The sequence below is a fragment of the Momordica charantia genome, assembly GCF_013281855.1.
Source record: "Momordica charantia cultivar OHB3-1 chromosome 7 unlocalized genomic scaffold, Mcharantia_2.0 BLBB01000007.1, whole genome shotgun sequence".
NCBI classification, from domain to species: Eukaryota; Viridiplantae; Streptophyta; class Magnoliopsida; order Cucurbitales; family Cucurbitaceae; genus Momordica; species Momordica charantia.
The window spans coordinates 19,457,666-19,567,529 of record NW_028275165.1 but is presented as its reverse complement, the minus strand read 5'-3'; the positions used below and the strand labels follow the sequence as shown (position 1 = coordinate 19,567,529).

At 35.0% G+C, this 109,864-nt stretch overlaps 14 protein-coding genes across 18 annotated transcripts in view; 4 read left to right on the top strand and 10 right to left on the bottom strand.

The window, feature by feature from the left end:
* LOC111009760 (putative protein phosphatase 2C 35) overlaps nt 1-292 on the bottom strand; it is a 3,039-nt gene extending 2,747 nt beyond the window's left edge. Inside the window, exon 1 of the mRNA XM_022282963.2 lies at nt 1-292. This exon is cut by the window's left edge and continues 1,362 nt beyond it. The gene's annotated coding sequence lies outside the window, so the exon portion shown is untranslated.
* Nucleotides 293-3,658: 3,366 nt separating this feature from the next.
* On the bottom strand, nt 3,659-5,184 carry LOC148210506 (S-adenosylmethionine decarboxylase proenzyme 4-like). Its single transcript, XM_088126648.1, has one exon. It carries the CDS (start codon nt 5,101-5,103, stop codon nt 4,060-4,062), a length of 1,044 nt encoding a protein of 347 aa, XP_087982774.1. The 5' UTR covers nt 5,104-5,184; the 3' UTR covers nt 3,659-4,059.
* Nucleotides 5,185-18,051: 12,867 nt separating this feature from the next.
* Nucleotides 18,052-23,438, bottom strand: LOC111009896 (clathrin adaptor complexes medium subunit family protein). The gene is given in 9 exon segments (XM_022283128.2): nt 18,052-18,444; nt 18,772-18,819; nt 19,443-19,499; nt 20,213-21,108; nt 21,218-21,450; nt 21,452-21,496; nt 21,598-21,906; nt 22,602-22,748; nt 23,249-23,438. Coding segments are annotated over 9 exon segments (1,875 nt in total). The 5' UTR covers nt 23,317-23,438; the 3' UTR covers nt 18,052-18,372.
* Nucleotides 23,439-24,449: 1,011 nt separating this feature from the next.
* On the bottom strand, nt 24,450-30,577 carry LOC111009708 (F-box/RNI-like superfamily protein). The gene is made up of 8 exons (XM_022282894.2): nt 30,135-30,577; nt 29,187-29,411; nt 28,025-28,431; nt 27,553-27,738; nt 27,120-27,312; nt 26,470-26,546; nt 26,202-26,352; nt 24,450-25,039 (listed from the first exon to the last, which is right to left on the bottom strand). Exons 1-8 carry the CDS (start codon nt 30,399-30,401, stop codon nt 24,743-24,745), a joined length of 1,803 nt encoding a protein of 600 aa, XP_022138586.2. The 5' UTR covers nt 30,402-30,577; the 3' UTR covers nt 24,450-24,742.
* A 293-nt stretch (nt 30,578-30,870) lies between these two features.
* LOC111009776 (Mo25 family protein) lies at nt 30,871-35,461 on the top strand. Its single transcript, XM_022282981.2, has 11 exons — nt 30,871-31,328; nt 31,498-31,662; nt 31,753-31,871; nt 32,152-32,226; nt 32,819-32,912; nt 33,014-33,073; nt 33,442-33,507; nt 33,597-33,695; nt 33,809-33,853; nt 34,914-35,016; nt 35,125-35,461. Exons 1-11 carry the CDS (start codon nt 31,206-31,208, stop codon nt 35,211-35,213), a joined length of 1,038 nt encoding a protein of 345 aa, XP_022138673.1. The 5' UTR covers nt 30,871-31,205; the 3' UTR covers nt 35,214-35,461.
* Nucleotides 35,462-36,811: 1,350 nt separating this feature from the next.
* On the bottom strand, nt 36,812-39,166 carry LOC111009777 (Bax inhibitor-1 family protein). The gene is made up of 4 exons (XM_022282982.2): nt 38,826-39,166; nt 37,826-37,939; nt 37,418-37,575; nt 36,812-37,255 (listed from the first exon to the last, which is right to left on the bottom strand). The coding sequence occupies exons 1-4, from the start codon at nt 39,079-39,081 to the stop codon at nt 37,049-37,051; spliced, it is 735 nt and encodes a 244-aa protein (XP_022138674.1). The 5' UTR covers nt 39,082-39,166; the 3' UTR covers nt 36,812-37,048.
* A 2,140-nt stretch (nt 39,167-41,306) lies between these two features.
* On the bottom strand, nt 41,307-45,956 carry LOC111009775 (protein ABCI12, chloroplastic). The gene is made up of 8 exons (XM_022282979.2): nt 45,285-45,956; nt 44,550-44,666; nt 44,168-44,404; nt 43,733-43,897; nt 43,522-43,597; nt 43,053-43,117; nt 42,249-42,446; nt 41,307-41,568 (listed from the first exon to the last, which is right to left on the bottom strand). Exons 1-7 carry the CDS (start codon nt 45,642-45,644, stop codon nt 42,294-42,296), a joined length of 1,173 nt encoding a protein of 390 aa, XP_022138671.1. The 5' UTR covers nt 45,645-45,956; the 3' UTR covers nt 41,307-41,568; nt 42,249-42,293.
* Nucleotides 45,957-47,525: 1,569 nt separating this feature from the next.
* On the top strand, nt 47,526-56,511 carry LOC111009703 (uncharacterized). Of its 2 annotated transcripts, XM_022282886.2 has the most exons (14): nt 47,526-47,935; nt 48,548-48,629; nt 50,110-50,213; nt 50,447-50,573; nt 50,726-50,820; nt 52,097-52,220; nt 53,027-53,107; nt 53,553-53,651; nt 54,484-54,645; nt 54,727-54,787; nt 54,893-54,972; nt 55,068-55,112; nt 55,401-55,577; nt 55,688-56,511. In XM_022282886.2, exons 1-14 carry the CDS (start codon nt 47,898-47,900, stop codon nt 56,231-56,233), a joined length of 1,821 nt encoding a protein of 606 aa, XP_022138578.1. In that variant the 5' UTR covers nt 47,526-47,897; the 3' UTR covers nt 56,234-56,511. The 2 variants fall into 2 exon arrangements, with proteins under 2 accessions (XP_022138578.1, XP_022138579.1); XM_022282887.2 differs by lacking the exon at nt 55,068-55,112.
* A 692-nt stretch (nt 56,512-57,203) lies between these two features.
* LOC111009706 (BTB/POZ and MATH domain-containing protein 2) lies at nt 57,204-64,014 on the top strand. Its single transcript, XM_022282892.2, has 4 exons — nt 57,204-58,243; nt 60,822-61,170; nt 61,953-62,229; nt 63,508-64,014. The coding sequence occupies exons 1-4, from the start codon at nt 57,819-57,821 to the stop codon at nt 63,690-63,692; spliced, it is 1,236 nt and encodes a 411-aa protein (XP_022138584.1). The 5' UTR covers nt 57,204-57,818; the 3' UTR covers nt 63,693-64,014.
* A 740-nt stretch (nt 64,015-64,754) lies between these two features.
* Nucleotides 64,755-70,848, bottom strand: MPK16 (mitogen-activated protein kinase 16). Of its 2 annotated transcripts, none has more exons than XM_022282796.2 (10): nt 69,975-70,848; nt 68,820-69,228; nt 68,549-68,676; nt 68,368-68,427; nt 67,637-67,786; nt 67,381-67,536; nt 66,924-67,135; nt 66,403-66,504; nt 66,142-66,302; nt 64,755-65,564 (listed from the first exon to the last, which is right to left on the bottom strand). In XM_022282796.2, the coding sequence occupies exons 1-10, from the start codon at nt 69,996-69,998 to the stop codon at nt 65,266-65,268; spliced, it is 1,701 nt and encodes a 566-aa protein (XP_022138488.1). In that variant the 5' UTR covers nt 69,999-70,848; the 3' UTR covers nt 64,755-65,265. The 2 variants fall into 2 exon arrangements, with proteins under 2 accessions (XP_022138488.1, XP_022138489.1); XM_022282797.2 differs by having other exon boundaries at nt 64,755-65,561.
* A 13,616-nt stretch (nt 70,849-84,464) lies between these two features.
* On the top strand, nt 84,465-94,283 carry RFR1 (REF4-related 1). Its single transcript, XM_022282628.2, has 12 exons — nt 84,465-84,855; nt 85,603-85,713; nt 86,161-86,508; nt 86,749-87,068; nt 87,184-87,275; nt 87,758-88,118; nt 88,803-89,016; nt 89,742-89,856; nt 90,000-90,161; nt 91,674-92,331; nt 92,610-92,816; nt 92,970-94,283. The coding sequence occupies exons 1-12, from the start codon at nt 84,581-84,583 to the stop codon at nt 94,076-94,078; spliced, it is 3,972 nt and encodes a 1,323-aa protein (XP_022138320.1). The 5' UTR covers nt 84,465-84,580; the 3' UTR covers nt 94,079-94,283.
* On the bottom strand, nt 94,211-96,603 carry MEF18 (mitochondrial editing factor 18). 2 transcript variants are annotated; one of them, XM_088126550.1, is made up of 2 exons: nt 95,903-96,603; nt 94,211-95,410 (listed from the first exon to the last, which is right to left on the bottom strand). In XM_088126550.1, exons 1-2 carry the CDS (start codon nt 96,551-96,553, stop codon nt 94,448-94,450), a joined length of 1,614 nt encoding a protein of 537 aa, XP_087982676.1. In that variant the 5' UTR covers nt 96,554-96,603; the 3' UTR covers nt 94,211-94,447. The 2 variants fall into 2 exon arrangements, with proteins under 2 accessions (XP_087982676.1, XP_022138321.1); XM_022282629.2 differs by having other exon boundaries at nt 94,211-96,603.
* An 811-nt stretch (nt 96,604-97,414) lies between these two features.
* LOC111009538 (uncharacterized protein At5g19025) lies at nt 97,415-101,531 on the bottom strand. Of its 2 annotated transcripts, XM_022282631.2 has the most exons (3): nt 100,671-101,531; nt 99,747-99,808; nt 97,415-97,737 (listed from the first exon to the last, which is right to left on the bottom strand). In XM_022282631.2, exons 1-2 carry the CDS (start codon nt 101,303-101,305, stop codon nt 99,757-99,759), a joined length of 687 nt encoding a protein of 228 aa, XP_022138323.1. In that variant the 5' UTR covers nt 101,306-101,531; the 3' UTR covers nt 97,415-97,737; nt 99,747-99,756. The 2 variants fall into 2 exon arrangements, with proteins under 2 accessions (XP_022138323.1, XP_022138325.1); XM_022282633.2 differs by lacking the exon at nt 99,747-99,808 and having other exon boundaries at nt 100,671-101,527.
* Nucleotides 101,532-102,995: 1,464 nt separating this feature from the next.
* On the bottom strand, nt 102,996-107,905 carry LOC111009537 (Serinc-domain containing serine and sphingolipid biosynthesis protein). The gene is made up of 6 exons (XM_022282630.2): nt 107,637-107,905; nt 106,307-106,540; nt 105,081-105,192; nt 104,817-104,991; nt 104,014-104,254; nt 102,996-103,580 (listed from the first exon to the last, which is right to left on the bottom strand). The coding sequence occupies exons 1-6, from the start codon at nt 107,809-107,811 to the stop codon at nt 103,276-103,278; spliced, it is 1,242 nt and encodes a 413-aa protein (XP_022138322.1). The 5' UTR covers nt 107,812-107,905; the 3' UTR covers nt 102,996-103,275.
* Between the last annotated feature and the right edge of the window lie 1,959 nt (nt 107,906-109,864).

The window sequence follows — 109,864 nt, the reverse complement described above, 5'->3', positions numbered from 1 at the left end:
ATGGATTTCGGAAAGAGTTTTTTGCTTTTGAACAAAGATCACGGCTCGAGGCGAGAGCAAAAGCGAAGTAATCGAGAAAAAAAAATTAACCCTAAGAACAAAATTTGTAGTACAAACAGTTGATTGAATGTGGGGTTTTGATGCTAACGAAAATCCACTCTACGCTTTCAGAATCAGAGAGAGAAAGAGCATAGGAAAGGTACGAGATTGGACAGCGAAGTGACGCCCAAAACAGTAAGAAAAAAATTTAGTCCGCAAAAATGAAAATCTTCAAAGTTTGAAACGCAGCAATTTTTCTTTTTCTGGTAATGGAAAAATAAACTGGGCTTTGAAAAATATTTTTTTGAAAAGGTTAATTGTAAAATGGCTTCCTCTGAAGTTGAACTCTGGTCCTGGTATGCGAACACTTCTATTTGTTTCTTAATTATCACTAACAATCAAATGCTTCTTTATTCATTTAAATATTCTTTTACGAATTTGTTATTTTTATAACCTTTCTAGAAATATCTATCGGCATCGACATTTTATCGATATTTCTATAATATATATATATTTTTAAGTACAACATGTGGTGGTGAGGATTAGAACTCACGACCTTTAGATCGAAGATAGATGTCTTAAGCAGTTGAATTATGCTCAAGTTCACTGGGTATCTTTAATATATACGTGAAATGTTCAATTTGATGACTAAGATTGCCAACGTAACATAGGAGGATTATAATAAGGTCAAAGTTAGAATCTCCACCTCATATGTTTTGAACTAGACAAAAAATTGGGGATTAAAATTACACATTTTGTCCCGGTCACAAAATGTGATCATTTGGACCTGACATGAATATAATCAAAAGGTTATATTGCATTTTTTTAGTCAACACGGAAGGTGGGGATTTGAATTCAGAACCTTTTGGTTAAAGATAGATACCTTAACTATTGAGTTGTGCTCGGTTTTGAATCAAATTGTATTTCTAGGATGGACTAAAAGTTTGGTAGATAATATGTAAAAATTTATTGTACTAATTATTACATGATGAGATTTTGCATGTCACATTTAATGTTGATAAATCTAACATTATCCTAATTGGAATAAAAGTGGATAATTTAAACCAAATGTTAATCATGGAGGAGAAATAGGAAGAGAGTAATATCCATGTGGGGTTAGATTGAGGCTTTTTTTTTTTCTAAGCCACAAACATTTAGACATATCTATTTGAAAATGCATAATAAAATCCCACAAAGATTCTGATCAATGTTTGCCTTTTTAGATCTCTTTTTATCTGAATCTTAATCTTTATTTGCCCTTTTTGAATTAAAGGTTGATGATTAAAGGGCTCTTAAATCTTATTTTTCTACCTCAATCATTGTGTGCCTCAGTTCACATGATCCACTGCAACTATTTTCATCAATTCTCATGGTATATTTCCAACCAATTTGATATGAATATCCAAACTAATGTAAATTGCATTTGTTCAAGGTACATTTCGTCCGAGAAACTTAATGAATCTAAAAATTCAGATTCATTATCACTTTTCATGCATCATGTATTATTTATATTCATGCATTTTCATTTAATAAGGTTCATGTATGGATTTGAAGGGGTACGATGTTGGCTGAATCGAGACTAGTTTGGCCAAGAATCGTGTCATTTTTAATGTCATTTCAATTACTATAAAAAAGGATGCAAGTTTTGTTTTTGAAACACAACATTTTGATGAATGAAATCTCGTATTGATTGTAGTCTCTTTCATGCTTTATGCTTTCTTTGTATCATAATGCATGTTTTAGAACTTTTAACATAGTTTGATCAATTAGGTTGTGGAGAGTTCGAAATCTTAAAGATAGGAACAAATTCTTATTTTTTCTCGATCGTTTATCATCTTTTCAAGTAGAATCTATTTAACTTTTTCGAGGTTTGTTTATCATCTAGTTATTGGGTTATTCTTATTGTAGAGGTTTCCTTAGCCAATGGAATTCCTAGCATAATTGAGGTAGAAACCTAAAATATAAAATTAGACTTAAAAGCCTAAAATATAATATGCATGTGACTCCAAACAAAAATCAAAGAAGAATTCAACAATTTTCTCTGGGATTAGACTTTTTATATCATCAACTCGAACATAGCTCAATAGTTAAAGCTTATAGATCGAATGTCCAAATCTCTACTCTTTCCTATATATTGTTTTTTTTTTTTTATAAAACGCTTCTATATTAATTATAGAACTACAATAGTAAAGTTTGGGGATTATATATTGGTTAGTTAACGTTTGAAACTTAAAAGGAAAAGTTGGGCCAGGCCCATCCCCCTCTGCAAGTTTGGAAGCCCAACACTGTCTTTTGGTAGACCTTTTAGGCCCATTATGGATTTCATGGGCCCAAGGGCCGGTGATAGCTCCAAACAAATAGGCCTCAGCCTAGCCCAGCCCTAATAAAACGTGCACAATCTTTAAAAGACAAAAAAACAAAACAAACGCCCACAAGACGTTCGACAAAATGCCTGAAAGAAGACTTTCTTTACTTTCCTTTTTCTCAGTATAGATGATTTGAGGAACTATTTTGAAGTCTATGGATCTTAAGAGATTTTTGAAAAGGGGAGTGGATAAGCCTGTGGCGGCTGCTGCTGCTGATGGCCTTATAAGTTGCGCCACAAAAACAAAAAGCCTGCGCCTATAAGAATCTGATGATGTCCAAAAAGAATAAGGACAAAATGAAAGTTAAAATGGCAATTCCTTCACTTTCATCAGGCTCCAATTTCTGAGCCTTCAAATATCTCCCACTTCAACTGCGCTTTGATTCCTCTCTCTCTCTCAAATAAAGGGTATATAAGTGGGTTGGTTTTTGGCCAAACCCGTCGGACGAACTTTCGTTCATTGTCCAAGACTATATCTACCGACACCTGTGTGAGTTTGAGGCGTGTCTCATTTGTCCTAAATCTATCGAAATGACTTTTGAAGGACAAAATCTGACCACCAATTAAACCGTGGTAAAGTTAGAAAGTTTATTAGCTAGTCGTGCAGTTTTACCTTCTAATTAAAACAATCCCAACGAAGTTAAATCGACTATTCCTCTAACTAAACGCAATGAACAAGTATGGGTCGATTTCGTGAATCTTTTTTATTTCAACCTACACCGGTATGTTCAGATTGAAAGTTCGAATCCCGCACGGTGGGTGGGTAGATTTGAAAGGCAGGGATTGGGGAATGGAAATGGGTGGGCGACACAGAAAAAGAGACAAAAGTGGAGGACGCATTAGAGAGGGGAACAATAATGGGGCACGTGCGGAATGTGTTCGATGAAATGTCTGGCCGGGGAACCACACATACTATTCCTCCCCCCTCCATCATCATTCACTCTCCTTCCATTGGTGCCTTCCACGCCACCCTTCCTTCATCATCCAAATTTATTAAAATTCCAACAAAAAGAAAAGAAAAGAAAAGAAAACCATGCATGCAAATCCATTCAAATTTCAAAGCCTATATAAAATAATCTTTTATTTATTGTAATCTCTATCAAATAAACTTGCTAGCAAATATAGAGAGAGAATTACAAGAAGAAGAGGAGGAGCGGGAAGGGAGGGAACTAAATGTAGCAAGATCAAGTCGTGTTAGAGGAGAATAGTTGTGGTGCGCGTAAACTGACCCGAAAATTGAAAAAAGAGCGGAAAAAAGGAAAAAGAAAATTACTTGATATAAGGCCGATGAAGAAGAAGAGCACTTTGAAGCCTCGTCTCTATTTCTCCACTACTACACAAAATGCTTCAAAAATCTTAGGCGTGACAAGCCTAAGTGGGGTGCATTATCATGATATTTATGATCTCTCTGTTTTTTTTTTTCTTTTCGCGCCCCCAAGCTTCTTGGTACTTCCACGTCACCATCCCTATATCTCTCTTTGAACACCCCCTCTCCCACTTTTGGATTTTTTTTCTTTTTTCTTTAAATAAAATTGAAAAGAAAAGAAAAGAAAGACAAGTCAACCCCACATTCATCACTCTCGCTAACCAATTGAATTCCTCCACATCATCAGCTTCACTCTTGCCACGTGGCCTATAATTCCATCTAACCCCAACTATTGAAATTTATCTACCGGCGCCGTCTTTTTCCGGCGAGCCGTGAAGGTCTGGAACACGACGCTTCCGGCGGCCGGGAACTCGTCCGCCGCGCAACTCCGGCATTTCAACCCGAGCGGCTCCATCGCTCCGGCGACCCTCGCCCAGACCTGATGGGAAGCGGCGGTCGTCGAGACGGAGACTTTCGCCGGCCGGAAAACCTGCACCGCCCTTCTCAACGTCCGGACCAGATCGCCGTCGTCGTAAATCGAGCCGACGCATTCGAAGCTGGCGTAGCTGTAGCCATCCTCCGGCGTGACGTGGATCGTGGAGTACCGGTCGCCGTCGATTCCGTTCATCGAGTACCCACAGGGATCGAACGCGAAGTCGCAGATGAGAGCATTGGGATTAATCTTGTTGATTCCGGTGAGCTCCGTCATCTCTTTTCCGGCGGCGTCGCCGGTCTTCCCATCGCCGGGACGGCGGAAGAATTTCCTCGCCTGGGCCCGGTCGAGCTCCGTCATACAGATTTCAATCGTGTAGAGATCAGAAGGATAATCCACGATGCGGCTCTCGTCGCTAGCGGAGAACACGTGCCAGGCATGTGACGGCACTTTAGAGGGCATAACGGAGGCCTTACGGTAACGGAGGTGGGCGGGGAGAGTATTCTCCAAGTGGACGACTTCGTCGTGAAAACTGACGTGGGGGAACGGCTGTGACAGGGGAAAGATAAAGTTACCGCGGGTGTAGCGGCAGGAGCAGAGGGTGAGGCCGAGGTGGCGGGCGTGGTGGAGCAATGGACGCACGGATTTCAACAGCTGGGTGGTCCCACAGGTCTTGATGATGATCTTGGTCGGGTAAACGAAGAGGCTCGATTCGGACAATACGTAAGCGTCAAAGTAGTGGTTACCAACGGCTGAGACGACGGTGCATTGGACTTCGCGTAGGACCTGTTCCAGGGAATCAAAACCCAGCTGCCGTAGACCCATATTAGGAACCGGGTCATCGCCGAAGAAATGGAGCTCCAGGCGCTTTTCGAAGCCTTCGAAACCGGAGGAAGCCATAAGGGAAATAAAATGTAGAGAGAGAGAGAGAGAGAGAGAGAATATTACAGTAGAGGGTGAGAGAGAGAATGGGAGAGGGTGAAATTTATAGGTGGGAAATGGAAATGGAAGTTTAGAGAGAGAGAGAGAGAGAGAGAGAGAGAGTGGGGGAAGTGAGGGAAGGTTTAAGAGAGCATGCGGATGAGGCAACCAAGAATCATCATTGTGGGCATTATAATGAAGTGAATAAGAGATGATAATGCTATTGCTACCCAAGAAAATGAAAATAAAAATAAAGATACTCAATTCTCTCTCTATCTATCCCGGTTATCTCTCCGCTCATAGATTATTATACATCAACAAGCAGAGAGGATAAAAGATGAACAATATTTAGGTGCTTACGGGTAGAATATATTAAGAATTTGACCATTAATAGAGATTAATGTATGGAAGAGAGATAATAGAATATATAGCTAGCAACTTTTCATGGTGGTGAGCAGGAAGTAGAAACATATTGCATTTACTTTTGTCATCAAATCTTCTAGAAGAGTACTCTACAAGCAAACATATATATTAGTGGGACGAAGAACGCTATTCTACTAAATATTTGTAATTGCTTTGATATTTTGCACATATCTGGCAGGAGGAAGGATTACGAAAAAAGAAAAATAGAGCATATTGTATTTAATTTAGTAAGGAATTCCCGTTCTCAAACAAATTGATAAAAGGGGAAAAAAAAATAAAAAGATTCCATTTTGACAAAATACCCAAGCCCAAGTTTCATACAATTCTATTAATTAGAAACCTAACATAAAAAGATTGGCTTTTTTTTTTTTCTTTTTATCACATTTCGAAGTTAATTTGTTCATGGAACCTCACTTTGTTAATTTGTAGGGATGGTAGAAAATAGAGAAAATTACAAATATGATTTTTTGAATTAATATACCCATCTAATAACCTATATACACTCATATAATCAAAATCATAATTTGAATAGGAAATTTAATTCAAATAATATAATAATTCTGTTAATTAGAAAACCTAACATAAAAAGACTAAAATTTTTTAAATTACATTTGCGTTTGTATGAAATTAATTTGTTTATGGAACCTAACTTTTGAGGTTTGACCCATAAAACTAACGAAAATAGTAAACGTTTATAAATAACACACTAAGGTAAATTGGATTATTTGTTTCTCTAATGGCATTATAATGCATAAACCATCCATTAATGATTGATATTAAATCAAAGTGGACGGTCTAAACTAAACTAATTACTCGATTGGATTCTTTGATTAGTATTAATTAATTTAAACTCTGATTATTAACCATCATATATAATACATCCCAAATTAGGCTATGAAATTAATTAATTTTATTTTAATTTGATCAATTATTCACCATTTTGGGTAGTGGGCATTGTTTTATTGAAACAATTGGATAACCTTAATTATATGTCTCAACAGAAACATGTTTTTCTAATACCCAACAGCTAATTTACATTATAATTATTTTATGTGTGTAGTGTAGTTATGATAATTATGGCTATAAGTAATTTCCTTTCAAAATAGAAATATATATTTATTATTGTTCAAACTTTGTGTGAAGAGAAAAAAAAAATTGTGATGATTAATGTGACAATATCATATATATTATTCTTCTTTTTTGTGTCAATGCCCTAGAAATTTGGATCTCGTTTACATGTTAAAATTTGCATGAGAGTTTTGATGTTTAAAGCACAAACATTGATAAATTTTATAAACTATAACTCAAAATTATGTTTTTGTGTCTCAAAATAATGATCAAATCTGCCTTTTAGAAGTGAGTTTGAATAATTCCAACCACCCTTTTGAGAATGAGATATTTCACAAATTCTAAGGCAAAGAATATTTGAAATCATGGTTGGATATAAAATAAAAGAGGGAAAATTAAAACGCATTCCTTATAATAATTTCTATAGTTTCAATTAATTGGTCTTATTAGAGTTTAATTTTGTGATATAAATCTTATTTTAATTTCTAAAGTTTTTGAATTTATTTGATTTTTGACCTTACCTTCTACATATTTTATTCTAACTTCCAATCTTACATTAAAAATTTATTGGTTTAAATACTATTTTTTTTTGTTTATGTGTACTTTCGATTTGGTTCATTTTGATCTCTTTATTTTCAACTTTTGTTCATTATAGTCCCTATACTTTCAAATTGTCCGTGTTTGTCTACGTACTTTTAAAAAATTATCATTTTGATCCCTATTTACAAAATTTTATACACAATAAATCTCTTTAATACAAATTTGTAGCTACATTATTTCAAGAAAATTTCGTGAGTGAACTATTCTGCTAAGATTGTGATAAAAAGAAATAACATAAAAATGAAATGAAAAAGACCAAAATAGTCCCTTTTTAAAAGTACATGGATTAAAATAAATAAAAGTTCAAAGTTTAAAGACCAAAATTAACATTTTGAAGGCACATAAATCAAAATTTACGTTTTAAGAGTACATGAAACTAATTTATTAATCCATATCTATTAAATAACTTCACAATATTATATAAACTTGTGTCTTAAGGAAAATGTATATGAAGCCTTAATATCAAACACAAAGGGGACAAGTAGGAAATAATCTAGAAACCAAAAATCAGATTATTTAAAACCCAACTTATTAATAATAAATGTGGTCTAAAAGAAAAATAAATTAAAAAAAAATCAAGAATAAAATAGAGTAGTAGCCAAGCCCATTGGAGAGAGACAAAGAGAGGGAAAGAGGGACAAGACAAGGTGATGAAAGAACAGTAAAAATCCATGAAAGGATCCTAAGTTCAGAGGGACAACATATGTTTGTCTATTCTTCTTTTCTTTCTTTTTTTTTTTTTTGAGTACTTTCAAATTTTTGAGTACTATGTTTGTCTATTCCTAAGAAAGCAAAGAGAAATTATATTATGAAAATTGAAAAAAAAAAAAACAAGACGTGCCCAAAAACATTATCAAAATGCATGCCCTCTCTCTCTAAATATATATAACATGACAAACCCACAAAAAGGGAAACATAAAAACAACAATTGATCAATTTAATTAGCATCCAATTAATCAGGTCAAAAGAAAATTATAATTCAACCACATGATATAATTTCTGGGTAAAAAAAAAAGGGGATGATTTGTAAAAGCAAATTAAGTGATGGGTTAATTAAAAGTTGGGGGAGATTTTTCACTAATTAAGCAATCAGTTTAATGATTCTAAAAAGCTGATTAAACTTGGGAAGCTGTATGAGGAGAAAGGGTTTCATTAGGAGAAGGGGAACAGTGAAAATTATGAAGAAGGAGAGAGAGAGAGAGAGAGAGCAAAAAGGGAGTAATTAAAATTTTTTTTTTTTTTTTTGGAAGAGAGCCTTTTGGATCAAGATTTAGTGCCGTCAAAAAAAAAGTGCCATTTTTGAGGCATCGTTTTCGCATTAATTCTTAGCTTTTAATTTAAGACTATAGCACACACCAAGATTAGATCAATAATTGAATTAATTGAGAATTTATTCTCTCTCCATCATCATCATCATCAAAATCCCCCTTGGAAATGACAAGCTTCTTCCCTTCATTATTGTTTTGGAGCATCAAATATTTGTGGCATAAATCTAGACAGAGAGAGGATATTGAGAAACAATGGTTGGTTTAGAATACATTTAGTGAGGCTGGCTTGATCGAGAGATTAATCGATGATAACTTCTCAAACTTCTATCGAGATAAGCAAAGAACGGTGAGGTTTCATATAGGGATAGAAGAGTTTTTTAAAAGAATGTGGAAAATCATCCAATAAGATTGTTCTACTATGTGAGTCGTGATTTACACAGGTTATAAAGATCGGGGGAGGAGTCAAACAATGGTTAGAATACAGTCAGTGATCAGGTTGTTTTAATGTGACTCGTGAGTTACTTGCATATGTCACATGTTAGAGGAATTAAACAAGTGATAATTTCTCAAACTCCAGTTGAGATAGGCAAGGAGAGAACGTAGAGATCATAACAAATAGTGAGTTTTCAGTTGACTCAATCTCTCGGACTTTTCGACGGGGTTAGACTTGTCATATATTTAATATATAAATAATGTTGTATATTGTGTGTTAATTAATTAAATTTTTTTTTTTGGGAATAAAATTTGGTTAGGGAAAGAGGAGGGGGAATGATGCAAAATGTATGGAGTGATGAATAGGTGAGATGGGGTGTGGCTGGCATCTCCCATTATGACCACAATTCCACCTTATTTCAACTGCATGCGCACCCACCAAACTCAAATGCCAATTTCTTCAACTCCAATACCCACTTCTATTTCAATCTACCTCTTCAAATAAAATAAATATACTACAATTCATTTAATAACAACTCTACCTTTCATTATCAATATATTTACACCAAAAAAAAAAAACTAAAAGTACTCTTAAAATCATACCCAATTTTCAAAAACTAAAAGAACCCTCTGAAAATAAAGATAATTAAAAGTATTAATTAACTTAGAGTCGGAGTTTTACTCCCCCATGTCTAAGGTCACCCACACCCGTCCCAAATTACATGGACTATGAGATAGCAAAGATTTTTGGTATTAAGCTCAAAAGATCCAATACTCTTGTCAATTGAGCTGTCTTTTGAAGGCAAGTATTAATGAACTCTTAACGACATCGTCTTTATTATTGTTATTTTAACATACAAGTACGGTGTGAAATAAGCGGAAAAATATAAGATATATTTTTTTTTGATGAAATTTATAATAGTATTACATAATTTCTCTTCTTTTATTGGGGTTGAAAAAAGTGGTCAACCAAAAAACTACTTTTGGTTTTGGCTACCAATCCTTGCTTAAAAAGTCTAAACCAAAAACACTAAATGTTAAAAGAAAGCCTCTCACCTTTTTCAACCAAAAAAAGGCATACTCTACCCATAATCTTCCACCTTCTAAAAATCCTATAATAAGAAAAAAAAAAAGAAATTAATTTGGTTTTTATTTTATTTTTTATAAAATAAGAAGAGAAGAGGGTGGTGGGTCCCATAAGGCATCCTTTAGGCTTTTTGGGAACACCATGAGGCTTTAGCACACCCAAAAATCATGGATCTCCCTTCTCCAAACTCTATGATTGGGCCCCACAAATCGGCCGTATGTGCCCCCCGACAACCACCATACCCGGGCCCACACAGCCACAATTCATCCGACGTGTGTCCCAACAGCTCGACTAAGTGGGCCCACATACACCCCTGTTTTGTCTTTTTGCAGTTCGACATGTCGTCCCCACTCCGGGCCCTTGCTTGTGCGACAATCGCCACAGTCCTTCGAATTTGCTCATAGAGCCGCCATATATGGATTTGGGTTTCGGCACGCCTTAGAACACATTCAACAAGGAAAAAGAAAAGCAAACACATGTGGCGATTTGCTGCCGTGACAAACTAAGTCCCAATGACACCAATTTTTTTTTTTTTTTTCATCAACACAAGCATAACTCAACATTACGTTTAGGTTTAGAGTTGAGGTTCAATCTTCCATCCTCATATTTGTCGTATTTAAGATTAATAATATGTAAGATTCAAAATTTAAACTTTCGACTTTTATCGTTTTAATCAGTTGAGTTATGTTCAGCTGACTTTCCACTCATTTGTTAAGGCCTCTTATAGTCTACGGATGTGTGGAACCCACAATTTGACATTTTTCTTTAATTCAAGTAACTAAGTTATGTATACTCGCCATTGTAAAATTGGTTAATTTATACTGGAGCGCTTGTATTTAGAGTAAAGGTTGGAGGTCCCATTCTTACCCTTATAGAATAAACTAAATTACTATAACTTACGTGCATTGACCAATAAGATAAGGGTACTTTAAGGAACTCTTTTTCAATACTTTATGCATTGTTGGATGCCATAACTTCATTGTTATTATTTTTATTTTCATATATATGAAGATATTAAAGTATATAATGTATAGTATAATAAGATAGGGGCGTGCTTACAACTGGGGACACTGCATTTAGTGTATAGTTGCATCAAATGATATCAAATTAAGAAACACATGTTACATTTTATATATATATAATTCTCTGAAGTTAATGTAGAGTTAGGTCAATTTACACTAAGTAAGAGAAAACGGCCTTAATTATCTCTCTACAACTTATTGAGGGTTTATTTCAATCAATTTAATTTGATTTTTCATAATTTTTGTTAAACACACAACATATAAAATGGAATAATTCGCTTTGGAAAACTATTCAATTCGATATTATTATCTCTAACAGTGACAAGATCTTGGGCCACATTCCCAATAATTTTTTGGTTTTGAAGCCAAATCTTGTGACTAGTTTCCAAGCATAATTGAATGTATTAATTTTTTTTAAATACTAGTTTGGTCTTTATACTCTCAATTTTGATTTATTTTAGTCTAAGCATTTTTAAAACGTCAATTTCAATTCAGGTAATCTTATAAAAAGAGACCATTTTTTTGTCTCGTCATTTTCACGATCATAATTTTATCATGACACTTCATTCACTAATTCTTGAAATATAACTAAAAATTTATATTGAAAATATCATTTTTATTGTATATAAAATTTAAATAGATAACAAAATGGTCCCTTCTAATAAAACACAAGAACCAAAATAGATATTTTAAGAGTACAAACACTTAAAATAAACAACAATTAAAAGTAAATAAAGACATTTTAATTAAAACTAAAATGAACCAAATCTAAAAAAAAAGGTATAAATATCAAAATAATATTTTTTTTTTGAAAGTGATTAATTAATTTGTTGATCATATACATAAATATGCGCTAAATCCTACGTGGGGAAACGACAAAAACAAGAACCATGCATGTATCTTATGATTACCTCGTTGGATGGCAAAAGATTTTGAAAGCCAAACCAAGAATCACATGTCAGTGACATTTAATTTATTTTGGTATGGTGGCCACAATCTTGCAATGCCTTAATTAACCATATTTAGTCCCCACTAAGCATTCTTAAAAACTAAATAATCCTCAATTAACTTCCATCCACACCTCTCCATAATCCCACTCTCTTTCTAAGAGAGAATCTAAGACGGGTCCATAAATTCTGGTTAAACTAAGTTTGATATATCCAATCGATTCTTCTCTGCCTAAATTAGTATTTAAACAGACTAGAAGAATGTGATTGACAATTTTATATTATTGGATGTTCGAGAGAGAAATTAAAAACTATATTTTGACCATACATTTAATGGATAGAAGAGAGAGTACAGTGGCATTATTACAGCCATGTTTGAATAATTTTTTTTTCTATAAAATATGAGTATAATTGGCTTATAAGATAAGGACTGAGTAAAGAAATTAAGATTTAAAAAATGATCCACTTTACCCCTTTCTAAGTTTTTAGATTGATATATATATATATATATATATATAAATAAAAGGTCTGTTTGTTAATTTTTCCGTTTCTAATTTTCTTAATAAATCTAAACATTTTATAACTAACTTTATTTCTTGTTTCTTCTTTTTTGAGAACGTTCTCACAATCGCATTTCCAATTTGTTCCAAAACATAAATGAAAAAAATTCTTTTATCATACTTGAATTCTTAGAGATTGAAACCATGCAATACATTTTTCTTGATTAAAAACAAAGAAACAAAAACGTTACCAAACGACCCATAACTTTTTACAATACTTCATTATCCATCACTAAATTTTTTTAGATATTTTTTCTAAAGTATCTTCTCAGTCTACGTTCCTCTCTTCAATATATATGTAAAAACTGAGTAGTGACAGGAAATCCCGTAAGGATAAAATTTATGTATTTTCTGGTACTTACCACCATTAAGAATTGACAGCTATTTCTTCTTTCTTCTTTCATGTATTCATCTATCTTAGTTCTCATTTTTCTTATCGACGTATCCACTTACCGATAAGTACATCTGGCTCGGTTTCATCGATTCTATAAGAACGCGTAGAAAGAGACTCCATCCAAGGCAAGACCCATTGAGGGTTCCTAGACAGAAAACACAAAATCTATCTCGAAAGAGAACCATTGAAGCAATTTTCTCTTGTCCCAAACACAGCCACATTATTTGGTTGTTTAATATTATTTTGTAATTGTAAATTGAAAAAATGAGAATCAAACTCAATTACTCCACGCAAAGATGTATGATTCTGGTGTGGTGTGTGACTTTTGGAAGGCCGCTTATCCCTTATCCCTTCTTGGGCTCTGGAAGGCCATCAACTTTCAACAGCGTGCTTCTCTTCCCATTCCCTTACTCAATAATATGCCTTCCCCTTTTCCTCTTGCATCAAAAATTAATTCATATATTTATATTTATGCAACTTCACGTTCTGTCTTTTTCTTACAACCAATCATTAATATGTACCATTTTTCTATTTCTCTAATTAAACATTAAATAAATAAATAACAACTGTGGCAAATCCACAAAATTAAGAACAAAAAGAAAATGTTTGGTTTTTTCTCTGCACCCTTTATTTCAAACACAACTTTTCTATTTATTACTTTTTTTTTTCCGGGTGGTTTTATCCCTAAGAAATTTGTAGCATACCCGCACATGCGCAAGTTGCATATATGTGGTTTGAACCCAAGACCTCAGGGTTCCTTGAAGCCCCAAACCACCTAAACTAGAGACCGAACCCTTAATATTTTGATCAATGAACGTTTTATTTGATTCATTAATGACTACATTTCAAGAAATTTAATAAGTTGGTAAAATCATGATTGAAATATATAAATGAGATAAAAATTAAAATGAAGGGACCAAAATTGTCACTTTTCAATAGACGTTTCGAAAAATGAATGTTTTGAAAGAATAGATACTAAAATAAACCAAAGTCGAAAGTATAGAACCAAAATAGTATTTAAACTTTTTGTTAATTATAATTATTAATGTTGGTTTTATTTATTTATTTTTATATTGATGTTAAAACAATAAAAAGCTAATGTGGGATCCGAAATTCTATTGGCTATTGGAACATAGGATAAAAGAGTAGAATATGGAATATGGAGAAGATTACAGCCAAGAACCATAGATTTATGATGAGAATCTTTTCCCATAATTAGGGTAAGGCGATGCTTCGAAATCCTTTCACGTGAATGCTTGGGGAGATTAAAATTAAGGATACGTGGACCAAGCTAGTTATACGATGAGGACCATGCTATCAACTATATTTTAAGACTTAATCCAAACATTCATTATCTAATAAAATTAGGTCAAGAATGTGAACCCTGTGTTTGATGTGTATGTCTACTTTTCCTATCAATTTGCTAATTTTAGCAGCTAAATAGCTAGAATCATATACTTCGTATATACAATACAAGCTATCTAAATTTAGATTTTTGTAACCTATTAATATTCATGGGTTTAGAGGAGTAACCCATATGTAAAGTTACTGTTCGTTGGAGCGTTTTGAGCTCTGATACCATATTAATATTCAAGTCCCTTCTTTTATCAATATGGGATCCTTAATATAATCCACAACTCAAACACAAATTACATGCATCTAAACTTTTTAACCCAAGACTTCGCATACTCAAAAAAAATCAAACCATCCCCTTCATTCTAATGGTTAATAAACTTATAATTTTGACTTTGATCCTTCTACTTTCAACTTTGGTTCATTTTAATCCCTATACTTCTAGAAAGTGACAATTTCAATTCTTATTTGTAAAATTTTAACACAAGTTTTGTATACAATGAAAATATTTTAACACAAATTTATCGCTACATTCCAAGAAATTGGGTGAATAAAGTATCAGGCTAAAATTGTAATGGAACGAAATGAAATAAATATAAAAATGAATGGACTAAAATAAATATTTTGAAAATACATAAACCAAAATTAACTAAATCCAAACATACAAAAACTAAAATAGTATTCAAACCAAAAAAAAATAAACATATAATCCTTTGAGTGAAATAGTTATTAGCTAGTGAACTCTTTATCATTTTTTTTTAAGACAAAAGGTAAAATATATTTCCCGGTGGCTCACTTTGCCTTTCTGTTCAGTGTTCACCAAGCTGCTGACATTAAGATGCTGTCATTTTTTTGTGTTTGAGTGGGCCCCATTTTTTGGGCCCACAAAGGCCTAGAGAGAGAGCCAATAGCTTCTCCAGGCCCCATTAGGCCCACAATAGGCTTTAGAGAGAGAGAGAGAGAGAGAATAGCTTCTCCCACCCATCTTTGTGGCAAGAAGCCATTTGGAAAGTAACATTATAATGTAAAAAGAGAGTGAGGCATGGAGTTGTAAGCATGGAGGGCATCATGTTCCCTCTGTTCCAAACCCTCTGTCCTCTACCCAAAAATTAAAAAATTAATAATAAATAAAAAAGTTCAATTACTTTTATAAAACCCACCATTTTTTTACCCTCTTATAACATTCTGTCAATCATCTCAAAACCCAATTTAGATTTTTTCTTTCTTTCCAATGAAAATTTAATATTACAATATTTAATGAGCCATTGCCGACATCTTGGAACTCTAAAAACTCTTAATAAGATTCTTTAGAACATCGTTAATGATTACGCCCCATCTTTTGAACTCGAGAGTAAGAAAGTGTGACAAGCGCATCTCCTCCCCTCATTCTCTCTACGAAAATCAAATAAGAAATATTTTAATTTTTTCATATTAAGTGTACATTTTAAAAAAATTACATTATAGATTATTTGAAAAGTTTTAAATACCATTTTTGTCCCCAACTTTCATGTATATTTTATTTCTAAAATTGGTTCCCACACTTCCAATACAAACATGAACCTATTTTGATACTAAACGCTTCATCCATATTACATGTAGCGTCAGACACTTATTTACATAAATATACAAAAAAATAAGGATAAACATAGTTTAAAATATATGACTTGAAAGTTTGAGAACCATAATAGAATATGAAAGTTGAAGGACAATGTGATTTAATTTAAAATATCAAAAATTTTAAAAATATATTAATCAATTGTAATATTATAAAGACTAAAAATACATTTAGTTCCTAAGATTTGGACTTTTTTTTATAACCCTAAAATTTGGACTTGATTTCTATTTGGTCCTTGAATTTGAAAAACCATCACTTTTGGTTTCTGAAATTTAAATTTACTTAACATATTTGGTCTCTAAAGTTTGAATTTAATTTTTAATTATTTTCTAAAATTTGAGTTCAGTTTCTAATTGATCCTTGAGGTTTGAGTTCGGTCTCTAATTGACCCCCAAGTTAAAGTCGACCTAATGAGAATGATATAACAGTTAAACATATGTGGAATAGATCACTTTACTACTTAAGCAAAAGAAAATGAAAAATGTTGCTAGTTAAAGCAAAAGAAAATGAAAAATGTTGCTAGATTAACTAAGATAAACTTAACTCAGGAATCAATTAAAAAACTTCACAGACACAAAAAAAAATGTCACTTTTAAAATTTCAAATGAAACTAAATTTAAAACTTAAAAACAAAAAAGGATGGTTTTACCCTAATCTAAATGAATTATTCCTTAAAGCTAAAATCAATATGTTTTTTTTTTTTGCACTCAATTTTTGTTAAAGAAAAATGTTTGAATTATGAGGGCCTCTCTCTCTCTCTCTCTCTCTCTCTCTCTCTCTAGGTAGGGTGGTGTTAGTTAGGTAGTAGGATTTGATAGGGAGGATTTTGAGGGTACCGAGGAGTACCTTAAGAAGGCCATAGGGTGATCGTGATTTGTTTTCTGGGGCAGCAGAGGACCATCCGGGCAGACAAGTGCAATTAGAGAGTACCAAAAAGTTGCTCTGCATGCACTGATAATGAGATCGGGACAAGCAGGTGCACACTGCTTCCAAAAATTAAAATTTTTTTTCTAACTTTCTATTTAATAAAATAAAAATGCAGCACAATGATTTTGATGTTCTTATGTAATCATTAGCTTATGTGCATGACATGACGCAAATCATACACATATATCTACTTGCAGATTTTTAGTTTACAGTATTTGAAAATTATTCAAATAATGTTTTTATGTTTTGAAAGAAAATGGTCTAAATAATTTTTTTCTTATAGGTGAACCAATTTGGCACCCGTGACTTACTTTAAAGGATTCCACTTAATACAAGTTCTGAGATCTTAGAACCTATTTTTATTTAATTTATTTTTCTATTTTTTATACTCACGAGTATATATACTCAATTTGTGCGTATTTTAAATAATTTTACTCAATTTTTAGTTCTGCTTAGAACCTTTTTTTATAACCATTTTGTTTTTAAAAATTAAATTTATATCACTGCTTCCACATGTAGTCCTTTATCTTGTTATGACATGATAAAAACATTTTATTTAGCTTAAATTTTGAACAAAAAGAGAGTAATTTACAAAAACTTGTTCTAAAAAAAAAGGCTAAAGATTCAAATATATTGGGAAGAAAGGTAAAAAATAAACCAAAAAAATAGTGAGAAGACAAGTATAATTTATGAAAACAAAAAACAAAAAAACAAAATCATTATCAAACGAGACCTTGGTTAACAATCAATCTGAATACAACTCAATTGATTAAAACATTATAAAACATCTTTTAGAAGTAAAAAGTTCAAATCTCCACCGTAAAAATCAAAAGAAAAAAGTGACATAAATTTTAGCATACTAGAGAAGTTTTCAACATAATTTTAAAAAGAAAAAAGGGTATAATTTGTAAAACTTGGAATGAATAGATGCAATTTGCAATTATTTAAGGCCAATACTATCACTAAAATGCATGACCCAAAAGATAACGGGGACAAAGTGGTAATTTTACTCCTCCCATAAGGTGTGTGCATGGAGACAATTTCAAGCACTCACCAATTGGAATTGTCGACGCGCGCTTTGAACCCAACTCCGGCCACGAATTGGGTTGTCGTCTCTTTTTCAAGAGCATAATTTTTCTATCAAAATATATAGACAATAAAATAACAAATCAGAACTTCAAAAATAAATAACAAATCAGAACATCAGAAATCTGAACAAGAGCCACAACAATAAATGGAAGCAGTCTCTTCTAAAATAGTAAGCATTCTGGTAAATCTCAAAAGCAAATCAATGGCAGTCTTCAACAAGAACTTATAATTTTACGCTACACGTTTATAATAAAATTAAGATCTGAGAATGTTAAGTACAATTGAGAATTGTGTAACAGAGCGATGGGCAAAATTCTGCTCACCCGTAGGCTAATCTGCAGCAATCAGTTCGCTGATTGGGATAAAATAGTATAAGTCTTTAGATAAAATAACCAGTAGCAATAGAGCGGTTGCCACTGAAAATCGCGACATATATTTGTTTTCGAGTTGTGGCATTTACCAGCTATGATTTTTCTGAGGCAACAGATGGACACTTATCCAAGGTGTTCCACAAAATATAATCCCCCGAAGTTACCTGTTTGTTTAGATAATGGAATGAATAGGTCAAAATTTTAATTTAGAAACTCAATAAAAAGGAATCCGACAATATTATAGCAAACAGACAACGAGTGCTTTTCGTTTCATTATGGGACATAGTTCTAAATTTTTTGCACGTTTAAAGTGAAAGGTTTCTAATTTGACCATTGTAGAAGATGTGCACTATGTAACGCATAAAAACTTATACACGGAGTTGTAGAACAAAGAGAAAAAAAACATTTCATAATTTTTTTTTATTATTATTTTTTACCATATGAATCTAGTACTATACCTAAATGTAGAGCACAGAAGTAGGATTACGAACCTGGGTCGAAAATTCCACTGGAGCTTTAACGGCTGGATAAATGCTGACCTGAACGAGCATAAACATTTAAAAGAGTTAATGAACAGATGTTTTTAGTTCTTCCGATATATGACATAAACGGCAAACAAAAAGCAAGCTATCTATGAGAAAAAGAGGGGAAAATACAACGGTTGAAGAGTTAATTAGTCTTGTGGAGAGGTGCAAAGGGATTTTCAAAAATTGAACTTGGATAGACCTAGAGTTGTAATGGGAGGATGAATGGAAATGGGGAAAAACTATTGTACAAGTCAATTACTCTAGAGACAAAAACTAATTGCACTTCCTCGGCAAGTAACCTTATGTAGTGGAATTAGCAACGCAATGAATAAGAATGAGCAGAGATTCAAGAGTCTCAGCAAATGATGTAAACGTATGATTGTAAAAGAATGCTGCAAATGTAAACAAATAAATAAATAAAAGAAGGAAATGGTAATATATAGGGACAAAGCAAGTTCCATGTGTTGGAGAAAGAAGCTTCATGTAAGTCAACCTATATCTAAAAGAAACCATACTGACTCAATATCTATATGGACTGGCGAATGCATGAGACTGACAGCCATGAAGGCTGGCACTAGGAGGGGCTTAGCTTACTAAACCAGAATGAAATATGCAAAGAGCAATCAGAAACTCACAGATTTGGGATCAATAGATATTCCTGACGATGATACCCCTAAAATCTTGAACAATACCTGAGGATTAGAATCCAAAAAAGGTCAGCATTTCAAACGATCAAATTAGTAACAGCCAACCATCAAATCATGACACCTTAGTCTTAAATATGGGCTTTCCCATTTACAGCATGTGCATTGGGATGCCTTTTGAACATACAGGAAACAACATAAGAAGAATATCAATGATCACGCATAGCAGCTCCCTCGTGAACAGAACTTCCATATGAGCAGAGAAAAATTGCCAACGTACCATCAGACAAGCACAGATATGGGAGACATTTCACAAAGTATATACGCCTCGTTTACCAATTATCATATGAAAATCATTTTATGATAACCTTGATTCTTAACATGAGCAAAAAGCAAGAAGAAGATGCAGAAGGTTTCATGTCATGGCATCCAAGCTATATCCATGGTGGATTGGAATTGATGCTGCTACAAGACTTTGATCATGCGAGAAACTTATGAACAGATGTGGAGAACAAATTTTCAAAACCATGTTTAATACTTGCACGAATTCAACCTTCTCACCATTTCGAGTTAGTTTGTTATTGAACTCTTTGAAACGCTCATCTGGGGTAGAGGTGTAGGAATTACAACATTCTAATTTCTAACGTTGCAGAATAATGATAGGAAGCATGAGGTCATTCAACTTAACAGGAGAATTACAGCACGATAACCTTATGGCAAAATTCAGATGCCATGCTTACTAGTGCAGAAAAAGAGTTTACCTTGGCATAATTGTATGCCTGCCAGCAAAATGGCTCCTCTAGTTCGACTGGAGGAAGATCCTTATTCATTTTCTCCATTAAAAACTCCTCAATATTGACAACATTGCTTGCACTTTCAGTCTTAACATCACTATCTACTTCCTCTACACTAGCAGAGACAGAACTTGAAGAATGCAATCTTTGGATTTGCCATGGTGCAAATCTAATTGTTCCAGGAAAAGTTGCCTCAATACTTTTACCCAAGAGCCCTCGTCCACTTGTTAAAATTTTCCATTCAACTGAATGCTCGGTAGTTGAAACTGCTCCAATTGAAGGAGTTCCATCAAAAGATATAATCCTTCTTCTAGGGAAAGGCATAAACACAGTACAAAATTCCATAGATAGAGGAGCTTTATAACCTTCCATCAAGCACAACTTAAACAAAAAAGCACCTTTGTCCTCAGAGACCATGGACAATTGGTAAAATCCTTTAACAGGAGGTCCGGAAGCACATATTGCCTGATAACGCATTAAAAAAAAATTACCAAGCGGGGGAGAAAACATCACAGCTTGCTTATCTATGCCATGTTCAGGAACTTGGGCACAAGGATGGAATGATAAACCCTCAACACGAGCTGTATTCAACCGTGCCAGGGGAAACGAAACATCAGGCAACCCTTCTAATTCAGCTCGACGATTTATTTGACCAGAAACTGCTATTTTATCTGGAATTTCATCCCTGTCATACATAGCTGCATTAATGACCTCATGAATAGTAAGTATCACTCGTTGCTTCCCTTTATATAGATATGGCTTCCATGCTGGCTGTTTAAGAACAGCAGGAGGCAGATCCGATGAAGAAAAACCATTTACTTTGATAGAAAATATATTGGTATAGATTAGGTCCAAGGGTGTTCCTAGCATAAAATTAGCAAGCAAGAAAAAAACCAGTCAGGTACATGAATATTCACCAACAAAGAAACATTTTCTTAAAAAAAGTGATATAGAGTAATACCAAATACCAACCAAAGGGCATTGAACTGCTTATGGAAGTCCTAAGTGCATCTTTATCCAAAAGCCTAGGGGCATCTGAATTAAGAGCTCCTGCTGCAGTGTTGCTAGAAGGAAGGGGAGATGGGCTCGGAGAAGCTACAGGTTTTGCCCTGGAAGAGATTCCTGATATTCCTATGCTGCCTGTTAATGAATCCAATAACCCTCCTACAGACGGAGATGCACTGACAAGGACATCAGGTTCAACCATCACCAGTGATTACATCGCCAATAGCAAGCGCAACCATGAATGCGCTAGTAGAATAATGATAACAAAACTGGTACTCTTCGGGTTCTATGAAATCCTAGACTTGCTATTTCACTCCTAATAAAAAAGAGTAAACAACTTACCGTACCCTGTGATGGAAGGAAGATCAAGCAGGAGGGAAGATAAAGAACTTTCTGTTCCAATGGCACTTCTTCAATCAGATCTTCTGCCCAAACTTGCATATTGTTTTACGTGCTTCGGTTCAACTAATGGCAACACAAGAATGGAATAATAATTCTTTATGTGCAATTTTAGTGGCCATATAAAGATACTATCCCCTTCTTCTTTCTTCACATGAAAGCCTATGATATATCGGGTAATAGGGTCGTCGACCCAAGAATCAGTTCCTTCAGATGACTGAACAATGCGAATTCTAAACCCATGGGCAGATCCCTCTCTGTACAAAGATGGAAAAATTGATAGCAATGAAGAGAGACGAGGATGAAAGGGAAGTACCAAGCACTCGTCACATTTGAGCAAACATGAGAAGAAACAGATTATCATTTATGACTACAAATCCTTTTTCTGAAATTTTCAGGAACAACAATTAACAACAGCATATTTCCATAAATCTGATTCACGTTAAGCCTTCGTCAAAAGCAACTATAGATCACGCCATGTACTTTAGACATGAAAGACTTGTATTTACTATATCGTGAAGCCAGAAACACCAGCAAATCTACTGTAAGTGGTAGATTGATATCACATTTAGTGATGACAAAGACTCATGAGAACAAAATCATACTTCACACCATACAGTGACGACAAAAGCTTGTATATATAGTATATCCTGAAATCACCAATACAACTAACTGTGAGTGATAGATTTATATTACATTTCGTGGTGACAGAACACTAAGTGATGACAAGGATTTGTATTTACTATATCCTAAAATCAGCAACACCAGAAAACCTACTGTAGGTGATAGATTGATATTAAATTTGACGTGCATCACAATGAAGACACTAAAAACTAGCGCACTACAACTAGGCCGTTGAATAATTAGAAAGTGAGGACGAAATAATTTCCTAACGAAATTTTGAACGCGAAAAATATAAATCTGACTGGAAGTCATAACAATCTCAACTAACCTCTTCTTTCTCTCAACAAGCGCAGCAGCTAACTCTGAATCATTAGGAAGTATCGGAGATACGCTCGATGTAAGGTCATCTGAAATACATTGATCATTCTGAGTCTTGCATGCTGTTCGCCACCGCCTCTCCACCACTGGAAACCTCCTGAAAAGTAGAGCCGATATCAAACCGCATTTTCAAGTTCTCGTGTCGAGAAAGGATTTAGAGAGTCAACTGAATGTGAAATTCGAATACAATGCTACTGAACTATGAAGAAACCAGCATTATTGAACATACAACCACATTCTTAGCCTTACAGCAATGTTTCTCGTATTCAGTTCTCCTCTGAAATGCCTCACCAAAAAAGATCCACCAGAAACATCGAAATGAAAAACTAGTCACCGACGAGGAAATAATTCTCTGTTTGTCGAAGTACGATTCAATAGAAAGAAGAAACGATGATTCGCTATACGAGCAAGCATCGCTAGTTCGAAAACAAACAAACAAACGGGTGAACTCTGGTGTGATGAAAAGAAAGAAAAGATCGAGCTATTCAATTGCGAAGCTACGGAAAGTAAAGAATCAAATTGAGAGAGAAGAAAACATCAAAACAACACGAATCCTTGTTCGCGCGCTCAAGGAAACTCAGATGAGCAGAAGGTAACCTGGAGAAAATAACGGCGTCGAAGTTGCTGAAGATCCATATGGCTCTGATGCTGCAACCATCAGGCATGGCTTCTTCTCCGCGACGGATTCTCAATAACTACCGGTTCAGGGAATGCCTTGAAGGATGGATGAGGACGACTGGGAAGCGGTGCTGTCTATTGGTGTTGGAACTGGCAAATTCATTCATTGGAAGCCTTGGTACGGGTAAATTCATTCCAAAATATATTTTGCAAAATAAAATTTAAAAAAAAATCAATTTTAAACTATATTATTTTGGAGGAAAACTCTATTTTTTTGCCGCCAAACTTAAATTGAATTAATCAATTATAACCTAAGAACTTAATCTACTAAAGAAAAATAGAGACTAGACTTTAATTTTATCGAATTCAATCTTGAGCATAGTTCAACAATTGAATGTCTTTTTTTGTTCTTAAAAAAATCGTGAATTCAATCTCTTATCCCTACATTTGTTGTGCTACTAAAAGTAGTAACGTTGATATGATTTTCAAAAATTAAACTTAATATATTAAAATAAAATTCAATTTTAATTATAAAATATTGAATCTTGGCCACAATCTCATCTATAAAATCAAATGGTAGAAGAAAATATCTAATTTATGCTACATAACGAAAGTGAAATAGTATTGTCTAACCACCAAAAAATGTCCAAAATGTCCATAAGTCTATGTAAGATAAAAAGCACTACCCTCGTGATAATTGTTTATAAATAACTTCCCTGAATTTTGACAATTAAATTCAGATGGTCCTTAACAACAAAATTACAAATTGACTACAATCAACTTTCTTTTAATTACCTACCATAAACTTCTTTTAATTAACTCGTTGGACTTCTTTTAATTAGATTTTGATTTAATTAACTAGTTCGACTTCTTAATAGATTTTGAAATGCTAGTGTGCCAATTTTAAATAACAGCGTGTAAAAAATTGTATAATTGTATATATGCCGATATTAATCTTAAGTAGGTAGACACTATAATTACTTTAAAAAAAAAACACTATAACGGACCTTTTTAGACCACTAGACTAACCCATTAATATTTTTTCAATTTTTAAAAATAAATTATCAATCAAAATTCTAGTAAACAAATAGAAAGTAGTGTAAAACATTAGTTATAGTATATTAATGCCTTTTTGTAATAAATACAGAGGATAGAATAGCTTTCTTTTTAATAGCTAAAATGAGTGGAATTTTTCTTCAATTCACATTAGAACTGTTGCATGATTATGTTCTATACACCATTAAACTATGTTAATTCATATTTGTGCACGTCCCCCCAAATATAGCATAATAAAAACAAATGAGGACTTGTTCATTCATTACAAGATCTTAGCATTTCAACAAAAGGTTCAACTTCAAACCACCACTAATGGCAACTGAAAAGCAAAACCGATCGAATTCTGGATTGATTTACTGGGGTAAGGTTATATGTTACTCGACCTTATGACCACGAACACAGTGTCGAGAAGGCGATCTAGAGGTCCACGCAGAGGTAGGAAATGACAGAGCCTGCACGTCGTTTTGTTCTCTCGCTCACCTTCCACTTCTCAACCAGAACTTTCTTTATGCTTGGGCAGCTAGAAACGACAGTGGCGACCCCCGCTGCGGTGATGCCGGGACAATAAACCATATGACACGATTCGAGCATGCTGCATCTCTTCACCAAATGTGTTAAACCCGCATCTGTTATCTGGTGACAGTGGGACAATACTATATCCTTGAGCAAGGGGCAGCCCTCCCCTAACTCAGCCAGTGCCATATCCCCCAAGTACTGTCAAGAACATAAAATATGTTGGGTTGAAGATAAAATTTTAAGATATGTTTGGTAATGTTCCTTCAGGTTTTGAGAAAAAATAAGCAATTGTTCACTGTTCCTGTTCCTGTTTTTCGTTTTGGAATGTTCTCAGAACTTTACAAAAATTAGCGAAACCAAGTTTCCCGCTCCTATTTGTAGTACTAGACCTCAATAAAAATATTATTTTATCACGACTTATAAAATGTATAATAAATATTAAAAAAATAAATATAAGATAAAAGGATTTAAAATTTTAAAAAATAGTTATCAAACAGTTTTTAATATTTTTTAAGCAATTACCAGACACTAGAAGAGATAAGAAACAGGAGTAAGAAACAAAAAAAAAAAAAAACAAGAAGAACCTTAACAAAAGGACACTTAGTTAACTGAAAATTTTCCAAAACAGACTATGAAATCAGGGAATGTATGTACGAGTAGATTATGACCTTATGAGTACGGATTTTTTCTTGCACTTCGACCAATAAACATACTGCTTGCATCAATCTTAAATAATAATGTCAGACCCCGATTATTAATATTTATTCTAGGAGGGGTAGACGGGGGATATCCCATAGCAATTAGGAGTGGGTAGTACGGAGGTTGAGGGGGGTCGGGTCGGTATTAGGGTAGGCTGTTTTTGGTGTAAGGAATAGCGTTGGTAATTAGGGAGAGACCCCAGCCCTCTCGGACTGGCTGAGGGCTTGGCTGGTAGCTGTAAGCCTTGGGGCATTTTCGTTTTTGAATACTAAGAACTTGTAAGGAAGATACCTTACAAATAACCATACCAGCATATGGATGGGTTTTGATAAAAGATGGGAACAGGGTTGAACCATACACAAAATGATCTGTTATCTCAACCAAAAATATTCTCTCAAAGAGAAATATGTTAGGGTGCGAGTGGCTGAGGAAATTTTCTTGTGAGATATTTGAGCATTTTTTAGGACAAAGTTCTTTCTGTACATCCAGTTTTAATGAAATCAATGTGTAACATTGTAATTCTAGCACTCGAGAAGCTTTAGTTCAGAGGCCAAGTGGAAAGGAGAAATTGCTGCCAAATATATGATGCATTATATAAAGCACATTATCTGAAAAGTTAATCTCCTATCCCACCTTAAGAGAGATAAATAGAGGGACATACCTCAAGAACGCTCACATCCAAGTAACTCAACTGAGGACAACCTCTAGCAATGGCTGCAATTCCAGCATCGCCAATACGGTGGCACCCACTAACATTGAGCTGATGAAGGGAACAACCCTTGCCAATGGCGATAAGGGCCTCATCACCAACCCTGAGATTAAAAAAAAAAAGGTTTGAGGAAAAATTCCCAGGAAAATTGTTTTTCCTTTTCCTCCCTCTCTCTTCTTTTTTACCCTCTCTCTTCTTTTTGTGTAAGAAGGTAGCATACCTGTCGCAAAATCTGAGGCTCAGATCCGTGAGGGACTTGCAATTCTCCCCAATAGCTATGACTCCTGCATTTCCAATCTATCTCAAAAAAAAAAAAAATCATTAATAGTTATTCTTCTTGCTTCCCACTAGAATGTAAATAATCAATGCAGATTGATAAAACCCAACCGCATACAACTTGTTTTACGAAGTTGGAGGACGGTCAATGGTTCCTAACAAATAGTATTCATAGTTATATCGTACAATACCAGATCAAGACATAAATAGGGATGAAAATCAAATTTCATTGAGAAAAATGAAAAGGATTTGATACGAATCAAATTCTATGACGTCTGAAAGCCAACAATCAACTAAGGATGATAGTAATGTTTCTTTCTACTATTATATACAAACTCAAAATTTGCAATGTATGACGACTGAGAGAATATTAAGGATGATAGTAATGTTTCTTCATTTCTCTTTTTCAAAAAGAGAAGGAATTCGGTTAGCCATCCTGCTGAACTAAATCCAGCCATGTTGCTAAGAACATAAATCAGACTAAAATGAAATTATTAAAAAAAAAAAAAGACTGGTCCTTGATGCAAAAACTATGAGATGTAATAATCATTAGATATTATTGATGCAGTATACAAACAAGAGAGGTATGAAGACCTCATAACATCGACGAATATGGAGTTTCTTCAAATTTTTGCATCCTTTGGCTATACCACATATTGCTTCATCTCCGATTCTCGAGCAATCTACCAAGTGGAGTGCCTGTAAGAACTTGCAACTTTGACCAATTCCAAGAAGACCAGAGTTCACAATCTTTTGGCAGTACAGCAAAGCTAATTCAGTGAGCTGGCTGAAAAAGGGGAACAATGAAGACAGATTCAATAAAAAACATCAAAGAACAGATAGTCACTAGGGGAAGAATAATTGTGGTTAAACAGAAGTGAGCCCTGATGACCATATAAAACAAGAATAGTTCCACAAAAAGCCCCCTAGCAAATAGGGTAATGCAAGTATTGCAGATAAGAATTCTAGACAAATTCATATGTTTACTCTAGATAGATAGTCAGAAGAAGTTGAAAAGAAATAATACGGGCAAGATTTTCCAATGGATTCAAGTCCCATGGTTCCAATGTTGTGGCAGCCATTAACTTCAAGATGTGTTAGTCCCTTACAGCCAGCAGCAACTGCTTCCAAGCCTATATCGCTCAGGAAATAGCAATCACTCAAGGTGAGATTCTTCAACTTCTTGCAGCCTACTCCAATGGCACGTAAACCCCTGAATCATTAGAAAAATTTGGGTCGGTAAAAATAAATGAATAATACTGAGATCGAGATTCTTCCTGGTGTTGGTACCTGTCAACCATTAATATGCATATTATCCCTATTTTAGATCAAGAGGGAAAAAAACCCAAATTCCATTGCCTTCAAATAATCCGCTGCTTGCTCAGTAAAGGGTAATAGAACATCAAAAAAATGAGGTCATCCTCCTCTCTTTCTCTCTCTCTCTCTCTCTCTTGTGGGGGGGTGGCAGGGCTTATTTCTTATAAAAGAATCTTACTTACTTGTCTGTGAATTCCTGAAAGCTGTATAAAGCCAATAATTCCAGAGAAGGACATAAAGAGCCTACAGACACCAAAGCTTCATCTGTGACATTTGTACACTGTAGCTTCAAAACTTTCAAAAGTGGGCATCCTTGGGCTACAGAAAGCACCCCCTTGTTGTGGATGACTTCAGAATCTAGCGCTAAGGACTCCAGATATTTACAGTGCATACCAACAGCTTCTAATGAGATATCCGTTATTTTGGCACAAGCTGCAATACCAAATGTTTTCAATGATTTCCCACAACCGTGGGCCAATTCAACCAAACCAGTATCAGTTAACCCTTCACAAAAACGCAAATTTACATCTTCAAGTTGTTTACAGAATTCCCCAACTGCAGCTACACCTCTGTCCCCAACATAACAACCCTGGAAAATATCAGAGTTGAATAAATACTTCTCAAAAAGGACATTGACCTGTATTGCAAGTAACCTTGAGACAAAGAAGCATGGGTGCAAGGTATTAGTGAAGCTATGATTATTATTGATAGAAGCCTCATGACACAGGAATTAGGAAATCCTAAAATAAATTCCAGTTCAGCCAAGCTAGACTTCAGCTAGCAATTCCAGCTGAAGAAAGCCCATCTCGTTACAAAATTCCAGTCAAAAGCCTGACTCAGGAACATTCTGCTGGTATGCTTATATATTGCCTACTCAGCTATCATGTATAAGCAGCTTGTGCCATTTGCCTTTTCTGAAGCCATTTGGATATCCAAACGACTAGATGTAAGGACATGGACTTGCCAAGCCATGATGCCCACCCCCCTATCAAGTATATTAAATATGTATGTGTTTTCTGTCACCAAATGTTTACATGTAACCCAGCATGGGCACCCACAGTTACGAAAAACAAGAAGACTAAAAGAAAAAGGGAAAAAAAAAGGACACAACATGCCTACCACAAGAAATGAGTTCCACAAAGATAATTACTGAATGCAGTAGGTTGGCAGCAGAATTAGACCAAGGACAGAATTTTCAATTATCTGGAAACTTCCATACTAAGTGTTTTAAAAATGAGAAAAAGGATCTTTAAGTGTATTCAGGTCATCAATTCTACAAAAAGTTCATGTTCCATTGATCTATGGATTTTTCTTCCTTAAATATAAAACTAAGCGGAGAGTTACCTGTAGATCCAGCGACTTCAAAAATCTACACTTCTCAGCAAGGGATGTCAAACCCTGACTTGAAATATTAGAGCACCAAATTAAGCTCAGTTTCGCAAGGTTTGGAAAACCTACAGAGAGAGCAATTAGCCCAGCATCTGACAGACAAGAAGACTCCAGCACACCTTCAGACCCAGTACCATCAGTTGCACGGTGTGGTTTAGACTCATTGCGACGTCTTCTTCCCTGCATATACATTTCCTATAAAATTCTGACGAAAGATTTAAAATGCTCTGATTCACTTTGACACTTAAAATTTTAATTTCACCAAATTAAATCCTGAACTTGAACAATCAGTGAAAGTAATATCCTCCTCAAAATCAAGCTAAAAAACTACTCAAAAAATAAATTAATGTATCATCCAAAACTCAACCAACAAAATATTCAAACTCAAGCCACAAAATAAAGTAGATAAAAAGATATTCAAACTCAGCAGGCGCAAACTTTGCAGACCTTGCCGCAACAAGAACCATCACCTGAGAAATAGAAAACGCCACACCTAGCTCTCAGTGAAATCAAAACTTTAAAGTTTTGACTCACGCAACTTAATTATGAATTTCACTTCCCTGTATAAGACTGTTTCCTGAGCTCTCCAGCATAAAGGGATAGATTGACCTAAATCGAACGCGTACAGTCATCCATGTAACATTGAACAACTCTGACAATTACTTTTCTCTTATCCTCTGACTTAAATTCACCCACCATCCCCCAACAAAGACGTTCTCAAATTCTAGTTCACTCTCCAGAGAACTCGATAAGCGAGTCAAACTCTTCAATTACACATAAGATAAACGTAAAATCAAATCCTCACGAAAATTCCAATTCTAAAATCATCGAACTGAGAACAGCATCGTCCATAAAACCAAAGAAATTTCAATTAAGCAATTGAAGTAAAAATTGATGGCTTACTGGATGATGGGGGAGAGAAATCGCTAAGCGCTCGTCAATGTGGACATTCTTTACATTGACGAAACGGGGAGCAAGAAGCTGAACAAAGAGGTCGGGGCTACCAGTAGCGCCGATTCGAAGAGTGGTCCGGCTGAGGCGCTCGAGCTTCAGCCAACGCCTGCAGACGAGGGAACAAGCGTCGCGACTCAGCTTCGAATCGAGGCATCGAAAGATCTCAACGATCAGCTCATCGGGTAGCGCCGTATTGATCCAATCATGGCCTCGCATTGTGTATGGATAATCTTTCAATCTCCTCGCCGGTGAAAATTGAGAGCGAAATTCGAAAGCATCAGAGAGAAGCAGAAATATCGGGGAGGGAAACCGGAGGGAAGCCTTTATAGTTGGGGGATCGGTGGAGTCGGCGGTTTGGCTGGAGAAGGAAAGGAGTGATTTACCATAATACCCCTCGTCTCTCTTGATAACTGCCATGCAAGCCATGTGTCCACGTGTCCTCGCCTCGTAAACTTTCATTTGATCCCATTTTGGAATTCTCTACCTGAAATTATTTATATTTGTTTATCAATTTTAAACTGCATTTAAAAAATAGAGAGAAAAGTAGAAAACAGAGGACGACAATCGTTAGGTCAATCCGACATATCGCAATAAGGAAAACGAATCATAAGACAAAACGACGTCGCTTCAAATCGGGAGAAGTAGAGGAGGCTGTTTCTATCCATGGTAGGATCATCTAATTTCACAAACCAAACAGTCCGCATTGTTCTTCTCTCGTTCAGTTCCATCGTAGATTTCGTAAGCATACGCCATACGTGGGAACAATAACGCGACGATTTTTTCTCCTGGATTTGATAAAAATGTGAATGTTTGGTGGAAGATTCCGTCAGATTTTTACACGATCACAACAATTGAGTACGGAATAACAGAGAATCTTAAGGAGGAAGAGGAGGAATCCGGCCACCGGCGCTTATGCTTGTCAGCGATTCGTTGCGCTTCTGCAAAGTCTGAATAATTCACAGAAGATCGCTAGGGCAAAAGTTTGGAACGACGGGAGGAGCTTGATCTGGGCTATAGATCATGTCGTTCTCATTCTTCAAGCCATCGAGGCCTAAAACCCCTCAGGAGGTGGCAAAAGCCATCAAGGACAGCCTTATGGCCCTGGATACCAAAACCGTTGTGGAAGTTAAAGCTCTCGAGAAGGTTAGTCTCATATCCTCGAATTCGCTTACTGTTTCAGCACGTTTTCAAATGGAATTTCCGGTTGGGGATGATCTGGTGTTGTTCTTTAGGTTTATGGGAATTGTTTGATCGGGTTGCTTCCTCTCCAAATTGGAGGTTTTTTAAACATATAAATCATCCTTTACCGCAGGCTATGGAAGAAGTTGAGAAGAACTTCGTAACTATGAGATGTATGCTCATTGGGGACGCGGAGGTTGAGCCCAATGCGGATCAAGTTTTGCAGCTAACGCAGGAGATTTGTAAAGAGGGTGTTATTGATCTTCTAATTCACAAATTGCCTGTCCTGGGATGGGAAGTAAGTTATATCTTACAATTCTCGCAGTTGATCGCCTGGCAGAACGTACATCTTAATCAGTCTTCAGATTGACAATGCTTTTTAATGTAGGCAAGAAAGGACCTCGTCCATTGTTGGTCCATATTGTTGAAACAAAATGTTGACTCCACTTATTGCTGTGTACAGTACATCGAGAACCATTTTGAGTTGTTAGACTTTCTCGTCGTGTGGTAAGTTTAAGAATATAACTTCCTGTATTAGTTGATATCTGTGTCCAAGTCATGAATCTTTTATTCTGCTGAATAGGGAGGTACAGAGTTGCAAAAGTAATGCTTTTTGTTGTAGAGAATGGGATGATTATGTTGACAGATTTATTTAACTAACGAACTTATACCATTTATATGATTTCTTAGATGTTTTCATTACCTGAATACCTGGTATGTTTTCTACAAATTCAATACTACCATTTGCTCTCTGCTTACTGCTTTCCCTTATACTTGTTACACGCAGCTATGACAACAAGGAAATTGCCGTGAACTGTGGAAATATGTTGAGGGAATGTATCAAATTCCCAACACTCGCAAAGTAAGATTTGTGTTCTTTTTCGCATTGACTGTCAAGGTTTCAATACTGTGCTAAAGTCTACTTTGAAATATATGAAAGGCAAATCTAAAATGCAGAGAAGTGACAATATTACTAAGAGTATTATGCAATTATGGAGTTGGAAAGACTTGTTGCTCATATTATGGCCATACTAGCACAGTCTAGGAACCTCATGTTTACACATTTGACAGTTTTCACCTTGAATTATTTGGCATTAACTATTGATATTCCTTCATTCTTCATATTTAATAATCCATAACGTAATTGCATAAGAGAAGCTCTTATGTTTTCATGACTCTTAAACCCTTTTGACTTTGATCCTTATTTGGAATATAAAAATAACTGTTTTGGATACATGCCCAACTTTTAGAATGTTTGACCTTCTGAATTTCAACTGAATGTAATATGAATAAGGTTACACATATGACATTGTTTAGAGAACTTAACAGTGTGATTTTCCAATCATTACAAATTGTTGTCCGTGAGACTCTCACTAGTAGATGAGAAAGTTCACATTTACGTTTCTAAGAGTCAAGTTCACTTCTTCACAGTTTATTTTGTAGTGATTTCTCAGATACATATTGGAGTCTGCAAGTTTTGAATTGTTCTTCAAGTTTGTGGAGTTACCGAATTTTGATGTTTCTTCGGATGCATTTTCTACTTTTAAGGTCAGACATACGTTGCTGATATTATATTTTCTTTTTTCATAATGCAAAATGTGTTAGATTTGATATGCATAGTCAAACTTGAAACAAGTGATTTCTGGCAGGACCTACTTACCAAACATGAAAATATAGTTTCTGACTTCTTGAATGCCCAATACAATGAGGTATGTTTGCTTCTTTCCTTTTGACCATTTTATATGTATACTAGGTTAAACTTTACTTAGTCTCTAAATTTCGCCACTTTAAACGTCTTGATCCTCATACTTCCATTTTTTTCATCCTCATTCCTTCATAAACGTATCAGTTTAGCCCCAATGTTAATTAAAAGCGATGAAATTCAAGGACAGCTTTTATAGTGTTACGTAAACAACAGCTATGAATATTGCTTAGGGTCCTTCTTGTCTAGGGTAGAATTAACTTGTTTCTCTGAGTTTATCTTTCCCTAATGCCGAAATATTTCCCAGAAAGTCACAGTTATTTGATTTTTTATGACTTCATTTTTGTGTTTATATAATGAGAGAATATTTTCCAGTTCTTCGACAGGTATGAAACACTCCTAATATCTTCCAATTATGTAACTAGAAGACAATCATTGAAGGTTCATTCTCGTTGCAGCTTTTTTAATCTCCTTTTATGTGACCAAATACATAACTATAAGATATTCTGATGACAATTTTTTTTTTATAGCTTCTATCAGAATTCTTATTGGAATCTCCAAACTCTAAAATAATGAAGCGTTACATCCTGGAGGTTCGAAATTTGAAAGTAATGATGACTCTATTAAAGGTATTGACTAATATACCATGTTTTGTGTTCATCTAATATGTCCAACACTTGGTGCTAGTATTATTTGGCATGGATGCTCAAGCTTTTTCCATATTTTTGGCTTATCTGAGCAGGATTCTAGCAAGAACATCCAACTTTCTGCTTTCCACATATTCAAGGTGTTGTATATTGCTCTTTTATTGAACTTTGGTATGCCCTTAATCGTTAGTGTTACCTTGTTGGAGGGTCTATTACCATCATGGTTGCCTTTTCTTTGCATCTTGCTGGTCTAGCGACCTGCCGGCTGCAGCTCCTTTAAGATAGTTCAAAAAGTTCGTTCAGTAGTGGCATTAATGACAAAGTCCCATTCAATAATCGTTTTGTTTTTTGTTGTTTTTTTTTTTTTGAAAATTAAATTTGATAACACTCCTTTCACCCATGTACTTCTTCGTTCTGCATATGCTTTTTGAAAATGTTTTCAAAATATAAACTAAAAAAGAGTAGTTTTCAAAAATTTGTTTTTTTTGTTTTTGAAATTTGGTTAATTTGGTTAAGTGTTTAAATGTATTTTTAAGAAATATGAAAACATATTAAACCATGGTGGCCACCTACGTAGGATTTAATATCCTACGAGTTACCTTGTCAACCAAATGTAGTAGGGTCAGGCGGTTGACCCGTGATTAGTCGAAGTGTGCGCAAGCTGGCCCGGACACACGGATTTCAAAAAAAAAAATTAAAACATATTAAAGAAACTGTGAGCAAACCAGCATAATTTTCAAAAGTAGAAACAAAAAATGAAATGGTTATTAAATGAGCTTAAACTCTTTTTTTTTTTTTTTTTTTACTTGAGAGTTGAGAGTCCCACGCATTACATAATGTTCATGGCCCTCCCTTACTAATTCCTTGAGAGGCTTTGCCGGCTCCAAGATTAGCTCTGAGGAACTTTAAAAGTTCTTGAGTTATTTTTTCAACTTAAAGGCTTCAATTTAGAATTTGGAGGGTATTTTCAAACATCCTAAGCCCTTTCTCTCAAACTTTTCTACTTTGAAGTTTTCGAGCAAATGGAAATACTTGAAACATGAAGAAGGGCAATTGGTTTATACGGTTAAATCGAATTTTAATTTGAGATACCCTGTTGGTCGAGTTTGTTTAATGTTCTTCTGGACCTCCATTTTTATCTCGCTTAGGACGTTAGGTATTAGTTCATTATCTAGATCACTTTGTCCAATTCTTTTGCAGGTTTTTGTCGCTAATCCTAATAAGCCACGCGAAATCAAAGTTATTCTGGCGAAAAACCATGAAAAGCTTCTGGAATTGCTTCAAAACCTCTCTCCTGGGAAAGGTTCTTAATTTAAAATGGCAGCATCCTAGTCGCACATTTTATGCTCTAAATGGCTTGTAGAAACATGCTATATGCTAGTTGAACTCATCCTTTGGTCCGATTTCACAGGTGCGGAAGACGAACAGTTTGAAGAAGAAAAGGAGTTGATTATGAAGGAAATAGAAAGAGTTTCGCGCTTGCAACATCTTGCTCGTTAAATCGTCCTCTCCTCCATTGCATTTTTCCCTGCCGAAACCACGCCTGTTGCGTGAGTTTGCATTTAAAATGCACGAGGTATTGATTATTTGTCAAAGCACAAGTTATTAATGTATAAATAATTTTCTTTACTGTGAAACAATATTGTTGCAAATTGAAGGTGTCTGTAATTACAATTGTGTGAAGGCACTTTTGACAACTTCTTTTCCGGATGTATATGGCTGCATTGGAATCTCTTTGGCTTGGTCTATCTTGATCGGCTTATTCGTTTGTTAAATTCCCATTCTTAGTAAAGAAAATTCTTGGTCATCTCTAAAATATTAATTGCTCAATACTCTTCATGACTTGATCAAATGTCTCATTTAGTGAGTTGTCCGACTGTGATGGCTTATCAAGACTCTTTACTAGACTTGAGAAAATATTTCCTGAAAAGATCAATTCAATACTACAAATTTGATAATGACTTACTTTTAGTGCTTGGTGAAGATTTGAATTTTTGACCTAAAGAAAATAGTAAATGTGTCTTTATCAAATTATATTGATTTATTCCAACACAATTATGAATTTGACCATTGAATAAATAAGTATATCTGCGTCCTAGGATTTAGGTTCGAACCCTCCTGTGTTGGGAAATAAAAATAAATAAATTAGTATATTCACCAGTCAATATTTGAAAGATTACTAATCATTATGGGTGACTCGTTGGTCGAAAGGGACTAGGATGATTAAGAGGGAATGAGTTTAAATCCTATGATGGTCACCTACCTTAGGAATTACTAGAGTCAAGCGATTGTCCACTAAGATTAGTGGTATCTTAGTGTATTAACACATATTTCATTAATAAGATAAAATCTATAAGTGAAGCACCCAAAAGGGGAAAAGCTATAAAAAAAACCCGTCCAACTTATCAAAAGATCATTCTAAGGTATAAGTTGAAAAAGATGCATAATAACATTTACACCAAGACCAAAATAGGAAGTTTTGTTGTTCCTCTACCTCCAAAATGAAAATGGACCATTTGATGAGTTGGAATTCACCAATGGAGGCTATGATGAGAATAGGCCAAGGTATTGACATTTTGGCCACATGTTTGATGATATTTTTCTGACTTCGGAGGTGCATTGACACTTATTATATTAAAATTTAATATATCACTATATAGACATAATATTATTATTAATAATTCTTAACTTGGTAAAATAATTCTTATTAATTTTTTATTTTTTCTTTATAAGACCTTTTATCAAAACGCTCAATGTTCTCTCGAGTCTACTAAGCTCTTCTTTTTTTGGTTAACATCAAATTTTCAAACGCTTGAGCCAAATAAATATCAAATTTTGTTCAACGATAGATTTATAATCTTCTTTATATATAAAAACAATAAAGATCCATCCAAGCAACATAATCATACCACTAAAAAAAGAAATCAACACTCAAATTTGAAGAAGAATATCCGAACAGATCATTCACATCCAATTTGATTTATTTATTTTTTTTAATTCTCAGTTTTATGCACACCAACCGATGAACATCTAAAGGCGTTTCAACATGATGCCAATTGACCATTTCCGAAGAAACAAAGAAGCAGGATTCTAGCAAGTTCAGTGAAGTATATGCTTGACAATTTATAAACAAAGCATATAAATATAACACATTTTAGCTGTGCACAAATTGGGCTAAAATATTAAACTTCATCGAGTCAGAGAATAAAACTAGAAGCCAACACGAAGTCCTTCAGAGTATTATGTACTTTTTAACAAACAATTATTTTTAACATATATATAATAAGCAACAGAATCACGGAAGCCCGAATTCAGCAAGAGAAAACTTTGTCCAACTAATTGTCTCCCTGTCTCAGCATACGCAAAATGGTGAGGAACAAGTTCAGGATATCCAGATAGAGAGTGATTGCAGCCCATATGTACTCGTCATATGTAAAGCGCTTGATCAGATTATCCGTATCGTAAATGATGTACCCCGAGAAAATAATCGCACCGATTCCACCGTAAATGGCAGTAGAAGTAGGACCAAGAGGGAAGAATGCCTACAATACAAAACAACACAGCATACACTTTTAAGGACGACAATGAGGATTCGGTTTTGAATTTAGTTTATGTGCCTTCTAGTACCAACCACGAAGAGCTAATGATATACATAAAACTAGAACCGCTGTTGACTATGAAATAGCAAAGGGGCAGAAAATGACCTGAATGAAGCTAGTAAGGAGGAGGATCATTAGGGAAGTAAACAAAAATGGTCCAAGATAGCTGAAGTCCTTGCCCTTCTTCGACGCCCAGAAGGTGTACCCAGTTAAGGAAGAAACTACTGCCGAGGTCAAAATTAGCGCTTCAAGCACAATCCTTCCTGCAAGCACCAATAGAAAATTTTTATATTCTCACCAAGACATTTAATTTAACCACAGTGACATCATTAACAAGGCAAATATATATGTTGAGATTAGTCGAGGTGTGCGTAAGCTAGCCTGACACTCACGGATATAAAATATATGTATATATATAATCATATTGAATTGCAGATACAGTAATGATAGAATCATTTTGGATTACCGACAAGCAGTCTGAACATTTTAGCTGTAGTGTCTAGTAAAACTTACCGTCAGTGTTAGCACAGCTGACGCCAACTGTGAGGCTAAGCGTAGTTGTAAAAAGTCCGAGGAAGACGAGGTTCAGAGGGTGCTTCTGCCTATAGATGTACATGGGCCATAATACTGCAAAGATTGGGAGTTATTGAATGATATAGAACTATGATGTTAACAACTCAGGAAATAAATACTTCACATTAAATAGTTCATAGAAAAAGAAAGCTTATTGGAAAGGGGGAAAAACCTGAAAGAGAAAGGGGCCTCCAAGAAATTACAGGAACCAATCCTAATTGGTGAGAATTAAAAACGAAGGGGCAAAAACAAGATGAAATAGGGATTGCAAAGTAGAAGATATAAATTATACTACTTAAGAAACAGCCCCTTCTAGGAATTGATCTGGATAGGTATAGTAATTTATCGGAACCATATAGAGCAAGTAACTAGAATGTGATATGAAAAAGTCCCCCTGTTTGAGCTTCATCTATGTTCATGATGGCAATGTGTCATCCAAAAGATGGTGCAGCCAATCATAAATTTAACAAGATAATTAGCCTTGATCAAATAATGGAATCCAAGGATGAAGTCGTGAAACATTTTATGAAGTTAGCATCAGTGATCGTTCTAACCATTCAAAGCATTTCCAGGCTCAAAAAAAGGGATAAAAAGGCTATAAATATATGATGGAATCCACGATCAAGAAACTACTTTTAAGGTCATTAGAAACCGATTCGTCACAGTTGATCGTGCTTCAAAATAAAGTAATAGTCAATTGCGTCGAAAAGTACTCTTTCGATGAAATAAAAGAATCCAACCAGGATACCAAATTGATCATCCGCTCAAAAGCAGAAATAATCGTGACAATAACGACCGATTCAACAACCCTAATCCCGATCAACGTCATTCAAAAAGGCACGAAACATCCACAAGACAAGATTGATCCGATTAACAAATATATTCACAGATCACACATAGTAAACCAGGACGTTTCGTGATTCGGAAATGATTGACTCACAGATTAGGGGAAGGAAGCAGAGGAACAGAAGAAGGCCAGAATTGCCCCGAAGTAGATCGTTGATGGGAGAGTATAAGACGGTAACGGAGGAAACAATGGTGGTGAGCACGATCTGCGTCGCCAGGATTCCGTACACCTTCCGAATGAAACCCCATCGGAGCTGGTTCTCGCCATAGCTCAAACCTGGGTACAGGGTCTCCCCTGATTCAAGGTCTACCTCTCCACCCTTGCTACTCACGCCCGTGTACCCGTACATCTCTCTCGATCTCGCTCTTCACGATAGTTGAAAATTTTCTCGCTGATTTTCTCGAGAAAATTCTTTGTGAAAACAATTTATTGCCGGCTCGATAAGCCACCACCACCGATAAGAATGCCGACTGGTGCAGAGTTTAGATCGAGTGACGGCCCTGTGACCCTTGAGCGTCACAGCCTCCTTCTGGTCGTTGGATGATTTGAAAAAGTTAGTGTCGGTTTGTAGACCCGACGATCGAGATAATCTCCAATAAATCAACGGTGATTGATTCGGTAGCACATTTTTAAAGGGCTTCACGTTCTATCAGGTTAGTGGCTTAGTGCCCATCGATGAAACTCAAAGTTAATTGGGATTTTTTTTATAGATTTTTTAGATATTAGATTCTTAAAATTAAAAAGTTAGAAATTTCTTTCGTTTGGTAATTGATTTTTCAAAATAAATATTAAATTTTTTCTATATTAGACTCAAATTCGAAATTGATAAGAGGGTGTGAGATTTAAGGTGATAGGCTGAAGGAATAAAATTATGGAATATTTTGTTTTTTTTTAATGAAGATATTTTACTAATTTTACAAAGTTACAAAATGAAAATGGGTAAAAAATTATAATGAAAAGTGTCACAATAAGAGTTTTTTTTAGTCAAATAGAATTTTTAAAAATTGATCAAAAATCGAATTTTCCTAGAATTTTTGTTGCTTTATAAAAGGATTTTTTTATTCTTTTATTTTAACCTATGATTAGTTTCATTAAGATGTCGATGGTGTGGGAAAAAAAATAATAAGAAATTACAGATGCCATTATCCCACTGGAAAGAAATTACATGAAATAAATTAGGTCTGTAGTTTTTGTAAAATTTAACTTAATTGATTAATATTTTTGACAATGTGTTGGGGTAAAATTCAGCGCAACAATTGGTTCTTTCCAGTTTGGACATTTGTGGTATCCCAAATATTAGGAGGATGTGTCCATGACACAGCATAGTTTTAAAATCATGAAGTGACAAGTACAACACTCGAGGTAGTAGAGTCACGACTTCCAATGCATCCCTCCTATAAAATGTAGAGACCCACCTTTTATATCGTACGATAACATCACATAAATGCAAGTTGATATAATTTTATTTCAAGAAAAACTATGATAGTCTATCAGTTAAATGTGATTCAATCGGTAATTCGGTAGCTATTTTAATTTCATTTTTAAGAGTGCAAGCAAGTGTTTTTTTTTTAACCCAGAATCGATAGCACTTCAACTTTCATTTAACCCTATAATCGGGAGCCGGCCTAAAGCTTGAACTCAAGAGACATCAAGGGATTTCGTTATTAAGTTCACCCAAGGGTCCGAACACAACACTTCGTATACTATGAGGCTCCACGTTCTTACTAATAGGTATGTCCCTTGGAGAAAACAAAGGATTGAACTTGATCGTTGGGAGTTGCTAGGCATGGCATAGGCTGTTAAGCCCGTTTATTTCTGAACTTTCATATTTATTAGAGACATCATTTAAAACTGAAAACATCAATAATTTATTAACATCTTCATTAATACAAAATTTTTAAAATTAGGGAGAAACCCGTCTCATTTAATATAAATTGACTAAAAGAATATGAGAAATAGTAAAGCCGATCCCTAATATCATAGATAGAAAACCATTTGTCTATAAACGATGGATGTCCTTTCCATTCTAGTGATGGTCATCAATCAATCAATGTTCTACTTCTTTTTTTTTTTAATGTCTTCTATGAATATTCAACTTGTTTATTACAACCCATTTTGCTTCTTAAAAATCTTAAAAACCATGCAATGTTTAAAAGATGACCAAAGCTTAAATTGACTTTTGGAATCTGTCATTTTCTGTCCAAAAGACTTTGTCTTCATATTAATAACTAAAAATTGATCGATTCTTCCACACCTAATAATGACTTTGTTACCAACGAGCTCAGCAGTCAAGATATCTTGTTCCTTCCCTAAAAGTTGAAGATACAATCTCTCATCCTCACATTTGTAGTACTAAAAAAAACTACTAATAATAATAATAACTTTGTTTCAGGATAGTCTTCTAATATCGCGATAAGTTGAAAACTCGTTTTCAAAAGAACTTGAACTTTGTTTTCAAATTTCAACTGAGATTTCAGGAAAAGTATCTCCAAAACATAAAAACTGTTACTAAAATATTAGGGAAAAAACCCTAAATTGACTTTTTAAAAAATGCCTAAATTTGTTATTTCCAACTAAAGAAATCACATCCTGAACATATTATTTTCCTGTATCAGGAGAAAATTTTTCCTTTGTCCTACAGAACTTCACTTCAAAAGCATACAATCAAATCAAGGGAGAACAGCAACACCCTTTTGAACTCTCTCAACAAGATCAATATATGTATGATTTGAATCCACCAAATGAAGTTTCATGTCCCATATAAGAAAAGGCCATGGGATGAGCAATATGGAACTGTGGTTTTGAAGAGACACAAGTGATAGGTATTTATTTCCACCTGCCAAATCACCAAGCAACCAGAAGAAATCAGCCATAGATCTCAAATTTCCATGAATTTAAAGTGTTTGGCTCATGGTTGTAGCAGGTCTAAGGGCTTAGGTTTGTATAACATGTGAATAGATTCCACAAAAGAATTAAGTTATAGAAACCTAAGTTGGTTTAATCTAGGTTGTAATTTATATAGAAGTTAGAGCAAGTTTCATAAACATGTGTTCGTCTTTATACAGCAAGTGGAATTAACGAATTCGTAACCTGAAATAAAACTGTGTACTAATCATAGACTCAAATCTTAAGGTCAAATTACAAGTTTGATTCCTAAACTTTAGGAGTTGTGCCTAATAACTCCCTAAACTAGAGCGTCTAATACGTCCATAAACTTTTGATGTCGTGTCTAACAAGTCCTTGAACTTTTAAAGGTATCCTAGTAGGTCTTGAGCTTTTAATTTTGTGTCGAGCAGATTCCTAATGCAGTAGACGATTCTAATTATGAGAAGATATCTCATAGTTCCCGGCATTTCAATTTTGTGTATAATATGTTTCTGAATTTTAAACAAATTTAATTGGTCAACGACCCACTGAACACTTTTTAAAGTTCACGGACCAATTAGCCACAACTCTAAAAGTTTAGGGACAATCAGGTATATGAATACCCGGGGGAATAAAGAGAGATTCACATACAAGAGCTTTAGCTGGGGGAGAAGATGCAAAAAGTGGATGTAGGTATCAGACGATGACTTTGTCAAAGAAAACAGATGCACTGATAACACCAATCAGGCATAACAGGGAGAGAATATTTGCCATTCTGCTTGATGAGCTTGATAAGAAAAACAGTTTATGACTGCTGCTATCTCCTCGGAAACCTCTTACAATCATTGCCTGCAGCACACGTCATAGAGTCGAGTTTTGTTCAACATAAACGAAAATGTGTACTAAACATAAATTTCGAAATATCAGTGAAATGCATAGAGAAATATCCCCACTGGGTTTGCTATGGGGTCAATACTTCTGAATCTATATGGGCCCAATGAAGGTCTAAACTTAGGTGCTTATTACAGTAGCTCAAGGCATTTGACACTTGGGTAATTGGTATGGATTTCTTAAAAGAATAGAAGTTTAAGCAATCAGTCGACCCATAAATGAACAAATCCCACTATACTGGAAGCACATCTATAACTCGGGTAACCAGAGGTTTCACTCCTTGTTACTCATAGCCCACCCCACTAATTCTCGGAGAGATCTCATCCACTCCAAGGCCAGCTTTGAGAGACAACAAAAACATTAAAATTTTTCAACATGGAGCTTGAACCAAGACCTTATCTTCAGAACCCTCGGGGTATCTTGATATAACATATATAAAGAAGTTCTGACTTAGATAAAATTTTTGTCCTTAGAAACATTTAGCAGTTTGCAAACACAGAGAAACTACAGATAAAGCACTCAGCAATTGAGTAAATTTTCAGTAATATGCATTGAGTAGGTTACCTGAGAAATCTGCTCCGCATGGCTAAAAATATTTTTGAAAATGCGACGGAGATAAGTAAAGAAAACTGCAGGTTCAAGGAAAGTAACCAAAATAAGCATTAAAATGATATAATGACTTCGAACCAAAATACTCTGGGATGAAATATGACATATTAGTACTTGATACTTTCTATAGTGTAATGCTTCAAATCATTAAGGAATTGCACAGTACAATGGAGGAAAAAAAAAATGTTGCCCCAGAACAAGAAGGTCCAGGGGAGGAGCTGTTCTACATGATTGATAAAAACAGGACTCATGCTATCAAGGGTAGAATCAAAGTGACACAGATTGAAATGTAAATTGATCATATCTAGGTCTATAAACCATGGCAAGAGCTTCCCTATAATGCACAAGTATTCTTAACATAGACACCTATAAATTTTGTGATTTTTTATGTATGCATCTTTTGCCAGTTTTGCTGGATGCTTACCATCAACCGTCTCCATCGTGGTCAACAGTTGCCAGTTTATCCTGCGGGATACAACCCCTAATGCAACATTTCGAACCTGCCAGCACATGATTTATTTTACAAAATGGCAAAACATTAACATAACATGAGCATTAATGAATGCCACTAACAATTTTAACACAGATTTATCAATCATTAGAATTGATTTATCAGTGATTAATCGATCTCTTACCTCATCAAACACCAGACTGACGAATCTCAAAGAAAGTAAAAGTGTAAGAGTGATTTCAGCAACTGGAACGCCAAAATATGCCAAAGGAAGCAAAAACCAGCGTATGGCGAATGCAAGTTGTTCGGGGGCTGTGGTTGTGAGGCAGAGACTTGCACTTTGGAAAACCTTTGAGAAAAAATCAAACCAAGAGTTGAGATCTTTAAGGCAACTTACAGCCAATTGATTCGATATTGTTTGCACCTTTTTTTTTAAATGAGGGATGATAATATTGTTGGCACTTTGTTTTCCTCAAAGATCAAATTGGAAGACACGAATGCATAAGGCTGCTAGTAGTAGAGTGTTCAATCTCAACACTCATATATGTAAGTTAAATGTGTTACAGGAAAAAGTTACATGGAGCTGATAAAAAGAAAGGGCGGGAAAACATTAACTTACGACAAAAGTTAAGCATGCTGCTGTACTTGCTACCGACAAGCCCTTCCTTGTAAAAGTTAAAGGGCCAAGCTTTGCAATTAAATACGAGTAACCTCCCAAAGATGCAGGAAGCTCAGGCAATCCCATCATTCCAGGTGGAGGAGTTCTTGATTGGATGAGGGGTGGCACACCGTCCGCGCTCAGCCCCAGCATGACGAACAAAATTCCTGAGAGTAGAGAAACTCTTCCCACTTGGTCCTAGAAAGTTAGAGGATTCCTTCACAATTATCACATTGTTTTATCCAGTGGAATGTAATGTTATCCATAGGCATTACTAAGGTCCTAAGTTTCCATTGATTGAAAGAAAGGTGGCGATCATATTCAGCTTTTGATCAGAATGTACCTTCCATAACTCAGTTGGAAGAATCCATATGGACAGAAAAGCTAAGAAAATCACTAATCCAAAACGAATAGTGATATTTGATCTCGCTGGTAAGACAACAAGAGCCAAGAGCCATACCTGTCAAACAAAATGAGCAGTCAACTGAGATCCGTAGAACCAATGGTTTGAAGACAAACAAAAACAACAGCAAAAGAATTTACTAAGTCTAAGGCTACGTTTGAGAGTGTTTTTGGTATGATTAAAAAAGCAAGTCCACTCATTTGGGAGTGATTTAGAAGTACTTTCCGAACAAAGTCATACGCACTTAAGTGCTGGTTAAGGAAGAACTTAAAACCAACCGACCATTAAATTCATTTTGACATTAAACACTTTACACTAACACTTACCTTTGCTAAAATGACTTATTTTAAAAGAACTCCCAAACACACCACACACCACAACTGTGAACGTGAAAATAGGATGAACTTCGTAAGGATAAATTCATCACAAACAGCTTGATTGTTCAATCTCTGCGAAAATGTTTATTATCCAAATGTGCATCATGTGAAATTACCAATCTTGTAAAGCTCTACATCCAACAAACATCAAAGATAGTGCATTGAAAACTAAAAGTTACCCATCTAGAAATTACTAAGATTCTAAGCAAAATATAAGCACCAAGTTTTCAACCATAATATGCTGCTGAAAGACATAACCATCAACCAACAAATGTGCAGGAAAAAAAAAAAAATTTACCAATTTGATTCGCGGGTCTACAGAGTGAAGAAATGTAACAGGCGACGAAATGAACTGGCTGATGGGGCTGGCGGTTGCACCGGCAACCAATCTCAAAACCTTATCAGCGGCTAAAGCTCCATTAGGTATCCATTTGAGCCACTTCTCAGTACCGGCATCATCACTCGTCGAAGCTCTAACTCGCAAATTCGTCTTCTCAACTGGCTTTAGGACGATATTCCAGTAAACAGATGCTCCAAATTTTCCGGAATTTAGGGCTGAAAATGAGGTAAAATTGGGGGCCACTAGGGATTTGGGATTATGGATGGGGGACGGAAGTGGATATGCGACTGTTCGAAATGAACTGTACGGACAGTTCATGAGTGACGTGTCGATGAAGAAGAGAGTGCGCTCTCTTTCCGGGAGTTCCCGCTCTGTTAGGCGCCGTCGAATTTCTCCGGGATGGCGGGAATTCGTTTTCCGGCAATTTAGTGGGCTTCAGCTTCCTCGTTCTAACGCAGATAAGACGACAGATCGTCTTGATCAAGCTTATCGACGTGTCGTCCTCCCCTCAAGGGCTGACATCGGTCGGTCGAGTTGAGCCGACCCAATGCCGAAAACCGACCTAGTAGATTTCGGTCGATCGGAAAATTTTCTTCATACCTCCTGTACAAACCAACAGTTCGATCAGTTGATTTTGTCGATTTATAATAGATACTAAATTCAGAAAATAAAATGAATGTTGGTGTGACTGAAATAAGAGGGAAGAAGCGAAGAAAGAGAATAAATATGGAGAGAAAAAACGAAAATGAGAAATGGAAAATAGAAAGAGTAGTGGGAGAAAAAATAGAAAAGAGAGAGAAATTGAAAAATAAATAATAAATTATATAAATAAATAAAAGGGATTCCCTTGAATGAAACAATTTTGTTTTTTCTTATTTTCTTTTTTAATTTTACACTTTTGGCTTTCTTATTAGCGGATTAGCCACACTCCTTTTTTCTTTCTTCTTTTTTCTTTTCAATATCCTCTCTTCTCTTTCTCCTACTTTCTCTCTCTCATCTTTATCCTTTTATAGCTCTCACCATCTTTCTTTTCTCCTGTCAAACAAAACTTCTCTTAGTTATTATTTCTCTCATTCCTCGACAAGCTCTCTCTTGTGGAATATTGAGATAGGTGTTTCCTTTTCCTTTCTTATAAGTCGTGGTCAATTCCTTTGAATTAGAAGAGCCAACCAATCGATTAGTTGATTTTTTACAGAGAAAAAATCGACACCGATCGATCGCATCGATTTGGTCGGATTTAGTTTGTCGGATCGATTTTCCGACTTCGTTTGATCACTCCTACATCCTCATGACACTAAAACTAAATAACCCGAATTGAACCAATCGATTTGGTTTGACCTTGCCTTAAATTTGGTTTTTTTTTCCAACTTTCTTTGATGGTAAATTGGTAAACTCATTGGCCAAAAATTTATTTTACCATAAAATTATATTCAAAATATTTTCATGGCTTGGAATGAATATTGAGATATATTGCTAAAAACATTAAAGCCCAATAAAAGAAAATAAATGATGGGGTATAACTAGGTTAGGTCGAGTCGGTTTTCAAGGCAAAAAGGAAAATTAAATCAATTTGTTTTAGTTTAAAAAAGAAACCAAATTGAATCAATCTAGTTTATAACCATTTGGACTCCCATCCTTCAATAGTTTAAAGATGTTCACTTGTTAAGTGCTTAAAAAATTATTAATTTAATATACTCTTGTCAAATCAATAAACTTAAGTTAAAATTCAACCATCATATTATTTCAATGACAATATAGAAATGTTTTATGAACTGTAAAAATAAAAAAAGTTTGAATCCAAAATAGATACATGCTTAAAATTCAAGGGACTCAGTTTTTTCCAACACATAATTATCTTCAATTATTTCTATAGCTTCAAATGAAATATTGAAATATATCGATAAAAAAGAGAGAAGAAAAAAAGTGAAACTAAAATTTAGGGGTGAAAAATGGGCTGGGTCGAGTTGGGTTTCGGGCAAATGAAAAACGTAATCGGTCCGGTTCAGCGGACGTTCGAATTTGGGGAATACACAGAACGGACCGGTTCGGTGTATAATTACGAAAGCGCCATTGGGCCAAGGCCAAGCCGGGTCCACCGGAAAGCCCAATATTCAGCGGCTGAGCGTAGTAATCCAAGGCCCAAAATCCCCGGCCCAGGCTCAATCGCCGGGAAAGAGCGCGAAGAAGGCACATCTGAGGATGCGGCACCGCCACTCACACGCTCTCACGAACGCGAGTGTCTTACACGCGCACGGACGTCGGAGAGACGGAGACGGAGCCAAATAGAGACATCAGATGGAGAAGGCGGCTTCGAAAATCGAAAGCCCAATACACGAAGAAAGTACATGCGAGCGCTAAAGCTCGCAAGTTATTAAAGCCAGCTTCTCTTCTTCTCCTCAATCGAAATTCGTTTCAGCGAATATTAGTTTTTTTTTTTTTTCCTTTGTTCTTCTTCTTGATTGGTGAATTCGTATTATTTTACTCCGTTTTCGTTCAAGGAAACCGAGAAACAGTTTTGAAGAAATATTCAGATCGGTTGCCTCGGTTTTGCTTCTCCCTCGCCTGAATCTGATGGAGCAGCTGATCAACTTCATCATACGCCCCCCCAGGTAACGTTTCCGACCCATTTCGAGATTTATTCTTCTTACTTTTCTGTCGAATTACTAGCTTTGGACTTGAATTTTGGCGTTGGTGCGTGCGGCGTTTGTTTTGTTGCTGAGAAAGGCTAGAGAGTGATGGGTATTCTGAGCTATGATTTTGAGTATTTATTTTACTCTGTATCTAAGAAATTGGAGCCTTCCGGTCAATTCATTACCTAATCTTAGTACTGGGCTCCATAGAATTTGAGTTCTACATGGTTTTCTGTTGTGGTAATGAAGGTAGCTTGTAGGCGAGATCTAAATATTGCTTTCGACTCGATTTGATCGTTATTCCGCTCCACTCTCTGACTCGGCGAAGAGTTTACACTTTTTTTTCCTGGGTATTTCAAGCTTGAATGAGATCTCTGCGATTCAATGGCATTGAAATGCGGATCCGTTCATCTCTACTTTTTATTTTGAATGGTATTGTGTTCTACAATTATGACTCGATCATTGGAAATACTCCACGGCAATCTCAGTGACTTCTCTCATTTTCTAACTTCACTTTCGTTTCATTTTCATTTTATTATATTAAGGTTGGTAACTTCAAGAGACTGTAACTCTTCTAAATTTTACTTGCAGAGCTGAATATGACCCTAACAATGATTTACTAGAAGATGAGTTCACACTAAGAGGAAAATTGTATCAAAGGAAGGATCTGAAGGTATCATTTCATATCATAAATGTAACCCCGTCTAACACGTCAATTTTCTCATTGCTTAGACCTCTCCATCAATTTGGTTTATGTACATTGAACTTGCTAAAATTTTACTAAAACTTATTACGTTATTCTGGTCATGATGGTAGCACGGATATTTCACCATGTAGCCTCTCAATCACAGTCGATTACAAAATATAATGGGGGTGTACACGTTAAAAGGTGGAGTTTTTGTAATATCCTAATCGTATGAGAAATTAAGAAATCTGGAATTCTCACTATGAGGTTGCTCTCTTTCCATGGGAAGGTGGCTGTACCCATCAAATCAATTTCCATTGAACGAAAGAAATTTGGAACTTAGGTCGATAGTAGATTCAGAGGTAGAATAGTAGCACTAGGTTGTCTAAGTAGCACATAGATAGTTCGTTTTTCATATTAATTGATTGAATCTTTCCGACTTTTAGGGACCTCTTATTTCTCTAGATTTTAGAAGTAATTACTTTGTTGTGTGATTTGAAAATATTTGAGATAGTAAAGGATTTATGCTGATATTGATAAGTTAGATGGTCGTGGAAGATGAGTATGTGTCATAATTAGCAAGACAGAGGCTGGTCCTTCTTTTGTCAACTCATAGATGGTTTGGTTACCCTAGAAAAAAGAACTCATTTTGTCATTGTGATCGTGATGGTTTTTCTTTGAAAAGGAAACACACTTATTAATATAGTGGGAAAGTTACAACTAGGAAGTACAAAAGAAAAAAAAACAGAAAAAGAACCAGACTAATAGTACAAGGGGCATGAGGAAGTTCTCTAGACTTATTTGATGATTTGGAGGTGATTGATCTTCCCATCTCAGTACTTCCTATAACTAGACCAACCTTGGGGATATAGTGACTTTAATTTGTAGAGATAAATTTTTGGTGTTTGAGGCATAGATGGATAGATTGGTTGACTACGAAACTAGCATACTTGAGAGAACATCCTCCATCCTTTCTCCAATTATTCTATAATTGGGCAACTTGGCTTGGGTTTCTATCTCATTCAGGTTCAAACCTATGATCGTTGAGTCGAAATCTAAGTTTCAAATAAAATCTGATATTACATATTGAAAATCTTGATCTGTTGGCTTGTTTTCATCCTCTTCCCACATTGGCATCTTGTGCACGTGCTTTGCTTTAGTTATCTGACCTGTAGCATTCAGATCTTAAATTGAACGTGGATGGACACTATCCAGTGCCGGTAGAGGTTCATTTCCTGCATGTACAGGCAAAATGGATAAAAGGACCTTTTCTGCCATCTTTAACAAAAAGATTACAGTATTTATTTAATGCAACTGGTTTGTTGTTTTATCTGGTTATCTTTTATGTGTTTGGAGACTGATGACACCCACCCCATCTGACAATCTTGACATCTACTGTTCGACTTTTGTAGACTGTAGTTCATTGAGAAAAGTTCTGTTATGTAAGGAACGTCCTAATTTTATGCAGGTTAAAAACAGTCGAGGAGATGTACTTCAATGTAGTCATTACTTGCCTATTGTTAGTCCCGAAGGGAAGCCTCTACCCTGTGTAATTTACTGCCATGGTAACAGGTGAGTTAATCTGAAAAATCATAGCTAATTACACATCCAATCAAGATCTTCACTAGAAGTACTATAATAAAATGCGAACTTATTAGTTCTAGTCTTAGAAATTCAATTTATGAAACTTTGTTGCAGGTTTCCCTTTCTAGAAATTTATGAAAATACTCTTTGTTGATATTAATTTAAATCACTGGACTGATCCATATTTCGTACTAACTGGCTCTTCTATTGATTTACAACAGTGGTTGTCGAGCCGATGCTAGTGAGGCTGCCATAATATTACTGCCTTCTAACATCACTGTGTTTGCTCTTGATTTCTCTGGTTCTGGTATCTCTGGGGGCGAGCACGTAACTTTGGGGTGGAATGAAGTAAGTGCCTACTGTACCTCCTCCCCCACCATCCCCCCATCCCCCCAATTTATTGTTGCTTGTAGTCTTCTGCTTTACAATGAGGGTATTTGATGCATATTTCCGTTGTTATTCCTCAATACCTAATGTTGAAGTTATTGAAACATTTTCAGAAGGATGATCTGAAAGCTGTGGTTGAATATTTGCGGGCAGATGGACATGTCTCATTAATAGGCCTATGGGGCCGTTCTATGGGCGCTGTCACCAGGTTGCCTTCTATTTCTATCTTCCTCCCACAAGTGCATATGTGGAGTGAGATGAATTAATTTATTTACTTAACACGTTAATGTTCATTCAATTTATTGTGCCTGTCTTTGCTATTTAGTAACTGGTTCCATCATGTTTGCTTATTTCATCAGCCAATTAATTATCAGCAAGGAGTGAAATGTCCATAATTTTAGTTCATAAATATCAATAGATGTTAATGACACAATGGTTACAATTCAAAAATTATAGGAAACCGCAAAAAAGTATTTCAAGTGTTTGAATTTTATAGAAAAAGTGTAGCAATTTGCTTAATTAAATAATAATGCATATTTGTTAATACTTCTATTGAACTGTGATTCATATATATGTGTCAACATTTTTTAGCAATATGAAGTATTGATATTATGAATTTTCAAGAAATATTACCGAGCAGGCAGTTAATCTCCTTGGGCAGCTTGGGAGTTCCTCTCCTTTCTTGTACTTCTGCATATTCTTTGAAACATGAAGCACCTTTCATTGATATTATGGGAAGTATAAATGAAATCTATAGTGCTCTCCCTCTTTTGGGCTTCTCTTCTTGTATCCCCCGTCTTCATGTTCCTTCATTTATCTCTATGAAGATGGGTTTCCTTTAAAACAAAAACTCCATATACTCACGTTAGGAGTTTACAAGAAACTGCATGTATTGGGGTTCGTTGCAGCAGGGGTATTGATTAACCAAAAAAAAAAAAAAAAAGAAAGAAAGAAAGAAAGAAAGAAAAAAGTGAACTCCAATGTAAACGTGGTATTTGGCTATATCAAAATCCTCTTTTCAATCCATGTGCTGCTCGTTGAATAATCTATGGTTTCTTTCTGACCATGAGTTACAAGTAATTGCTTCACAGCATTATTCCCCAGAATCTTAGCCCAAATCATCTAATGCCCATGAGCCATTAGGCGTGAGCATCCATAGCTATGGACAGAGAATCTCAACACGAACAGTGGAAACAGTAGATTTTCACATACTCATTGATGTATTCTGTATCTTCATTATTGTGTTCTGTTTTCTATAACACAGTTTTGATTAATTTGTTTCGCATCTTATAGGAAAAAACATATAATTTTCCTCATGGGAAAGAATTTCATAAGTTCTCTGTTTCTACCTTCTAGTTTTTTTTTTATGATTAAGGCATTTTGTATTTTTGTCATCTAAAAAATGTCTTATATTTCAGCCTTGTGTAGTATTTGAGTCTTTTATAAATTTATTCATTTTCCACTAACATGCACATTTTGAACAGCCTAATGTATGGGGCTGAGGATCCTTCAATTGCAGGAATGGTTCTCGACAGCCCTTTCTCTGATCTGGTTGAGCTAATGATGGAACTCGTCGAAACCTATAAGTTTCGTTTACCTAAGTTCACGGTAAGAATCATTCACTTCACCTTTTTTTTATTTTAATCCGTGAGGGTCTCACTAAGTCGCACCTCTACTAATTTTACGGAAGAACTGCATGACTCTAAATATTTGGTAGGATTTTTTGATAAGAGACAAAAGATATATATATATTAACAAAACGGCTGTTGAAACGGCCCTCTAATGAGTATTAGGCCTCTATTGCTGCCACGATCCATTGAGATTCAGCCCTTCATCGCTCCAATTCGTATATATTAAAAAAAAGGCTATCTAATCATTAATGATCATGGAAAAAATAATAATTACAAAAGAATTTAGGTTGGTTAGAGCACTACCAAGATACAACGTGCTCCATACCATTACAAAAAGAAAGAGAATTATTATCTTCGAAGATCTTTGGTTTCACACTCTCCACAGGTGCCATAGAGGACCTGTAGCTGCACAACTCAGGGATGATTTTAATATCCTAGGTGGTTCCATGGGTTTTGAACCTATTTCCAAGTTTCTTTACCTAATTTCCATAGGCCAACCTAGGTGGTTAACAGAATTTAAACTCTGTCCATATTTTAACTGAAAATTTCTTCTCTTAGCAACATTCCAGTCTATTCCGTTTATCATGACCCATAACTGGAGTGGTCCAAACTAACATTTAAATCATCTCACTAGTCACAGCCGATGTTTTTGAATGTTTTTCCATAGTTCAAACCAAAGATGTGCATGTGATTGGTCTGGTTTGGTTTGGTCCATGTTCTTTTAAGTAGTGATTGATGTTCGGCAGTCTTAACTATTGCATTTTTGTGTTGTTCTACTTCTAGGTGAAGTTTGCTATTCAATACATGCGGAGAGCAATCCAGAAGAAGGCAAAATTTGACATAATGGACCTGAACACCATTAAGGTTTTATTTTATATATTATGTGCTAGACGTATCCATGAGCTCCTTTTATTAATTCTCTGTCGCATGCTAATTGGTCAAGCGAAGAATTGATGTGCATATTCTCTCTTTTCCTTCTGAAAATTACATACTAGACTGAATGCTACTGCTTTAAGAAGAATGTTATTCTTTAGGTGCTAATCACATGAGAAATTTTGTCCAAAAATTCTAGTTGACATATGTTCCATGCCCTTTCATTAGAAAAGTATTAATCATCTCCATTTGAGGATAATGGTTCTCCTGGATTTCGTAATTAAGTTTTTTGGCTTTGAATTGATTTGATACACAATAAAATTACAGTAAGTTCAGCCAGAAACTGGAAATGAAACGTTATGTTCTTCTCAAGCATTCTTTCTATTTTTAATGCTTACCGTTTCAAGTGAAACTGATCCAACATTGTTTTGTCTAGGTGGCAAAAGCTTGCTTTGTACCAGTGCTACTTGGGCACGCCATTGATGATGATTTTATACGACCTCATCACTCAGACCTTATATATGATGCTTATGTGGTAAATTCTTATAACCCAAATACTTGGTTTGAAGTGGGGCAATTACTGTGTACTATGCTCAAAGCAATTCGAACAACTCTACAAATGTCACAAACTATCTACTAGGTTCATTGAGATCCAAAAAACACGTGGTGCATATTATACCTATACCACCTTATCAAGCTTTCGTGGTACCACCCTTCCATCTAAAAAGTTAAGGATTCTGAACTTAGGAATCAATTTTCTTGGAAATTGTTTGGTTGTCGAGCATAGCACCATAATTCCATTCCCAAGATTCAAATAAATTTTCCTTTTGGTGTCTTCTTTTGCCGGATGTAGTTTGTTCTATAATGATTTTGAATCACAAGATAACCTTTTCTTTCATATATACTAATGCTAAAATATGAGACCATGTTCCAAATTTTCAACCTACAGCGGTGTTTTTTTTTTAACCACAACTTCTGTCTTCTGGCTTCCACATTATTCGATGAGCCTAAAGTTTTGTGGCTCAAAGTGGTGACTATTATTTTTTTAGAAAGAAACACACATTTTGACGTTTCTAGTTCGGTTGATTCTATTTTTTTCGAATAATTTTATATAATCTCTTTCTTCTAGAAATTCAAGCTAATTGAGGAGCTTTTATGGAACTTCTTTGGAAATCCTCCCCTTCCGTATTCATTTCTGGTCGTGGCCAATGAATTATTCTTATCCCTGAAGAAAGAAAAAAAAGTTATAATTCTGTATCGCCTTGAGATTTTGTTCTTAGTTAACATGTAAGCTCTTAGGTGCTTAATTATTAATTTGCCTAACATTTTACCATGCTAATATTCATCAAATTGCATCTCTTTCATAGGGGGATAAAAACATTATCAAGTTTGATGGTGATCACAATTCTCCACGCCCTCAATTTTACTTTGATTCTATAAATATCTTCTTCCACAATGTTTTGCAACCCCCGGAGGATGAAATAGGGGATATTTATATCAACAGCATGCCGTCCTACTTTAGTAACAAGGTAAATGCGCCGCAGTGCATCAGTTGTATTTCACTTTTTGATCTTCCAGATTTAATTATTTACTAGATGTTTTACCTTCAGGATTATTGGAGAGTGGTGCAAGAAGTGGGCCCTAATCATGGTTCTTCCACAACATCGAGAGGCACGAGTCAACAATTCACTCTTTTCTGCTTCTTTATTGTCGTCTCTTCTCATGATTTTATTGTCGAATCTTATTTTATTGATATATATATTTTTCTACTAACAGATATACCAACTAATAGTAGTAGTAGTACAGAAGGTGCCATTAAAGAACTCCGTTCAAAAAGATCTATGAGTCGGACAGAGGTAATGTTCTATGAAGATGAAAGAAACTTTTTGGTTAATTTGGAATTAAATAGAAGTGCAAGAATGACATTTTATGATTTACTCCCTTAAATCAGATTCCTCCCGATCTTCCCTCCGGAGATAATCAATTGGACGCTCAGGTATCAAAATAGCTTCTCATATGGCTTTTGTGTAGATCCCAAAGTAATCTCACTAATAGGTTGAAGGTTTCAAATTCCCACCCATTGTTTGAATCATAAAATTCTAGAAGGAAAAAAAGAACATGTTTGGGATACTGTTGATTAACAATGAGAGTCGGCAGTAAACTTGGTACAGTATTCAAACCATTTGAACATGTGACATCTTGGATAATAGTGAAGAGCCAAGTGTTGTGTGATTACCGAGTAAGCTTATTTACATAGTAAAATATAGATGTTGCTTTGCTGCAGGATCAGAATACGGATAATGATGCTGACTTGTCCTCTTCGAATATGATTAGTTTCGAATTGTCTAATGGCCATCCTTATGGACCCAACGTACCGAATTTGATGGATGACGATCAATATGTAGAGTATCCACTTGATGACTTGGCAGGATTCCCGTGCAGTGCAGAAGAGGAAGAAAGGGTGAGTTTGATTAACAATAACTTTCACATTGCCTAATCCAATCGCCAAAACAGGGACAACGGTTTGAACTGCTTTGCTTGTCTTTCTTTCATGTGGTAAACGAATTTCAGATGCTCATGGAAGCAGTGATGGAATCATTGAAGGATTTCAAAATGAAAACCGCCCAGGAAGAGAAGCAAGCATCAAGTGTTTGTCCCGACATGGAAGATGTTTCGCAGAAAGCTGAATGTGGAGCTTCGCAAATAGAGCATTGTGGACTTCTATATTCAGAAGCCACCTCCACTTCAAGTGACCAATTTTCTCAGTGTAAAGCAGAATCTGCTTCAACTTCAGAAGAGTACAGTATTCCGGCTAAACCAGAGTCTACTTCAGTTGCTAGAGATCTGAATTCGGTATCCGATCGCTCGTGTTCAGACGGAAGTGAATCATCTGTGGGGGCTGCATCTTATGCTCTTCCTTCCACTGCTGGAACTGGAAGTGCAGGGGCTTCCTCTTGTAGTAATACACCTGCAAATAGCCAAAGTTCAGCTGAAGCTGATTTGTCAGCCAATACGAAGGCAACCGTAACCGTTGTTCGTACTCCCGCAGGCCATATTATGGATGGTCTGATTCGCCGTTGGGATCTCAATTTCTTCAGAAACAATCAGAACCGATGAGCTGCGGTTTTCTTCTTGTGTTTTTTTTTTAACCCCCTTGCTCCCGTGGAATGTGTGCAATCTGATATTTGTATTGCTTTGTAACTATGAAAGTTGCTTTGATGTTAGTTTGTAAAAATATTAGACCCAGAAAAGGAAAAAAGGTCAAAGAAAAGGAAGACTTGTTTTAAGAGTGTCAAAAGTATTGAATGTAGCCATTTTTTTCCCCCACAAACATTTTATACCAATATTTGGTACATGATGTTCATGATTCCTTCTGAAAACACTTTATTTGGCTATGGTTTTCCCTTATTGGAGAGTGAAATTTTTAGCCCATTTGGTATTTTAGTGTAGAGCCCTATTTTCTAATTTTAACCGTAATATATATTTTTTAAGAAAATCGATATCATACTATTTTGATCATCTAAAAGTGGACTATAATGAATTAGAGATCGTTTTTAAAAATGAATTTATGCACACATTTTTCTGTTCAATTCAAACACAATTTACATCACAAATAATAATATAATAATAAATAAAGTTGTTAAAGTGTTTAAGCATAAATCTACTTGCTAAATGAACTCTTTCGAATCAAACAATGATAAATTAGTAAAATAAAAATAAGCACGCATACGTTTTTCCATACATTTGAAAAAAATATGAAGTATTTATCTCTCAAAGGTATGTCAGATTCGTGCTTACTTGAAGATGGGTTTACGGCATACAATTCGAAGTAGCGGTAAGTGGAAAGTTGGATGGTTTCTTTCATTCTGAACATTCGACCCCCCAGTTTTCCTTTGGTCAGTTTATATGACTGATCCAAATGTTAGTTTCAATCTTCTAAAATATGTTGGTCAAATACACATGGAAACTCTAATGACACGTGGCATGCAATTATTCGTCCTCGAGAAATCATAAAATAAAACCAAAAATAAAAAAATAAAAAAAATGCAATAAAACAATCGTCAAAAAAGGCGACTCAAAGCCCAAACTCTCCACCATAGCAAAAGCTCTCGCGGGGTTCCGCGGAAGAGTAATTGTTAAAGAATCTTTCTTTTTGTTTCGTTTTCGTTTTTGTTTAGGCGCTTTCAACTGTTCAACCATTTGCAAAGCGAAATTGCTTAAGCTAATCCGCCATTTTTGTTTCTTTTTTCCTTTTCCCGAGAAGAGGAAAAAAAGAAAGGAAAAAAAAAAGCATTCAAAGCTTGCAGACCCACCTAGAAGGAAACCCCAATTTGATATTACAGTGAAATCTGAGGTGCAATTTGATATTATTGACCTTTCATCCAATCATATACTCTGCTTCTCCCTCTCTTTTTTCGCCCAATTCGATTTCGAGTCAAGAACGCCACCATCACCATATCGTTCTCCTTCCCAAAATTGCTTCCTAAACCTGTGATTCTGGGCAGTTCTTTGCAATTCCCATGTCTTGATTTCTGTCTGCCTTCCCCGGAAATTCCCAATTTGTCGCCGCGTGATGATTCTTTTTTCTGTTGAAATCCTAAGCCCTAATTCTTGATCGAGTCTTGGTTTCTCTCCGACGGGTCTCGAGTTCAGTTTGTGGTCCGGAACATCGAAATTTTTGTTGTATACGATTCTTCAGTTAATGGGCACGATTAAATCTTGCAGGGATGCCTCGAAATCCTATTCAAATCTTCGGTCGCCGACGCCTCCACCAGTGACTTTCTCCACTTCTCGCTTCGAGACCGTCAACGGATCGCACGAGTTCAAGATCAATGGGTATTCCCTCAATAAGGGGATGGGGATTGGGAAATATATCGCGTCAGATACCTTTATGGTTGGTGGGTATGCGTTTGCTATATATTTCTATCCAGACGGGAAGAGCGTCGAGGACAACGCGTCGTATGTTTCGGTTTTCATAGCGTTGGCCAGCGAAGGAACTGACGTGAGAGCCCTTTTCGAATTGACGCTTTTGGATCAAAGTGGGAAGGAGAATCACAAGGTGCACAGCCATTTCGAGAGAAGGCTCGAGAGTGGCCCTTATACGCTTAAGTACCGAGGAAGCATGTGGTAAGCATTGTGTTTACATTGATTTACTTCTAGGATCTAGTAGTGATCTCGTTACTTGAATTCTAGTTTATGTTCTTCATTCTGATATAAGTATTTCATGTATTGTATCATGAAAGTCTGTCCAGCACTTGAACAATTTTGGGGCATTGTCCTCCATCCACACCACATTAGGTAGCTCCCTTTCTGTAGCCCTCCTGCCATTTCAAGGTTATGAACGTTTTACTATATAGGAAACTGCCTTAAAGGATGCACGTTCTGGTTCACGACCTTACTTGGACAGGATTGGATCTATTCTATAGGTTTTACTATGATGTCCTTGAGTTTTAAGAATGCACGTTTTGGTGGCTCCTCCCAGACTCTCCTTCCCCAATCTGTTTATTCTACAGCAGCCTCATTATATCTATATGATATCCAAATTCCAACTCCGTCGCGTTCCTTCTAGTCACCAATTTCCAGCCCTTTGTCTGCGCAACTTCCAGCCCTTTTATAAAATAAGGTCAAAATTTTCCTAAATTTCCTCTCCCGATTTGCTGTTGATAAGAAGTTTCTTTTGGATAACTTGGTGCAAATTTTTTAACAATTAGTTCGTTGGTGAGATTTGTGCTGATTGAAAGGGATTTTTTTAACCTCCATTTGCTTTTTGCATAGTTCATTACATTTATTAAATCAGTTTAAAGGATTTGCTGTTGTTTTTCTTAAGCATGGAGAAAATAGGCATGTTACAGGTTGATAGGCTTGCTAGAAAAGCTTGATGTAATGTCAATCTCCCACTTTTTGGTAGACAGAAATTCTTTTATTTTTCCAACTTGAACATCATATTCATCTCCAGAGGTTTCCAAAAGTTTGGTCTCTTTTCGGTTCTCTCAAAGGTATACCCAAAAGAAAAAAAAAAGATAGGCGTGGGACTAGCTTTACTTCCCAACCCATTGTGCTACTTCCTTCACTTGATCGCTTGGGATTTTTTTTTTTATAAGAAACATGTATATGTATTACTCACAAAAAAGAGGTACAGCACTAGGGCAGGGGGCAGAGGAAGCCCCCCCCCTCAAAAAATCTAATTCAAGAAAGAGCTCCAATTTTGGTTGGGATTTAACTCCACAAATTAGAGTCGTCGCTTCTCACACTTCATGTTTAGGTTGAGCTGCAGACTTAAGTTCCCCACATAATATCTAGGTACCTGGCACTCATGTCAAAAGGATGGAAAGGTTATTGGTATTGCGAGACTATGGTGTTCCATAGCATGGGTGGAAAAGAATAGGGTGACAGCTATTATTAATTATCAAGAATTTTTTTTGACTATTTGATTGGAATTTCTTGGATTTTTTTTCGCTATCATCATGAATGCTAAGTTTAGGGTACATTTAGTCAGAGAGTTTAAACAAACAGATCCTCTTTCCCCTTTTTACTCTTTATTTTGGTTCCCGATGTTTTATCTTGTTTATAAAAATGGAGCAATGCAATTTCGTTTGGGACCCTGAGATTGTAGTGTGTATATATATATATGTATTCTATTTTTCATTTTGTAAAGCTTGCTATTGTACTTTTGATCTACAATGATATTAGTGCGACTAATATCTTTTGTTTTATTAGTTATTTATTTATTATAGATATTTGCAGGTTGAAGTATGCTTTAATAAATTATTTGTTTTCCCCATTAGTCTCTCTGCAAAAGATGTTCCCATGTTTGCATTCTCTCATTTTCACAAAGCAAAAGGAAATAAAATACCGATCCACCAAATTATGTGTATAGTATACCAAGCATGTTTGCATCTATCACCGACAATTTGACACCTCCAGACTGGCATTTTTACCTCCTCGCTTGTAGTGAAAACTAACATGTGTATTTGGGGAAGGTATCCTTCTACTGCATTCCTCCCCACCTATCTATACATATAGAAGTAGAGAAGGTCCCTGGTCACTTGTTCATCCGCTGGTCTCTTTTTTTAAGCAAAGACTCTGGGTTGCCTTTCTGAATGAAATGGGACGTCTTACCCTTTTGTTCTTTAGGCTGTTTCAGCCCAGCAGCTTCCTTTTTGAATGAAAAATGCTGGCTTTTTTATTATTATTATTATTTTTTTTTATAAAAAAGAAGTTTGGTTGCGTTGGCATTTCATTTCTTTCTTTTCCTTCATGTGATGCCTCCCTAGCCTGTAGCTGGATGAAGTCCTACCTAGGCCTGCAGTCAAGTCCCTTGCCTTTATTTGTCTATAGACTAAGCCTCTTCAGAAGGCTTGGAAGGCACTTCATACTATTACCACCTTGTAGCCTAACAATTTTGGAGTTTTGTTGAAAAATATTAGTTCAAATCATGGCTGGCTATATGTAAAATGGATAAATTTTCAAGAGGAGAGAAAAAAAGAACTTTTTAAGGGATAGAATGTTTGATGACCGTTCCTATGGAGTATGGATGCTAATTCCAGAAGTTCTTGTTTCTTCACACGCAGATCTCCAAACACAATGCAGTTTTTGTCTGTCCTATGTTCTCACTTCTCAGGAACCTTCTCATTTGTTAACTCATGATTTGTGCCCTCCATTTTTAAACTTGTTAATGACCTAGTATTCATTCTTTGTTATACAGGGGGTATAAACGTTATTTTAAAAGAACTCTTTTAGAAACATCTGACTTCCTAAAGGACGACTGCCTTGAAATCCACTGTGTTGTTGGTGTTGTTAAGTCCCATACAGAGGGTCCAAAGATTTACTCCATAACAGCACCGCCATCTGATATAGGCCAGCATTTTGGGAATCTTTTGGAGGGCGGGAAGCTAACTGATGTGAATTTTGAAGTAGATGGGGAAACATTTGCTGCCCACAAGTTAGTTCTTGCAGCACGGTCGCCCGTTTTTAGGGCACAACTTTTTGGCCCTCTAAAGGACCATAATACCGAGTGCATAAAAGTCGAAGATATGGAAGCCCCAGTTTTTAAGGTGCTCTCTCCCTTTCATGCTAACTTTTCTTTTGGTGCCCTTTACCTACGTGATCTAATGATGATGCTTCTGTACATATATTTGAGAAGAGAATTGATTTTATCTATCCTTTCTTTTCTATTTTCTATTTTTTGGGTTAGATTTTGAAAACATTTTAAAAAAAGATAACAAAACAAAGAAACACACAGGTGAAGTATTATTTTTTTTAGACAATGAAGCAGCTAACTTGCAATATTTAGAACATTGTCACACCAATTTAATGTTGGCAGAAACATAAGCTTTACGATATGTACTAAGTACTAACTGAAACTAGTGATCTCTTTCAAACTGTGACGGTGGTGGTAGAGGGCAAGTATTAGCAGTGACAAGACCATATGTAAGATCCAATAACAAATTTGTTTTGTATTTCCCTACAAATAAGCTTGTTTGCTAACTTTTTCCCCCCTTAGTTTTTGGTTTGGTTCCTTGAAAATACTTTTGATTTTTGAAATCTTAATTAAAATTTAAAAAATGAAAAAAAGAAAAACAGAGTTTTGGATCTATATTTTAAAGTTTTGAAACGGGGTGTTAAAAACATTTTTAAAAGTAGATTATAAAAAAATGAAATTACAAGTAAATAATCATGGTTCTTAGAAACAGTTGGAAGTAGTATTATAAGCTAAATTTTTAAAAGTGAAAAATACAAAATTGGTTATCAAATGGGCCTTAATGATTCTGTATTTTAACACTTATGTCATCCATTATGATAAATTTTGTTTCCCTTATTGTCCCAACAATTACAGGCATTGCTTCATTTCATATACTGGGATGTCCTACCAGACATGCAAGAAATTGTAGGTCTGAACACCAAATGGGCTTCCACGCTGATGTCTCAGCATCTACTTGCCGCAGCTGACAGATATGCACTCGACAGGCTCAAATTGCTTTGCGAAGCTAAACTTTGTGAGGATGTCGCCATAAATACCGTGGCAACAACACTGGCATTGGCCGAGCAGCATCATTGTTTCCAACTAAAAGCTGTATGTCTGAAAGTCATTGCATTGCCGGAGAATTTGAGAGGTAATTCTGAGTATTTCTGGTTTGATCTTGTGTCTTTTTTGTTTTTTCTTTCCTTGGAGTATAACAAATGGGGGTGGGGTGGGGTTCAAACCTCTGAACTCTAAGGAAGGAGCAAGATGCTTAATATGAATGTATACACTATCTTATTAAGAAAAAACATTTTACCCTTTTTTTTTTAATGACAATATCAGTTGACTCTTTACTTTGGCTGTTCTAAAAATGAAAATAGATTGCTTTGATTTGATTTTTCTATAAGAAACCAATGACCTTGAATTCGAAACAAGCCGCACGGGAACAAGGTTTTCCTATTACAAAGTGATTGTCAGCTTTAATTATGATATTTGGGTTCGGTTAGTCTACAGTTAAAAGCCTTCCGGTTCCGGAACGAAGAGGCAGCCTTTTCTACCATTGTGTTCTAGGTTGGAAGCTTCAGATAGACAATCCCACTTGTTAGTTAGGACTTAAACATCCCACTTCTACTTATTCTCCCCCCACTTTTCAATTTCAATGCCTTCTTTAAGTTAATTAGAAGTTTTCGTACATTACATTGACAGGTAATAGGACTTCAAGGAAAATATGATGGTACTTTTTGGTCTTCTGTTTGAAAATCTGTGGTTCTGGTAGGAACACATGAAAGAGGGCACTTGCTAACAGTTCTCTATTGATGCATGTATGGTTATAGACTTATAGTAGGCTTGCGTTAGTTGTCTGGTATAAGATAACTAGTTTTGGGGGTTTTAACATAAAAAAGCCAATTCTGTTTGACTTTGCTATCGTTCTTGACTTGTATTGTAGTTCTAGTCTTGTAGTTGACCTGAAATGCCTTTGTAGTCTTTCTAATTCTAAAAGCCCTCTATTGATGCATATGTGGTTAGAGTAGGCTTGCATTAGTTGTCTGCTATAAGATATCTAGTTTTGGAACTTTCGACATAAAAAAGCCGATTCTGCTTGGCTTTGCTATCGATCATGACTTTATTGTAGTTATAGTCTTGTAGTTGGCATGGAATGCCTAGTCTTTCTAATGCTAACAGCTCTCTGTTGATGCATTTATGGTTAGAGTGAGCTTGCATTAGTTGTCTGCTATAAGATAGCTAGTTTTGGAGCTTTCGACATAAAAGAGCGGATTCGGCTTGGCTTTGCTATCATTCATGACTTGTATTGTAATCCTAGTCTTTTTGTTGGCCTGGAATGTCTTTGTAGTCTTATTAATGCTAATGCATTCTTCCTTCGTTCATTTTCTTTTAGTTACGGTAGCTTTTTTTTTTTTTTGTGTTGCAGCTGTAATGCAAACGGAGGGATTTGAGTATTTGAAAGAGAGCTGCCCATCTGTTCTCACTGAACTACTAGAATACGTAGCAAGGGTGACGGAGCATGCTGTGATTAATTGCAGCGGTTACGGAAACGGGACGGTGTTGGATGGCAGTTACGTGAATGGAAGACGGGTAAGGCAGAGGTTGTATTGATCTGATCATCAACGCCTTTTACTTACCGCCATACCAACCATTTGTGTTCTGCATGAATAAGAAGAAAAAGATTGTAGAGAGAGAGAGAGCAATGCAGAAGAAGCTCGTAGTTATGTCGGTCTGTAATGCACACTAATGATTGCTAATTCAGATTCTAAAATTGATTCCCAGTGGTTTCCTTTTGTAAAAATCTGGATGTTGTTACGAGTATCTGTAGTCCTGTAATGGATGAGAATGATATTGTGTATTTACCATATATTAAAACAGTTCAAACTCGCAGGACCCATGACTTCAAATGATGAGAGCAGATCATTTGCCTTCATTTTTTCTACGACTCTGAATGTATGGAGTTAGTTTATAAAGCATTTTGTTTAACTTTTAGAAGACAACATTTTGATCATACTCTTAATAAGTTATTGAATTTTAATCAATGTTTGTTCCTAAACTTCCAATTCTATTATATGTCTAATAAATCTGTGATTGGTTCTTGGTTCGTGTCCAGTAGAACTTTGACCTTGAATCTTGTTTTTTATTCCGAGGTTTTATTTAACTTTTTTTTTTATCTTAATTTTTTTTTCAAAAGGTGGTAAAGTCAAGCTAGAAGGAACTAATATAATCTAGAACCAAACTAAAATGAAACTAATATAATCTTTTCATAAAAAAAATTAGATTATATGGTTGAGCATGAGGTCTTAATTTAATGAAAATATTTTTTTTCTTTTTTTATAAATGTGATATTTCTAGAAAAATTACAAAAACAAAAAAATTTAATAACAAATATTTCATTCAAATAAAATACATATTATTAATATTAATATTATGTCTATATTAATGATTTTTTATTGATATATTTTATATTTTGTTATGAAAATGTAGAACCCGTGTTGATAGAATTGTGACAAAAATTTAATACCGTGGTCATAACAACGCGACCAAATCAAATAGGAAAAGATCAACGGAAATTGGGAAGGGTTATTACAATGAAATCCGTCGAGTAGAGAAAGCATTCTTCTAGAAGCTTAACAGAATTTCTGAAGGGATTACACTTGGAACAGGCAGATATGAAGACAGTTGATGTGAATAATATAAATAAAGTTACGGGATTACATTTTTCATACATAACAGAATCAACTTCTGATTAAGGTTGATTTTCAGGTTCCAAATATCATCAGACAGCAATCTAGTGGATTGGATTAGTAAACTTTTATAACTTATCTCTGCTTAACATAAAAACAGTATAAAGAAAGCATAATCAGCATTATGGTCCTAATTTGAAGTACCAGGTAAAGCTGCAACCAGTCACAATGCTTCAGCCGCAACGATTAACATTAACAGGTCGTTATCGCATAAAGAATGCAAAGATAGCAACCCAAATTTGTCAGCAACGTAGTTTGCTTTCCCTTTCAAGTGAATCATATGTCTGAATCTCCATCGTCTCGTGTAATAGTGCTGTTGGTTTCGCTCAGACTCGTGGAGATGGTCCTCGATAAGATTCGGAACAAAGCTTGCATTGAGGTTTGGTTACGCCTTCACTGAAACAACCGTAGACCCCAAACGAATACTGCCGGTAGATTTAGTACCAGTTATTTCCTGGTCCACCTTGAGCAGCAGCAACTTTTCTAGCTATGTACTGAGGTTTTGGCTGCAACCCATTTGGACCTTCAATGGCTTCATCTTCAGCCCTTTCGTTTTTACAGGATGAGTTTCTTCGTGGATATGAACAGTTATTAGTGGCGTACTGTGGTGGAACAGAAGGGTTTCGGGTCATTCTCCGCTGTTCAATAACTTCTGGTGCTACTGCTGCCGCTGTTCCACAGTTGTTATATCGCAACACAGAGCCAACGACTTTACCGGGCCTTGCAGCATTGCCTGCTGCAGATTATCAGTAGGAACTTGTAATTAATAACAATTTTGATTTGGGTATTGTGAGTATTCAAGCTAGCTTGTATAGACCGACTATCCTAAATCTTTTAGTTGTCAAGACTCTAAAAAACTTGTAAGATTTTAAAATCAAAGGTGAGGAGCCACCATCGAGTTTGAATACATAACCTCGTCCATTTACTTTTATAACTTGCTTCCTCAACCATTAGCCAATTGGTTTGAATAAATATTGAAATTTTCATCCAACTATTTACATGCTGAGAAAAAAATGAACAAAAACAATTTTGAAGAAATATTTAGCCAAACATGTTTTCATTATACTTTTGTTCTTCAAGATGGAAAAATGTTTTCAAGTAAATGCACATGAGGTCTCATCTCGGCATGCTTAGTTAAGATCATTAACTTATTATCCATGTCCTCCGCTAGCGATTCGACCAAGCTTTTGAGTAATTGTAGTGCACTCTTGAAGATACTATCGTGCTAAAAATTAATGAATAAAGACAACTTCCACATGTGGGGAGATATAGAGGCATGCAAATTATTGTGAATTGGATAGCAACATTCTCACCTTGGATAGATTGAGGAACTTGAATAGGAACTCTAGTCAAAGGAATATTGCAACTCCTATCCACTTGTGGCCTCTCGACTTCTTTGATGGAACATTTGGATAGGTCATTCGCGACTTGTGCCGGGTTCTGCACCATGTTGTCTGAATATAAAACACATGGCCTGTGTGCATAAATCATCGTGAGGTTAATATTCAGTTATTTCCGACGTTCGTAACAGAATAATAGCAAAATAATTAAGCTAGAAGTATTAGAAGTGATACCTAGGCAAGGATGCATGCTGTCTTTCAGGAGGAGCAACAGTTGCGCCATTTCCATAGTGCTCCTCAAGGTAGGCAAATTGCTTCTTAAAATGGTCAACTGCACTGTAGAAGCAAAAAAATTTTACATATTAGCATTTCTTACATGATTAAGGATCTTGAGATCACTTATTTCAACTGAAACCCAAGTTGAGATCTTTCTTGAAGCCCTCAAATGGAGGTTAGGAATCTAAATGCTCAAGAATATAGCATGAAATACTTGATTATCAAACTGCTCATTAGCTCTAACGTATGACTTAAGAATGGAACTTAGGTACAGTGATAAGGAGACGACTTGACGGAGAAGTTGTCTTTCCAAAAACGACACAATATGGTGTAGCTTGGGACTGTGATATTGGAATTTGAAGCCAGATTATTTATATTAAAACTATACCCATTGATAATTTAATGTAAAATTTGATAAGGGCATCACGTAACATGCCTCAACGATAGAATTAACCAGAGAACTATTGTTTTTAAGGTACCTTGGATACATGAAACCAGTAGGTTCTGAGCCATCTAAGTATTCCTTTAACATCTTCGGATGGTACTCGAGAATCTCCCTGTAAATAAGCTCCCTAACATCTTCTTTGGTTATCCTTCGTCTTTCAAATTCAAATTCCATCTTAGTAACAGGTTGAGCAGATGGTTCTCTCTCAACCTTAGCTAAGCCTTTAAAATATGGATCTGCAAGGGCCTAAAAGCAAATGCAGAATGTCTTTGAAAATGGTATTATGTAAATATAAGATGAAGAACAGATAGTTATTAATTCTAGGAAGCCAAATAACATGCCAAGATTTAACTTAAGTAATAGGATGTGAATCTCTTGATTCATGTCATAAATATTGGATATTTTCCTCCGAAACCAACCAATTTGCGCTATATTAATTAGTTATCTAAGTCAGCTTGGATTATGAAATTTACTCGAAAATTAATGCTTACCTCCTCCGCTGTAGGTCGATCCTTTGGCTCAAAAGCCAACATTCTTTCTAATAAGCGAAGTGCAAGTGGATCTGCATGAGGAAACTTATGGGAGAACGGAACGGGCTTCTTCTTTCTCATGCTGCTTAGGTATCGACGGGCTTTCTCATTTCGTACCTAATCATATGAGATTAGAAATTTAGTAGTGGAAAATGATATATACACAATAGTAATAGTTAAAATTGAACTTAATAAAAACATTTGACAGGAACCATACCCTGGCAATGGCTTCTGCATTTGGAGTTCCCAGAAAATCTGTCATCAAATCTAATTGGTGAACAACATTTTTTCCAGGGAAAAGCGGTTTTCCAGTTAAAAGCTCCGCAAAGATGCAACCAATGCTCCATATATCTATTGCCGGTGTATACTGAAAGTAGTATATACTACAAATTAGAATGCATTGAAAAGCTTCCAAATTAATAATAGACATATTTTCACTGTGTATCTGATGATTATAAACTAGTTGCAGACCAAAGAGGAATATGTGATTGCGTGTCATTGGTAATAATAATGAATATACTTGAACTCATTTTATATGGAATTTTCTCAGATTTACACGACTATGGTCTTGATCCCGTTCTACCATTAAGCGTCTTACAGAAGAGTTCAAAAGCTGTTCAAGAACCATTCAAATAATCTCATTATGCATTCCAGCCAGACTACAAGAAAGTCAAAACATATAAAAAAAATATTATATAAACTTATAAGATAAGTAAATACAAATAAACACATATCTATCCACACAAACAAAGAAAACTGTTTGTAACCATGATAAACTATTTGAAGGGTCCAGGTAATCAGGGGAGCTGATAGAAAACCATATTCTCCATATAAATTCAGGAGAAAGTGCCACTAAGACGTCTACTCTATACTTCTCTTTTTGAGGGAAGAAAATATAATATAAAAGATTAAGCTAGCTCTAGAAAGATGCAGAAGAAATTCTTTCACCTTTGAGAAAAATGAACCACACAGTTCAGGAGCTCTGTACCACCTCGTTGCTACATAGTCCTGCCATTGCAAGGAATGCGAAACAAGTAGATTAGGTGATGGTGAAATAAAGATTTAATTGAGAGAAATTGACCCGCTAATAAATCAAGCAGTAGGCATAGTTAATTATGAAGATACGTACAGTCCAGAAAATAGCAGTAGGAGTATCGTTAAAAGCAACTCTTGCTAGACCAAAGTCACAGATCTTGAGTTTGCAATCAGCATTTGCTAAGATATTTTTGGGTTTTAGGTCCCGGTGGAAGACATTTGCTACAATTGGTAATTATTGAAATGATGTCAGAATCAAATGATACTTCAGAAACTACTTTTTCAACTCTTTGGAACTTGTAATTATACTCCAAATAAACAGGCAATCAAGACGAATAAATTTGTTGATGTTATAAGACTATGACCTGTGTGTATATATTTCATGCCTCGAAGAAGCTGGTAAAGAAAGAACTGATAATGTTCTGGAGTCAAATCGTCATTTGCTTTGATAACTTGGTGAAGATCAGATTCCATGAGCTCAAACACGACATATATGTCCTTGAATTCCCTTCTAGATGGAGGTAGTAAGATGTGCTTTATCTCCACAATGTCCGGATGTCTCAATAGTCTTAAAAGCTTTATCTCACGAAGAATGCGAGTTGCATCAGAGACATGCTCAAAGATATCATTGATTTTCTTTATTGCAACTTTCTCCCCAGTATGAGAATCATATGCAGAGCAAACAACACCGTAACTTCCTTTACCAATTACCTCCTCTATTCTATACCTGCTCCCTTCACCATATTCTGTGAAGAAATCCACATCTATAGATGACTGCATCACAACATATAAACAACTATATCATCATTACCAACAATGAAGAGAGTGAAATCAATATCTAGAAATCATCATGGAATATACAAGTGATAGTGTTCAGAATGCCCATCCAAACACCATTCAATTCAGCACATCCGAGTTGACCACACATTTTCAGGCAGCATCACTCTCACACTGAGATAATGGAAGAACTTAAACAGTAAACCATATATGAATTTTAAAAAACCAGAGAAGACGATAATTCTTGGCTTTGGAATGGAGTAGGACCATTCCTCCTTTGGGAGTTCCCAGTAGAGAAAGCTTATAAAGTCAAGAAAAATATGCAGGCAAAACTCAACTCTGTAATAACACGGCAGATTACACCTCAAGTGATCAAAATGCACTTAAACAGCGTATTGTGTTTCAGGGATTGCGACATAGTAAAAAGGACAAGTAATCTACGTGATGTAAGATGATTACAGATATGATCTAGGGCAAATCAATTTAAAAACAAAAAGAAATTTTTCACCAACCAACTAGCTTAAAAGCTTAAAATCTAACCTATCTTGAATCCATGAAGAAATGAACATACACTTTAAGTGGACTTCTAAAAATTCTATTCACATGAAAGCGGATGATGGGGCGAGCTAAGTCATTTAGATGGCAACATATTTCTTCGCAACAGGCGAAATGCCTAACACATATTCCAGCTTAACTCGACGAAGAAAATGGATATGTCCCATAAGAAAGAGGCGTAAACTTGCCTTTCTTCTCTGATCGGCCTGCATATTAGCAACAAGGCTTTCCAAGTTCCCAGATGGATATAGCAATTAGGGCATCTAACGCCTTAGCTTCAAACTCGAACTCAATCAGAGATCCGCAGCACAGAAGCCAGCAAATGTCAATTGGAATCGAGTGTACACGACGCAAGTAATCCAAATTAACTTCACTAATCAGTAAGCTCTCGAGATCATCAAGCTATTGCTTTCGAAACATAAAGAAGAAAACCTAATCTCAAGCTAAAAACTGAGAGATAAAGCAAAAGGTGCAGTCCCAAAAAGGCAAACTCAACTGAGCGATGGCTAAAATTTTACTTTATAAGATAAAAAAGAGACAAAATACTTCATCAACGGCCGGAACTGAATTGAAATGGGAAAATGGTGAGGAACAACACAACCATCGCCAGCAACAAAACTCGGCGACGTCTCCAAAAAAAATGGCTGGAGAACAATACTGCACAGATCACAGCACGAGTCCGAATTCTTCGATGATACTGAAAGTTTTTAAAAATTTGGCGGAAACAACTAAAGATTGGAGAACCCCATATAGCGACGATCTCGAGAGAACCGGAAGGAGGACAAAAAACAAAACAAAAAACTTAGAACAACGAAAATTGGAAGATGGGCAAGAGAGAGATTGAGCTTATTTGAGCACAGATTGGTCACTGTTTTGAAAGATTAGGAGGGAACATAATCTGAAGAACAAAGGAACAAGGATTTTGAGAAGAAACGCGAGCGGATCTCGGAGGAGGAAGAAAGATCGGCAGAGAAAAAGGGAAATATCGCAGAAAGCTGAAAGCGGAGGCGAGGCAAATGAAATGGCGCAGACTCACAGAAAGAAGAGAGAGAGTGGAGTCGCTCGTGGCTGATATGGATAATAAATTAATAATAATAGATTTATTCGTTATTTATTTATTTCCCAAATAATTGACAATTACTTTATTTTTAAAGTTTTTTTTTCTTTTCTTTTTAAAAAGTAATACTTACTTTTTTTTTTCTTTTTTTAATAAAGAGCTCAACAATAACTGGCTTATGTCTCTGACCAATAATCCATGAGTTCGATTCCCCAATCCCCCTGATTATACTAAAAAAAAAATACTTACCTTAGTTTCTTACTTAGCATTAGGTAAGTATTGTTATTTTTTTAGAGGTAAAATATTAGTAATTTCAGTTTTTGTTCATTTTAATTTATCTACTTTTAAAATGTTCATTTTGATCATTGTATGTTTAACTTTGGTTATTTTAGTCCATGTAGTTTTAAAATATTTGTTTTGGTCTCAATGCTTTAAAAAGTAATATAATTTTTTCTATCACAATCTCAACACGATACACTCAATATATTTATTGAAATTTAACAATGATTTTACATTAAAGGATTTTTTGTTATGTGTATAATTTTTATTAAAATTTTACAATTTATGGATAAAATTTTTACTTTTTAAAAGTACAGAGATCAAAACGAACATTTTGAAAGTACATAGACTAAAATGAACTAAAATTGAAAGTACAAGGACTAAAATGGACCAAAATTAAAAGTACATTGACCAAAATAGTATTTTAATCTTATATTGTACTTTATTTTTTCTAATAAATCTTTAATCTTTCCATGTTTAAACTATCGAGTTCCTATACTTTTCTAAACAACGAAACTATAAGTTGAGGACACTAGATTGTCCGGCCAAGAGGAGAAATAGTGGGTCAATGATTTCAAGAGTTCTATACGTGAGGCGTTGTGAATAAGAAACCTTATAGTGTAGGTGTCTATTTAAGCATAACTCAACTAGTTAAGACAAATATCTCCCATCAAAACATCGTGAAGTTTGAATCATCAACCTTATTTATTTGTACTTAAAAAATGGAAAAAAAACATAAAATACAGACATCAACTTGAACATAACTTAACTGATTTGAAGCATCTATCTTCAACCAAAAGGTCGTGAGTTAGAATTTCTACATTCATATATTGTGCTGATAAAAATATATTCTAACTTCATATATTGTGCTGATAAAAATATATACAGTAGAGTACGAATTTCTCTCTGCCCTAGTTTGAAATTTAAAAACAGAAAGGCTAATGTATATAAATAACTTATTTTATTGGTCTAGTTAAAAAGAATCTTATTTTGTTGGTTTTTTTTAGTACAACTATTTTATTAGTTAATGTCAATCAACACCCAAAGATTTTGAAGGTTAGGAATAATTACAATTCTATATTGGTATATATATGTGGTTGAATTTGTCAACTTTTACATTTATTCTTTTTTTTAAGAACATTTTACAATTCCATTAATACAAAAATCATTCATAAATACAATTCTTATGTTAAATTGCTATCAATAAGATAGAAATTCAATGTCAAGATTTATGATTAAATTATAATAAATTTAGTGAGATCATATAATTAATTAGTGAAGCATTTGATCGTGTAAATTTAATGTTCAATTTGCTATAATCTTTTACCAAGTGTTGTTAATTATAAAATATGGGTACTTTAATCATCTAATTAATGGCTGAGAGATCTAACTAATTAGTCAATTAATCAATTATTTTTTAATTAACACAATAATTTTTTAATTACAATTAAAGAAATACTAATTCATTTTTGAAAATGACACATATATACGTATATGATTTCTTAGATTGTGGATCATGTCATTAAAACTAGAATGTAAATAGTTTTCATATTGTTTATATTGTTTTAGAATTTGAAATTAGGTTGAAATATTTGTAGCCTTGATTTTCTTTTTTATCTATTTTAATAATTTTAAAATTTGGTTCTAATGTGAAACTTAGTATAACCTACTCAGCAGTAATTAACATATATCTCAAAAAAAAATCTTAATAATACTTTACATAGTTGTACTTATAAAAATTATATCAACCTTTTTTACTTGATGTAATTTTATTTTAATAAATTATTGTTATTTAATAGTAAATAAATTGTAAAATAAAAACATATTACAATAAAATGAAATAGTAAAATAAAATGACTCTAATTATAGACAAATTTTAATAAACAACATAAATAATATTTCTATTTGAATTGATTCTCATCTTTATTCCGGGCAAACAAACGATACTTTAGATAAGTATGCTTGCCATGAATCATCACAACCCTGGAGCAACAAGCATGGGTTGCAGATATAAAATATGTTAGACACAAAGTTGAGATTTCAACAATTCGATTCAAGTCCATTTGACAACGTTTTCATTTATTGTTTCTGTTTCTTTTTTTTTTATGAAGAAAAATAGAGTTGTTTGTCTCCAACAACTACAGATTCAAGAATGATAAAAAATATATTTTTATTTATGTTTTGGAGCAAATTGGAAATGGAAACAAGAAACAAGAAACAATAAACCTGTTCTTGTTGTTTCCAACATTTCTATATAATTTTGAGAATGTTTCTAAAAAAAATGAGAAACTATAAATATAAATGGTTATCAAATGGCTTAGGTTTTTCAATAAAATTGAAAACAAGAAACAAGAAACGATAACATTACTAACATTACTAAATGGACTCGTAGAAACTTTTAAAAACATAAAAATTAGATAGACGTAGCCTTGAAAATTCGCCAACCTATTATAAATTTAAAAAAGTATAAGAACTATATAATTGAGTAGTAATTTATATAAAATATAAAGTAATTAGGGATGGCATAATCGTTGAAAACTAATAAAGACAACAAGTGGCCAAGATGAAGAGTACTCATCGTTGGAAAAGGAAAAATAATAAATGAAAAGATAATTGGGTGGATAAATTCCACGCGCTTTCGGGTTGACGTGAATAAGTACGCGCTATTTGTAATGTGTGGGCTCATGATAGTCAAAATATGACCGGGCGTGCCTGCCACGTGCCACTGATGCGCCTGGTATAGTCAAACGCTTCATCATAAATAAATATTAAATATATATTTCAATTTTTTATTTTTTTCTTATTTCCCGTGTGAGAAGAGGATATTTGAACTCCTCATAACCACTTAGTTTTTAAATTTAAATATTATTTTGACGTATGTACTTTTTAATGTAGATTTAATTCATTTTAGGTATTATACTTTTGAAATGTATGTTTTTGTCCACGTACCTTTAAAAAGTGACTAATTTGATTACTATTTTTTTTTTAGAATTTTAACACAAACTTTATACCCAATGAACAACTATTTAATATAAATTTATGGCTACAATTCAATAAATTAAGTAAGTGAAGTGTTGAACTAAAATTATGATTAAAAGAAATAAGATAAAAACGAAAATACAGTGATCAAAATAGTATTTAAACCTAATTTTTAATGTCTTTGTTTTATTTTTTTTCAATTTATTCTCTATTATTTAAGAAGTTTCGATTATGTCATTTACGCATTTTAACATTTTTTAATTATACTTTTCTTATCGAATGATGTTAAAATTAGCTAATAATTAACTTATAAAGCATGATACTGAGGGAGTTGGCAATAATTCAAAGTATGAATTAAGCTACTTTAGATTTCTTTCCCCTTCTTAAAACTCAATGGATTGAATTGAAAATTCTTAAGGAATAAAAAAATAAACCGAAACTTCATCGACTATAACAACTAATCTATATTCAACTTAAAAAAATATCGCAATTTAACTCCCGTTAATTATTTCATATATGTTTAAAATACCATTTTTAATTTTTACCTCTCATACCTCCAAATAAATAAGTGATAATTTGAAGTTGACATTAGGGACTTTCAAGATTTTATGGTTGAGTTGGAGTCATGTTAACATTCATTTATTTAGAAGTTAAAAAAATAAGTAGTTAGTTATAGTATTATGATTCAAATAAACCGGTCATAATTCAAAACCTACGGTTCAAATCATTAAAATATTTTTGTAGTGTTTTTTAAAAACAATATTTTACTCTAAATTCTTTTTCACGAGTAGTTTTAGTATAAACAAACTCCAAAAGCAATTGAGGACCTCAAATATATTTAAGTGGTTTTGAAATTTTTGACAAATAATTTAAAATATACAGTCAAACATTATTTAAAAAATATATTTATTTATTTATACAAAATATTGTAAAAAGAAAATACTTCCAACCATATTATTAATTTTATTTGATTTTTTATTTTTGATTTTTAGTTTTAAATTTTTTTTGGATTGATTGGTAGGTCCAAAAAGCCACATTCCTTGGAAGTTTGATGCTGACATGTCGGTCAAGAAAGATAGAACTGGTTCCTTCCTTGCACATTAGGTCTCATGTCGTCCAGGAAAATATAGCTGGCTATTTTCATTTATTTATTCACTTATTTTCCCCATTTAAAACAAAAATTATAAATTTAAAATTAATCAAGAATAAACTAAATTCCTCAAGTTTGCCACGTTATTTCATCTGGTCATCTCAGACCTTGAAGTTCTCTATCGTGTTATGTATTTCATAATTCTAGTAGATATTAGATGATATAATACTATGCTTGGAAACAAACAGTATTAAAAATCCAAGCAATGACGACCTGATTGAGACCATAAGAGAATCATATTAGGAGGTTTTTGTTCTGGATAGAAAGAGCGACGGTCTAGATTGGAAGTGCTAGTACGAGGGAGAAAATAAAAACTCTGTGATGATTCAAAAGAAACGACAATGATTAGGAACAAGATGCAGACACTGGAGTCCATAGATCCATATCGAGAACGAAGGTAACGAAAGAGAGAAATAATAATAACTAAACAAGTCCATAGATCCGTATTGCAGCTGATTAGAGATGATCTCACGCATACCTATTTTCGAGGAAGATTTCATTGTTTAGGGGATTTGGGAGATGTGACTTGTTGGTTCCATGATCTATACTCTGCCTCGAGCTGAGATGGGGTATTTGGTCATCTCAATGGTACTGAGTTGAGATGTTTGATCATGACCCATCAGTCTTGGATTTCACCGTCCTCCATGTGACTAGGAGGTATCAGACCACATAGGCTTGACTCTAGTCGTGTAACGTAACGTTTCACTCACTCCTAACAAAGAGAATAATGAAGGGTCCCTAAATTGGTAACGTTCCCGTTTCTAATTTTCAATTTTATTAAGAAATTCAAGCCTCATTAACTATTTATGTTTTTTGTTTCTCATTTTTTTAGAAACATTCCAAATTTTATATAGAAATTTTGGAAACAATAAGACGAGGGCCCATTTGGTAATGTTTCTATTTCTTGTTTCTTGTTTCCAATTTTACTCAGTAATCTAAACATTTGACAACTTGTTTTTTGTTTCTCACTAATTTGGAAACAACAAAAACAAGTTTATTGTTTATTGTCCCCTTTCTAATTTGTTATCTTTCTAATTTGTTATAACATAAATAAAGATATTGTTTTATTCATGATTGAGTCCAAAACGAGCGTAATTATTAAAAAAGGTAAAGTAAAGAAAAGAGGCTGAGTGTAGTGTGGTGTCGGATTGCATTATTTCACATGCGCCGAGTTTGTGATTGTTTTTTTTTTCCTTTATTATTATTATTAATAAACATTAAAAATATATATATAATAATTAATTATTTTATTTTATTATTTGTTGTGTTTTAATTGTTGGCTTCTTGTCTATGGGACAGGGTGAAATGGTGGGCCCACTTCCAACACATTTGGGTGGCGATGATTAACCAATGAACAGTCACCACATGAACTGAATTGGATTCGAGAACTATATGTCAATGGGGGTGTGTCCCACCCACTTTTTCTTTTCTTTTTAATAAATTTTTTATGGCGAATAGAATTTGATTCTTTCCCGTCCCTACCCTTTACCAGATTGTTTTAAAACATATCTTTTCCTCCCACTCAAACATGGTTCAATTGGTTAAAACATTATAGTTTTGATTAGAAATTCAGATGATTGAATCTCTATCCCATATATTAGACTGTGCTACGATTTTGTAATTCCGACCCTTTTACTTCAACAATATTGATTTTTTGTCGACTATAATATCCTCTTAAATCTTAAAACAATCAAATATGACAATTACATAAGTTTCAAGAAATTGGGCTGACCCAAGCAAATTAATGAGTTGAGAATAGTTGTTATATTGGTCTTATTGGGCCGGCAGAGTGAGAATTTTGTTTGGGCCTGCGAGGTGCAGCCCAACAAAGGAAGAAGATGATCGAAGTCCAAGTCCATCTTGGAGATGTCAGTTTTCCTCCCCAGAGGAAAAATCAACAAACTTGTTAATTAATAATTTTGAAATATTTTTTTAGAGAATTTTTTATAACGACTTTAATAGTCCTTTCTGATTCATTATAATCACCGTTAATTTATTAATTTTAATATCTTCAAAGTTTATTTTAATAATAATACAATTGTAGTATGTCATGTGCATTTCTCACATGGTCCTCCTATGCTATTTTATTTATTTTTCTTTAAGATTTTTTAAAACATAAAATAATTGAATAAGGTTTGGAAATTATGGGTTTGAACTTTGAACCATGTTGTGTGAAAAGCCCTCGTAGGGGTCAAACTTTTCTTCTGAATTAATTATTGCTTGTACTTTTTTTTTTTTTCTGGAAAGGTTTGTACTAATAATCTTTCATACGCCAATTCCACTCTTTGACCTGTCCTCTAATTGACTTTTTTTTTTGCCAAACAATAATATGTATCTTCAAGTTGACTTTGTTAATTAAAAGATACTCATCTGATAATTGATAATATCTTTTTTTTTTCGAGCCTCTATGTTGAAAATTTTAACTTTTTTAATGAAATTAATTTTTTAAGTCATGAAGGACGATTGAATACCTAGAGATGAAAGACATATTACTCAAAATCCAAGATATAAAATGTCCAACAAATTAATATTTTAATAAACGAAAAAATAGTTGGCATTGATGTTATTGCATTCCATCCATAGTTCTAATGTAATTAAAAATATCTATGAGATATAAAACGCGTAAGGAAAACAGTAATTAATATAAATATAAATATAAAATATTAATTAATTAATTATTATTATTGTTATTTTTTTTATAAACTTCTTAATTTTCATGGGTTTTTTTTAAAGAAAAATCTATGAAAATCAATATGAGACATCAATATTTTAAACAATTTGCAAAAGAAGGAAGATTTAAAGGTAAATAAAAGAATTTCAATGGGGGAGTGTTTTGTTTCCATGAGAATCTATAAGTCGTAATAAAAAATAATTTTATTTTTTAATACAATATATGGGTGGGATCAGCATTTTAGTCGAAAATAGATACTTTAACTAGTTGAGTTATAGTCAAGTTGATATCAATAACAAAAATTTGATAGATAAAAGACTGAATAATATGTGGTAGGTAGTTTTAGACTATTGATATACAATAGATCATAAACTATAAAACATATTTTGAATATGCATCGGGGCTTATTTTGGAAATGCATATTTCAAACATGCATCCAGTTACAAAGAAGCACCAAACAGTAACACTGTGGCAACCACATTAGGTTATATTTCCTAGATCTAGAGATGATAATTTCAAGTTCGACTTGTGGCCCTCAATTTTCGTTGCATTTATTCCGACTCCTTTGAGACTTGGCATCGAGTCATTTTTGGCTCTATATATGAGTGAGATATACGTTGAAATTAGTTTTTATTCAACACATTTTAATATTCTTAAAAAGGTCACAGTTTTTTTTTTTGAAGCACCAAATAAATAACGAAAAGAGAGATTACATCAGAGTGTCAAGACACTCGGAATCAAGAATCGTTGTGATCTCCGATGGTCATTCCTCAAGCCAGACCACATATTCTTAAAGAGACAGTTCGAATCATATAAATAAATTAAATCGTTTTAAAGCATTCATCTTCAAGTTAAATCCAAAAGAGATTTATCGTTATCTATACGCTATGCATCCGCTTTTTCTTGCTTTTATTAGATTAAAAACTATCTTATATCATTGTTAGCATATATAAGCATTTTAAATCTTGTATATTATCAAGCATCTCTATAGGTATATTGTCAAACATCTCTGTAAGTAATGTTACGATATAATAACTTACGATAACGTTATAGAAATTAGAAGTTTAGTTTAAATCTTATTTTAGACATTAAATTTTCATATCTATTTTATTTTAGTTCTTAAAATTTTAAAATATTTTATTATAATATATCAAGTAATTTTCATTTAGGGAAAAAAAAAACTATGGCAGTCATTGCCACTAATTTTGCATTAATCATTTGGCTCATTTTTAATATGAAAAACTTAGATTCACTATATAAGTCTTTTTATTTTTTTCCAAAAAAGCCATATGTTAATTTTTTTTCACGTGTTCCCATTAAGACACCTGCACCAATAGTGGAGATGGTGGGAGCTTTTCCTTCAATTTTTTTTTTAATATGGGAATTCTCTTATCTGTCAATCTCTTTTTTATTTTTTATTTTTTTTTATTTAATTTATCGTTTTGCTTGCCTTTGCCGCCTTAATTTTGGTGATAACTGATAAGGCACCTTTCTGAATATTTTGTATTTTAAGCAATATATGTGTAGTTTTTTTTTTTTCTTTGTGATATTTAATTCTTCATTTTCTTGACAAAAAAAGAAAAGAAAGAAAGAAAGAAATCCTCGTTGTTCGTGCACATATTTGGTATACAAAAGTAAGGTGGCTAATCTCCTTCGATGAGTTAGTGTCCTACAAAATAGAGGTGAGCACTTCATTGCTAAGTTAACATGGAGTTCGATAGAAGGTAGTGCATCTCAAAAATGATTCGAACATCCCAAAATGGTGAGGCCTTGTACCCTTTTATAGGTAGTCGTAGGTAAACGAATTTAGTAGTGGAGACCGAGATTCCAACCTTCCATTTTCGGATTGGCTAGACTAGCAGTGGAGTAGTTGATTGCACTTGTTCAATCCTACCATTTCGACATGTTGATAATGGAAACAGTCTGGCATAGCTAGCCTCGGGTGACGCTAGTTCTACCCTACCTCAGATGTCGGACAAGTGGTAGGCTGGATTTCCTCCTAGTGACACTCGTGATGGGAAATTTTTATGAATTTTAATTATAAAAAATTAAGTTTGAAACTTCAAATCGAAGAGTTTAGTGGATCCTTAAAGAGTTTGAGAGAGCAAGGAGTAGACCCATGGACGGATTGACAATATTTTTTTTTCCTTTTTTGGTAGAGATGGCATGTGCGACCAAAGCATATAACTCTCGGCCTAAGTTAAGGCTTGGGGTCTACTTATGAAAAAAGTTTAGTTGACAAAAGTATTTTACAATTGTTTATTAGTTATTACAATTGATTAAAGTATAAATCTCCAACCAAAAGATCGTGATTTCAAATCTCATCCCACATGCTGTTGTACTAAAAAAATCATACACAAAATTAATATAATAGATATTAAATTTTGACAAGATAGTTTAGTTTAAAGTAACTTTTTTGTCTTTTAATTAATAAGATACCAACTTTGATCCTAAAATAAGGTTGTTTGGTATAACTAAGTTAGATGACTAGGCATAAACAACTCTACCTAATCACTTTATATAGATGTATATTCAACAACAACTTATAATAATTAACCCCCAAAAACCCCTTGGTTTATCAACTTTTTACTTACTCCCCATGAATCATAGCTCTAATTTAATTCCACAAAATAGCAATTAATATAAGAGAGAAAAAGGGCCAAAAAAGAATCAATTCCTTTATCATATTATTTCTCTTTAATATTCCATTATTTTAATAATCATACTACACATTATCCAATCCCTTTGCAACATATATATATCAATGGTTTGGTATATATTCTAAAAAAAAGTAATAATAATAATAATAAAATAAAAAGGTGATTAAGAATCCAAACTTTCAAGTTTGATGGGTAAGTTCGTTTATTCTAAATTACGTGTCTGGTTATGGAATATCGGTATAAATTTAATTATGAAAATTACATTTTATATTATATCTTTTTAACTCTTTTAGATAATAAATACATAGGCTAAATCTAGACTTTAGAAATATAAATTTTCTAATATAAAGCTTCCTGCTAAAATTAAAGTCTAAGTTTTAATTTTTTAGCATTTAAATTATTGTTTAACCTATTTTTTTTTATCTGATATACATATATATATACACACACACCATGCATGCTAAGTTTGAACTAAAAAAACACTCTTCATCAGAGGAAAAAAAAACACTCATGCTAAAGACGTAATTGCCCTCCTTAGGTCAATTTCTTAAATAATTTTATGCTCTTCCAAACCAAATTTTTAGTTTTTTTCTCGTGGTATTTAATATACATCATTCGTTTACATGCATCCAAAATTTCAAGAAAATCAAATATTAATGCATAAAAAAGTCAAAGAAAATGTATGGGTTAAAAAGTTGTAACGTGTGTATATATAATACACCATTCATTTACACGCCTCTAGAATTTCAAGAAAACTCAACACACTAATACACAGAAAAAGTCAAATAAAGGAAATGCATGGGTTAAAACTAAAAAAATTGTAACGTATATGTATATGTATAACGTCAATTTATGACATGTTTGTGTTAATTTCAACTAACGTTCATTTGTCATAAATGGAAACTAAAAATTAAAAAGACTGTTTATTTACAACCGTCTTGATTTAAAATTTGTCATTATCGTTGGGTCTAATAATTCATTTATCAAATTCCTTTTTATTTTTCTTTAAAAGTAACTTCATATGAAAATTTAGAGTCAAAACCTAATCAATAACATTTGAAAAAAGAAACCCCAATTTGGATAATATTTTGAAAGAAAAACAAAGGGAAGGAAAAGAGAAAAAACAGATAAGACAATACACTTTGAAAAAAGGGGCAACTCTAGACCTTTCATTTTCAACCCAAACAAAATATCATACAACAAACTTTACTAGGCTTTGCTTATAGAACAAATATTATAAAAGCAAAATTTTATGGCATTATGATTATGATGAAGAAGATGGTGGAATTACTGGACCACCCCCCTTTTCCTTTAGTGGCAGCTGGTCCTCATTTGATTAATTTTCCACCACATTTGTCATTGTCTCCCACCTAACCCTAACCACTCACAAATAATCATTTTTTCTTAAATTAATTTCGATAAATTTGTGTAGTCTGTATTTGATTTGTGAGCTTATAATTTATAGAAGTTGGTATGTAGTATAAAATATAAGTTTAACTTTGAATTTATGTAATCGGTAGAATTAGTAAAGTTGTAGTTCAGGATAAATAAATACGGTATATTCTAAATATGGAAACTCTATTTATCAGCCTTGTTAATTAGTTACATAAATCTCTAAGGTGTGAGAGTTAAACTATATAGCTGTCTATTATTAACTAATGGGTGTGGTCGGATAAATTTAAAAAATAAATAAATGTATTTGTGGGTCAATTAAGAATTTTCATGTATATGTAGATAATTTATTTTTCTGATTGTGATGTGAGAAAAAAGTTTCTTACTTGAATGGTTTTGTATGATTGCGATGTGTTAGAATTGTTGTTCCTTGAAGAATTTGTTTTATTGGACCATTTTTAAGAAAAAATTAAAACTACTTATCAAGTTGATTAGTTAGAAGAGTGGTAAGTTAAACATGATTAGTTAGAAAAGTAGCAACTCAAACAAGAAAAAAATTAAGTTTAAGAGATAAATCTTTATTTTCAGAAGTTGGTTGGTGTATAACTATTTATTTTTTGTATTTTATTTAATATGTTTATTCTTTTGTATTAAGACAAATATTTCTGATTAAAAGATTATGAGTTGAAACATTACCTCAATACTAATAAAAAAAATGGTTGTAATTAAACCTTTCTACACTAAAAATGGAAAGTTTTAACCATAAAAGACTAAATTTGTATAAAAAAATATATATTAATAACGGTAGCAATTATTTCAATTTGTTTTGCTAAGGACATATTCTGATTGCAATTGGGAAGGTGCCGGCCACGTGGAGGTTTGTGAGTGGTGGACCAGGCCTGTTCTGGTGGCTATGGTGGGCCATTGTTGGGTGTGAAGTATCTGAACTTCCAAAAACTTTTTCAACATGTGAAAGTACAAAAAGGTCCTTGACCGGTTCAACTAATTGAGGCGGGGCAGTTGGATCCAGCGTTTCCTTTTATGACTCGGATTCCAATAGGCCTGTCAAGGGCATATATGGTAACTTGGTAAGATAAGGTTTTTTAGCGGTCGTCCAAACGAAACAAAAAGGAAAAAAAAAGGAAAAAGAAAAATAAATAAATAAATATAAATATAAATATATATATATATTAGTGACCACCACCGTTTTTGCTGAATTTAAAATGTTGAATAAATCATGAAGGATGACAATATTATAATAAAAATCAATTTTTTATATCATTACAGATTTTAAATATTCTTTAGTGTTTACAAAATACTACTATATCACTAATAATGGTGTGATAGCAATTTTATTTTTAATTGAGTTCTTTTACGTAAATTGAGTCAACTTTTAAGAGAGTTAATAATATTCTTTTAAATTTAGTTATATTATAAGTTTGATTTTGAAATTTCGAGATAATATATAACTGACCCCGTATATATTTTAGTGTTTCAAATATATCTTTGAACTAAAACGTACCTATTTGATTTTTGTACTTTAAAAATGTTATAAAAACTCTAAACTTTAAATTTTGTATTATATTTTTTTATACCACAAATGTGAGTGATAGAAGGTTGAGATCTTATGTTTAAATCATAGTTGCATAGACATGCTCGAAATTAATTCCATATAATTTTTAAATAATACATTTAGTAAATCATCAAAATGATAAAGTGAATGACATTAATATAATATAATAGACACGGAAAAAAATTTAAAAATCCATTATCATTTTTTTTACAAAATTCAAGATCATACAAACACAATCTGAAAAGATATCTTTTATAAATTTCTTAAAATGTGGAGCCTAAATAAAAACAACATTGGAGTTGGATAAGACCGGTAGTTTTTTTTTAATTAAGATTTTTTTAACATATATACTTTTAAGTGTGGCTGATTTATTGCCTTATTTCATAATTTACTTTATAAATATATTTTGAATTTCCAATACAAATTGATATGAAAAGCAACCAAATAAAGCTTCCTCGCCGTAAATTGTTCTTTTTTTCTTTTAATAAAATTGAAAATAGGAAATAAGAAACGAAAAATATTATGGCTCGTATTCTCCTTTTTTTTATTCCTATTTCTTCTTTTAATAAAAAAAATATATGATCTAATACACGTGAATTTAACGATGATAAAATAATATTTTTATTTATATTTTGGAATAAATAAAAAACAGAAACAATAAATAAGAAACTTTATTTCGGTTTTTTGAAAATTTTTATAGAATATTTCTAAAATATGGGAGACAATAAACATAAATAATTAAAAGAATTTAATTTTTTTTAGTAAAATTAGAAAAAAAAACGATAACCTTACTATACTGGTCCTTACCAAACAAGTTTTAATTAAAAAAAATTATTTACCACATCGATTTTTAAAAATATATATATATCGGACCAATCATAGAATTGCGTAATATAATTTTTTAGGAGAATCTAACTAATTATATAATTGACGATCCAAAGCTACAATTCTGAAACTCTCTCCCTTTTCTGTGTTCTGCGCGGCACTTTACCACCAGCGATTGCTCAAAACTTGGGTTCAATCTGGCTCGAAAATGGCGATATCTGTACAGAACAGTCTCTGGGACAGTGTTACAGAGCAAACCAAGGTAGCTCAACAAAAGGGAGTTGATCCTCTGCTTTGGGCTATTCAGTTATCTTCAAATTTGAACTCGGCGGGAGTGGCTTTGCCGTCGGTTGAGCTCGCGAACGTGCTGGTTTCGCACATTTGTTGGGAGCATAATGAGCCTGTTTCATGGAAGTTCCTTGAGAAGGCGTTGGTGTTGAATATTGTTCCCCCAATTCTCGTTCTTGCCTTGCTCACTACCAGGTCCGGTGTCGTTTGTTTTTCTCTGAACTCCTTTGTGCATGTGTTCATGGAATTTTGATGTCTGAGTGTTTTTTTTTACATTAAACTCGTGTTCTGTGGATATTCGTTAGTGAGATGGGCTGGATGGGTCTAAATCTTGATTGGTATTAATTATGATGAGTATGGACTACTATGGAGCTTTGTTGATAGAATTTGTTTCACTGTAATCTTCTTTTTCACTAAGCTCGTGCTTTCACGATCCACTGTGGGCATGTGCTGATTACTAACGACCTGAATTACATAGGTGATCGTGTGTATTATTTGTTCAATTGAACTTCTGAAGTTATGAACTGAATTGGAATTCGCTAGTCATTGATTTATTAGTTTTTGTCTATACTTTATTAAGAGGCAGCGGTTGGGTTTTTATGTAACCTTAAGCACAACTATGCAGTAGTATAGCACATTTGCGTTAAAGAATAGTTTTGGTTTGCCACAATTGACTTAAATAGGCTCCTCTGCCAGTATTTGGATGAATTCCTGCCGAATATTGGATCTGTTTAATGTATCTGATGCATATGCATTTGAGTCGCAGATTGGAATTTTTTGTGTAAACAATTCGTCGATTTACCTGTTTTAGCTGTAGAATTTGCTGGTTGATTTGCAAGCCATTGCGAACGTCAATTACTAATTATATCTGAGTTAATTATGTCGATCTTTCATTTGTCAATAAGAAGCTGTGGTGAAAATTGTTGTTGCTTCTATCTATAGGGTCATTTCAAGAAGACAATTCCAACCAGCTGCATATAGGCTCTATCTGGAACTCATTCGGCGACATGCTTTTAAATTGAAATGTCATATCCATGGACTCAAATACAAAGAGTGAGTTTTATGCTGATAGGATAATGGAGTTGAAACCTGTTACTTCAATTTTTCTGCTGTTTTTTTCTCCTTTATGTTGAACAAGGGACTTGATCTATTTGTGAAACTGGGAACTGCCCCATTTTTCTTGCAAAATCACGTTCAATCTCAAACTTGATGTTTGAAAGATAAGTTGATATCGTACTCGAGGTTGTTAAGAGCCTGTTAAGAGTGTTTTTTATTTTGACCAGTTTCAACTACTAAGCTGGAAGATTAGTGAATTATGGAACTACGAGTCCACCAATCAAGGTTTACTGAGATAATATTTTCCTTGTCGATACCATGACTTGGGTATTTGAAGATTAATCTTCTCTATACAGCATTTGAGAGAATGGATGGCTTTTGATTGTAGTTTTGTTTCTTAGTGTCATGTATACATCTGTAATAATCAACCTCTCTTTTATACAGGGTCATGGCATCTGTTGATGCTGTTCTTCGTCTCTCTGAGATATTTAATTTGCCAGCAAATGATCCTGGGACCCTTGTGGTTGAGTTTATATTTTCAATTGTCTGGCACTTGCTTGATGCCACACTTGTTGATGAAGGGTTACTAGAACTTATTGTGGAAGAGAAATCCAAATGGCCAACTAAACCTCAAGAAATGGAAATAGATGGTCATAATGGTTATGATGATAAATGGACAGAACAACGTGAGAGATTGCGGAATGTAAATGTTGAACTGGCAATTGAAATAATTGGGAAGTTTCTTCAAGAAGCAGTTACCTCAAGGATCCTTCACTTGGCTTGCAGGAATATGTAAGTACATTGATCTCTCTACTTGAATCTCTAATTTTTCTTTGTGAGATTGAAGTAGAGCAATATGAATAAACTTAATAAGGAATTGTCAACTTAACTAACCATTATTTTGCTATTTATATAATCCAACTTACATTTAGTCATAAACTACTTTGACTTCAGAAACGATCATTACCAATTAAATGGTTTGTCATCTTTTTTATCATTGTTTTCTTCAACCTTCTTTTTACAAATTTGCAGGCCTTCACATTGGGCAGATCTTATTCAGCGACTCCAGTTGCTTGGAGAAAATTCTTCAGTATTAAGAAACTCAAAAACTCTTAACTCAGAGATTTTTCTGCACTTCACTTCTGATAATTGCATGGTTTTCTCTCAAGAATGCAAACAAAATTCACAGCAGAAGTTCCATCCAATTAGGGCTTTTGGATCTCCAGCAGCTTCTGCTAGTTTGTGTCATAGAACTCGTTATTCTGCACTTTGGCTTCCACTTGATTTAGTTCTAGAAGATGCAATGGATGGATATCAAGTAGAAGCAACAAGTGCTATTGAAAAAATTACAAGTACAACTAATTTTTATCCCTAGTTTTTCTAAATTTTCTACTTATGTCAAGAATCCTATCAACATGTTCAAGAAATGTATACATGAAAATGAACTTCATGTTCTATTTCTTACAGGTTTGATAAAAACCCTCAAGGCAATAAATGGAACCAGTTGGCATGATACCTTTTTAGGCCTTTGGATAGCAGCTCTTCGTCTTGTTCAAAGGGTTAGAATTCTTTTGGCCTGAATAGATTATCTACCATATATTAAAGAAGTACTCTTCTGATGAAATGACGTGTCTATTTCTATTGTAGTTTCCTAGAAATCATGTACTCAATATAAATATCTGTTATCTTATCTGTGTTATATGTAGATCCCAAGTCAATATGAATCTTCTATCAGTAAAGTTGTCTCATCCGTTTGATTTAACATTCTCGTCCATAAATCTAACATGCAACTTAGATCTTTCGTGAAACAAACATATTTAGGGTGATCAAGTAATATGAACCAAAGGCATATAAATCATACGTGTGTGTGTGTGTGTGTGTTTTTTTTTTTTTTTTTTTTGCTGCTTGCTTGTTTTTCCTCAAACATTGTTGCAGAATATATTCATTTAATGTTCTCTTTTGATGTTTAAATTAGTATACATGATTAATAAAATTCAGTTAACACTGGTCTGATTTTCATAATTGCAAAATGTTGAAAAAGGAAAGGGATCCCATTGAGGGGCCTGTGCCTGGCATAGACACTCGTCTATGCCTTCTATTGTGTATCACAGTCCTTGTGATTGCTGATCTGATTGAGGAGGAGGAAAGTACGACAGTTGATGAAACAGAGTATGGTGCTTCTAATCATTGGAAAGAAAAGAAGGCTCCTGGAATGTGTCGCAATGAATTAATTTCTAGCCTACAGATGTTGGGGGAATATCAGAGCTTACTGACTCCTCCTCAGGCTGTTATTTCTGCGTGCAATCAGGCGGCTGCGAAAGCAATGATGTTTGTATCTGGAATCAGTGTTAGCAGTGCATATTTTGAAAGCATCAATATGAAAGACATGCCAGCCAGCTCTAGTGAGTATTATCTTTTCTCTATAAGAATCAACTATAATAATTATGGAATCCACTGGCACATGATACCAAAACCAATATAGAAAAAATACTGGTGGTCTTGGACTCCTATACATGATAGATGATGTCTGCCCTCACGATTTGAAAGTACCCCCCACAACTGTTAGCTATGATTCTATGAATGTGCACTTGAACCTCACATGATAAGATGTTTTGGCTTGGAGAAGAAATGATATTGGGTGCATCAGATTATTTTAATGGTTGAAAGAGTTCATGTTTGGTATCCTAGTATGATAGGAGAAAGGTTTCAGATGTTAATGGTTTAGATGTTCTGTTGAAGTACACAAGCAAATTGCAAGGTTAGAGACTGCAAGGCAATATAAACATATATGACACTTATATTCTTCAGAATGCATTGTTTAGTCCTGATTTCCTAGAATGGTGTAGTTCACTTTTGTTTTCCTAAGCACATTTTACTCATGTGAATTATTATTTAACCATAATTTTATATTTTTGTTGATTTCCATTCTTTTTTGTGAGTGTCGCACATTATTAGATTCTTTTGATGCCTCTTTCTTTCGAAAGAGTATATACTTTCTCGGTATATGAGTATTTTAGTTCTGAAGAAAAGCTAGCGGTCTGGGGCTGTCTGTCACTCTTTAACATAATTTTATTTTATGCTCTTAGCGGCTGGAAACATGCGTCATTTGATAGTTGAGGCTTGTATTTCTAGAAACCTCCTGGATACATCTGCATATTTCTGGCGAGGCTATGTGAGCGGATGCATTAACCAAATACCTCAAAGTATACCACCTCAACCACCTGGTTGGTCCACTTTCATGAAGGGGGCTCCACTTAATCATTTAATGATTAATGCCTTAACTTCAACTCCTGCTTCAAGGTATACTTGCTTGAACGAAACTAATTTTTACCTTTTCTGGCTTTTAACTTCTCTGTTGGAAGTCTGGAACATCATATCAGAAAACATGTAATGCCATCAGGTTTTTTGTTCAAAGTTTGTGCTGGTTTCCTTGTTGTGAAGGAAACCATTAAATGATTCTATTATTTACTTAAAAAATTTATATGGTGGAGATTATCCTACAAATTTTACAAATAAGATACTCACATGCCAAAAAAGATTACGAAAGTGAAAAAGAAAGTAACCTCCAACTGGCTTGAATTAAAAAGGAGAGTCATAACAAATATTTTTAAAACGTGCTTTCTACCTAGAACTAGAAGGCTAGCCAACAAATCCTTCTCTAAAGTTGTTCCTGGACTCTCCTTAAAAGAAATCTGTGGTTCCTCCAAATTCAAAGCACCCACGCCATAGCTTGATAGCATCAATCCTCGGTATTTTAATTTGCATGGACCTTGAGGCCAAGACCCGAATGTTGTAGGAGTCAGGAATATTGGACGTAGGATTTCGTCAAGTAATCTTATGGGAAGAATGTGTCAAATATTGATTTGATCAAATATGGATGGCTTTCAGATTAGCTCTTTTCTTGTTTACGTATGGCCTGTTCTTTAGTTCTTTTTTTTTCCTTCATGAAGTCAGGTATATCAGATGCTCTTTTTTTGTAAATTTACCAAAAGGTCTGAATTTTAAGCTCATGGGTTTGATGGAAGCTTAGCAGAACTGGAGAAAATATTTGAGATAGCAGTAAAAGGATCAGATGAAGAGAAGATATCTGCTGCAACCATTCTTTGTGGGGCCTCCTTGATCCGAGGTTGGAATATACAGGTGATGTAGAAAGTGATTACTACATAAATTAAAAGTTTCTTTCTTGGTTTCCTCACATATTTTTCTAAAGGTCACTTTTTTTCATCCCCCCTATTTTGACCAGACAACTTTGTTGATGGGTATTATGATTTACTTCCATGCAGGAACATACCGTACATTTTATTACTAGATTACTTTCTCCTCCAGTTCCCACAGATTACTCTGGATGTGAAAGTCATTTGATAGGCTATGCTCCAATGCTGAATGTGCTCATTGTTGGAATAGCATCTGTTGATTGTGTTCAGATTTTTTCTCTACATGGTTTGGTATGTTCTTCATTGCTAGCCCGATATTAATATTAAGACACTATTCTGTTACTGATTTAATTAAAAGTAGAACCATTTTCTTTGAGGTACTTATATCTGGGAAAAAAGAGGTTTTTCTTTCTTCAACTATTTTCCATTATCAAATTATCATTTTTCTTAATGAGAAATGATTTTATTAATATAAACAAGTAGACAAGTAAACCAAAGAGACTACGTTTTACATAAAGGCCCTTCGACTAGCCTATATAGAAGAAAGAAAGTTGCTAGAAAAGAGATCTGTTCTTAGACACGAAGAAGAAGAAACAAACAAAATGACATCCCAAATCTGATTGTAGGTCTTCTCATCATCAATGAAAGTTCTTTTATCACGTGCAAACCATACTACCCAGAACATTGACCTGGAACTATTTCCTGGAGTTGAAAGTGTGACCACATAACAGTTGCACCACATAATCCTTAGGAATTTTATGGATAGGAAAATTGAGACTGAAGATGTCCATAAGTTGGTTGCTAGTATAAACTACCATCAGGCTGAATAAGAAAATGTGACATCTTTTGAGTTCTTGCAAAGAGAACACCGCTTTGGATTAATGAAAGAACTCTGGATTTCTCTTCTGAATATTTTCATGAATATCTAAGTTTTCACTCATAACTTAGAAGTAAAGACAGTAGGTAAAAAATGACCTAGCTCCTTCAGGCTATTTCTATATGAGGAACACCAATTTGGAGATACACATGGGATAATTCTTTTTCCGAACTTTATCTGCTGTATTTAAGCTTTCAAGTGCCTGTGGCCAGACAGAAAATTTATTCTTCTTAAGGAGCTTTCTATTCCAGATGGCCACAATAACCTCCTCCATTGAAGTTAAAACCTCGGTCAACTTCTGGTATAGAGACATGCAAGAAAAACCCAGACAAAAAAAAAAAAAAAAAAAGTCCACGTCCCAGAAGATCTCTGGTTTTTCTGGTGAAAATTCCCTAGAGAGGTCCACTACAAGAGCCATTCCTCGATCTCAAATCCATAAGATTTCTCCGTGGGATAATCCAGATGACTGCTACCTCATACCAACCAGTACTCACTGAGCCACTTTTAATAATGACTGGGCAGTTGAGGCAATATACTGATCTCCTCACATGCTAATCTTCTCCCCACCCCCTGCCTTAAAAATTGCAAAACCAGGGAGATAGATAAAATAAGTCTAATGGCACAAGTCACTGGCCAGTGACTGATTAAAATTGGGGATTATACTAAATCTGATCGAAGTTTTCATCTTAGTTGATTTGAATGGTTATTCGATTGGTTAAAAGTTTTGACCTGGAGATGTCAAATTCAAGTTAAAGAAACTAAATAGAATAACGAACGCACTATTCAACCCTGTTACAAATGTAAAATATAAAATAATCAATATTTTTCTCTAAAATGCAGTATTTTGCGTTTTAAATTTTCTTTTCGAAATGAGAACCCAGCATCCACTTATCAATTTCATCATGATTTCATTGATATCTATCTAGGTTCCACACCTTGCATGTTCGCTGATGCCAATCTGTGAGGTTTTCGGATCATGTGTGCCAAAGCTCAATTGGACCTTAACAACAGGGGAAGAAATCTCTGCTCATGCCGTGTTTTCAAATGCATTTACTCTCCTCTTAAAGCTTTGGAGGTTTAACCATCCTCCTCTAGACCATGGAGTGGGTGATGCACCGACAGTTGGATCTCAACTTACTCCAGAATATCTACTATTAGTGAGAAATTCCCATCTAGTATCTGGAAATGTCCACAAAGATCGCAATAAAATGAGACTTTCAGCTGTAGCAAGTTCCTCATCCTCCCAGCCAATATTCGTAGACTCATTTCCCAAATTGAAAGTTTGGTATCGGCAGCATCAAGCATGTATTGCGTCGACCCTCTCTGGTCATGTTCATGGCAACCCTGTTCATCAAACTGTTGATGGACTTCTTAACATGATGTTCAGAAGAATTAATGGAGGAAATCAGCCTTTAACTTCAGTCACTTCTGGAAGCAGTAGTTCTTCTGGGCCTGGAAATGAAGATTCTTCTTTAAGACCTAAATTACCTGCCTGGGATATAATGGAGGCTGTTCCTTTTGTGCTTGATGCTGCACTAATAGCCTGTGCTCATGGAAAGCTTTCTCCCCGTGAGTTGGCTACAGGTCAGTATGAACACTGGTTGGATAAGTTTTGCAATTTTTGCATGTCTTTTTCGTGAACAAGCTCATGCCATCGTTTATATTTCTATTATTATCCTATAAAGGGTGATTTTTAGCTGTAAAATTACGGTTTTGTGCAATCACACCAGAAGCCTAAGATGCTACGTGAAACGTTTTGTTGAAACTTGTCTGAAATTAAAGTTTATCTGTTTATCCAATTTTGAATAGAACGACGATTTTTCTCAAATCATTAATTTCTTTTCATGTAATTATCATTCCAGGACTTAAAGATCTAGCCGATTTTCTGCCAGCATCGTTAGCAACCATAGTGAGCTACTTTTCTGCAGAAGTAACTCGGGGGTTATGGAAACCCGTTTTTATGAATGGATCAGACTGGCCAAGCCCTGCAGCGAATCTTTCTAATGTTGAGGAACAGATCAAGAGAATCCTAGCTGCTACTGGCGTTGATGTCCCTAGCTTGGCTGCAGGTATGATCATTGTTATCACTGCAAACTTCTAAATGACAATCTTCAAGTTTGATTATGGATTTCTGAATTACTTAGAAAGTAGACCAAAAGCCAACGACAATAAATTTACCAGAAGCTGGTTATGATACTTCTTTATCTGTGCTTTTTGTGTAGGGGGAAGCTCTCCAGCTACACTTCCTCTGCCCTTAGCTGCCTTTGTAAGCCTTACCATAACTTACAAAATCGACAGAGCATCCGAACGTTTCCTCAATTTGGCCGGCCCTGCCTTAGAGTCTCTCGCAGCTGGTTGCCCATGGCCATGCATGCCAATTGTTGCTTCCCTGTGGACTCAAAAAGCGAAACGTTGGAGCGATTTCCTGGTCTTTTCAGCATCTCGTACGGTTTTCCTCCAGAACTGTGATGCTGTGGTTCAGCTGCTCAAAAGCTGCTTCACTGCCACCCTTGGCCTGACTGCCAATCCTATCTCAATTAATGGGGGTGTTGGGGCCCTCCTTGGCCATGGATTTGGATCTCATTTCTGTGGTGGGATTTCTCCTGTTGCTCCAGGTATTCTCTTTTTACGTGTGTATCGATCAATTAGAGATATCGCACTATTGGTTGAAGAGATTCTCTCTCTTATGATGGATTCTGTAAGAGAAATAGCTTCCAATGGTGTTCGAAAAGAGAGATTGAGGACAACCAATAATGGAAAAAGATATGGACAGGTTTCACTGTCTTCAGCAATGACTCAAGTAAAGCTTGCAGCCTCCCTCGGAGCTTCGCTAGTATGGCTATCGGGCGGTTTAGTACTAGTTCAATCTGTGATCAAGGAAACATTGCCTTCTTGGTTCATTTCAGTTCACAGGTCTGAGCAAGAGGAAGGTTCAGAGGGGATGGCTTCCATGCTAGGGGGATATGCATTAGCTTACTTTGCAGTGCTATGTGGGGCTTTTGCTTGGGGTACCGACTCTTCATCGTCTGCGTCAAAGCGACGTCCCAAAATCCTTGGTGTCCACATGGAGTTTCTTGCAAGTGCCCTTGATGGAAAGATATCACTTGGTTGTGATTGGGCTACATGGCGGGCCTATGTGACCGGGTTCGTGAGCCTAATGGTCGGTTGCACGCCGAGTTGGGTTCTAGATGTAGATGTAGAAGTGTTGAAACGATTGAGTAATGGACTCAGGCAATGGAACGAGGAGGAGCTTGCTCTTGCATTGCTTGGACTCGGTGGGGCCGGTACCATAGGTGCAGCTGCTGAACTGATCATCAAAAGTGAGGCGTAATTTTATTTAGCCATTTTTTGTATTCTTTTAGATCGGTTTCTAGATTAGATAGTTTGTATAAGCAATAGTCCTGTAACAGTCAGCTGTTAGTTCTTGAAGTATAGGGTTGTGATTTGGTTGCAAAGCCTCATCAAAGAGAATTTTGTAATAAGTATTTTCCATTTTGTACCAAAACTAACAAATGTAAATTGGTCCATTGCCCCCACACTACATTTTGAAGATAAATACCAAGAAATCAGGGTTACAAACAAATGCTTCATAAACTTAAAGAATTAATTGACAAAAGTTATCATGTTGCCCCCGTCCTCCGATAAATCAAGTATGGAATTTTGTTGACGGTTTCGTTTGGAAATCTTGTTTACCAACTCTTTATACAACACTGCACCCAGGTGACCTTATCATCCTTTGGCCTTGCATTGCTCTCCTTACCAAGGATGCATCCTCCCACATCCCTGCATCGGCATATAAGTTCGATAGGAGGACTCTACCTGCCCCGTGAGACGGTTCCAATCTAGCTAAGCTTTCTGCAGCACGTTCGCCTATTTCGACTTCCCCATGTGTTCTACATGCTGCCAATAATGTGCCCCATATCACAACATCTGCCTTCATTGGCATGGTTCTTATTCTCTCCTCGGCTTCCCTTAATCGCCCCGCCCTGCCTAAGAGATCCACCAGACATCCATAATGCTTAATGTTTGGTTCTATGCCATACACACTCTTCATGCTCCAGAAATATTTCTCTCCAAGCTCGACTAAACCAGCGTGGCAACAAGCGCCAAGGACCCCGAGGAATGTGATTGAATTGAGCATGATACTGCGTCTTTGCAAGTTGGAGAATATTCCAAGAGACGAATTTGCATGTCCATGCATCGCCAATCCGCATATGATGGCATTCCATGGTGACACTGTAGAGGCCTTGTCTCTGATCTGATAAAACAGATCTAAGGCAGTGCTGATACTTCCGCATTTAGCATACATGTCAATAATCGCAGCACTCAAATTATCATTAAGATAGATGCCCTTGCTGCAAATATATTCATGCGCCCATCTTCCCTCTGCCAGTTTGCCTAAAGCTGCGATTGTAGAGAAAACGCTTACCATGGTGATCTCGTTTGGCTCGACCCCGCTGACCACCATTTCATGGAAGAGCTCTAAAGCCATATCAGGCAACTCATTCTGCGCATAGCCCGAGATCATGGTGCTCCATGAAAAGACATCTTTTTCAGGCATCACATCAAATATTTGCCTCGCCCGCTCGATCAGTCCATTCTTTGTGAACCCCACAATAAGGGCATTTGAAGACGTGAGATGATTCTTATCACTCACCTGGTACTGCAAATAAGCAAGATCAATCCTTCCACAAGCTGCATAGAAACTAATGACAGTTGCTTGTATGAAATCAAAACAGTCAAAACCAGTTTTTACAATCACTGAATGGAATTGCCTGCCCTCATTAACTGACATTGACTGCCCACAAGCAGAAAGCAAATCAACAATCATCACTTCATTGGGCTCAAGATCACTTTTTCTCATTTCAGAATACATAAAAAAAGCTTCCCTCAACTGTTTCACTTGCACATACCCATCAATAATTGTAGCCCATGAAATTAAATCTCTTTCTGGAATTCTCTCGAAAAACTCTCTTGCTTCATCCACAAGGCCAGATTTTACATATCCTTTTAACATCACATTCCAAGAAACAGTGTTACGCTCTGGCATTTCACTGAACAATCTCCTAGCTTCTTCTAAACTTGAACAAACACAATACATATGCAACAAATTTGTCGAAATAAGAACAAGACCAGTGAAATTTAACTTCATTACCAGAGCATGGAGCATCCTGCAATTCCAAATCCCACCAATATGAGAACAAGCTGACATAACACTTGCCATTGTCACTTCATTAGGGGCCACACCCGAAGATCTCATATCCTTAAAAATCTCAATTGCTTCACTCCAACAAGCATTCTGAGCCAAACCCAAAATCATGGTGGTATAAGATACGCAGCCTCTTTCCGGCATTATGTCGAACAGTTGGCGGGCGTTGTCCAATTGGCGAAATTTTATATACCCAGAAATCATAATGTTACAAGATACAGGATCCAGATTCGAACATGAATCACACAGCAACCTGCCGTCGGAAAGACGTCCGCATTTAGCATACATATTGATCAAACTATTTCGGATGAAAGTATTGGAATTAAACCCAGTTTTGAGGACGATGACGTGGATTTGTTGCCCTTGAAAAATAGCAGCACTGGACGCGCAGAACTTCAGGGCTGAGACCAGCGAGAGCTCGTAATCCAAGCAGGTTCCTGAAGGTCTGCCATTGAAGCATGAGGGGAGATTCTGGAGAGGCCCTGGAGTGGATGCGGTTGTGGAGAGGGTGGAGACCCATTTGAGATAAAGCGGAGAAAATGAAAGAGCAGTCGTAATATGTCGAGGGAACAATTTGGGTATCTGGGAAAGGAGCATCAGACGAAACCACCATCTGATTATCACTCGAACAACTGTTTGGATTCCGATCACCGCGAAATATATATATACGGTTGAAGGGTTCAATACCACGCCCAGCAGGCGTGCTCATGGCTCGGTTCGATTTAGGACCGAACCAAAACCGAATCGACTTAATTCAGAACCGATCCGAGCCGGCGGTTCTATTGGATCTGTTCTGTTTGGTGGTTGGGAGCCAGGCGGTTTGGTGATCCGAGCAGCCAAACTAAAGCAAACACAATCACACGATGGTGCCAGCTAAGTTGGGGAATTTGCATAGTGGCACACGAATGCAGTCGTGTACTAAACCAAATAAAAGTTTCTTCATTTCCAGGTCATGCGAGATGGCTTTACCATATCACAAAGAGACGCACGGTGTCCAGCCTCGCCTCATGCGGAGAGATGACTAGATGGACGGTTCGGTTTTCTTCTATAATGGTTCGGTTGGTCAGAATAAGTTCGGTTTAAGAACCCCAAACCAAACCAGTCGACCAGTGAAAAAAAAAGCAAACCGGGCCGCATTTATGTCAAACCGACCAATTGATTTCAGTTCAGCTCGGTTCTGTTGGTTTCAACTTGAACGGCAGATGTTAAACTTGAAATAGTTTACATATTTTGACATCTTGTAAATCTAATCTTTGAGAAAATTTAAGACTTCAAATTATATAATTTATTCAATGCTCAATTCTAATCCTTAAAACTTGAACTAGTTTTCACTTGCATTATAAATTTAAGAACTCAACAGTACTCTCATCCATAATTTCAAGAAGCTGCTACTAGAACCAGTGGATTTAGCACAAAATAGATTCAATGGAATAAAATACAAGAAAGAAGAACAAACCCTTAAGATGAAAGAGACATAAACATGATTGTCTATTGTTTTATTTGCAGTAAGTTTGGTATATATTTCCATTTCCAGGCTAATGCAGGGATGGGGGAAGCCTGTTTCTGAGTCTGACAATGAATATCTATTCACTGTGTTACAGTATTCTTATAAAAGGAAGCTCTAGTCATTCATATGTTTCAGAAAGAGAATCTAAAAATAAGTAAAATGATGGGAGGAGAAAGTAAGATATAAATGGAAGGTCGGTCTTCTCAGTATGAAGTTGCCATAAGACCATCAGCGATGGTCGCCTCCCCCGTTAAGAGCCAGCGTAGCCAGAGCCCTGCATAAAATGGCAGAATTGAAGATTACCATTTGTGATCTAAAATTAACCATAAGAATTTCATAAGCCAAATCACAAGGTAAGAAAGATGTATATTTGGAAAATGAAACCAGTGAGAACTTATTTTCCAACGCTAATGAAATTACAGCTTCCCCAATTCATCAGAAATCGGAATCCAAAACCTTTCTAAGGGCTGGTTGTTAAGACACACCACACAGTTTGACAATACTACTACTTTCAAGGACTAAAATATTCGATCATTTCTTCTCCATTGCCCGTTTACTTTCAAGGCTTGGTCCTTCATCTTTAAGGAGCTTGGTTTTTCTACTTGTCTCCCTAAGAGGGTAGATGACTGGATGCTGGAAGCTTTGCGGGGTATGAGGCTAAGGGTAAAGCCAAAGCTTTATAGTGTTGTGCAGTGAAGGCTGTGTTATGGTCAACGTGGAAGGAGCAAAACTGGAGAGTTTTTTAGGACAACTACAGTTCAGAGTATTCTTTGGTGGATAGTATTCGTTACTTGGCTTCTTGGTGGTGTACTAAATACAGAGCCTTTTGTAATCATGGTCCCTCTATGATTATTATTTATTAATAATTGGAATGCCTTGTAGCTCGTTTTTTGTGGGAGGGGTTGTCTCTACCCATTGCCCTTAGGTTGTCTCCTTTTGTGCAGTTTATACATCCATTTAGGTTTCAAGTATATTGAATTCATCCCTATAAATATATAATACACGGTCTTGACAATTAACCAACAAATATGTCAGAAATGTTGAGTGCTTGACTTAAAAAAGAACAAAAGAAATCTCTAGTATTTGCTTTATGAAACCAAGAACATGTTTGAAATTTTGAGTGCTTTGACTTAGACAAGAAATTTCTAAGGGTTCAGATTTAATATAGCTCAATGTGAGCTCAGTACAAAAGCTGCGATGAGAGGAGACTGATGCTATAATCGATGCCCAATGGATATGTTTGTTCACAGTAATTGACAGTAGCGTGCCAGGAACCAGGATCCATTGATAGTTCAGTCCTATTCGGACAAAACTAAAATAGGATGGAGGCCATATCACTTGCAAAGTATCCAACACACAGCTCTATAATCAGATTACCACTAATTAGGTTGCCAGGATAGAAAGGCTACATGCATATATATACTATGACAGTCATCAAAGTTTCTGAGGCAATACATGACAGGACTTTATTATGCATTTTCATATAAAAAAGTCAACCAAGAATTAATACTATATTTTTCCAATTGAAAAATCTCTAATGGGTCCCGAGAGATAACTCATGTTCAACAAGTGCATGGTGACCAATGAATAGGGTTTATTTGTTTTGTGCAAGGGGTCTAATATTTTGTAACATAGACACAAAATAAATTCATCATTTGTATGGTTTTTGCAGAAACAAAATATAGCTATAGCATCATAGTGCAGGTCAAATAATAACCCAAAACAAGTTCCTACTTCCTAATAATGTGACTGGCTTTTGGAAGTCCTAGCGAGATGGAAATTTAAAGGCAAGGCTAAGGTTTTGTTGAACTGTGCAGCTGGAGCTATTCTTTGGCTGAATTGAAAGGAGAGAACCAATGGGTTTTTGGAGAAAAGAGGGCTCCACCATTATATTTTTTTAACAGCTCACCTCTTCATGGTGATGTTATCACAACAATTTTTTATAATTATAGACTCCATGATTTTTCATGAGTAGTCATTTCTAGGACGTTCTCTTGTTTTTTCTTTTGTTTATGATCATGTTTCAGTTTCTCATGAAAATAAGAAATCAAACTTATGTAAGAGATGAAGATATAAAACACCATATAGCAATGCAAGGGTTCAATTAAAACAATTAGATAATCTCATACATGACAGTAAATAAAAAATTCGGATAAAGTTAGCAATATTAAGTAAAGTAAGCATCAATTGGAGTTGAAGAACACAATGTATACATAAAATTTAGTTACTTAGTAGCTAGGAGAACAGAACATCAGTACTTCAACCTAGCCCATAATTGCTCACCAGAAACAAATTACTTGTGATATGCTAATCGAGCCCCTGAAACTTGCTTGCATAGCTTCCCACTGAAAAATAAATTAACTAACTTGAAGGGTGGACCCAAGAGCAAGGAGAACTTACATCATTTGAAATGGGTTAAAAAAAAAAGAAAACATCTTCAGTTTTAGATCAAAACATGAAACGGGGTGCTACCTCCATAAAAATAAATGAGGATAAAGCAGGAAGTGGAAAAATGAGAAGGAAAAAGGAAGCTCACATGCTGGAGCTCCATGATTAGTTTCTTTTGATGAAAACTCTTAATCTTAATAGATATAAAACCTATCCAAACAAATTTTGATCATAAACGAACAATTGCACAAGGAAGAAGAAGCTACAAAGTGGACATAAATTCTACAAGTAGTCCCGCGTCTAATCTAACACACACAGCAAATTTCATCATCATATAAAAAGGGACATGTACAATATATTTTGATTTATCAATCCCTCTAAGATATAGTCTTCCTCATCCATAATCCCAACCCATAAAATTGTTCATAAGACCATTTAATAACCACAATATTAGACAGTCTTCCCATCACCCCATGAAAAGGTTAGAGGTTCAAATCCTCACTCCCACGAAAAGGTTAGAGGTTCGAATCCTCACTCCTACACATTAGCAGATTCTAAGGTCCGTCAGAAGTTTCATGGAAGCTACAAAGGTCTTAAACGAGTGTTATCTAAATTCAGATACAACCCATTCTTTTTATCCTTTCTGTAAGTCTTAAACAAGTTTTTATTGAGGAGGTAGAGATCGCAATAATTTCTGCAGTACCCAGTTCCAGAATCAGAGACAGAGAGCCAAAGAGTTCAAGCCTCAAAATGATCAGAGCAAAAACGGATCCCAAAAACGAATCAATGACACATATCGAATAAAAAGATTGAACTCACTTCTTATGCCGCCGTCCGCGCTTAGTCCCCCAGCCTTCAAGCTTGGCGATGGGGCAGCCGCAGCGCGCCCGGAAAAGCAAAACAGCTCGGCCATTGGGCGGCGCCATCTTCCTGAGCTCCGACCTCAAGCACTCATAATCCGGGTTGGCCTCACTCCCTCCCTTCCACGGCAATTTATCAATCTCCTTAGACCCACTCTTGACGCACTCCTCCGTTTGCAATTGCAGATCAAACTCCATAGCCTTTTTCAACCCTTTACATCCAGGCTTCGCGCATTTCCTCGATCTAGCGCCGCAACAAATCTCAAACACACCAATAGTCACACAGAAAAACAACAAGAACCCAACAATAAAGGGAAAGGGAAATTGAGGAAGCTGGGGGGCGGAATGAGAGAAGAGAAGAGAGAGAGAGTTGAAAATGTAGGAGAAGTAGGAGGTTACAAGAAAGGTACCGGAGAAGAGAACGAGTATGAGAATGAGAAGGTCAAGGGTGGCGGAAGGGGAGTGTTTACAGAGAAGGGAATTGCTAGGGCTAGGGTTTGCAGAAGTCTTGGATTTGGAAATCGAGGAGGATGAGGCGAGAATTGAGGTCGGAGGCATGGCGGCGGCGGTGGTCGGAACCAGAAGATTGCGCATGATATGGAGAGCAGAGGCAATTTGGAAAAATGGCGTTACAGTTAGGGCAAAAATTGGGGATCTACCGGAGGAAGAAGAAGGAGGCGGGCGGCGCAGGTTAGCGAGGTGGTGGTGACGGACCGGAGGAGGAACGGACACGCGCCACGGAGGAGAGTGGCTCAGAATGCTGGCGGACAATATATTATTTATATCTATGCTTGTTCTTCTTCTACTTTCCTTTTCGTTTTCGTTTTCCCAATTTTTTTAAATTTTTATTTTTATTTTTCTTTCCGGTCATGTTGATGAAATAAAGTGGAATTAAGTTACCGACGGTTGAGTTTACGAACGTTCACGTGATATCAAATTAATTAACAATTCCAAAATGCTGACTGTATATATAAATAATTATCATTATATATATTTTTTATTACAATATATAATACGAGAGATATGTGTCAATTCAATTACCAGCTACACTTTGATTAGATATAATTATTTACTTATTTTGAGTCCCAAGAGGAGATTGAGAGCTTCAACTTTTAACCGAGTTTTCAATATTCAAAATGTCGATGTCTCAATTTCATAAAAATATTAATGAAAATATTGATGAATAGTTGATGTCGATAGATATTTAAAATAAAAAATATTGATAGAAATGTCACTAGATATTTATTGATTTTTTATTATTCTTTTTTTTTATAATTAAAAGTCGGAGGCACCCACACTTGTCTCAAGATTCAGGCTCGAGAAATATCAAAGATTTTTTGTATTAAGTTCACTAAAATGTCCGAACTTAAGACCTCTAAGTCAATATGGATCTCAAGCTCTTTCCAACGTACTGTCCCTTGAAGATTATTGACCGATATTTAATACCCTGATCTTACAATTGAGTTAGGTTGGTATGATATTTTATTTTCATTCCTTGAGAAACAATTGAGTCTCAATTTAACATAGGGAGCTTTTAAAAAATTATAGTAAAATTAACATTTTTCTTTTTTTCCGAAAATCTCATCTTTTAGTCTGATATTTGTCTTTAGCAAGTTGAGCCAAATTAACATGATTTGAGTTCTATTTTTAATTTGTCATGTTACACATTCATAATCAAATAATTCAGAGACCATTTAAAATAATTTTCAAATTCTTTTCAGGTTCTAATTGTGAAGATGAACTAATATAATTTCTTATGAAGGTTCAAAAGTTTTTTTTTCCGACGTTCTTTACATTATTTTTATTAGTTTTTAGTACATTTTATTTTGTAAACATTACGTAAAATTCCACCATCTTGTCCCAACGAATAAAAGAACTTCTGCGTACAAGAAAGATAATGTAAAACTAATCCAACTCAATTGTTAAAAAAAAGTTACAAATTCTTCAAATTAAACAAAAAAGATAAGATATCAACACGATAAGTTAAATAATTTATGACAGATAAGCTCAACCAAAAAAAAAAATCAGATTCATATGACTAACTATTATAACATAATTTACGAACAATAAATATGCAAATCGATCAATTAAGGAATAAATTGAAGATACCTACAGAATACCAAGTTTTCTAATTCAGCAAATTGCAAAGAAAGCTTATCCAATTAGATATTATAAAATAATAATTGATTTGATATGGAACCTGCAAAGCAAGACTCTTGTTTTTATTGATGCCAAAAACTATTGAAAAAAGCAGAATATGTGCTGAAAAAATGACACAAAAAAGCAAGCAAAATGTGAAGCAATTAAAAGATGCCCAAAAGTTCACAACAGAAATTAAATTACAAACAAAAACTAAATACAATCTATGTAGGCAGGCCAATGTCATTCAACTCCAGGATATTTCTTCAGTCTACAATACAACACCCATTTTATATACTTTTTTTTTCCTAAGAGACCTGGTAGACGACTTACCGATGTTTTTTTTCTTTCCCTGTTCCTAGTGATTTAAGTTATATAATTATGTACTAGAATGATAAATATACGCTCGGAATGAAATGACAGACCTAAAAGAACTCGCGATCTGTGAGAAGCAGAGGGGCGATGAGTGACCAAATATATAGAGCAGCAGTGACCCACTCCGTGCAGATACGTACCCAAACCGATGTCCAGCCAACGTCTATGAGGTCCGTGCTACCATTCAGGCTAGTCCAGCCTGAAAGTAGCATGGCTGAGTACATGCTTGCAAGAGCAAATATGAGGTGGAAGAATGTATAGGAGTAACTGACAGGTTGCCCCTCTCCCTCTGCCTCATTCTTTTTGTTCTTTCCGTCCTCCAAGTCTTCAGCTTCGAGAAGAGGTTTACTCCCACCTGGCCAAACAATGAGAAAATAAAAGCCAATAATGTAGCACTGAAACAATTTTTCCCCATAGTTGCAGATTTTTATATTATTTTCCTTTAATCCACAGAGAAGCGAGGCTGGAAAAGTAAATAATTTGCTCAAATATTTGATGTTACAAAAGAAAAATACTTGCCTACACACCAGTTAATAAGGGTTCTTACTATCTTTCTATGGGGCATATTTTTATTCACTCAAAAAATTTAGTGAGATCCACACAATATAAATAATTTAATAAAAATAGCCCCATCAAAAAGTCAAGAAGATCTCCTACTAACCGGTGTGTAGGCAAGTATTTTTTCTTACTAAAATATCCTTGAAATAATACATGCAAGTTCCTTCCTTACATTGCACAATTTGTAATTAAACTAGTTAGAAATGGAGATATTATGCAAGTTTAGGTACCTGCTCTTGGTGAAGATGGCGGCGAGAGAAACGTTGTTGAAGATCCAGCACGAACAGCAGAATAAATAACAGAGAGAACGGTAGTGAGCATCCCAAGGACAAGGGTACTAACGGAGACAGCTTTAGATTTTGTATGAAGACCATTGCACACGTAGTCACGAGGTTCACTAGAGAGACCAGTATAGCACAAATATGCACAGTAAACTGATATCACAGAAGCAGGTAACAGGCTCCCATTTACCTGTTTAAAATAACCAGTCACGATAATCAGGTTTAAAGATAGCTCTCTCTCTTTTTCTTTCTTTCTTTAAAAAAAAAAAAAGAAGAAAAAAAAAAATTCAGTCTCATCTCATGAAGGCAGGCATGGAGAAAGAATACATGGGCAATGCAATCTCGATTAAAATAACAGAGAATCTAGCATTTCCCAGAGCATAACTTTTTGTTTAATATTCTTCTTGTTTCTGCAACAAAGAATAGAGCATAAAAAGAGTTCCTCGAGTGGATACAACTTAACTTGCTATTTCATGCCAACCATTTATACTATGGGAAATGGGCTTTTTTCAAGCATTTCCCCACCTCTGGCAATTGCCATCTTTTGTTTCAACTATCTCAGCCTAATCATAAATGGTGCATAAACTTCTTGAGTTTCCACAGGAAGAGGGGTTACAGAACTCCAATTCAACGACATAGCTAGAATGCTCAGAATGCAGAATAGGACAAGAATGGATATAAGATAAGAGATAAAATGACAAAGTTATGTAAAGCACACACTATAAACAATAACAACATAAATTTATTCTCACCGCTGGGAACAAAGCAATTACTGCAAATACAAATGCAAGAACCATAGTCATGCTTAGGAAGAAGACATTGAGGCCACAGTCATGGCCTGAAGGATTGAACCAAATAAACAGAAGTCCTGAGATCGTGAATGCTGCAAGGTAGCATCCAATTGATACCACAAGAAGAGCAATATACCTATCCATATCAATTTATTAGTCAGCAACAAACAATATTTGGAGCAAAAATGGTATCGTTTTGGAGAGCAAGTAAAAACTTTAACTGACCATTTCTGATCATCCTTCTCAACCCAGGAATCATTCCAGGAGTGTGTAAAATCAAGTAAGATAATCACTTGAACCAATAAAAACAATCCAGCTCCAAATATGGATGTAACTCCTGCAAGTACGAGAAGTTTACACAAAATAAACCAAACTATAAATAAATTGTCCTTTTTAGATGTGTAAAATCCATAACAACAAGCAGAGAAGGCCATCACCATCATTATCGCCAAGTATATGTAATATAACTTTAATTGATCTTGTTCATAAACTTCATTCTATCACATCTATAGAGACAAAAAATCATAACTGGATTATTAAAAAATTCCTCCGGAATTATTGAGAATAATAACTTTGAGAAGACAAACAATGGAAAATAATTTAAAGTTGCCTAAAAACTAGGCAAAATATATGTTTTAGTCCCTAATGAGTGTTTTTTCAATTCAATCCTTAATGTTCGAGTGTTTTTTTAATTTAGTCTCTATTGTTTAAAAAATTACAATTTAATACCTTACGTTTTAAAAATTTTAAATTGTACCATTTTTATTGGTAATGTTAAAATTGATCGATGATAATCTTACATGGCATAATATTTAGTGAATTGGCCTAAATTTAGTGGAGGAATTAGACCACTCAAGAGATGAAAGTTTCTTATTCCTCCTCAAAAATTTTAAGAGGTTAGAAGAAATTTTGACTTTTCCAAACCTTAGATGGGCTAATTACTCATCTAAATTTATGCCCCATGCCATATAACTACGTTATCAGTTCATTTTAACATTTACCTACAGAAATGGTATGTTTAAAAACTGTTGAAACATAATGGACTAAATTTAAAATTTTTAAATAATAGGGACTAAAACAAATATTTAGCCTAAAACCTAAACTAGCCAAAGTACAAAGAAGAAGTCATTATTGCCAACATGATAATTTGAATTCTTTTGTAAGAGCCATATTAATTTGAACTGTTTATTCTTAATGGTGGAAAGCTGGTCAATTCCTAGATAACTATTGATTGTCTTTGAAGAGAAATTCACCTAGGTTGAGGAACTGTTGCACATAGCTCCATTTTTGTGTTTTAATTGGTCTACGCTTGTGGAAGATTTTTGTAACTGTAGTTATCTTATAATAATGTCAATATAATCCCAGTCCCCCCCCTCCCCCCCCCCCCCCCCCCCCCCCCCCCCCCCCCAAAGAAAAAAAAAAATAGTCCACACACAGAGGTTATAACTCACCATAAACTGAGAAGATAGCATTTGGAAGGAAAAACATGAGGATGACGAGCAAAATCCAGATCAGCATCTTAACCATCCATCCTCCATGATGCCATGAATCACGCCTATCATTTTGGTCTTTTACACCGATCATTATAAGGGACAATATAGCAAAAAACAAGAAATTTCCTAAGCTCACTCGAAGAACTGCCTGTGTTTGAAACCATTCCTTTGGGTGTGGCTCAGTTTTTATCCCTGTTAGCAGACGAGAAAACATTTATAAAAGAAAAATAAAAAATTAAAATGAAGCACTCCTCATTTTTGTTACCAAGCCGGTGACATTTCCATCGTATGATAAACGACTAAATTAGCCAGTGACCTTGTTAACTTAAGGATCACAATGCCAGAACCAGAAAGCCCCATTTCATTAACTTAATAATCTCAAATAAGGCTTAAAAGCAATCAATAATTTTACACCCCGCTCATATTTTACTTGCAAGTAGCAATTGAAGACATAAGCAATCGACAAATCCCCTGATGCTTTTTGTTAGATTTTACTATTACATTCTGTATGTAGAATATTCATTTTGTTAGTTAATTGCAATTTAACTTCTAGATACTATGGGATTTTACAAAATAAATATAAATTATAAACTAGCTCTAGAGAGTTAAAAGAAAACAATAGTAAAAATAACCTCCTATTTGGATAAATTTTGGAAGCGATAGTATTTAGTCCAAGACTTGAGAACAAAATCTCAATAATATCATCCTATTAGAACCAATTAGGATGCCTTTTTATTTGTTAATTACTTTTACAATAGGCGTGACATTTGCCTAACTTGAAAAACGTCTTTACATTTTTCTCTGAAAGAACTTGAGAGACGACTTAACCAAAAGTTTTAGTCAGCTTACATCTCAAACTAAAGAAATCCCTGATATGATATGTTCATTGATCACCCGCCGCAATGGACAAACAAAAACTAGCTTCAGATGCAACAAAAAAAACAATAATAATAATACTAATTCTGAATTCAAGTACCGTATGCGCCCGAGTCAATTCACCGTTCCTCGGACAATTATAATGAGGTCTCTGTCGACGCAACGAGTAACCACATACTACCAAAATTAATACACCAAAACGATGTAACTCTCAATCGACGAGCAAACTGTAACCGATTAAAGTACGGAACTAACATAACAGACCGAAAACAACCACGAGTCAAGCTCGCGAATCAGCGAAACCTCAATCCATCGCTCCAACAAAAACGACCACTCAGGAATACCGAATGTATGAACACATGATTGAATCAGAAAAAACGACGGAGAAATTCAAGCAAGTGAGAAAACTCACATGGCATCTTCTCCATCAAAGGAGCTCCAACTTCTCTGAGAATCCATGAAACGACCAAGGAGACGCCGAAAAGGCCACAGTAAGCAAGCCTAGCGGAGCGTCTGGAGATGCCGGAGGCGACGGAGGAGCAGAGTCCGCACGTCAAAGATGAACAGCAAGATAGCAAGCAGGACATTGCTTAGCTCTGGACCTCGAGAATTTCTGGATGATTCTTTTTCTTTGTTGTGTTGCAGAGAAGCCTGTTCTCAGTTTTTGCGAGTAGCAACGAAATGAAGATCTGATTTTGATAGAATTTTTTTCTTTCGAAATTTTGCGCGGGTAAATGGGCTGGGCCTTGGGATGTGGGCCGATGCGTGCAAACGGGAATATACGGGCCGAGCTCTTCATTGGCCCAAAAGGATAGTGGGCCTCTATTGTACTATAATTTTGCTATTTCAAAAATAAATTAAGGAATATCTAATAATTAGATGGTAAGATCATTGTAATTGAAATTTTAGTTTTTATTTTTAAATTTTTGGCTAATTTAAAATGTGCATGAAAAAAAAGATAACAAACGTATCAAGTAAATTGTGAGAAAACAAACATAATTTCGAAAAACATAAAACTAAGAATAAAAGCATTATCAAATGAGAACTTTGTGGAACCGGTCATAACATGGTTGAATGATTTCTTCTTTTTTTTTTTTGAAAAATAATAAATATGGTTGATAGGAATTGACTCAAATAATTATATATATACATCTTATCTATGGGTCTTAATTAGGTATTAATTAAAGTTAAAATCTCCGCCCCTCATTTATAATGAAATATTTTTTTTAAAAAAATCTACACAAATTTTTCCTTGCCACCGCTAGAGGGAGAAATAATTTAGGCTAGGGATAATGTGTAATACACAGTAAAATTGTGTCCCACAAGTTAAAATCTTGTTCTTTTTTTCATACCCTAATAATAATCCGTTCCACCTCACTCAACAACATATCTTCAATAGCATCTCCAAGCTAAGCTTTTCAAATAATTTGATCACTACAAAGATTTTTGATTTGATTTGATAACAACTTTGTTTATTGTTGACGGTAAATTTTGGAGACGTCTACATATGTGTCCTCAAGAAGCTTGTGTTGTTGAAGGGAAAATGAACCTGCAACCAGAAAACTCGACGCCGGTATGGTGTCCCACCTAATATCATTCTACGATCAAGTCAGTAATCGAAGCAATAAGAAAATAGGGGTAGGACACCTTAAAGTTTTAGTGGCAGGTTTTTCACTTACTTGGCAGTGAATGAGTCCTTCCCTTTTAAAGGCGCGAACCACCGACCAGGAAGGACGGTGGTTAAAAGTGCAGGGGTACGTCTCGGGCTGTACAATACTCTGGAAGAAGGGGGCGGACGTTTCCGACAATCAATGAGTGGCGCCTCCACCTGTTGGTTTGTCCCCCTACAGTCGGTTTGTCCTCCACCTAACATTTCCTACAATCGCAGGTTGCAGGCTGCAGTTCTCGACGTCCTACCCGTACAGCCCTAGGAATGACACACTCGTAATACGCACGTGCAACATAGGTTGCTAACCGTCTGTGGTCCTGCACTTTGATGTCATCCCTAGCGCTCGACACGTATCCTACTCGGATCTCTCCCTCAATATTTATATTATTTCGTGCTAATTAAAAAAACATATTTAAAATCTTAATCGAAGATGCAGGATCAAGAACACCGACGTGACGTGGAGGGCATGGGAGTGTTAACACGAGCACGAGAGAGAAATTGAAATATGTGTATGATATATATTTTATGGAATGGTTGAGAATTGTGAGATTGTGGTGTTTCAGTTAGTCACATCCCTGAGCTGTGTGTTTTTCACAACTTTGGCTTTCGATTATAAATATATATATAATATGTCCTTAGTTGGTCAAGTCTTTATGAAACATACCCTCCAACTACTTTCTTTTCATTATTAGACCAAACCAGATGAGACTTTGAACTTTTTGAAGAGAGAGAACTATTTTTTTCTTCCATCATTTGGTTGAAATCTTTGGTAACAGTTTCCCTTCTATACTACATGGTGTGCCAAATCAAATATGACAATTTTATTGTGTCTAGTGAATCAAGTTAGGGGTGAACAGTATTAGTTGGGTCAACTTAGAGGGATTTTTTGGACCAACTCGAAAATACTTGAAGAAGTTTCCAGTCAAAATCAAACTCAACTACCCTTATATTTTCAGGTCGTATATTGAATT

What these genes read in the sequence shown, in the direction of transcription:
- MEF18 (XM_022282629.2), bottom strand. Translation starts at nt 96,553, where the DNA reads ATGCTCCTTTCCCAGATACCCAAATTGTTCCCTCGACATATTACGACT.
- LOC111009538 (XM_022282631.2), bottom strand. Translation starts at nt 101,305, where the DNA reads ATGCGCAATCTTCTGGTTCCGACCACCGCCGCCGCCATGCCTCCGACC. An exon ending in CGCGGACGGCGGCATAAGAA is followed by an intron (nt 99,809 to 100,670) that starts GTGAGTTCAATC and finishes TTTATTTTTCAG; the next exon opens with TGGGAAGCTATGCAAGCAAG.
- MPK16 (XM_022282796.2), bottom strand. Translation starts at nt 69,998, where the DNA reads ATGCAGGCCGATCAGAGAAGAAAG. An exon ending in ATCGACCTACAGCGGAGGAG is followed by an intron (nt 67,136 to 67,380) that starts GTAAGCATTAAT and finishes ATTTGCTTTTAG; the next exon opens with GCCCTTGCAGATCCATATTT. An exon ending in ACTGGTTTCATGTATCCAAG is followed by an intron (nt 66,505 to 66,923) that starts GTACCTTAAAAA and finishes TTGCTTCTACAG; the next exon opens with TGCAGTTGACCATTTTAAGA.
- LOC111009537 (XM_022282630.2), bottom strand. Translation starts at nt 107,811, where the DNA reads ATGTCCTGCTTGCTATCTTGCTGTTCATCTTTGACGTGCGGACTCTGC. An exon ending in TGCTATCTTCTCAGTTTATG is followed by an intron (nt 105,193 to 106,306) that starts GTGAGTTATAAC and finishes TCGTACTTGCAG; the next exon opens with GAGTTACATCCATATTTGGA. An exon ending in TAATTGCTTTGTTCCCAGCG is followed by an intron (nt 104,255 to 104,816) that starts GTGAGAATAAAT and finishes TATTTTAAACAG; the next exon opens with GTAAATGGGAGCCTGTTACC.
- LOC148210506 (XM_088126648.1), bottom strand. Translation starts at nt 5,103, where the DNA reads ATGGCTTCCTCCGGTTTCGAAGGCTTCGAAAAGCGCCTGGAGCTCCAT.
- RFR1 (XM_022282628.2), top strand. Translation starts at nt 84,581, where the DNA reads ATGGCGATATCTGTACAGAACAGTCTCTGGGACAGTGTTACAGAGCAA. An exon ending in ACTTCAACTCCTGCTTCAAG is followed by an intron (nt 89,017 to 89,741) that starts GTATACTTGCTT and finishes GTTTGATGGAAG; the next exon opens with CTTAGCAGAACTGGAGAAAA. An exon ending in TTTTTTCTCTACATGGTTTG is followed by an intron (nt 90,162 to 91,673) that starts GTATGTTCTTCA and finishes ATATCTATCTAG; the next exon opens with GTTCCACACCTTGCATGTTC.
- LOC111009708 (XM_022282894.2), bottom strand. Translation starts at nt 30,401, where the DNA reads ATGCGAGGCCATGATTGGATCAATACGGCGCTACCCGATGAGCTGATC. An exon ending in TTTCTCTCCCCCATCATCCA is followed by an intron (nt 29,412 to 30,134) that starts GTAAGCCATCAA and finishes ATGTATATGCAG; the next exon opens with GGAAGAAGACGTCGCAATGA. An exon ending in TTTCAGGAATTCACAGACAA is followed by an intron (nt 27,739 to 28,024) that starts GTAAGTAAGATT and finishes CTAATGATTCAG; the next exon opens with GGGTTTACGTGCCATTGGAG.
- LOC111009703 (XM_022282886.2), top strand. Translation starts at nt 47,898, where the DNA reads ATGGAGCAGCTGATCAACTTCATCATACGCCCCCCCAG. An exon ending in TTCTTCCACAACATCGAGAG is followed by an intron (nt 54,788 to 54,892) that starts GCACGAGTCAAC and finishes TTCTACTAACAG; the next exon opens with ATATACCAACTAATAGTAGT. An exon ending in GATCTATGAGTCGGACAGAG is followed by an intron (nt 54,973 to 55,067) that starts GTAATGTTCTAT and finishes CCCTTAAATCAG; the next exon opens with ATTCCTCCCGATCTTCCCTC.
- LOC111009775 (XM_022282979.2), bottom strand. Translation starts at nt 45,644, where the DNA reads ATGAACTGTCCGTACAGTTCATTTCGAACAGTCGCATATCCACTTCCG. An exon ending in TAGACCCGCGAATCAAATTG is followed by an intron (nt 44,667 to 45,284) that starts GTAAATTTTTTT and finishes TTTGTTTGACAG; the next exon opens with GTATGGCTCTTGGCTCTTGT. An exon ending in CAGCATGCTTAACTTTTGTC is followed by an intron (nt 43,898 to 44,167) that starts GTAAGTTAATGT and finishes TTTTTCTCAAAG; the next exon opens with GTTTTCCAAAGTGCAAGTCT.
- LOC111009706 (XM_022282892.2), top strand. Translation starts at nt 57,819, where the DNA reads ATGGGCACGATTAAATCTTGCAGGGATGCCTCGAAATCCTATTCAAAT. An exon ending in AAGTACCGAGGAAGCATGTG is followed by an intron (nt 58,244 to 60,821) that starts GTAAGCATTGTG and finishes TTTGTTATACAG; the next exon opens with GGGGTATAAACGTTATTTTA. An exon ending in ATTGCCGGAGAATTTGAGAG is followed by an intron (nt 62,230 to 63,507) that starts GTAATTCTGAGT and finishes TTTGTGTTGCAG; the next exon opens with CTGTAATGCAAACGGAGGGA.
- LOC111009776 (XM_022282981.2), top strand. Translation starts at nt 31,206, where the DNA reads ATGTCGTTCTCATTCTTCAAGCCATCGAGGCCTAAAACCCCTCAGGAG. An exon ending in CTAGAAGACAATCATTGAAG is followed by an intron (nt 33,508 to 33,596) that starts GTTCATTCTCGT and finishes TTTTTTTTATAG; the next exon opens with CTTCTATCAGAATTCTTATT. An exon ending in CTGCTTTCCACATATTCAAG is followed by an intron (nt 33,854 to 34,913) that starts GTGTTGTATATT and finishes ATTCTTTTGCAG; the next exon opens with GTTTTTGTCGCTAATCCTAA.
- LOC111009777 (XM_022282982.2), bottom strand. Translation starts at nt 39,081, where the DNA reads ATGTACGGGTACACGGGCGTGAGTAGCAAGGGTGGAGAGGTAGACCTT. An exon ending in CTGCTTCCTTCCCCTAATCT is followed by an intron (nt 37,940 to 38,825) that starts GTGAGTCAATCA and finishes CAATCTTTGCAG; the next exon opens with TATTATGGCCCATGTACATC. An exon ending in TCCTTACTAGCTTCATTCAG is followed by an intron (nt 37,256 to 37,417) that starts GTCATTTTCTGC and finishes TTTGTATTGTAG; the next exon opens with GCATTCTTCCCTCTTGGTCC.